This window comes from Castor canadensis, chromosome 5, assembly GCF_047511655.1.
Source record: "Castor canadensis chromosome 5, mCasCan1.hap1v2, whole genome shotgun sequence".
Taxonomy (NCBI): Eukaryota; Metazoa; Chordata; class Mammalia; order Rodentia; family Castoridae; genus Castor; species Castor canadensis.
In genome coordinates, this window is record NC_133390.1 from 20,059,752 (window position 1) to 20,203,930 (window position 144,179).

Genomic DNA, 144,179 nt, shown 5'->3' on the forward strand with positions numbered 1-144,179 from the left:
TGTTTTCATACATTCTTTTTCCGTTTGCTCATTGTTAGTGTATAGAAATGCTAACGATTTTTCTATGTTGATTTTATATCCTGCTACCTTGCTATAGCTATTGATGATGTCTAGAAGCTTCTGAGTAGAGTTTTTTGGGTCTTTAAGGTATAGGATCATGTCATCTGCAAATAGAGATATTTTGACAGTATCTTTACCTATTTGTATTCCTTTTATTCCTTCTTCTTGCCTAATTGCTCTGGCTAGGAATTCCAGTACTATGTTGAATAGGAGTGGATAGTGGGCATCCTCGTCTGTTTCCTGATTATAGAGGGAATGGTTTTAATTTTTCTCTGTTAAGTATAATGCTGGCTGTATGTTTGTCATATATAGCTTTTATAATGTTGAGGAACTTTCCTTCTATTCCTAGTTTTCTTAGAGCTTTTCCCATGAAGTGGTGTTGGATCTTATCAAAGACTTTTTCTGCATCTATTGAGATGATCAAGTGTTTTTTGTCTTTGCTTCTGTTAATGTGGTTTATTATGTTTATTGATTTTCGTATGTTGAACCACCCCTGCATCCCTGGGATGAAGCCTACTTGGTCGTGGTGAATAATCTTTTTGATGTGTTGTTGAATTCGGTTTGCCATTATTTTGTTGAGGATTTTTACATCAATGTTCATTAAGGAGATTGGCCTATAGTTCTCCTTTTTGGAGGTGTCTTTGCCTGGTTTTGGGATAAGTGTAATACTGGCTTCATAAAATGTGTTTGGCAGTTTTCCTTCCCTTTCTATTTCGTGGAACAGTTTAAGGAGGGTTGGTATCAGTTCTTCTTTAAAGGTCTGATAGAATTCAGCAGAGAATCCATCAGGTCCTGGACTTTTCTTTTTGGGGAGACTCTTGATTGCTGCTTCAGTTTCATTTTGTGTTATAGATCTATTCAGGTGATTAATTTCCTCTTGGTTCAGTTTTGGATGATCATATGTATCTAGAAATCTGTCCATTTCTTTAAGATTTTCAAATTTATTTGAATATAGGTTCTCAAAGTAGTCTCTGATGATTTCCTGGATTTCCATGGTGTTTGTTGTTATCTCCCCTTTTGCACTCCTGATTCTACTAATTTAGGTTTTTTCTCTCCTCATTTTAGTTAGGTTTGCCAGGGGTCTATTGATCTTGTTTATTTTTTCAAAGAGCCAACTTTTTGTTTCATTTATGCTTTGTATGGTTTTTTTGGTTTCTATTTCATTGATTTCAGCTCTAATTTTTATTATTTTTCTCCTTCTATTTGTTTTGGGATTTGCTTGTTCTTGTTTTTCTAGGAGTTTGAGATGTATCATTAGGTCATTGATTTGGGATCTTTCAGTCTTTTTAATATATGCACTCATGGCTATAAACTTTCCTCTCAGGACTGCCTTGGCTGTGTCCCATAGGTTCCAGTAGGTTGTGTTTTCATTGACCTCCAGGAACTTTTTAATTTCATCTTTTATTTCATCGATGATCCATTGTTCATTAAGGAATGAGTTATTTAGTTTCCAGCTGTTTCCATGTTTTTTGTCTTTACTTTTGTTGTTGAGTTCTACTTTGACTGCATTGTGATCAGATAGTATGCATGGTATAATTTCTATTTTCTTATATTTGCTGAGGCTTTCTTTGTGCTCTAGGATATGATCTATTTTGGAGAAGGTTCCATGGGCTGCTGAGAAGTACGTATACTGTATAGAAGTTGGATGAAATGTTCTGTAGACATCAACTATGCCCATTTGATGTACTGTATATTTTAGATCTAGGATTTCTTTTTTGATTTTTTGTTTGGATTACCTATCTATTGATGACAATGGAGTGTTAAAGTCTCTCACAACCACTGCGTTAGCATTAATATATGTTTTTAGGTATTTCAGGGTATGTTTGATGAAATTGGGTGCATTGACATTGGGTGCATACAGGTTGATGATTATTATTTCCTTTTGGTCTATTTCCCCTTTTATTAGTATGGAATGTCCTTCTTTATCTCGCTTGATCAATGTAGGTTTGAAATCTACTTTGTCAGAGGTAAGTATTGCTACTCCTGCCTGTTTTCGGCAGCCATTGGCTTGGTAAATCTTCTTCCAGCCTTTCATCCTAAGCCTATGCTTATTTCTGTCAGTGAGATGGGTCTCCTGTAAGCAACAAATTGTTGGATCTTCCCGTTTAATCCATTTTGTCAAGCAGTGCCTTTTGATGGGTGAATTAAGTCCGTTAACATTAAGTGTTAGTACTGATAGGTATGTGGTGATTCCTGTCATTTAGTTGTCTTATTGCTAGGTTTGATTTTGTGTACCTAAGTTGAGGTTACTCTCTACTCTCTTGCTTTTTCTTTTCCTGTGGTTTGGTGCTGCCCGTCTTTTCATGGTTAAGTTGGGTGTCACTTTCTGAGTGCAGAATCCCTTGAAGAATCTTTTATAGTGGTGGCTTTGTGGTCACATATTGTTTTAGTTTCTGCTCATCATGGAAGACTTTTATTGCTCCATCTATTTTGAATGATAATTTTGCTGGGTAGAGTATCCTGGGGTTGAAGTTATTTTCATTCAGTGCCCAGAAGATCTCACCCCATGCTCTTCTTGCTTTTAATGTTTCTGTTGAGAAGTCTGCTGTGATTTTGATGGGTTTACTTTTGTATGTTACTTGTTTTTTCTCTCTTACAGCCTTCAATATTCTTTCCCTAGTTTCTGAACTTGTTGTTTTAATGATGATGTGTTGTGGGGTAGTTCTATTTTGATCTGGTCTGTTTGGTGTCCTGGAGGCCTCTCGCATCTCTATGGGAATATCTTTGTCTAGATTTGGGAAATTTTCCATTATTATTTTGTTGAATAAATTACGCATTCCCTTCGCTTGCACCTCATCTTCTTCGATGCCCATGATTCTCAAGTTTGGTCTTTTGATGGAGTTGGTGAGTTCTTGCATTTTCTTTTCACAGGTGTTGAGTTGTTTAATTAATAGTTCTTCAGTTTTTCCTTTATTATTTCATCTTTAAGTTCTGAGATTCTGTCTTCTGTTTGTTCTATTCTGCTGGATTGGCCTTCCGTTTGGTTTTGCATTTCTGTTTCATTCTTTTTCCTGAGGTTTTCCATATCCTGGGTGGTTTCCTCTTTTATGTTGTCTATTTTTGTCCAGAGTTCATTTACCAGTTTATTCATTGTGTTCTCTGTTTCACTTTGGTGTTTATACAGTGCTTCCATGGTTTCCTTTATTTCTTCTTTTGCTTTTTCAAATTCTCTATTTTTGTTGTCTTGGAATTTCTTGAGTGTCTCCTGTACATTTTGGTTGACCCTATCCAGTATCATCTCTATAAAATTCTCATTGAGTACCTGTAGTATGTCTTCTTTTAAATTATTGTTGTGGGCTTCATTGAGTCCTTTGGCATAGTTTATCTTCATTTTGTTGGAGTCTGGGTCTGAGTATCTGTTTTCTTCATTCCCCTCTGGTTCCTGTACTAATTTTTTGCTGTGGGGAAACTTGTTTCCCTGTTTTTTCTATCTTCCTATCATTGTATTTGGTGTTGTTACTGTCCCTGTACTGTGTGCAGTTAAGTAATTTCTAGCTTGTAATAATAACAATGGTGATATTTAGAATGGAAGGGTGAGCAGAGATGGAAAGCAAGAAGTTAAAGAAAAGGGAAAAACAAATAAACAGACAAGAAGGAGAAAACAGAACAAGGAATCAGACAAGAAAGTTTCAAAGGTAGAAACAGGGAGCATTAGTGTACTAATTGACAGTAAGCTTGTCTGCATCTTCCCAAGCTGTCTGGGTGTGGGTGACTGGCAGCCCAGGGGCCCTCCTTGTTTCTCCATTTAATGTGAAGTGGAGATTCTCTGTGTTGGCTGGAGAGGTGGAGGGGTCAAAGTTTTGCCTTTTCTCGGTGATTTTGCCTCCAAAGTGTGTCTCCAGTGTCTCCAAGATTTCTCTATATAACGCTCACTTTCTGCTTCTTCCCTCTAGCCGCCATCTTGGAATCTTCTCCTGTTGACCCTCTTTTAACATGTCTTGAGATCATGTAAAATAATAATGTCATTTAAAAAACATAAATACAATTAAACCCATTTAAATCACAAATATTAATAACTACATGGTCAAAGAAAAATGAAGTAAAGGATTCAGGAATTTTAATTTAAATATGAAATTTGTTTTATCATTTAAAAACTTGTATTTTTCTTTATATATGTTCTAATGTAAATATATGATGATGTATTGTTTATAAGGATGTGATATGTGAAATACTAGGAAAGATATTGTTACATATGAAAGGTGTAAGGTAGGAAGAATTAATTTATTTATGTGTATGTCTAAGTGTAATAGTGATTAATCTCTGTTCAATAAATAGTCTTGTTAGATAGTAGATGATGGAGTAGATTAGCCCAAGTTTCACATACCTCATTAGCTTAAGAGTAGAAAAGATAATTTTTGCTCCCATTTCCTGCATGGGGAACAGGAAATGTTTCTCTCTCTTTCTCCCTTCCCACCTTGTCTATACTGTATCTTGTCATATTAAAATAAACCCTTGCTGGAATGTCAAAAGAAAAGAGAAATATCAACACAAATATTGAGTATTCTAATAGTTTGGGCTTTAATCTCTGAGTTCTCAGCATATCAGTTCCTAGAGAGATTTTTTACTATTTCTGGAATATTGTGGAATTCACTACATGGTCTCATAAATCACTTTTATCATGCTGGTTTGTGACATTGCAATTGTTGATTTTTCTCCCACCTCATTTATAGTTTTTTCTCATTCTCCTCATCTGATTCACCTTTTTTTTTTTTTGTCCTCTTAATGGTGAAATAACCAAGACATTGTCTTTGGTTTCATCATTTTGTTTACCTATACTCATCCGTTTTACAATGTTATCTGGTATCATGGGAATAACAGTCATTCTGTTGAGAATGTGTGTGTGATCATTCCAGTCTGGTCTCCTAAAATACAACTCTGTCCAAAGCATCATAATTTTAGTTGCCCTGTTTCCTAAATGCTCATCTTATTTCTATGCTTGTATAGTTGATTTTCAGACTTCTAAAGCATGCATCATACCATCTCACTTTTTAAATCCAAGAAAAGCTGAACCTTTCTCTCACAATTTAAACAAAGTTCTTAGACTAACCAAGACCCCCAAATATTATGATACTGTGCATTCTGTGATAGATACTGGGGTTTCCTTGTTTCCTGGACAGGAGAATTTCAGGAATGAGACTCATGTTGGGATCGTGACATTGTGACTTTTCTTTATATTGAATGTTGTCCTCCCATTTGTCTTCGTTTCTGCCTTCTTCTACATGTATTCCACATTGGATAGCCATTGAAAATCACAGTGTGATGGGCTGGGGATGTAGCTGCAGTACAGCACTTGCATCACATCCACAAGGCCATGGTTTTCATTCACAGCTCCACAAAAACAAAGCATAGAGTGTTTATAGATTACTTTATTATTCATTGCAATTTGTTTATTGCTTAAGAAGAAGAAGTGATAATGTTTTGACTGCTCTTTTCAAGCTAGAAAAAGGAACACATTTGAGCTGCAGGCTATGCCTGCCTAGAAGCAAGAGTTCCCGTCTTTAAAACCATTACTGTAAAAAACAGAATGAAATTATTGAAATAATAGAAAATTAAAGTAAAAAAATGAAGAAGACAAGATAGATATAGAAAGTCATGGAAAACAAACAAGTACATAATGTTGAATATAAAAACCTTTCAATTTGTAAAATATTAAAGTAATAAAGTAATAGCTAAATTTTTTATAGAAACAAAGATAAGAAACAATTTTCAAATATCAGGAATAATCAAAATGACATCGTTAAAGACTGCCAATATGATGAAGTTATACAGTGTATTGCAAACAACTTTCCATATATACAATTGTAAATTTTGATTGAATACATAAAGTCATAGAAGACAACACCATTAACAAAAATTGATGAAAAGTATATCTGAGTTCTGACTTGTGTCCATTAAATTAGTTGAATCTGTAATTAACCCAGAAAGAAAAAAATACATGATTTATTTTTGAACTTTTTAAAATATCTGTGTTAAATGTCACCATTCTTATACAAGATATCTCTCAAAAAGGTATATACAGTATTAGCCAATCAAATACAGAAATCAACAAAATGAAAAGATATGATTTAAGTATTCAAGGCTGGTGTAGTATTCAGTAATGAACATGAATCAGCCATTTACTGAATAATGTAGAAAAATCACATGATCATCCCAAACAAAAAATCATGTGAGGAGCCTCAAGGAACATTTATGAATTTAAAAAATCACAGCAAGTTAGAAATAGAAAGTGCCATACACATTCCATAAAATTTAACTTACTATAAAACTTCCAATGTCCACAATGCTTATTGAAATTTTCTTAGTAAGTTCATGAAATGATGATGAAATCCACTTGAAATGGTTCCACTTGCCACTGTGATATGGCTTTATAAACTTCAATAAGCAATAAAATAAAAAGATGTTATTTTGTTTGGGAAGAAGAAATAAAATGGTCATTATTTCTGTAAAGGCAAGAGGCTTTCCTTTAGATTGTTGAGGGACAGGCTGCAGGAAATCTCAATAGGTAGTAATTGGTCAAGGACAAACTTCTCCTTCCCAGGAAACATCTGTCTGCATCTGAGAGACAGTTCCTCTCTCAGACAATACTCAAAAAGGCTATAAAACCCAACCCGCAACCTGACCCATGGGGTCACAGGTTTCCAGGTGCCCCTGCATGCCCGCATGCAGCTTTTCTCCTCTCTTCTCTACAAATAAAATCTCCAACCTCTGCAATCCACCTATGCTTTCAATTTCAGAGTGGACCCAAGAACCCTGAGCACCTGAAATTCCTGTGCATGTTATCTGTGCATCATATTTGGCAGTGTATGAAGGGACCAGTCTTAGGTTGGTACAGGTTGTGCCAAACTGAAAAAGCCTGCCCAGGAAAGTGACCATGACCATCTGGCACTCTGATGGAGTCTATTTTCCAGGAGATTCTCACTCACCATGGGTTAGCTACAGTTGAACTCTCAGGCTGACCTTCTGTCTCTGTTTCTCTCATTAAGTAGGTTTCTGCCTTGGGAAACTAAGGAAAAGCTCTGAGCCCATTACAACTGTAAGGCAGGCAACCTAAGAAATTCGGGGCCAACCAGGGGTTTATACAGGACTGCCAATGGTACATAGGCGGAGCCAAAATTCAGTGCACTGAGGCTTTTTTCTTCTCAACTCTTGGCTCCCTCCCTCCTTAAATTCTCTCCTTTTCAAGATCTGACCCACTTAGGAGGAGGTCTGAAAACAGCCAGTGGAAAGGAAAGTTTCTCTTCAAGCCATAAGGGTACTCTAGCCTGGGTGCTCCCTGGTGTCACCCAAAGGCTGAAGATGAAACTTCCTGACCCATCCTGAGACTCCAAAGGCAGCTAAGTCTGGGACCCATCCATCCATGTCTGTGGCAAACAGACAATCAGATTTCTTACACTTTCTTCACTGTTCCCAAGGCCAAAGAGTGGAGGTCAGCCTCACTTCTAGTGCTCCAGTACTGCCTCAGCCAGGATCAACCTGGGCAGCAGTGGTGACCAATAATCCCTCATGCTTTGAGCCTTGAAGCCTCTCCTTCCCCTTTCCCAAGTAGTTCAGGATGAGTGTCCCCTTTCCCCCTTTGCTCTAAACAGCAGTGAGCTTCCTTCTTCTGTGAGTTTGGGAAAAATCCCTGCAGGCACCAGAAAGTGCTACTCTTTGACTTGGGCTTAAATGCCTTTGTCAAGCATCTGGCTAAAACTAATTAATCAGGGTCTGCAGTCTGCCCTCAGGGAAGAAAAAAAAAGAGTTAAAAGTTAAAAGGACAGAAATCTCAAAGGTCAACTAGTTAAACAGGTTCTACAGTCTGCCCTCAGGGAATAAAAACAACAACAACAACACAACAACAACAACAAAAAGTTAAAAAGACCTCACTCTTTCAGTTTTTGTCCCTTACCACAGCAAAAGCCCTCAGATGCACCCTCTCTTTTTCTTAAAAAGCATATATGACTCATAAGATATATAGGGGAACAAAAAGTCTACCTCCTCAGGAGTCACCATCCACACCTCTGCAGGAGTCCTCCCTCTGTCCATGTAAGCCTTCTTGGTTACTTTGATAGACTTATTTTTAAATTACAAGCCTTCAGGTGGTAGAGGAGACCCAGGTACCTGGGTCACAGGGCAAACAGTCAAGTCAAAATAAATAGATAAGAAATTGATTACAGACATTGGAGGGGGTGGCTGCAACCAGAGAACCTAAATATCTTCACAATCTTAGCCACAGGTGGCAGTGGCAAGATAGCTTGGGAGAGAGGGATGCCCTCTCCTGTGTAGTTTCTCCTCCTCTGGGAATGCTTATGTAAAAGGAGAAACCTTTGTTAAGGTGATCAATTTTCCTTTGTTTCCTTTTTTAAATGGTAATTCAAGCCTCAAGGATCCTGGAAGGATCCCTCTTACCTGCTTACTAAAATATTAATTTTAATGAAAGCAACTCAAGTTTTACTGCACCCAGGCCTGGTCACGGTATCCTCTGAGAGATGAGGAAATATGTCCAAAAACAGGGAGCATTTATTATAATCCCATTCTTCAATTAGACAAGTTCTGTAAAAACGAAGGAAAGTGGACTGAATTCTCATATATTCAACTTTTCTTTTTCCTAAGAGACCACCCAGAGTGGCTGAGAAAATTCAGGATAGATACCCAGTGGTGGTGACCCTTTGCAGAAAGCCCCCAAACTCCCTTGAGGAGTTTTGAGGAGAATAAAAAAAAAAAAAAAAAAATCTGATGCTCCATCAGCTCCCCCTCACTCTCCTTACCCAGCTACCTCACACATCAGATATTGTCCCACAGGACTCTACCCCCTCAAATTAATTCCTGGAGGGGATAAGGCTCATGCTCCTTTTAGAGTAAGTGAATTTAAAGAAATAAACAAGGATTTAGGAAATTACACAGAAAATCCAAATAAGTACATCCAGGCATTCAGAGAATTCAGCCAAAACTTTGAACTGAACTGCAAAGATATAATGCTATTGTTATTAGACCCTTACTGCTCTGGAGAAACAGCAGGTACTAGATCAAGCAGCCAAAGCTGGAGATGATTATCACTTAAATAAAAGTAGCCATACAGGCCTGCCTCAGACTGGGCCTTCACAGGAGGAGGAGGGGGAGGGAGAAGAAAGACAGACACTGGATACCTAAAAGGGAACCTCAATTCCCAATTCCAACAGGAGATCAGCCAGGACCTAGGTATGACCCTAAGTGGGACCCTGAAAATGACAAGGATGAATGGAGCCATAACCATTTCATCCACTGCATTCATGAGGAATGAATTCTAAGGAGAGCCAAGGTAAAACCTCTTAATTACTCCCAAGTCATGGCTATATAGCAAGGACCCTTAGAAGCCCCAGTAGCTTTCCTACAGAGACTTAAGGATGCTTTACAAAAGCATACCAACATTGTTGCAGAGTCACAGGAGGAGGAAATCATCCTAAAAGATAAATTTCTAACACAGTCAGCCCCAGATATCTGTAAAAAGTTTCAGAAACTGGTGGCTGAAGGAAGCAGAGATCTAGACCAATTGGTCTGTATAGCTACATCTGTATACTATAACAGGAACTTAGAAAAAGAAAAGAAAGACCTGGAAAGGGAAAAGAGAAAAGATAAATGGCAGGAGGCACTGATCACAGCACTCAGAGAGGCTTCATTGGGTCAAAGTTCAAACCAAAGGAAATGCTTTCAATGTGGACAAGCAGGCCACTTTAGGAGGGAGTGCCCCTGGAGGAAGCCACCACCAGGACTCTGCCCCATTTGTCAGGGAAAACATTGGAAGGCACACTGTCTATGGTTCCCAAGGAGGCTAGAGCCTCTCACCCATTGACGGGTCCTGGACCTCCCATCCTTGCTCTTATAACTACCATAAAGACAGAGGAGCCCCAGGTGACACTTACTTTTGAAAAGCAGAAGTTCAGCCTCCTTAGATACTGGAGCCAGATTCTCAGCTATTCCTTTCTCTCCCAGACCCAGGTCCTCTAAAAAAATTACTATTCGGGACATAACAGGGCTCAGTGTTATTTCACTCAGTGTCTACCCCGTTTCTGTCACTCCTTTTTAATTGTCCCAGAAACCTCTACTCCCCTACTAGGGCAAGACCTTCTATCTAAACTGGGGTTACAGCTATTTTTACCCCCAGGAAAGTATTTTTGCTTGCCCATGATGGAGGAACAAGTAGACCCCATAGTGTGGACTGATGGACACACTGTGGGGTGGACACAACAATGGTCCCAGTCTTAATTCATCTCAAGGATCCCTCCTGGTTTCCCCATCAAAACCAATAACCTTTAAAACTGTAAGTGAAGGAGGGACTAATTCCCATAATGAATGACTTAAAGAGACAGGGACTAATAATAGAATGCTCCAGCCCATATAATACTCCTATTCTCAGTGTCAGGAAGGGACCTAACAAATGGAGGTTAGTCCAAGATCATCTCCTGATCAATGACAGAGTTGTGTCTCTCCACCCTGTAGTTCCAAATCCTTATATGCTTTTAGCCCAAATACCTCCAGGTACTGCTTACTTCTCTGTCCTGGACTTAAAGGATGCCTTCTTTTGCATTCCCTTACATTCTAAAAGTCAAACTATCTTTGCCTTTGAGGAAGCCACAAGAAAGTCTGGACAGGTCACCTGGACTGTCCTCCCCCAGGGATTCAGAGACAGTCCCCATTTTTGGGTTGGCTCTAACCCAAGACTTAACATCTTGGCAACACCCACAAGGTACTCTGCTACAATATGTAGATGACCTCCTACTCTGTAGACAGACTGAGCCTGTCATTTCATAAGTCACTGAGTCCTTACTAAACTTCCTAGCTGATAGGGGATATAAAATAACTAAACAAAAAGTCCAATTGTGTCAGTGTAAGGTTATGTATTTAGATCTTGTTCTAGAAAAAGTAATGAGGGCCCTAGGAGAAGATAGAATTCCTCCAATCCTGATGTTCCTCTACCTAAAACTAAAATAATTGAGGCCCTTTCTGGGGGTAACAGGATACTGTAGAATTTGGATCCTGGGATATAGAGACCTAGCCAGGCCCTTATATTAAATCCTTAAGGAAGTAGGCAAAGATCCCCAGTCCTTTATTGAATGGGATGACAAGTCAGAAAATGCATTCCACCAGTTAAAAAAGACTCTTATGACAGCTCCATCCCTGGGTCTCCCAGTACAGGACAAGTTTCAATTATATGTCTATGAAAAGGGAGAACTGGCCTTGGGAGTGATGATTCAGCTCTAGAGCATCACTCCCAGCCAGTAGGATATTTAAGTAAAGAATTAGATCAGATAGCCAAGGGATGGCCAGGATGCCATAGCACAGGCACTGCAGTAAGCCTTCTAGTGCCTGAAGCTAAAAAACTTATCTTAAACTGCCCCTTAATGGTTTACACCCCACACAACCTAGGGGGAATTTTAAACTCAAAAGGAGAACTTTGGCTATCTGATAGCCATCTACTTAAATACCAGGCCCACCTGCTGGAAGGGACAGAGATAACTTTAAGGACCTGTCAGAGCCTAAATCCTGCATCCTTTCTACCAAAGGCAAAGGGAAATCCTGAACATTCATGTGAGGAGGTACTTACGGAAAATTATGCTGCCTGACCTGACTTAACTGATTGGCCCTTAAAAAACCCAATTCTAGAATTATATACTGGTGGCAGTTCCTTTGTCAAAAATGGTGTCAGACATGCAGGATTTGCAGTTGTAACAGAATTTGGCACCTTCAAGTCAGGTCCTCTTCCTCCTAATAAAACTCCTCGATTGGCAGAATTAGTGGCCCTAACAGAAGCCCAAAACTGTCAAAAGAACAGACAGTCAACATCTATACAGATTCTCAGTATGCCTTCCTGATCCTACATGCTCATGCAGCCATCTGGAAGGAAAGAGGAATGTTAACTACAGCAGACTATCTCATTAGACATGCTTGTGACATATCAGCCCTACTAGATGCTGTTCTATTGTCTAAAAAAGTCTTGGTGATTCATTGTAGAGGTCACCAGAAAGGGGACGATAAGACAGCAAAGGGAAACAAAGCAGCCAATGAGGTGGCTAAATGGGCAGTCATGCAGGAATATATAGCTAGCCTTCTCCTCTGGAAGGGGACTCTCCTTCCTCCACAGAGACCACAATATAGATCAGAGGAAAGTAAGCAAGCCTCAGACAAAGGGTACCAGTTAGATCACTGGGGCTAGTGGGTGTCCACTGGAGGAAAGTTATGGCTCCCTGAGGCACTCCAAGGAAAATTCTTAAGACTCTCCACCAATTCTATCATTTGGGTTTAGACAATACTTTGGTTTTGGTCAGCAAAATGTTTAGGGGGACTAAATTAAAAAACACTGCACAACAAGATGTATAGGAATGTGAAACATGCCAAAAAAAAAATCCTAATAATAAAAAACTCTAGGCTCCAGGGGCACAGAGATAAGGATCCTATCCCAGGGAAGACTGGCAACTAGACTTTACCCATATGCCAGGGAGACCAAAGTCAAAACTGCTGATAGTATTTGTGGACACATTCACTGAATGGGTAGAGGGTTTTCCTTGCAGTACAGAACATGCTAGGGAGATGGTCTGAGTTCTAATCACAAAAATAATCCTAGTCTTTGGCTTCCCCAAATGCCTTCAAATTGATAATGGGCCTGCATTTAAGGCAGAAGTAACTCAGGGACTCTCTAGAGCACTAGGCATAGAATACCACCTCCATTGTGCCTGGCATCCCCAATCATCTGGAAAAGTAGAAAAAATAAATGAACTATTAAAAAGACAAATGGTTAAATTGGCCCAAGAAACCCACTCCCTCTGGACCAAGCTCCTCCCTATTGCTTTCATCTGGCTCAGAAACACTCCAGGCAAGCAGGGACTGACTCCTTTCGAATCTCTATATGGTAGGCCCTTCCTAACCAATGACCTCCTTCTTGATCAAGAGGCAGCTCAGCTAATTTCCCATGTCACTCAACTTGCTGAATTCCAACAAAAACTCTCAGAGATCAAACAAGCCACTCCCAGGGAGGATATAAAGGGACTTCTTTTGTCCTGGTGACCTAGTCCCAATAAAGTCTCCAAATCCAACCCAGGACTTAAAACATCCTTCATTGAGAAGAGCCATATCTACCCCAATGGCAGTGTGAGAGGCTGGTCTGGATTCCTGGATCCATCATTCAAGTTTCAAGAGCTGGAATCCCTCTGCGAACGTCACATCTTCACCTCCAGACCCAGAATTGGAGCCTGCCTCCTTCTCATGTGAACCTTTGGATGGATTAAAACTGCTGTTAAAAAAAAAGACACCTACAGATACAGATAAGTTACCTTCATTATCCTTCTTGATCCAAACATCCAATGTCTCTTAGCTAGCTGCTACAGCTTCTTCTAATTGTACTGGAACTCAAAAGACAGCATTAGTATGTTCCTTTTATTTGCTAACTATATTACTATAGGGCTTGGTCTTCTGGGTACTCTAGCACCCCTGTATGGGAAGAGCTATAGCTTTTCATGGAAGATCAATGGGTTCTTAAATCTCTCTCAAGCATTTACCCTTCTAAAATCTCCACTAAAGGACTCCTGAGTTTGCTATGAGAGACTGACAGCTGCTTACCTGTTTGTGTGGGTCCTACTAAATTTCACTCAGGTTCCGTTCTCTTCTTTGATATTCAGGCCAGATAATTTCTCCTATGCCATGGTTCCTCTTACAGGGATCCCATGAAAAACCCAACCTACTATGCCCTACTCTTGGCTTGGGTTCATGTCTCCCACAAAAATTCAGATTCTGTCCCAGACAGCTATATACCAGTTTGTCATTTGTCAATAAAAGACATTTCTAACTTCAACTCCCTTAAAGGGGACTATCATCTGACAACCACCTGGTGCTGTATGAGTAACTCTAAGGGCCCCACTTTTATGAGTCTTAATGTGCTTAGGGCTAGTGCTTGTAACGGGAGCCTTGTCTCTGAGCTGACCAAGTCCTCAAACCTCACTGGTAAAAACTCCTATTGCATATTTACTACTGGTCATCACAAATGTATCTTAACAAAACTTACAACAAGATTAAGAAAACTGTATAATTCTACCTTTCCACCTTCTATGCTTCCATCTTTTACCAGCAGCCTTAATGTCCACAACTACCTGCTTGTAGGAAACACTTCCCAGACCCAGGCTAACAACACCCAAGGTATTTTATGCCTTGAGGAAGGGTATCTCTTTGTAAGGAGGTCATGGAAAAAGGACAAGGTATGGGGGCTGCCATGTCTATACCCAAATCATACTGGAGGAAATTGGGCAGTTACCTGACTTCTACCTAATCTTGAACATACCTCTTTTTGGAATATAATACAACAATCTGAATTTTCCCAACAAACAGGAAGAACTTCCCATAGGGATAAAAGGGAGATTACTCTAATAGTTTTAGGGATAATAGCATTAATTTCAGCTCTAGCTGGAATCAGCTATGGGGTGATTGCCCGTCATATAACCTCAAACCAGGTAGGCCTTGCCATTAAGGACATACAAAGGTCTTTGTCATCCCTTGACTGTATGGTAATGGACCACTGCCTGGCCCTCAATTTTTCTTTGGGCTAAACAAGGAGGGATATGTGCCATCGCCAATACTTCTTGTTGCATATATATAAACACTTCAGGCATTGTAGAGGAATGTGCAGACTACATTCTCCAACAGGCTCAGTGGCTCCAGGAGTAGTCTCTTGAAACTTAGGTTTCTACACAGGTATGGGACCAAATAAAATCCAGTCTCCCCTCCAGGACTTGGTTCCTACCCTTTCTGGGGCCTATTGCTGCTACTATTCTTTTGCTTGCATTTGGGCCTTATGTTTTAAACTTACTTGTCAAGTTTTGTTTCTTCTTGCCTAGAATCCATCAAACTACAGATGCCTTTGATGGAGATGAAAATGACCTACTATCATGATCCCCTGGATAACCCCTTTTGTGGTCAGCCCTGATGCTGTGGGCCCTTTCATTGCCTCTGTCAGCAGGAAGCAGTTACTGAATAGACTTCATCGTCCCTATCCCTAATAGCAGTTAGGGCGACCATTGAGAAGGTGGAATTGAAGGACAGACTGAAGGAGGTCTCAAAAGGTGATAAGTCCTCAAGGAGAAACATCTTCTTCCCAGGAAATGTCCATCTGTACCTGAGAGACATCTCTACTCTCAGGCAATGCTCAAAAAGGCTATAAAGCCCAATCCCTAACCTGATAAATGGGAACACTGGTTTCCAGGTCCCCTTGCATGCCCCCATTCAGCTTTTTTCCTCTCTTCTCTACAAATAAAATCTTTCTGAACTCTGCTACTGGAGTCCACTTGTGCTTTCACTCTCAGAGCCAACCCAAAAACCTTGAGCACCTGAAATTCCTGCGCGTGTTGTCTGTGCATCATTGTGATAATTTATCATTTCACTGGATGCAAAGTTAAATTCAAAATACAATTTGGATTTCTGTACTTAAAAATAAAAATTTTAAAGTGCCACCACCTTGAACAATATAAAATAACACAAAGTATTACTAATAAATCTGAGAAAGTATTTGTAAGACCTAGACAAAGGAAACTAAATAATGGGTAAGATTAAACAAGATATTAGTTACTGAAGTGACATACCATGCCCACTGTTTGTGTGACTCAATTGTATCAATACTTCAATTTTCCCAAATTTATCTTTGTACCTGATATTGTTCCAATTGTGCACAAAGGAGTTTTGTTCTGGTCTGCGTATGTATGTGTTTGCATGGTTGTATCTATCAAAATTTATAAAATGAGAAAAATAGTAAGGACCAAGCACATCTTCCAAACATACAGATAGTACCCAAGTTGCAAAAGTTTTGCTTCCAACCATCAGGGCTTATCATACAGATTTAGGAATTTGCCCACTATAGTTCTGGTACTAGCAGTGCCAAATAGACCACTGAGATATAATACAGATTCAGTAAACAGATCTATATGTAGAGGATCACTAGATTTCTCATTTAAAAGTGACACTAAGATACAGTAGGGCAAATGTGGTCTCTTTAATTAATTGAATTGGCTCAGTTTGTTAAAATATGGAAAAAAGCATCCAGACTCTTCTTACTCAATATTCAAAATCTTACTTTTGTATGGATTGTAAAATATAGTACTGAACTTGATGTAAACAACAACAAAAAAAAAACAACAAAAAGAATGATAAATCTGACAATTAAAATAAGTAAGTTGTTAGTAAGAAAGACTAATAAAACCAAAATTAGATAGTAAAAGTACAATCCACCAAATGGAATAAAATATTCTATATATGATTAAAACATTAGCATACATATTAGAAAAGATTATTTAAGACATCAGTGGGAAATAAGATGGATAATGGGCTCAAATTTGCATATGCTGAACCATCCTTGCCTCCAAGGGATAAATCTCTCTTCGTTGTGACTACTGCTTTTTTAATGTACTAGTAAATTCAGTTTGCTAAAGTTTTGTTGATTATTTTAAGTTGGTGTTTATCGGGGATATAGACCAACAAGTTTTTTCTTCTGGTTTTGATATTAGGTTAATTCTGGCTTTGTATAATGAGTTTGGAAATGTTTCTTAATTTTATTTTTAGAGAAGTTTCAGAAGAACTGGCATGAATTCTGTTTTTATGTTTAATAAAATCTCTCAATGAAGCATGTTGTCTTGAAATTTTTTGTTTGATATGAGCTTCAATTTTTTTACATACTTATTAGCACATTTTATTTGTAGAGAGGGTTTCATTGTGAGATTTCCATATGTGCTTCCAACATATCTTGATTGATTTCACCCCCTCCACCATTCTGTCTTATCCCAACTCCTCCCTTCTTAAACCAATTTCAACCAATTTCATTGTTCACTGAACCAGTATACAAATCTTCAAAAACCCCTTTGAAAGATTAATATACATTTTAAAGTGAAGAATAAGAATGTAAAATAGGTCCTCTTTAGAGGGGGGAAGTAGAGTGTGTGTGGGTGAACAAAGAGGATAAGGAGGGTGAATATGAATGATGATATGAGTTTCCTGAGTATTAATTCCATTTTTTTACTCATTATTTGTTTAGATGTTCTGTTTCTTAATGATTAATCTTGGTAGATTTGTTGCTTCCAGAAATTTATCCTTGTCTTCTGTATTATCCAATTTGATCACATATAAATATTATTAGGAGTCTATTCTCATTTTTGGTATTTCTGTAACATTTCTGTGTTGAATTGTCTCCTTTCACTTTCAGTCATGCTTCTTTGAGTCATCTATTTTTTAGTTTTTTTTGCAAATGTTTTGTCAAATATTATTTTTTTCAAAACTAAATCTAATTTTTAATCTATTCTATTGCCTTTCAAGTCTCTGTTTCATATATTTTTGCTCTAATCTTTACTACTTCTTTCCTTCTATTAACTTTGGGCTTAATTTTTTTCTCAAGTTTCTAACAGAGAACACAGTGAAACAGTATACATAATGAAAAGGTAAAATATGGATGGAGAACAAATGTTTTCAAAGTATCCAAAAATATCCATTGAGAAAAAATTAGATAAAGAAAATATGGAACACTCACACACACACTGGACTATCATTCAACTTCAGATTTATCTTAAAAGGAAATTCTACAACTTATGACACCATAGGTAAATCCAGAAGACCTTAAGCTAATCACAGAAAGACAGTATTGTATGCTTCTATTTATATGAAATAACTAAAGTTGTCAAAGTAGTAAAAGATGAGAATGGAATGATAGTAGCCAGGACTGGGACTAGGTGAAAATCTAGAGATCTGTAACATTTAGAATCCTGTTATTAGCAACAGGTCACTGGGCATTTTCAAATATGTTGAGAGAAAAGATCTCGTGTTCTTATCACAAATCAAATATACAATACACAAGGAAAGTTTTGGAGATGGAAAATATATTTAGTACCTTGAATTTTGAGCGTAGGGATGGTATCATGGTTATATGCATATGTGTATACTCATTACATATGTCCACACTCATTATAAACAGATATACATAATATGTGCAATTATTTCTTTTTTTGGGTGGTACTGGGGTTTGAAATTAGGGTTTCATGTTTGCTAGGTAGTTATTCTACCACTTATGCCACTCTACCAGCCCTTGTGCAATTTTTTATTTATCAAGTAAAACTCCAACAGTTTGAAATAAGAATCATAAGGAAAGTTCTATGCTCAACCTCATTCAAAATATTATACAGATTCAAAATTCCTCTATAAAAGTGTCAAAATAAACACTTGGTTAAAATAAGAAGTAATATCTACAACCATTCAGCTGAAATATCAGAAAATTAATGCCTTTCAAATACCTTGTTATTGTTCCCCTGTACCCAGTTACATCTGATGTAATATTTTTATTTTAAGCATATCATATTTTATTATGTAATTGTCAAATTTCAATTCTGTATAGAAATTCATAAAATAGTGAAAAATCAATAGAGATCTCAGAAAGTACAAGGTTTGAATATTAAATATAGTGATAAAAATGTGTATCATTTACATTATTTCAATAATTTATGCATATTAATGAATTAGTGCTGCAAACACATTTTGACTTAATGCCATTTTATCCAAATATTAATATTATTTGAGCAGGGCATGGTGGTGCATGCTAGCAATATCACTTTTGAGGTATAAGCAGGATGATGTGAGTTCAAAGTCAGCCTGAACAAAGGTAGTCTGAGACCCTGTCAACAAACAGAATAAAAGCAGGAACAAAAAAGGACTGGAGGGGTTTAGCTCAAGTGGTAGAGCACTTGCCTTACCTGTGCAAAGAACTTGGTTCATACTCCAAGTATGAACCAAGTATTAAAAATATATGTAAGTATATATTTGGTACTTGGGTTTGAATTCAGGGTCTCACACTTATAGGTTGGTGCTCCACCACTTGAGCCCTTGTGGTAGTTGTTTCATATTGGGTTTCATATTGTGTTTTTAAGACAGGGTCTCACAAATGATTTGCCCAGGGCTGGTTTCAAACCACCATCCTCCTGATCTCTGTCTCCTGAGTTGCTAGGATTACAGACATAAGCACTGGTGCCTTGCCTGGAGAAAGTTTTAATATGCACAATGCACCCTTAATACATTATCACTGACAATTTCACTTAGTGTGGAGTACAGCCACTCTACACTATCAGATGACTTTTTAAAATTCCATTTCATAAAACAAACTTATTTCAATTAAATACAGATCTAATAATTGTATATTTGTAGTAAAGGAGAATTTGTCAGTATGTAGAAATATATTTGCATGTCTTTATGCGATTTATGCCTGTGTAAAATTTATATTTATATATATATGCATTTTTAATGTTATCTGCATTAAAATGACTTAAAGACATTAAGAAAATTAATAATATAAAAAATAACTTATTCTTTTTATTTCATTCTTTATTTTGGCCACTGGTATTTAAAAGAAACTTACGAAAAAATTGCATATTCTTTCAATTTTGTGACAAATGGAAAATATAATTCATCGCAGGTTAGACATTGTAACTGAGGTAATTCTATAATGACAGGAAGTACTGCTTTTGAATACATGCAACTCTGAATACCTTATAATTGACACATGAACAACCAGCATTTCTGATGCAGTACTCAGTACTTTTTAAAGGAGATAGCTGATAATTTCATTGTTCAAGAACAGCAGATGTTCTCACAAATTATAGGAAGTAATTTGCAGTAAAAAGAAGTAACAAAGCTTCACATTAACTATGGGAATGAGGTATGCAGCTCTTTTTAAAAAGTAAATCTTTTTTTTCCTGATACTTACTAGTTCCCTTAAAATTATCATCTTTGCTTATTAAAAAATACTTAAAATACACATTTTAATGCAAGGTAGCATTTCCAAGGGTCTAAGTGACCTAAGTAATCAAGATTCATATTTTATTTTTTAATGAGAAAAGAGACACCTATAAAAGAGATGTTTGTGTTACTGGAGTGGTTAGTTATCTTTTTCATTCTTCAACAACAAAATCTTTATAAACGTTTTGGAGAGCTCTTCATGATGCTCTACACTTAGGCTTTATTAAAGCAATAGGATTTGTTTAGGGTTTTTTAATTAAAAAATCATTTTTATTAGCAAATATTAGCTGTGCAGGGGGTTTCATTGTGAAATTTTTATAGTTGACTACAATGAAATTTGGTCAAGTTCATTCCCACTATCATTCTCCCTCATTCCCTCCATCCCCTACTTAAAATGATTTCAACATGTTTCAATGTTCTCTTTTTATAAAGTATATAAAGTAAATTTACCATATTTACCCGACTTTTCCTTCTCAATTCAACCCCCTTCTCCACTAGTATCCTCCCCTGAACAGAAACTGTTTTATGTTGATGTTTTTATTTAAGTGTATAATCATTGTTCAAATTGGATTTTGCCATGGTATTTCATCATTGAATGTGTTGTATGTGAATCAGTCTAATTCCCTCTGTTACTCTTCCTTACCCTTTCACTCCTTTCCCTGCCTTATAAACTTAATGTTTTATCCTTTTGTCCTTTTTGTAATAACACTTAGGTTAAAAGATAAATGGTACAGGTTTACAGAAATATTTTTCTTAGTGTGCTTATTCTATAAAGCTTTTCACTATTTTAGAAAATGTTTTTTGTTGATATTTTTCCTTTAATTTTTTTTTATTAAAAACAAAGACATACATATACATTATCCTAGGCTTGTACAAAGTCAATATGATCAATATCACTTTCTTTCATCTCCACTTCCTGTCCTGGTGTCCTGGGGAAATCTCCTATGATTACAATACTCTCTTATGAAAAACTTCCTGAAGGACCTGCCTGAGGCTGTTTTGCAGTTAGCTCTTTTCTTTTTTAATGTAGGAGGAATGTACTTAAAAAATAACAATAGAAGTACAGCACAAAAAATAAATAAAAGAATAACATAGTCATTATCAAGTATTGTCAAGTCATTAACAAATCATTATCAAGTATGACTATAGTCATAGTCAGTATCAAGTATTCCTATCATGTAATAGAAAATTTTCATCTTCCTTATGATCACATGCAATAATCATTATTATTATATTATGTATTATATATATATATGTGGTACATCATTGGCTAACACATCATTACCCAGCATCTGATTGTAAAATACTTATCCTCTGACTCGAACTTCTTCACTTCATTATTTTATCTTCAATATAGACTCTTCAACTGTGATGGTTTTGAAAGGAAAATTTAGTCCAACTAGATCCATGGATGATGAACACAAGCAATTCATGTGATTTGTGACAAAAACAAAAGTAAATTACTGGGAGGGAAACAAAAGATCTTTTACATTTCCTAAAATTCAAATTTTGCAAGTGTACTTAAAATGAAAATCTACTTTCTAACTATGGCTCCATATGAGTATCTTAGTTTCAGTAAGTTTTAATATTGACAAATGAAAATTAATCTTTATGACCTTGGCAAGAAATGTGAAGATACATCATTATATTATACTCATTGGTTTTCATCAAATTTAACAACATTTTATTTATGTTAGGATAAAAATTTTCTATCAAATTATAAAAGTTATTGATTTAGAAAACCTTAAATTTGTTTTATGTAAGATTAAAGAATATGTCTTTACCAAAAATTTTTGTTCTCTATGATGTATAAAGTAAAATCCCTCTGTAATGTAGGTTCCTATGATGAACTCAAACAATAGAAAAATCACTGTCTAATATTGAAATACTATTGTCAGGAAACATAAATGTAAAATTAAGAAGACATGAAGTGACTTCATTTGACTTTTAATTACCAATTTATTTACTGTTACTTTTAAAATATTACTTGTTGGCAATAATGGTGCCGATAGGTTTCAGTTCTTACTGCACCCTTAAGCTTCTATTTTCCAGGGTCATGGTCCTGTCTCCCAGGTCACAGTCCTGCCTTAAGTCTAGCTTGAATCCTCCTTCTGACCCAACCTCCAATCAGCATGAACCATAAGATCCTAACCAACCAGATCATGCTGAGTCTCACTGAGGGGTATTTAAGCCCCTGCCCTTCTCTCTCTCTCTCTCTCTCAGCTCTGTGCTCTCTCCCTCTCTCACCCAGCAATAAAGAATCTCTTGGCCAGATCACTCCTCTCCAAGTGGTCACTTTGGGGCCTATATTTCCTTACATTTGGTGCCATGACTCGGGGCGGGTTTCCCCACTAATCCTGGTGGAACCCCGATTCCAACTCACCCCACGACCACCCTGAGGACGTGACTGGCCAAGACTCATTTTCCCAATTGCCCTGCTTGCATCCAACACCGGACATTCTTTGGTGAGTCCACATACCCTTCTCAGGCTCTCTTTGCAGTCTCTCCCTTCAGTGTCTCTGGGGTTTTCAAACACTCCCCCTGTTTGGCTATCTCTGGGTGGCTCAGGTGGCAGAAGGATTCCCTCAGTTGTTGGGCTTGGATCCATTTTGTCATGGGTTTCAGAGACCCCCTCATCAAAAAGCCTGGGCCCAGGCGACCCATAGCTTTCGGCCCAGCATGCCACAAGAACTCAATGATGATTGATTTTTGTGGGCGTTGTGCTGTTATTGGGTATTTGTGCTGCGCGAGGACGCTCCACAACACATAATATCCTCCTCTCCCATTACGGGACCATGTCCCACACAATGGGTGCCTCTACATCCTCTTTGCCATCTGATTCCCCACTGAGATGCCTCCTCAATAATTTAGACACCTTGGGTTTGACCCCAGATATAAAACCAAAAATTTAATCCACTTTTGCACTCAAATCTGGCCCACTTATCCTTTACACAACCAAAATCACTGGCCCCTTTTTGGGTCTTTAAATCCCAACCTTTCATGGGACATATAACTACTGTGAGCAATTGGGACAATGGGGAGAGATTCCATTATGTCCAAGACTTTTCATACCTCCGTCTAAATCCAGCTCTCTGACTTCAAATCCTCCCTCTGTACTTTCTGTTCCCCTGCACAGATTCCATCAGCCTGTAAACCAGTTTCTAAATCAGCCAATTCCTCTCCAAACCTCCTCCTTCCCCACATAAGCAGACTTCTTTCACTGCTTACCATACTTATCTCCTCCTATCTTCCTGAAAAACTTTCCCTGTCATGGAGTTAAGCAAGCCACTCCTTGCCAATTCTGGCCTCAAGGCAATTCCAGCTCTGAGAGAGTTCATGCTTTATTCAGTGACCAGAGAGTGGAGGTTTCATTTCCTGAAAGCCTGCCAGCACCAATCAATGGGAGCAACCTGGAGACACAGGTGATGGCTAATCCCTTAAACTTGTGTCATGTCTCCAGGCTCTGCCTTCCCCTCCCTTGCCTAAGATGTCAGTGCACCTTTCTGCCTCCTCCATGGTCTCACCACATGTCCTCTGTCTCTGTCTGCCTTCCCCTTGCTGGGCTTACTGGGACCCTGCCTCTCATGAAAAACCTGTAGCATGGTACCTTATGACTTAAGCTATTCCAACTAGTTTGCCAGGCCTCTCAGTCTAATGTAACTTTAAATCAGCTGCTTTACAAAAGCGCTTGCAAAAACCTGCAGCTGCCATGCTTATGGTCTGACTCTGCCCCCACAAGGGGAGGAGGGAAAGCAAACAGTTGCACCTGTGCACAGGATGCCGGCTCCTGGACACAGCAAAAATGCCTGCCATAGCTAAGAAAATCCATAGAGAGGACCCAGCAAATCCTGGGCCGCCAGCCACATGTGGCAATGGCTGCAGCCTGCTGCCACTTCCTGTAGAATAAACCCGTGCAGAGTACACAGGAAGGGGGGAGGGGCAACAGGCCACAGGATCAGGCCTAGGCAGTCAGGGTCATTTGTCCCAGATGTGTGTGGAGGGAGTGGCGCCTTGCACAAGTCCTGCTCCTAGCCCCACCTCACACCTCAGGGCATCAGACCCTTGTAAGTCAATTATTAGCAAAGGTTATAGTTCCTGAAATAACTAAACAGACATTACTGTGGTCTCTAAATTTCTCATTTAGAATTTTCTATACCTTTGGCCTCAGCATAAATTTTTCCCTCCAAATATTAACACTAGTTGTCCCATATGTCACTGTTATTGGCCTGAAATGCCCTCTGAATGCCCTTCTCTAACTTTACAAATGATTTATTTCTTTGTTAAAAAGGTAGCCTTTATTAAAGAGGCTTCCTGCTGTTAGCTAAAAGACAGGATCCTAACGTTTTGTTCTTTCTAGATGGGACCTGCATCTTCCAGTCTTCTGGCTGGTAGATGTTGGAAGCTTTGTACTGAGGTTTGGCCTCAGTATGCCTTGGGTGACCAAGAGAAGTGGCCTTCACAGGGTTCCTTAAATTACAATACCATACTCCAATTAGACCTTTTCTATAAAAGTAAAAAAAAAAAAAAGTAAACTGAGGTCCCCTATACAAATTTCTCTCATTAGAAAAGCAATGGGTTCTGTCCCAGGCCACTCAGGTTGGAAATGATTATAAGGCTCAAGCAGTAGAGTGCCACTTTACAAGCATGAAGTCCTGAGTTCAAGCCCAGTACAGACAAAGTAAAAATAATAATAATAATAATATTTGGGGCTGAGGAAGTAGCTCAATGGGAGAATGTCTGCCCAGCATGTGCAAAGCCCTGGGTTCAATTCCCCAGCATTACTAAAAAAAATTAAAAAATGGAAAAGAAGATAAGTGGCATTAATGTCACTTCAGCCATCTCATAGTAGAAAAATGTAGCTTAACCTAGACTAGATCCCTCATTCTTCAAGTGAGGAAACTGAGGCCCAGAACAGTTCAGAGATTTGCTCTCCAGAGTGTCAGGTGTCAATGTAAAATAACAACTTTACTTTACAGCAACAACCTATCAGAAAGCATACCATGGTGGACTCAGAGTCACAGGTGAGAGTGGTTCTCCTCAAAGATAAATTTCTAACAGTCAGACCCAGATATTCGTAAAAAACTCAGACTGTGGCTGAAGGGAAAAGTCATTGAGCCAAGTAATACAGCTAGCCATGTCTGTATTTATGGCCATGTCTGTATGTCCGGGACCTTACTAACAGGAGAGAAAAAGATAAGAGACACCATGGCCCCATTGCTGCTCTCAGAGAGGGCCCCACCCGACTGGGGCCTGTATCCTGAACTTGCTACCATGGTGGACAGGAGGGGCACTTCTGCAGAGAATGCTTAAGGGGGACAGCCTGGGAGATAGCCCCACCCCCAACCGGGACCCTGCCCTCTGCAAGGGTAACCACTGGAGGTCTAAGTGCCCCCAATTCCAGATGGAAGGTGAGGTGCCACCTCTTATGTATTGATGGGTCCAAGCCTCCTGGCCACATTCCACTTCTTGGCATCAATGTTGAGGAGCCATAATGGCAGAAAAACAAAAGGCCATTTTCCTCCTAGACAGTGGAGGCCGTTTCTCTGTTTTACCTTTTTCTCCTGGTCCCCGGTCCAATGACAAAAGTTATCGTTCAGGGCAAATCTGGCCAGCCCCTAGAGCGCTAGTTTACCTGGCCTCTGGCCTGCTCTTGAGGAGACCTCCTCCTCTGTCACTCTTTCCCCATAGTACCTGAAACTCCAGTGTCCCTGCTGGGATGAGATTTACTATCTCAATTAAAAGCTCAAATTCTCCTCCCCCCAGGCAACTAAATCTGCTTCCCTCTCCTTCAGAAACAAAGAAGATTCCACAGTGTGGAGTGATGAGATGAGTGTAGGGGGAGCCAGGATGGCCCTCCCTATTCAAATAAAACTCAAAAATCCCTCAGAGTTTCCACACCTAAAATATCTCCTCAAGTCTGAGGGACATGAGGCCTTATGCCTATCATAAATTCCTTAAAACAACAAGAGCTACTAATTAGTTGCTTCAGCCCCTATAATAAATTTAAAATTCTTATAAAGTTAATTTTAAAACACGAGTTACAAAGTAAACAACTGGAAAGGATATAGATAGGTAATAAATGTATTTTTTGAGAAGTTAAAGAAAAAGGAATGGGTTTTTTGGATGAGAAAGGGTTTTGTAAAGAAGGGTTTGTCCTAAATTGGAAGGATAAGGACAAACCGTCACAGGGTTTAGTATGTTATATAAAGGTCTAAGTAAGTTTTAAAAGTGCATAACAAAAAAACTTCAGTGTGTGATAAAGTTAAAGTTGAATATAATCTAAGAGTTGTCCAAAAGATTTTTAGGGTCATGTCAAACTAAAATCAAATTCTCTGTGTCTATGAAATAACAAGGTTATCTTAATATTGTTCTGCTCTGAGTAACATCTACAAAAAACCATTACAGAGAAAGATTTTATCAAAGAAATTATTTGTGTTTTCTGCTGATCTTGTCAAGCTTTAAGTACTACTAAATCAGAGTTCATTTACATATTTGCTTATGTGTCTTAAATGACCACCTTGTAACAGTGTTATGTTATACTTTATCTAAATACAGTACAAACATTTAAAAGGTTAAAAGTGTCAATTTATACAAAATAATGAGCTAAAGCTCTCTTTATCCAAGAGTGTTACATTTAAATCCTGACAGCCCCTGCCTCCCACAGGTCACATACCTAGGTGTGGCCTTAAAGGGACAGACTCACTCCCTGAGTCATAAATGCCTCAACTCAATCTTCTGTTTCCCAACCCCCATACCATAAGACAGCTTACAGCTTTCCTGGCAGTTATAGGATTTTGCAGAATTTAGATCCCTAGGTATGTAGTCCCTGAACAGACACCTTTTATGCTCCTCCTAATATTCCTATTTGGGTCTTAGATAATGTATGGCCACTCATTTCTCTCTCTGTAGTTGGAGGACTCTTGAAATTGTCTAGGGAACAACATTTCACAGTGGTTCTCCTGGCCAATGCCATCCTAATGCCTGTGTTCTTGCTCTCCTATTCTTAAGCTTCCTCCCTTGTATCATACTGCATGTCTGCTATTGCTAATCAAAAATTTAACCAGTTGTACCTCCAGGGATACCAACCTCTCCAAAACGCCAGGATAGTTGGCTGATACCCACCATGCAGAGGTCAGAGGATTGGCTCGAGACTCTTTATGACCTGTGGCTGCAAGGGACCTTCATCAACTTCAGGGAAGAAGAAATTTTCATTTTCGGAGCCTGGGTGTACGCCATCATGAGGCTCAACACCCCAACATTGTTTGCCAATTAACCCTCCCTTCCCCTACGCTGCCCCTTGCCAGCTTGAAGAAGCCAGAGGGAACACAACGCCCCCTTCCTTAACAAATAAAAAAGGGAGGAATGTTGGCAATAATGGTGCTGATAGGTTTCAGTTCTTACTGCACCCTAAAGCTTCTGTTTTCCAGGGTCACGGTCCTGCCTTCCAGGCTTACAGCCCTGCCTCAAGTCTAGCTTGAATCCTCCTTCTGACCCAACCTCCAATCAGCATGAACCATAAGATCCTAACCAACCAGATCATGCTGAGTCTCACTGAGGGGTATTTAAGCCCCTGCCCTTCTCTCTCTCTCTCTCTCTCTCTCTGTCTCTCTCTCTTTGCTCTCTGCTCTCTCCCTCTCCCACCTGGCAATAAAGAATCTCTTGGCCAGATCACGCCTCTCCATGTGGTCACTTTGGGGCCTATATTTCCTTACATTACTAGTATGTGAAAACACTATTGAAGACTGACAAATTTTGTTGCTTTTAAGTTCTGTGAATTCAAAATGAATTTTAATAAGGCAGAAAAAAGTAAACAAAAGCTGTCAAAATCAAAAATGGTCCAGAGCCTAACATGGTGAAAATATGGCCAGAGCTTGCTGCTCTCTTTTCAAAATCGATTCTAAATATTAAGAGAGGGACACATCACAAACTAACATTCAACAGAAACGATGGGAATACCTCAGGTCAATTGAATTATGTCTCAAATTAGAGACAGACTACAAAAGAGTACATATATGAGAGCAAGAACAATGATTGGACACTCACAGTTTCCTAATACAGTTCCTACAAGAGATATGTCCTTTTTTGAATATTGCACTGACAGAGTTAGTGACATTGCACTTATTCCATTGCCACTTTTAAGTAGGCTTTAGGACCATCATCACTACAAGTAAATATGTGGACAGTAACAGAATCTGCAAAGGCTAATAGAAACTATCATCATGTCTATTAGGAGACCTTTACAGAACTGTCATTTTTCTGGGGTCCAAAGACAAATGCTTACCCCAAGGCTGCTTGCTGCCTGATTAAATTTCTGCCTAAGGCTAGAGGAGAACAATGGCTCTTTGTCCTGAGACACTTAAACTTATTTTCTCCTTTACATTCAAACTCATAAGAATGGATTAAAACTATGAACTGGGTTTTTACTCCTCCCAAAGCATACATTACCAGTAGGGTTAAGGCTGTCTCCAGGAGAACACAAATGAAAATACCTGGATATCACAGTCATACTTGAAGGAATGCTACAAACCATATAATACACAAAGAAGAACAATAGTCAAAGATCAGCCTTTTTGCTTTAATTCGGATAAAACATTTAAAAAAATAAGAAGTGATTTGGGTAACTAACTCAAAAATATGAAAACTAGACTACTATATTCCTGAAGAAATAGGCAAAAATTTTGTTCAAACAAATAGTAGCATCAAAATAGACATGCAATGAAGGGGGTAACCAAATTTCCACAAAGAAAATACCACAAAGAATGAAAAGAAAATATATTTGAAATGATAGAAGTACATTACCCAGAACTGAAAATACAAAATAATTTAAAGTGAAAAAGAGAATTAAGGAAGAATTGGTATGCAAACATATCTTCATAAAATTAAAGTGTAAAATGTTAAAAAATTTAACTCACCAAAAAAAAAAAAAAAATCAAATTGCATACATGTAGCAGGGAAGAGGTCCAGAAAAGAAACAAGCAAGTCTGTTCTAATAATGCAGAAGGGAGGAGGGGACGGCATAGCAGAGAGATAAAAATTAAAGAATCTAAGCATGAAGAAGGTCAACAGCACTAGGGGGTGAAGTAGCCAATAGAGTTGCATATGACCATAAATGGATTAAACCTGCTTCTTGCTTCTAAAGCCTGCTTGCAAGGGTACATAAGGTAAGGCCCCTTTGTTCTCCAGCCTCAGCCTTTGGCCATAAGTTTGCTGAGTCTGTGCAGCACAATAAACGTTGCTTCCTGCTGAACTGCCTTGGTGTTCCATTTCCCAGTCCTTGAGCATCCTGCAACATACAGAGGAATGAAAATTCATATCTCCAAACACATATTGTAATAGAAATAAGTTCAGCACTATTACACATCAATTATATTGTCAAATACTTTAAATTGAAAATATGACACCTTATAAAATTTAACATACAATGAACTCAGTAAACATAGAGAGAAACATTGACCAGATGCTTCAAGAGATTGATGAAGATGAGATTAATCATGAGAGAAGTATCACTGAAAGCTAACAACTTTATTATTTAGGAAACCTAATAGTGTTAGAGATTTAGCAGTTAAGATAATTCACTGATGATGACATTTCCAAACTTTAAAAGTTATAATAAATGAGAACTTTTATAGAACAATATAAACTAAGATGCAAAAGAAAATCCTGGACTTGTTTTATGACATTTGAAGAAAATAATACAGTATTTATCTATCTCCTGCAAAGAAAACATTGATAATGAATGGTATTATGAGTATGTCTTACAAAACTTTCAAAGGAAAGATTTCTGAATCGGTTGTTCAGTCTTTAAAAAAATCATATAATTCGATCTTCATTTTTGAGGCCAGATAAACTGCCACATCATGATAACACAAACAATAAAAGACAGACATATAATCTACCTAGTTTTTTTGTTCCAACAGATGCAGAAGTTATTAAAAGAACATCATAAAATAAAATCCAGTCAATGAGTAGTTAATTTTGACAATACAGACCAATATCAAGAGAAATGCAACTTCAGAAAGATACAATAATGATATATATGTATGAATCCCAAAAAGTATTTCAAACCAAATAAAACAGCAAGGTGTGACAACAGGAATGTATGAGATAATATAAGTAACAATTTATAATAAAAGCTTCTAGGCAAATACTGTTGCAGAAACTAGTGATACACTCCGTATCTGTGCATGCCTCTGCATTTCCAAAATCCCTTCAGGACAAGTTTGACAAAGAATTTAGTTTTGAACACAAGAATCAGGACAGAAGTGATGAATAGTACTAGGCCTAGCTCTTGCACAGCACTGCTCCTCATGCCTTTAAGAAACTTATGCAGGCCAGAGTCTTCAGAATTACTGCTTAGTGAAGAACTAAGGAAATTCAACCAGTTTACGCAGGAGTGAGACACAAATTTCATTAGATCAAACCATTGAGATGCCCAGGTCTATTGTTTGTAAAGGGTAAAATTATTTTCACTGATAATTTCAGGAATTAGTACTTTGAAGTTAATATTGCATAAAATGTTTGAATTATGGTTGTGTAAGAGTGGAGAAGTGAGTAGTCAGGTAAATCAGGCTGGAAGTCTCAATATATTCATTATGAGGAGAGAAAATATTTAGCAAATGTTTTGGCAAATTTTGATAAATTGGAAGATGACAAGTCTACAACTCCAGAAAAAAATGTTGGAAAATGGAATATTAGTTATTACTTGGCTGTGTTCAACAAAGTATTAAAAGAAAAATATCATCTCAGGAAAAATTGCATGTTTTATGGTAGAACTAAAAGAAAATAATCTGAAATCCCAGTTATTTCAGGGCTGCAAAGGATGATTGAGAGTACTAAAGAAAAATATAAGATTTATAAAATACTTCTAATGGTACAATAAATCTTTTCAGTTGAATAGTTTATTCAAAGAAAAGGTAAGTTTAAGGGTGTAAGATTACCGTTCAAACTCCAACAAGGAAATTGTCTTTCACTCAAGAGAGAGAAAAAGCAAGTACAGGGAAGGTAGAAAAAAATCCAAGGGAGGAAAATCACAGAAATGAGATCAAGGATCTGGATAATTAATTTGAGAAGAATATTCATAGAGGTAGGGGGGAAAAATGGCTCAAACAATGTATGCACATATGAATAAATGAATAAAAAATAAATAAATAAAAGAACTTGAGGTGTGTTTACTAGCACACAAAAATGGTTAAAGGCCAATACTAGTTTTTAAGCATTCTAGGTTTGCAGGAAATAATACTGATTAATAAACCAAAGATTTGGATGAAAGAGAATTTGAATATTCCAGGTTAGGACACTTAACTTCCCAGAGCTAGAGAGAACTTTCAATGGCTAAATAGTCCTAAAAAGAAGAAAGATGTGAATGGTTAGGTTAAGGTTCCCAGAGCTGGACACTATGATATACACCTTTAATACAAGTTCTCAGTAGGATGAGGCAGGAAGACTGCGGGTATGAGACCAGTATGGGCTACAGAGTGAGACCATATAAATTATAAGATTCTTAATGCCAAACACAGTGCCTCAAACCTGTATTTCCAGCTGCTCTGCTGGTGAAGATCAGGAATATTGCAGTTAAAAAAGTTAGTGAAACCCCGTCTCAACAAGTAAACCAGGAATGGTGGTCCATATTTGAAATCCCAGGTGCATGAGAGACATAAGTAGGAGGATGGAGATCAAAGGCTGGCCTGGTTAAAGAAAATATACCCTACTGAAAACCTAAAGCAAAAGAAGCTGGAGGGATGGTTCAAGTCATATAGTGCTTGCCTACCAAACATAAGGTCCTAAGTTCAAACTCCAGTGTTTCTAGTTGGGGGGAGGGAGAGAATGCTGGAGTGTGGGGCCAATAGTCATGGAGAACAGTGGAAGGTGAAGTGAATTTGTCATTCAGTTCCAACTAACACACCTTAGAAGACAAATCAAGGAGATTCCAGGTTTCCTGTGACTAAGTGACTTGAGTCACAGAGGGTGTGAATGAATTATGTTTAGAAAGTGGGAAACAAATGGAAATATGAGGACCTGGAGAGAACTTTGAAAGCTAATGTTTTAAATATTATACTATACCCAAAATTACTTGAGCCATGCACATATCCAGAAGTTACAGAAAGTCCTAGTTTCAGGGAAATCTATTAATTTTATATTTTACATTAAAATTTTGCAATTATTTGATTTGATTGACCATCTTCTGTACAATGACACACCAGCACTCATATCATCTTAAAAACTATACCCATTTGAAAAATGTGAAATGTGATTCAAAACTACTCATTGAAGTGTGTGTGTTTGTGTGTGTGTGTGTGTGTGTGTGTGTGTGTGTGTTTGGCAGTACTGGGATATACCATCACAGGCATACATCCAGTCTTTTTTTTGCTTTAGATTTTTTTTTTTGATAAGATCTTGCATTTTTTTCCTGGGGCTGGCCTGGATTGAGAACCTCTTAACCACGCCATCCAAGTAGCTGGGAAAACAAGTGTGTACTACCACATTTGCCAGCTGGTGTTATTTCAATTTAGTATATTTTGGTTAAAAGTTGAGAACTGTAAATAGAATATTGTGACAAAGGTGCTTCTTTGTCTTTGCTTATTTGAAATCATTAATGAATGGTTAAATACTGTTTAGGAATAACATGTTTTAAACAACAATAAAAATTGACACACATTTAAGTACAAAAGGAATGCCCAGGCAGAGATATTGTGAAAATATATACAGGTGCATGTGAAGTACCGTAGAATAATTAAAATTTGCCCATATTTTGTTGACCAAGTCATCTGTGATTTCATTACTTATGGTATTTTTTGGAGGCAATGGATGTCTCTGAAGCCATAGAGAATAAATCCATGTATCCAGACTCTTCTCCTTTAGCATCTTTCCATACTCACGTATATGACAATACTGGTTTATATCCATCAACTTTCCTGCATTCAAGTGAACACAGATTATTGCTTTCAGTTATTTCTGTTGAGTAGATAATTCCAAGCATTGATTTGGTATTTAGATTTATTGATAAAAAGTCAACGTAATTGACCCACAAAATCTGACTTGCAATATTAAGAATACCTTTGGTTTATGTTAATTATATTTGAAGGAGACACTATAATAGGACAGATTCAATAATCTGAAGAATTGTCTTTTGGCTAGAAATAATTTAATTCCATTAATAACTTTTCTCAAAGACAATTGGGAAAATACAATAGGAACTGAGCTCAGCATCTTTACAAAGAGCTAACAAGCACAGTAATGACCTAGCAATGATGAGAAAGGTTGACTGATCATGTCCTGAAGATGGGGAATAAAATATCCATAATACATCATGAATAGCATAAGACTTGAGATGCTATAACAGTAAATCAAACACAGTGGAAGTATGCTCCATATTCTTTTAAGTGAGTTGTCCCTACATACGAAAGAAAGGAGTTACTTGTTCTCAGAGGTGATTGTAATTTTAACCATTTCTTATCTGTTCCAAGTATAAGAAGAAGAGAATAATTTCAATCCTTGTAATATAGTGATCAGAACTTTTTTTTATCTCTCCTAGTTACAAATGTGGAATAAAAATGATCTTACAGAGGTTGCTGCTAGGCACATAGTATGGTGTTTTCCTAGTATGTTGTAGCCACTAAAACATAATACACACATATTAAGTAATTGGTTAAAAAAAAAGAAATTTATTGTTTCACATTTTTGGAATCTGAGAAGTCCAAGATCAAGGGTGGCATCTGGCAAAGGCCTTTGTATTACGTCAAACCATTGCAGAAGGAGAAAGGGCAAAAGAGTATTATGTGAGGATAACATCACACATTTATAAAAACAACAGTCTCACCCATGAGGGCTCCACCCTCTTGGACTAATCACCTTGTAAAAGCCCACTTATTCAGTTGGTTACAAAGACAATAAAATTTCAACATGAGATTTAGAGAGGATAACATTCAAACCATGCATCTTTTCCATGTCATCAAACTTGTCTCCTTTTCACATACAAAATCCACCAATTCCATTCCAATAGCCCAGTAGCCCTGAAAGCTTTAATTTAATCTAGAATCTACTCAAAATCTAAATTCAAAGACTCATCTAAACCAGCTATAGGTGAGATGCTTAGCATGAGACAAATTAATTTCTAGCTGTAACCCTCTGAAATCAAAACATGTTTTCATGAATTGGGGTCTAGCACCTGCCACTTTCAGGCTGCCATTTACAAACTGGTTGTTTTCAGTTCTGGCATTATTGTATGACCACATCTCAATGGTTATGCTCGGTCTGCTAGGGACTCTGACAAAGTTCTCATGAGCATTGTCCTATTGAGGACTCTCTGTGATGACTCTACCTTGGTACACATTTTTACCTGGGATCTTAAGCTGTTCAGAATATCCTTTGAGATCTTGAAAGTGAAAGCTTTTTTCATTCAGAAGCTTTTGAATTCAGCATGACTTTAGACTTATACTGTGCAGATGCCACCAAGATTCACTGCTTAGACCACCCACAGCTGTGGGACAACTCATACTTGGATCTGCTTAAACCCCATTTCGGGCAGTCATTTGATGCCAGTACAGGGGAAATGGAGACTTGTGTTAGCCCTGGACAGTAAGCCCCAAGCTCCCAAGGGTGTCTGAAGTCTCTCTCGCTGTTTACAAATTTCCTTCCCCTAAGCCTTGGCATACTAGAATTGAGGTAGGAGAAGGACACCAGGAATTTCAAAAGTGGTGTTATTCTACCAGTACCTTAGTGAATAGACTCTGTACATACTAATTTTATGTAATGGGTGATTGTCCATACTCTTGGTTTTCTGTCTTGAAAGTATTCTTTCATTTACTATCAAATGTCCAGACTGAGAAGTATTCAAAATTTTATTAGAAATTTCATCTTTATTTTTTTAATTTATCATTTATTGCATAATAAAGTTTTACGAAACAGTGATAATATGTTAACTTCAAAGCAAATTCAGTTTCAGAAATATGTGGGGAAAGAATTGTGTATCTTTGACCTCCAAGAAAGTTACAGAAATTTCAGCTTTAAATCGTATTGTCTTTTCACAATTTATTACACACAATTAAGTGAAGTTGTATGGCAATCTGTATACATTGCAGCTTAGGTATTTCCTATGAGATACAGCTTAGTTTTCCACCTTTAAATTCTGCCTTCTACCATTCCCAAAGTATGGACAAAATTCAGTCAAGTTCTTTCCTCTTAATACAAAGATATCCTTTCTCAAGTTTCCAGTATCTTGCTCTGCATTTCTGTCAGACCTCATCAGAATGACTCTTTCCATCCTTAGTTCTCCCCACATTCTGAACAAAACTAATTAAGCAATCTATAACAAGTTTCACATTTTCCATTCATCTCTTTTTGTCTTCTGGAGTCCTCACAAAAATCATATTTAATAATCAATTTATGGCAATAAAGGCTTTTTCTTACTTTATCCTACAAATTCTTAAAGCTTCAGGCAACTCTTACAGCAATTAATCCACCTCTCAGTGCAAATTTTCTTTCTTAGTCAGTTTTCTGTTATTGTAAAAGTATCACAGACTGAGTAATTTGTAATAAAGAGAAAATAAATAGCCCATAGTTGTAGAGCCTTAGAAGTCCAAGATCAAGAACCAGTACATGGCAATGGCCTTTTTAAGGAAAACAAATTTTGTTTAGTTAATGCAATGAATTTTATCTTTAATAAACATAGAACATATTAATATTACATGCAAAAACACCTCAAAATGTATGATGAGTGAAAATGTAAATCAAGGTAAAAAGCACATACATTTCTAGTTATATAAATTCTAAGGATAGTCAAAATTAGTTTACACCAAAAGGTTATTTCTAATTGGATAGTTGACTGAAAAGGGGAACGAGGTAAGTTTTTCTATCACTATGACAAAAGTCTGAGATAAAGAATTTATAAGGAGGAAAGGTATATCTTGTTTCATGGTTTCAGAGAATTTGTACTTGATTGCTTGGTCCTATTACTTTTGGGCCAGTGGTGAAGCAGTACATCATAGTAGGTGTGTATGGTAGAAGAAGCTTCTCACCTTATGGAGAATGAAAAGTAAAAATAAAATTAGGGTCTGGGATTCTAATTTTCCCATCAAAAGAATACTCCAATAAGCTAACACTTTCCTAGGTGCCAGCTCCTAAAGGTTTCACAGACTCCCAACAAGGGACCAAGACTCTAACATATAGGCTTTTGGGGGACAGTTATTTTAAAGTGTAGCAATACCTCAACAAAAATAATTTATAAATTATGCATGTACTTACCTATCTTTGGTGCAAAGGATTAGGCATCTTGAATACTTAAAAAAAATCAAAAGCTCCTGATACTTTTGTAAGTTTCACTACTTTGTAAATATATAAAACATAAAATCTTTTACTTAGAAAACCTTTTACTTAGTAGAAAGCTAGATATGCCTGAAGATAATGTGTATTTCGTACAGGAGACCTCTGTTTTCATATTCAACAATGTTATTTTTATGGTCTACATTCTAAGGTAAACATTTTCATTGATGCTTACATTGACTTAGTCACGCAGAACCAGTGCACATGCAGGTATTATTCAAATGAGATCTCAAAACATTTCTGGCTCCAGTTTTCTTGTATAAAATTGGTATGTATGTAATCATGCAAATACAATTTTCTACTGAGAATGATGATTCATTTTTCTTCTTTTAGGAATATTTTGAAAAAAAAATCACTCATTTTAATTCAGAAGCAAAGCTCATGCTTTGCTTCCCAGAAAGTGAATGGGTAGATAGGATTAACATCAGTGTTTTCATCTTGTTTAGTTTAAGCTATAGGAGTTTATCTTTTTCCAAAATAAGTTTTTTTTAATATGCAACTGTCATCTCTATTTCCAAAAGTTTTCCTTCTTCCCTCACAATCTATTTTCATAGTCAGTAACTCCCTGTCCCAATATGATTGACTTTTCTTTATTGTTTATTCATTTATTCATATGTATATACATTGTTTGGGCCACCTCTCCCCCCTGCCCCCTGCTCCCATCCCCCTTCCCCCCACCCCCTTGCCTCCAGGCAGAATCTGTTCTGCTCTCTTGTTCTCCAATTTTGTTGAGGAGAAAACATGAGACAATATGAAAGATATAGCATTTTTGCTAGCTTGAGATAAAGATAGTTATACAGAGATTCTTATCATTGCATCCATGCACAGATGTATTACAACCTGCACTGGTTCATCTCTATCACTACTTTCTTGTCACCTTCCTATAGTGACCTCTGCCAGTATAAGATTACCTTATTCACTCCTCTGAAGTGAGAACATTAACCTCTTTCAAGTTTTAGGTTTCCTTTCCTTTCCCTATTCCTCCTGTTCATATTGTAAATCACATACTTACAAATTAAAATTATCTATTTACTCTAGGAAAAAAACATGTGCAGTCACATCGACAGTTCAAATTTCTGTGAATTCTAGCATATAGAATTAGCAGTCTTTAAAAAAAATTTTTATTATTCATTTCTTTATATTGTTCTTATTTTTTTTTGCTTTCAATTTTTAAATTCATTTATTCACATGTGCTTACATTGTTTGGGTCATTTCTCCCCCCAGCCCACCTCCCTCACCCTCTTCTCCTTTCCCCCACTGGCTTCCAGGCAGAACCTGTTCTGCTCTTATCTCGAATTTTGTTGAAGAGAAGCATAAGCATAATAAGGAAGACACAGTGTTTTTGCTAGTTGAGTTAAGGATAGCCATCCAGAGAGATTCCTAGCATTGCTTTCATGTACAAATGTGATACAACCCAAGTTTATTCATGTCTAACTGATCTTTACACTGGTTCTTGATCCATGTTCCTGATTCTCATGTTAACTTCTGTCACTTTAAGGTTTCTGTGTTAGTTCCTCTGGAGTGGGGACATCAAACCCTTTCATGTTTTGGGTTTTCTACTTATTCCTATGTCTCCAATATGTGCTCTCCCCTTATCATGTGATCCAAGTCCAACCACATTGCTGCATTTGCTCTAGATCTAAAGTCCGCATATGAGTGAGAACATATGAGTTTTGGTCTTCTGTGCCTGGCTGACCTTGCTCAGAATGATGTTCTCCAGTTCCATCCATTTACCAGCAAATGATAAGATTTCATTCTTCTTCATGGCTGAGTAAAATTCCATTGTGTACAAATACCAGAATTCTACCATGCCAGGGTAGTATGAAGAATTTAGACATATCCTTTTAAAATTGCTTGGTATTGCCATTTTCAGGAATATGATGTGTTTACACTCTATGAAAAAAAATCTCATTTTTTAAAAAACCTATATATTATCAGAGAAAAACATAACCTAAAGCATGATTTTCTCTAAATTGCTTCCTAATTTTAACAATAAAATGTCTGTGGTTTAAGGAGAAATTATTTTAGAATAACAGATTTTAGAAGTAAGATTGTCACAAAATGCTAAAACTGCTGAACCATACAATATTCAAAGTGAAGATTAAGAATAAAAGTCAACAATAAAATGGATATTGAATAGCAACCTAAACAGTTTTCATGAGTTTTGGTGGGAATAAATTCTCCAGAGAAGTGAAATTCAAAGATTTTCAAGGGTTCAGTCCTTAAACTATAAGTACAGTAAAAAAAATTCCAAACTGATAAATTAGTTTCCTATGGTATCTATTTGGTAATGAACTTAAGAGACTGATCAGGGACTTCAGAGAAAAGAAGCATATACCCAATCTTTGGAAAAAGAGATATTCTACATGAACTTCAAATATATCTCACAGAATAAGGTAGGCAATAGGTGGGTAAAATGAGAACACAGTAAGCTTGGATGAATGAAAAGAGATGAAAAAGAAAAAGAACAATAAATAACAGCAGCAAAAATACCAGAAATATACTACAGGAAATATAGATATCTGAATTGAAATAAAATTAAAATGTAAGTTTTATCACATGAGATACAAACAAAATTGTATCCAAAAACTCTGGTAGTTTTAAAAATCAACAAAATATAAATTATTTATTTGGTAATTATCTTCATTAACATTTACTATGCAATATATATATCAAGCATCAATTTTAAAAGAAAAAAATCTTTTAGAAATAGAATGCCTTGATTTAAATGAAATTGCTATTACTATTCATTACCACCCTCTGTCCTCTGCCTTCTTCCTCCATCTCCAGGGGAAAAAGGTGAGGTCATAAGGAAAAAGGAGCTGGGCATGGTGACCTCATTTCTGTAATTCCAGCACTAGTGAGGATGAGACAGGAAGATCCTGAGTTCAAGGCCAGCACTGGACACATAGTAAGTTCCAGGGCAGCTTGAGCTATATAACAAAACCTTTTCTCAAAAAAAAAAAAAAAAAAAAAAAGGAAGGAAGGAAGGAAGGAAACTATACTAAAGAAGGCAAAAAATGGCAACAGATTGATGATGGTGAAATATTCATGTACAGAATTACTGCAAAAAATCCACTTGCATCATTAAAATTTAGATTAATTTGAAGGGTAATAGCAAAACTCTTTGTGGCTTTTGCACAAAATTATTTTCATAAAATTTTGTGAATGAATGCAAATTATAAATTTCAGTTATCTCACCTAAACTCAGGAAAATGCACAATAAAAGTACAATTTGATATCATTTCATAAATCTCAGAAAAAACAAAACTTTTAAATTCTCCCAATATCAAATGCTATAAAAGTTGAGAACAATAGAATGTTTTATCTACTCTTGGTTAGCATTAACTTGTATTTTTCCCAATACTCAATATAAAGAAACACCTGAAGGGAGAAATAGCAATTCTTTTACCAAACATACAGTCTAGTGAAACATTTTCATATATACTCATGAAGACCTGTCCAAGATGATTAAGGTTGATAACTATTGTAATAACCAAAATTTAGAGCACATCCATGTCCAACATCAAGGATTGGATATGTGCATTTTGGGAATAGGAGGTGCCGTGCACATAGTAGGTATTATCAAAAGCAAATTGACTCACTTATGTGAGCTATTAAAACATCCAACATGACATCAAACACTGTTTATGGATAAATAAATAGAATATCAGAATTTAGTAAATAAGAATATATACGTAATACAGTAATTATTCCTCTAGAGACAATCCTATCAGAAGAGAATTATTTTAATGTTTTTAATTTTAGATTGATGGTGTTTGATACATAGTTCATTTTAATCTTCAGTGTATGAGAAACAATTCAGTAAATTCATTAATATACATTGATTTTTGTCCATATTTTGTAACCATTTTAATCTTTCCATTATTATTTACATATTTTTGCTCTGTAGAGTTTCATAAAAGAAGTTTGATTAAATCAAACCAAGTCAGCATACTTATTGAGAATTCACCATGCCTCTTTGCTTTGCATTTTGGGGGAAATGAGAAAGAATGTAATAACAAAGGAAGTTTCATATTCTGATTTGATGGCTAACACATAAGCATTTATAAAGTTAAACAAAATTATTCATGTCCTGAATTCAATATTTTAACATTGTTAAAAACATTCTAAAGTACAACCTGATCACTCACCAGTTACACTTTCCTAATTTTTTTGAACAGTGTAATTTACATGTTTATTTCAAAGATAAAATGGCTTCCAGTCTTCAGGAAACCTCAGAGCTTTAGTACCTTACACTTCATTGTCATTCTCCACAATCAGATGTAATATAAGGCAATTTTCATATTTACTTGTAAACTGAGTATTTCCGGGGGAAGTGGAGATATTGAGGGTTTATTCAAGCACAGGTTTAGAAACAAAGTTATGGAATTGAAGAAGTGCTTTGGGAGACTTCACTTAAACATTATGATCATTTCCAGGGAAAGCAGAAAAGGGAAGCTAAGCTAAATATAGCAACAATTGATGACCACTAATGGCTGACTAATTGATAAAAGTTACAGAACATAAGAATTATCTAGTTATTAATTATATCACCAATTATTCTATAACAAATTAAATTTACAATGTCACTATAATTATACATATTTTTAAAAATTGGGTTTGAATATATTCTCTTCTATACAATTTTAATCATATGTCATGGCTAAAATGTTCTATGTAATTTTTTTTTTAATTTAAATTGTTGACTAGAATATTGTACTGAAATGGGATGATTTAGAAGAAAAGTGCCTGCTTTGTTTTTTGGTAAATATCCATTTTGATTCATGACTATGTGTGCTTTTTTTTCCTACTCAACTGAACATCTGTTTTCATAGGCCTCGTTTTTTCTCTAATAAGAATTCTGAACTTAGAAAGTAATCTTGGAATAAAGCACCAACTGTTCATAAGACACTCAGGACTGTTTGGGATACCTTTGGGAACATGAGGGCAAGTCATGCTGCTTTCTGGATGCAAACAGCAGAAAACTTGACAGATGTTGGTGTTGCTATTTAGATTAGCCCTAAAGATCATACACCTCAAAAGATACATTCCACATTGTCTCTCATAGATTAGGGAGAAAAAAAACAGAAGTGAATATTCAGTCTTCAATAAATTGTCTAGCATATATATAAGACAAAGATATGAGCCACCACAACCTTTCTATTTAAAATATAAAATGTGTGAAGAACTGTTTTATATATTCTCAAAAGGTATGATTTTAGGATCACTTATTTGATGAAATTTATGGACATCTCAAAAGAAATTAAACATTTCACTCTCTTACTTACAGGATTTGTTTTAAAATTAATGCATTCACTGCTTAACTAGTCAATATGCTTTTGAGAGGGGGTTGATCCTGGAGTTTGAACTCAGGATCTCACACTTACTAGACAGGTGCTCTATCACTTGATTCACACTCTAAGTCCTAACTAAAACCCTTGATATACTTAATACAGAATGATATTTGAAGCAGAAGTCATAAATAATGTTTCAGATATATTATGACCATGTAGTTAAGTTTAGATTAAATGTAACAATTAATTTTGTAAATCTTTGTAGTCATGACCTAGAGTATTCTTTCTATTTTTGCACTTTGGAAGACATTGCAGACACATTTTAAAGTCATAAATCAATGACTCACTGGTTAATACAATGATATGTAGCATAGAGCTATGTGATTGATGTGAACTATTTTTAAGGAAATATTTTTGTACAGTTAATTTAGAAATTAAATTTCACTTTCTAAGTGGTATGTTTAATTATTCTGAATTTTAAGTGTTTATTTGATGGAGATATCTAGACATATCTGTATAACATTGTACAATTTCAAGCTCTAGAGTTTCAAAATTCTTTTGCAATTTCTATGAATCATACTTAAATTTCATAATACTCCTGAACATTTATATGGTAGATGCTGTTGTCCTCCATTCCATGATGAAGGATTGATAAGATTAGGTCTAACAATGTGAAATGATGCATCACTATTGTACTGTTTCCGTGAGAATGATAAAAGAAGAGGAAACCAAAATACTTGTCTTCCAACTGCATCATTTTAGGAGCCAGTGTTTTGGTTTAGCACCTTTCCACTCATATGATAATCTGACATGAAACACATAGGTCTTTGTAAGATGTAAGTTTTAGAGCCTCATAAAATTGAGGATTAGTGATCAAGAACAGAAAATTGTGAAAATTCCAATTAGGGAATGAGTGTGTGTCTGTGTGTGTGTGTTTTCCTATCTGTTAAGGTACTAGTCATCACTATTAAAGTGAAAAATGTAACGTTACAAGTATGAGTTATTATCAATAACTATTCTTCTCGGGTACATTTATATTAACTATAATAATAATTTTCAAGTACGGGAAAAATAATTTAAACAAAGCTGAAAATAGAATTCTTGCTTTGTCAGTATTACCTATGTCATTAATGACTAGAAATGATCTTATTTTTTGTAATCTGAGAGATGTTTGTTAATTGCTTACTATTTTGTTTGCTTTTTTTTTTCTTCCTTGTATTTAAGATGAAACCTAGGGTTTTTTGTGCTAGGCAAGTACCTAACCAATGAGTTTCAGTATTTTTTGTATTATGGAATCAAGTTCTCAGCTCTTTTTGGAGTTATGTACTTTTAAAAGCTTAGAATATTAAGAAATGCTGTGCAGTTTATAATAAGTAAAAGGAAATTTGAAAACTTTTCAATTTGTCCTAGGACTCAACTAAAATAAAATTTTTAAAAAATCAAGTAACCAAAATTCTAACATGTAGCTTATATCACTAAAATATACTTTGATAACTTAGCAAATCAAAATTCTGCACATATTGTTTATTATAATGGATCTAAACAGATTCAAATATTTAAATACATTTAAATTCCAATGTGTTATATCCTTAGATATGTAAACACCTAACAAAGCATATGAAACACAAACAATCATGAATAGAGAAAATATTACTTTTCATATTTTCATATAAAAGCTATAATACACAAGAATTGGATTTGTTTCTTCATCCTTTCTATCCTTATCCTTGTTTTGACATAAAGGCAACTAATCCATTCCAAGTACTAAAGTCATTAGATATTTCTTTAACTATTATATCTTTACCTTTGCATCTTTGTAATTTTCCTTCATGCTCTAAGCAAAATAAAAAGCATGGTGGATGACAGCTGTAATCCTGACTACTCAGAAAGCTGAGATTTGGAGGATCTCAGTTCAAGGCCAGGCATGTCAAAAAGTTTGTCAGACCCCCATCTCAGTCAATAAGAAGCTGGCCATAGTGGCAATTACCTGTCATCCTAGCTACACAGAAAGCAGAAATAGGAGGATACCTGTATAGGCTACCCTGGGCACAAAAATGAGACCTGATGGGCAAATAACTAAACCCAAAAGTGCTAGGGTATGGTTCAGTTGGAAGAGGGTCTGTCTAGAAAGTGCAAAGCCCTGAGTTCAAACCTAAATACCACCAAATGAAAAAAAAAATTTAAAAAGCTAAATAAAAAGCCAGTCTTTCAGATCATGCACACTAAGGATGTAGTACATGGATTGTTGTCCAATTGGTTAAGAAAGAAGACTGTATTTTTATATTAAATGCATGCAATTCTAGGCATAGAGTCATTTAAACCATTTCTTTATTTTCTTACAAATTCTCTGCTGAATTGATGCAATTTTTAAATTTGCATAATTAAAAATATATAATTAATCTTGATATTAGTATACTTTAATCTAGTCTATTATTTTAATCATACACCAGCATATTCATCTACAAACATATTATTAACATATATAGTTCATCATGTGTATATAATATATACACATTATACATTTTAGATAATATATTCATTCTCTCTTGGGAGTTCCTGATGCAAACACATTTATAATGATATTGTCCAACCCTGCTTTGAGCAACAATGGTAAATCTGAGTAATGGTGACAAACACTTCTCTTGCAAATCCTAAAAATTAACAATTTACATATATAGAAAATAATATGCTGACCCTGTGTTATTTTATACAAATTTGTACAATCTGTGTAATTATATATACTACACATTTCTATCTGTCATCTACCTATCTACCTATCAATCTATCATGTATCTATCTATCTTTTATCTAGTAAATTAAGATGTAGAGTAGTTCTGAAATATCTCTGAGCATACAAAATCAATTAGCCCTTAAAAGTAACCTGAACCTTACTTGTATGGCAAATAGAAATGAAACTTAATTTTTCTATTTCTTATAAACATATATATTTGAGAAAAACTAAAGTTAAGCTCAATCACAAATGAGAAATATTCTTACTGTATAAAAGTATGTGTTTGTGATTCCCCTGCAGTTTAAATGCTCTTTTTCTTTGTTCCTAATTCATGAATTTCTTTTTTTATTATTGTTATACTAGGGGTACCATGTAACCTTTACAAAAGTTATTACAATATATATAAAGTTGAATTCATTCCATCATTCTACCCCCATTCCTGGAGCAGTTTCAACAGGTCTCATTTTTCAGTTCTCATACATGAGTACATAGCATTTCTACCATATTTACCCTCCTATACCCTTTCCTTATAAATTCTTTCCTCCCACTGTTATCAATCCCTCAGACAGGACCTGTTTTGGCTCTCTTTTCTCTGTTTTGTAAAAAATAATGAATTTTTTGTCGTTTAAAGTAGCTAAACAACTATCTTTATCTCAAACTAGCAAAAACAATATGTCTTTCTTATTGTTTCTTATGTTTTCTCTTGAACAAAATTAAAGAACAAGAATATGGAACAGGTTTTGTCTGGAAGTGGGGTGGGGGAGGAATGGCAGAAACAATGTATACACCTACACAGGGTACTTTATTGTGACATTTACATATACATATACATACATGTGTATGCATGTATGTATTATAATCGGAATAGTTTCATCTCCTCATTTGTCTCCTTTCTACCTTAGTCCCCTTCTTATGGGGATTTTAACAGGTTTAAGAATTCTATATTCATTCTTGCAGAGAGCAAATCAACTGTATTTGTGTATATATATATATATATATATATATACACACAAATATATATATGCAATTCATTCATCTTCTTATATATATATATGTCATCTACTCTATCTTCTTTTGGAATACTTGGAAAATGAAATACTAGATTTCTTGAATCATGCTGTTACATTGCCTTTCAATAGTCCTTTTTAATAGAAATGATGAGTTGTATATTTTGGCAAGCAGAAAACTCAATCAGCTTGTAAATATTTCTTAATGGTTTGGACATTAAGAAATGAAAATCAAAAGACTTTATGTCATTTTATTCAAAGTTATTATTTATACAATAACTGTATAAAATCCTGATTATGATATAAATGCTACTAGTTAGAGAAAGTAATGTGTATAAGATATTTGACTAATTCTGACTAATTTATTCATGTGCTTTTACAGTTATTTCATATGAACTTATATAAAAATTTTAAAATAATATTCACCATGAAATTCCACTTGCTATGAAAAAGCATGAACTGGGTAATATAAACACATGAAATTTGCATTCAAACTGCAAAGACAAAACTCCTCATGAGAAGTGACAAGAGGAGCATTTCAACTTAAAAAATTACCTGTAGAAATTAACTTCAAATTTGCATATCTGTACAGCAAGTTTCGTTTTTGACTGATTTTAAGACTGTGAGGATATTCATTGATCAAAAATGATTCAGACGATGCTACAGTCTGTAACGTCTAAACAAACTAATAACAATAGGCTTCTTTACTGTAATTTAATTGTCTTTGTGAATACTTTTCAGACTTTGCTAACTGTTTAGCTTTTGAGAATTTCTAAGAAAATTAGTGTGCTTAAAATGAAGGTTGATGGTTGTTCTCTAATCATGCTGATATGATGTCTAAATGTCACCTCAGGAATATTTATTGGTAAGAATATTTTATTCCAAATCTAATGTACCTTTTGCAACAACCTTGGTAGCAGTTTATTGGGCCCTACTGCTAAATTAGGGAGGGCAAGTTCCTTCTGGATCAATTACTGTGGAATGAGTGATTTGTAGAGGGTCACAGTGATGTTACTATATGGTGAATTACACCAGATTGAGTATGTCTGGGTAGCAGACAAAGGGAAAGCTTGGAGAGTGCCATGATGATTTTCAAATTAAAATTAAGTAACCTTAAAGTAACTTGGTGTCATCAATTGATGACATTGTTGATAACGACTAAATTCTTAAAGTTTCATGGAGAAGCTAATATTTATCTCTTACTAGCTTTCTTGTGCTAGTAAGAGATTTGGACTTGGTTCACTGAGTATTTATTTATAAAGCAGATGTTGACATGAAAATAGGGCTTGGGGAAATTTTGTTCATATTAGTTACCTAGAACAAAAATTAAATTTTTTAGGTCATTTCAAATATCCTCAAGTAGTAGATAGACCTTAAATATAATTTGATGACTACTGATGGTAGCATACATACTGTAAAAGTGACAAATAGATGGAAATGCTATTTATCTTTATTTGATCACTACACATTATATACATGCATTGAATTATCATACTGTACCCCAGAACTATGAATAATAAATCCATAAACATTTTAAGTTACATTATTTTTAATGTAAGATTTCTTTAGGGAGACAGTAACGATTATGTATGGACTAGATGATCTTCCAAAAGACAAATTATTACAAACGACTATTCTAACAGGCTTAGGTATGACTGTTCTGAAGTCAGGAATCTTGTGAGTAGTGAGATTTCTCTTGTTCATTTTATCTTATCCAGGGCCTACTTTTTTCTAGACTTTGCTTAATAGTTGCCTTTCCCACCTGTTGTTCTAGCTCAAAACTCCTAGTACCTTGTTTAACAGTTATCTGTAAGAAGTATAGACTGTTCAGTATTCCCTCTTTCTTTTTACCTAATCAAAGAGCTTTTACACATGCAACATTGGTAATTGTATGCAGCCATTTTCTTAACTCCTGTACAAATGTTTCTTCAGTTTAACAAAGCTGGTGGTCACTGTAGAAAAAATAAAGATATAGACATGTTCTCTAGTACACCTGAAGGTCAGAAACTGTGGAGCGTATTATCTTTTAAAGGCTCATGTAAATTATGAGATGCCTGTAATTTCAAAGGGAAAAAATGAAATAAACAAACACACATTCTTTTTTCATATGTCTTTAAAAGGATTTTGTGCATTTTGGTACATGAATTGTTAACTCGCCAATATAATGTGAAAAAAATGGAAGCTTTTAGCATAGGTGGAGAATTAATTTTGAATGAAAACTTGATTGCATATGGGGAAATATCACAGTGTGGTCTTGGTTTTGGATTTCACTGTGAGTAATCATGTAATCCACAAATTGTAGGACAGAAATAACCTCTAAGTAAGGGTCAGATAAAAAGTTAGGGAGCCACAGAGTGACTAACCTACTCGGTATATGCATGTTTTCAAAACACTTGCAGTTTTCATATTAACATTGCAGGACTAGTTTAGCTAACAATTACATTGTTAAATTTCATTTCTTGCTAGAGAATCTGTTTATCAAACTAATTTATTATTAAAATGAAGAGGAGAACTGAATAAAATGCAAATAGCAAAAGTAGCAGTTGCAGCCATCTATATAGTCAACATTATTTATATATACATGCTACAAACCATCTAGAGAGCTTCTAGAGTCCTAGAGAATGTTTTCTGAATTTTCGTGTCATATATTCTAATTCTCATAAATATTCTATATAATAGTATTAACCATTTTTATGAGGAGAGTAAGTCTTGTAATGACTGATCAAATAGTCCAAAATTAAGTACAAGCATGAATGAGATAGCCATAGTTTATATCTAGGATTTATAAATCTAAAGATCACAATTATTCTATTGAATATACTGAATGAGTGAAGGATCACTGTTGTGTTCGGGGAAGTGCAGAGCATGAAGGACTGTGTTTAAAGTACAGGAATATTTCAACGGGTGGAATCTCCTTATATAAATCTTGAGGGTTAAAGAGAATTTTAATTGGTGCATATGATAATGGAGTGGACAGAGTGGTTAAAAAGCCAAGAGCATATATCTCGGGAAATCAGGACATCCATCAACACATAAGAAACAGATTTATGAAAGATCACAAAGTATGAATGGTGTTTGCTCGTTCTTGATTTGGAAGTTGCAACATAAGTGATTGGTCAGAAATGAAATTATAACTGTGGAGAACGAAAAAAGGCAGAGGAAAAACAAAGTTGAAGAGGAAGATGATAGTTAATATTCTGAAATATTGCAAGAGGACTGAGCTGCTGGAGAGTTTGGAAGTTTCTGTTATATTTAGTAAATAGAAGTTGGTTTATTTTCTTTGAAAAAGCAGTACTCTCCAGAGTGACATTTGAGGAGAGAATGAGTGATTATGTGATAAGAAGAGAGACTGATAAAGATAAAATCACAAAAATACAAGCAAATATTAAACAATCATTTCCACAAACACTCAAATAAATGGCTGTGTGACTTGATAGCATTTCACACAAACTATCTGCAAAACATTAAATTTTCTTAAATGATATTCCTAGAGTATGAGTTTTGAATGTCATTTTACATTATTTGACCTTTTCACTTGTTTGACCGCATATTTTATACTTCTTATTTTTTTCTTTAGAATGAAAGTTTTCTTATAATCCTAGCCAAATGTTACATCTATAACTTTTTTAACTAAAATGTCAAATTGTGTTAGCTATACTTTGTCTTTACAAGTCACTTTTACCTGTGTAGGTGAAAATATTGGTAAAATAGATGCTAAAAAGTAGAGGTGTTAATATAAAAAACATGGGACTTGTGATTCACAATTTACAGCTAAATCTAAGGAAAAAAGATGAACTATACCAGTGAATTAAAGAGAATCCAGGCTTGCAATGAAAATTAGATTATATTTATCTAACCTGCTAATTTCTTCCTAAATGTCATGACCTACATGTTCCCTGACTTTTATCTGTACATCACATTAGAGTTACACTCAGGATCTAAGTGGGCAAAATGGATTTCTGAATATGTTAGCCTTTAGCCAAATAGAACTAGGGCAGTAAATTAGTAAAAAGATGCAGTGCTACAAGGAAAAGCAAAATGAGTCTTTTTTTCTTTATTTAGTTTAAATGTTATATTGTTGGCATTTAATAACAGATACAATGCAGACCCAAGTGTTAATTGGTTCCTAAGTAGAAGAAGCAATCTCTAATTGGGAAAAGAAATCACTTTAACATTCCTTGAACACTATATTTTTCAAATTATGAGTACATGGGGATGGATGAAGACAGCAAACATAATTTCTTGATGAAGAAGTTTTGGTAAACAAGAAGATGCAGAGAAAAAGAATAGAAGAATTTCTGCAGACAATGTAACTTTAGCCCATATATTTCTGAACATTAAATTTTAAAATATTATTTTCTGAATAAATTCAAATAGCTGCAAGCCCTAATATTCTTTTCACCAACAAAGCATGACTGTGTAGTCAAGGAATACAGTGACATTTGTGGTTTTCCTGGGTTTTCATAAGCCTAGGTATTTTAAATACAAATGGCAAGACACAGAAAACACTCACCAATGTGAAGAACAATATGCTCTAAAATTCTTTATTATACCTTTCATAAAATGTAAATTTTCTCTTTGAAAATTGTCTCCTTGAAGTTTTCAATAATTGAACCTAAGCTACATATGTAGCAAATAAATCAACACTAATCTGTATTCCAAACAAAAGTATTTTCTATTCAGTGAGTGCATTCAGAGCACCTTAAAAATTCTGTCTAAAGCAAAAGTAAGAATATTTTCCTAATTTTTTCATATCAAATCATTTCAAGTACTTTAATCATTGTATGTTCTGTATGTGTGTGTTTAGCATGTTTAAAAAATTTTGGCTCCAAAACATATATAGAAGGCTACTTCATGTTTTGTGCAACCTAATGAAAACAGATAGCAACATAGAAAATATTTTACCGGACTTATTTGTGGGAGGTTTGAAGTGTCTAAAAAGACTAAGATATTTCTGCTGCAAAGCAGGGAATTGAGTAACCCCGACATCCACTTCAGAAATTAAATGCAGTCACACACATCAGAAATTAAAAGCTTGCCTTCTATTATTTTGCTTTTATGTGAGTATCATCTCACTGACAACTTTTTCCTACTTCAAGTGCCTGAGTAATGCTGCATATATTATGGGGCAATGTGGTGAATATGGATAGGTCTCATAGCTTTATTTACTTGTCATAATAGTTCAGAGCTCTTCACAAACATTGTGAATGCCAGAAACTTTATGGAGTGCCATCAAGTCTTCTGTGTGACTGTCTAGACTTATTTTCTGTGTGTGATAACACACATACAATCCCTATACAAGTAATTCATTTGTTCACATAAGACAGTCTTAAGTATTACTCTCAGTAAGTAATTATCCACCTTTATTGGGAAGATTCAAATTGCACTGTTAAAATATAATTCAGGTGTTATCTTTGATCTTTGTCCACAATACTTAATGCAATATATGTAACCTATTAGACATGCAGTGAGTACTGTTCACCAATTAATGAGCATATACTTGGATGCTTATTTATCATTGAAATGAAAAAGTCTCCTTGGGAATCTAATATATGTCAAAGGTACACTAATATATGCTCAATATACACTAATATATGTTCAAGGTACACTGAATGTGTATATGGAATTATTGCATGTTAATAAAGTTTCCTTTATGATTGAATGGAAATGTCTGACAATGAAATATTTAAAGTCTTATACTATATGCCAAATAATTTGAATGATTACTTAAATAAATAACATATATATGTAAAAATATATTTTCATAGATATATATACATGTATGTACATAAATTTACATACATTCCTTTCACATATGGAAAAGACTGTAAAGCATGCATAAAAGAAGCTTAAAATTATGCCTTTTTATGCTCACTAGCTACATTCTTCATCACAAATATACTCATTAATGGTTGATATGATGACTTTGTGCTTTGTGTGTTAGTCAAATATCTTGCTATTTGTGAGAGATTTAAATTATTTAGATCCCTACATGTGTTTTAGAGTATTTGGGTTTAATCATTAGTTTGTGGATCACAAAAGCTGACACCTGAACAAGTTAATTGTGAAACTGTACTTCACAGATACTTAAACTCAAAGAATAATTTTAGCCAGTTTCTCTTTATCCAAAGAGAGAGACAGAAAAACTGAAAATATTTCTCTATGAGAAAATTCATCCATCCATCCTCAGATGGAGGCAGGAAGCAGGATGGATTCCAACATGGATGATTGCTTGGAAATGGATTATTGGAAAAGATAGTGATCTATACCATGTCTTAAGCAAACATGCCGTAATTAAGGATGCACATTCAGTGTGGGTTTATAAGCCTGTCAAATTTCTTTGTCATTTCTGGAAATTACCAGTTAAAGTGGGGAGGGAAAGCCTCTTGTCACACCTTAATGATACAAAAGAAACATGAATGAGCCAAAGGGTGAGATGGCACATATGTCATCTGGATCCCATCAGTCCATTTTTCTTCTTATTCAGTCTATGCAGAAATATCTCTTTATGTTCAACACAATGTGCCCAGAAAACAAACTAGCAATGTGTTTGTGTATCTCACAATGTGTTTGTAGCAATGTGTTTGTGTATCTTCAAGTGAATGGTTTTTCCCATTCACTTGAAGTATTTAAAATTATGAATGTCAGCTGCCCATCACAGTAAGACTGGAAGGTTGTAAAGATTAAAATTGTCAAATATTTTGCATTTTATTAGATCATATCCTGCTGTTGTTTTGCTATAATCATTTGCCACAATGTGCAGAAAATCGTTCATGATTGGAAATGAGAAGTGTCTCATTTGTGAATGGGCAGCTACAAAGAAGACCCTAGTGATCCTACCTCCTGGTACACTAGAGATAGATGAGATTTGACTTATATGTCAGATGCGCTATTGTGTCAAATTTCTTTCAATTACAAAGACTTGGAATTTATATATATGTAATATATATATATAATATAATGCAATACTACAGAAGTAAGCAAAGACATTAGGGTTTGATCTAGTGCCATTCTGCTGGTCCTGAAATTTCCCCTGTGAAAATGTAAAACAACTTATTTAATAGCTTAGAAAACAAGTTAATTGTACTCAACCAATCCTAATGATTTTCTTTGGTGGCATAGAGTATATTCTGAATATTTATCTGCATTTTCTTTTAGTCTTGCTTCTACCAGATACCGTACAAGTGAACTCCCGGAATATCTAAGTTTCTTTTTGATATATCATGTACAATGTGCTAAAGCTCATGAGATTCACAATTCTTACCATCTACCCCATTTTTAATAAGCAGTTAGTCTTACTGAGGAGTAGAATGATTCTCCACCAAATATACAAGTATCAGCTAGAAGACAATAACTTGTATTATGTAAGTGCTTCTATACAGTTTGTGATAAGTTCTTTGATCCACAAACTTGTATCCATAACTCCTTCTCCTTTGCCATATTCAAATGCCAGAAGTAAATAAAAAATAATAACACACATAGTTATATCATATGGTTGGCTCACCTTTAAAAAAACTGTTATCTCCATGATTTTAAAGCCTACTGGCATAGAAGTCTTATTATTCAATGGAATACGTCTCCAATAGGAAAACAATAATCTAAAATTTTATTTTTCTTCCTGTCCAGGTGAAAATACTCATCCTACCAATCAAGCAAGAAAAAAAGGAGACTATTTTGATAAATGACAAAATATACTTCATTTATAAAGTGGGTATAATTTTCAAACTATTCAGTGGGATCAAAGCAAATTACTCTGAATCCCTAGTGTTCTATAAGAACTCTACATTATATTTGATGATAAAATCAATATGATCATCCTAATATAAACAAGAATACCTAAGGACAGACACATGTTGGTGGCTCACACCTCTAGTTTTAGCCATTGGGAAACTGAGATCATGAAGATTGAAGTTTGAGCCCAGTGAACGCAAATAGTTCATGATAACTCATCTCCAAATCAACCACAGTGAAATGGACTGGAAGTGTGGCTTAAGTAGTAAAGCACCTGCTTTGTGAGTATGAAGCCTTCAGTTCATACCCTGTCCCCCCCGCAAAAAAAGAATAAATAAGGGCAGAAGTAAAAAGTCTCTGCTAGCTAAAGGAATTTATCTATACATATGTGATTGGCATGGCTACTGAATAAAGAAATTATAAATGTCAATTATAAATTCATGACCTATATACCATGGGTTATATAGAAGATTTCCCAGGTAGATTCTGGTCTTATGCTATTCACCAAAATTCATTATTGTTGAGTTTATTTTAATAAACTGTAACATTTCATCACTTATAACATTTAAGATCTAACTGTGGCATCAGGTATGATGACACATGCCAGTAATGACAGCACTCTGGAGACTAGGACAGGAGGACTGCCAAGTTTGAGACCAGTCTTGACTACATACTGCATTTCAGGCCAATGTGTGTAAAAAATTAAAATAAATAAAGCAAAAATTGAATTTTGACTACAGTAGAAAATGCAAAAGATAGTTGATGAGCCTTGACTATCATTTTATAGAACAGGGGAAGGATGATTTCTAAATTAGTATCAGACATTCAGGTTAAACACCCACCTTACTGATTACAGAAGAGGAAACATGGATGTGAGTTCAAGAACTGTAGCACTAATATTCATGTCCTGCTACTTCATTATCAAGGTAGAGACAGTGGTTCTCTTGGCACAATGTAGTTTCATTCCTCTTGGAATTGCTTGAGAGTTCTAATTGATTTTTACATATTAAAATAAATTAATTTTTATTTCAAATAACTAGAGTAGATTCTGATATCAATTAGTAAAAGTACTTTCCAAGACATTGCCTTACAGAAATTATCCAAAAACTTGCTTTGTCACTTCATTTGAGAAGAAAAATTTGTAAATCACTTTTCTACTCATACTACCCAAGTGAATTTGTATTTTCTCCATAAACTTATTTGAAAGATTATAATTTCTATATATATTCAAGTGATGTCTTCTTGGATTTTGTATGTTTCTTGTACTTTTACTTGGATTTATAACCACATTTCTGGAGTCATCACACTGTTAGAAGACAGTAAAAGTGTTTTTCACAGTTTATAAAGTTTCAAATTCTGAAATGAAAAGTAAATTTTCTTTATAGTGTACTTTCTTTTAACATATTTTAGACAGACACTTCCAAACTAGGTTCATTTGAATGAACTTTGTAAAACTACTGAAACTTATTGTGATATTACCATAAATTCTATTCCAAACATACTTCACCTCTTGAACACTAGATCTTTAAAATTTTTTTCTGACATTTATATTGGCTTTTAGAATCTCTTCTGGAAATGTCTTCATGATGCCTCTCATTATTATAAATAAAGGTAAGGGAACCAAGAAATAACTCTGTGCTCTTGTCTTTATCTCTGAAGATTTTAATTTCTATCAGAAATGTCTGAAAAGTTTAATCCCACTCAATAGGTTCTTGCTGAATATTTAAATGTATGAAAGAAAAATTATAAAATAAAAATAATAAGTATGATAAAGACTTTAATATGAAGTTTTCATTGAGGCACTCAAAGAATTTTAAGTACCTACTATGTGATCTTTGTTAATTTAATGGTTCAAATTGAATTCTGAAAGTAGTATCTCTTGCTCATATACAAATTTCATATTTTCCTTACTATTTAAGTGGAACATGAAGAAGCAGCTATTATATTACCATGATAAATTATATTATATTACATGATATATCTCTAAGAAAAGCATATTTATCTCTAATTTTGTTGAAGACAGAGTATAAGCAATAATAGGAAGGAACAAATGTTTTCTGCCGGGTATTGAGGAGGTGGGGGGGAGAGGGAGGGGGTGGAGTGGGTGGTAAGGGAGGGGGTGGGGGCAGGGGGGAGAAATGACCCAAGCCTGTATGCACATGTGAATAATAAAACAATAAAAAAAGAAAGCATTGTAATAATATTGAGAATATTCCAGTTTGATTGGAGTGCAGATCAAAAAGTTAGGAATAGGAGCTACTGAGAAGCCCAGCTGCTTGTTGAGGATAATAACTAGGAACAGGGAAAGAGACCTTAACTCAGGATGGCAGCAAAAGAGGGAGCAGACCCCAGCCAGCCTGCACTGTTCCTGGTGTTCATGCTGATTCCTATTGAGATGGGTTCTTCATCTTTGCCAAATAAGATCCCATTGTTCCAATTTTGTGGGTGTAAAAGTGTCACTCTTTATAAATAAAAATACCAATTTTACATGAATATAAATACTTCTTCCACCATAAGCTATTGTAAAATATTTTCCATAAATGAAATACCTAAAGGATAGTCTCTAAAACAGACAGATACTCCAAAATGGAGAAACAAAAGACAATTAAGGAGAAAGCATATCACTGGACTACTGATAATTTCACTTTAAACAAAGTAGATGACAGCCAACTTTCCATTGTTTTGCATTAAAAATGAAGTATATGTTACATTTCTATTATTAGAAGTGTTTAAAATAGACATGAGCCTTCACTTATTAAGTTTTAAATTAATAAACAATAGTTTGAATAATCTGCTAACTATAAGCCTCTGAAATTCTAGATACCCTCATATTGAGAACACACTCTCATAAACTTTTCCTGCTTTAAACTGTAAACTTAGGAGAAAAATAAGAACTCTGCATCTCTTTCTGGAATATTAATCAATATATTCATTGACCCAGTGGATATAGCTCAACAGTTATTTGTATGAAGATATGGAAACATAATAAAGATGAATGTTTACCTTTTAAAACAATAATTGCTTTCTAAAATATATTTTAATTATTTAATGAACCATAATTAAGATAAGCTAATAGAGATATATATCACTTGACCTACATATCATTTTTATGGCAAGAAAGTTTCACTTTTATTTTTAGCAATTTTGAAATAAATATTTTTTACTATGTTCATCATTATGTGCAAAAGAATATTATGCCTCATGTCTAACTGAAACTTTGTAGGTTTTGAACTGCATCTCCCTATTTCATTCTGTGCACCCTGTGAACTTTAGGTAACCAGTGATCTATAAGATATTGTGAACTCAACTTTTCTAGATACCACAAATAAGACAGATCATGTATTATTTATCTTTTCTGCTCCTGGTATAATGTCTTAATCCATGTTGTTACAAACTGCATAATTTTCTTTTCCTGTGAGGGTGGGTATTTCAGTGATTTTATTCTTAGAATTTCTTTTTCTGGAAACTTTTTTTTTACTATTTTTCACAGTGACTGTTCTAATTTATTCTCAGCAACAGCATTTAAGTTTCTCTTAAACGCATCCCCATGAACACAGATATTTCATCTTTTTCATAAAAAAGCATTCTAACAGGCTTGAGATGATACTTGTGTTTTAATTTGAATTTTCATAGTGGTTAGTGACATGTTTTGCATAATTGTTGGCCATTATGTATGTCTTCTTTAGAGAAATGTCTGTTGGTCCTTTGCCTGTGCTCTAATCCGTTGTTTCCATTCTAAGTTTGTTCAGTTTCTTATACATTGTATACATTTACTCCTTGTGGAATATGTGATTTGCAAATATTTTTCACACTGTGAGTTGTCTCTTCTATCAGTTAATTATTTCCTTTGATGCAGAGGTTTTTTTTTTTTTAAATTTAATTTTATTTGTTCTATTTTTTGCTTTTGTTCGCTAAGGTTTTGGGGTTAAATTCAGAATTCTATTTCTCACACTAGTGCTGCAGATATTATTTCTTAAATTTTATGTTTTAGTAGTTTTATAATTTTTATCTTGTAATTAAATCTTTAATCAGGTTTGAGTTTTTTATGTTTTATAGGACAAGACCCAATTTTATCTTTTTGCTTATGGATATCCAGTCTTCTCTAAATTTTTGGCAGTGTCTGTTCTTTCCTGATTGAGTATTCTACACCTATTTATTGAAAACCAGAGTCATTGTTTCGGTAGGTGTAGAAAAATAATCTGATAAAATTCAATGTCCTTTCACGAGGAAAAAAACTTGTAAGAGATTCAGTATAAAAATAATGTACCTTAATATATTATGAGTGAAATAAATGAACTTAAAACCAGTATTTTTTTTGAGTATTGCCTTTATTTTATTGTTTTATTATTCATATGTGCATACAAGGCTTGGGTCATTTCTCCCCCCTGCCCCCACCCCCCTCCCCCACACCCCCTCCCTTCATTGACATCTAGATACTTGTGAGATCAAGTGTTATTGAACACCTCTACAGCATCACATCATCTTACTTTATTCCTTTTTCAAAAGTGTCAAACTCAAGCAGCCAAATACAGCAGGTTACATCAGCCACAATACATATTAAATGAGGCATGAGAGACCATGAGGAGAGCTTCATCAACTACAACATGTAGTTGACTGAATCCAGCTGGAAGCCAAATGAAGAATACCGAGTCCAAGGTTTGCATCATTTTTCTTATCACAGTGAGAAAGATGAGCTTCTGAGGGGCAAAATGATTTAGCAGCAGAAAGGACATGCAAGCAGAAAACAACATTCAGGGATGTGTGCTGCAGCCCAGGCTTAAAAGTCAAGGCAAGCCACCCTTGAGCTTATAAGTACTGCTTATGGACAGCAGAAACCCAGCACTGAAGGTCAATATTCCTGAAAATGTCAGTTAGCATGGCATAACTGAAAGTTAGGAAGAGACTTGTAATTAAGCACATTAGTTACAATTACAGAATTAAGGAACTAGAAGGCACAGTAAGCCCTGTTTCTTAAATTAAGGTCCTTAGAAACCTAGGTTTCAGAAACTCAGTGTGGGCAACTTATCTCAGTGTTATGGTCATAATTCAATGATCAGGAATGTAGCAGTTACAAATAGGCTAGATCATTAAGCATTTGGCTTTGATTGAAGGTGATTTATTAGTTCTGAGAATAGGACTCAGACATCCCTTCCTTTAACACTTTCAAAGGTAAGATTAACAATAACCTGTATTAAACACTCCATGCACAACTTCTATTGTCTTAGGATTCTGAAATCTACATCTCTTTAGAAACAACTTCAAAAATAACTAAAGCATTTTTGTTGTTTTTAAACAGTTTCTCTATGGTATGAACAAATGTTATAAACCAATACATTTTCAGGATACTTCTAATGGCTATCTGTACTAGGAGTGTGTTTAAACCCCAAGTAGGTGCTTTAATTTGAGTCATAGAAACTCTTTTTCTCCCAAAGCGGAAGCTCATGCTGTAATGCTAGCTACTCAAAAGGCAGAGATCAGGAGTATCTCAGTTCGAAGCCAGGCTGGGCAAATAGTTTGCAAGATCCTATTTAAAAAAAAAAAAAAATCATAAGAAAGAGCAAGCGTTGCTTGAGATGTAGGCCCTGAGTTCAAGCACCAGTGCAAAAAAAAATCTTTCTGTCAAGTTTCTATTTGGTTGCTTATCTCTTTGTGATTCCTTGTGAACTGACTCACAAACATTTCATCCACATGTTCATTATTCTTGCTTATGATTAATTAGTAACATATGTAGCATTCATTAGATGGTTGTCATAAAAGTTAGTGACAGGGAGTTGAATGTTTTACATAATATATCACTAGATACATTGCCAACAAAATCACTACAAATATGTTGCCAACAAAACAAGAATTAATAACCTTGAACAATTATAAATATATTGGCTCTTTAGTAATATACAGAATGGTTTTCCAGGAGTACTATCTTACAAAATTAATTCTGAATTACAAACAAACCCACAGATTTTTGGCATTGAATTATTTTTATGTTTTCAAGTTGTCTGAGTTTTTAGCACTTACTTTAAATGAGTATTCTGATGTCCTTCTTATGTATTGTGAACTTCAAATACTGTCTACTTTAAAAGGGTAGAAAACTTTGCAATGATACAAATTTTATTTTTGTGAGAATATAGAAAAAACCTCATTATTGGTTTAAACTTGATTTTGCTCTGCTTCCCCTACATTGTAAGTTAGCTATTACTGAAGAGTGGAATTTGTACCATTGAATTTCTACCACCTATTTCATGAAAGATAAATTTATAATCTATAGACTGGTTCCCCAATCAAAAAATCCATTTAACTTAATTTACAAAAGGTATTTCCCTAGAACTTAAATGCAACTGGAACCCAAATTCAACTAATTTAGAAAACTATGAGAAAAAAAGTACAATTTGGTAAGCTGTATTTACAGCTTACAAATGCAACTTACATATTTATGTAGTTATAGAAGTGAAATGTGCAGAGTCTTAACTTACATTGTTTTCATCATATTTCTGTATTCTAGAAGTTTCTGGCCCACACAGCTATGAAATATGTGGGTGCGCTCCAAAGTGCTAGATTGTATAGCTAATATTGTAAGCCTAAAGAGGCCAGAGAGTACTTGGTTTATAAAAATAATCAAGAGAAAATGTAGAACAACAGGGTAAAATATAGATTTTAATGTATCCTTTAATATTTAAAACTATGCCTCAAAACACACATACACATGTCATAATGAATGTGATTTAAAATTGTAATAAGTACCTAAGTATGTCAGGCAAATATTAATACAAGAAAATTCAGAAATAGTCTGTATATAATAATAATGATGTAGTCCAAATCCCACTTTGAATAATAATCAAATGATCTAGATGTAATACTAATAAGGCCACACTGGCTTTGAACTAAACTTTAGAGCAAATGGACCTAATATTCAGGTAAAGAACATTCTGTTTGACATCAAGAATGCATAATTCAAAGAATATTCTCTAGGACACACCACATGTTAGAACACCAAATATGTCTTAACAAATTTATGAATATTGAAATCTTATTTAGTTCTTTCCTGAAAACAATGATATGAAATAGATTATATAAGAAAAGTTCTCAAGTATGTGGAAAGAAACAGCATTCTTCTGAACAGCAAATGATTGAAAAAAGAAACTCATTTTCTTGGGAAAAATTAAAATAAAAACACAAGATACCAAAATTTATAGGATGCACCAAAAGGCATTGTGAGAGGGAAGATTATATTAAAAAACACCCTCCTCAAAGAGAAAAGTTGGGGCTCTAGTCAAGAACCAAAAGTTACAATTCATGGGATTCAAAAATATGAATACACCGAAGCCAAAGTTAGCCACAAAAGAAAATTCCTAAGGCCAGAAATGAGAAAAACTATAGAAAAAACTTAAAAATTGAGTTTTTAAAAGACAAAAATTGAAGAACCCTTAACTAAGCTTTGAAAAGTAGGGTAGGTTCAAATAAACATAAATGCAAATGAAAAAGGTGACATCACAGCTGATATAAATGGTTATATGGCAAAAAATTAGATAATTTAAAACAAATGGATATATGTCTAAAAAATACAGTCTACCGATTGAATCATGAGGAAAAACACATCATTAATAGAACAAAAATTAGTAAGAACACATTTCATCAATAATAAAAAGCCTCCCATTAGATAAAACCCTAACATGACAGTTTCACTTTTGAACTCTATCAAATATGTAAAAAAGAAGGAGTAGAGATCCTTCTCTAGTTTTTATTACAAATGAAGAGGAGGAATCACTTCTAATAGCATTTCATAAGGCTAACATAATTCTGATTCTAAAATCATACCAAGACATAGAAAGAAAATTAAAAGTTAACATATTTCACATACAAGGATGTGAAAATCCTCAACAACTATAAAATAACAATAAACAATCTGAAAAAGAAAAAATTCTACTTTAAGTATCTAAAAAATTCTTAGGTATAAATTTTGACTGGAAAGTTGGAAAAGCTAAACACTAAAAACATAAAACATTGTTGAAAGAAATTTAAAAAGACACAAATGAAAATCATTCTATGTTCATGAGTTAGATGCATTAATATTGTGAAAATGTCAAACATTTTATCTATCTATAGATTCAATTCAATTTCTACTATATTACAATGTCATTCTTTACAGAAACAGGCAAAAATAGTCCTAGAAATTACATGGAAGCACAAAGTAATCTAAAGCTGGAAACATCATACTGCCTTATTTCAAATATACTAAAAAAAATAATAATGTAACCTGATACATTGATTACTAGTACATAGTACATTGTACATTTGTATAAAAACAGACATATTGATCATTAAAATAGAACAGGAGTCCAGAAATAAACTCATGAATATATGGTCATTTGTTTTTGACAAAGGTGCCAAGAATATTTACAATGGCAAAAAGTGTGGTATCTCCAACAAGTGTCAGAAAAGCTGGATAGCCACATGCAGAAGAATCAAATCAGAACCACATTTCACGTCACAGGCAATTTAAATATGTGTATTAAAGACATATACATAATAACTGAAACTATAAAACTAGTTCTATAGTTGGTAAGTGACATGACTTTTTTATTAGATACTGCAAGCACAGGCTATAAAGTTTAAAACAGAAAAAAGCTTCTGCACAGCAAAGAAAACAATTCACAGAATGAAGAATAAAAATACTTTCATATCATACAAGCCAGAAGAGATTAATATTCAAAATATATAACAAACTCAAATAATTTAAAGACAGGAAAAATTAACCTGAGTAAAGAAACTGAGTAGAAATTCCTTAAAATAAAACATGCAAATGCCTAACAGATTCACAAAGTATGTCCATATCATTGATCATTAAGGAAATACAAATTTAAATCACAGTGAGATATCTATCCTTTCACACCTATTATGACTTTTATCAAAAAGAAAATTTTGGTGAGGTGTAGAAAATTAAAATAGAATTCAGCATTCTGACTGCTGAATATCCAAAGTCAATTGACTCCTTATGGCTGACAGATTTTTGCACTCCCATGTTATTGCAGCATTAGACACAATAGCCAAGACAAGAAATCAACCCAAGTGCCCATCAGTTGCAGAAAGAGTAAAGAAAGTGGGGTAGCATAGCCAATGCAATACTATTTAGCCTTTTTACAAAAAGAGATTCTGCCATTTGCCATGACATATACTATGATACAATTTTTAATTTATACTATTTTAGTTTATTTAAATGAGTTAGTTTACTTACACTGGCTTTAAGATAATATACAGTGATAGAGGTGTGGGTCAGTGATAGTGTGCTTGTCTTGCATGCATGAAGAAGGCCTGAGTGTGATCCCCAAAACAATATGCACACAATTAGTCATTTTTTAGTATTATAATTATATATTTATAATTATATATAATTATTATGATTATGTATAATATTACATTATTTAAATATATAGTTTAAATAATTATACAATATATGTAATAGTAATACATATTAAAAGTATACTGTAACAGTATATTATATATAGTATACCATAACTCTTGCCTAATGAGTTATTTATTTAAAATAACCAGGCTTATAGTTTCTAGGACTCTAAAATTGTGACCTCAATTGATTGAATGAAATACCATAGTTCAGATGCAGTCAAATTCCATGTTATCACAGTTTAGAACTAAAGATTATATAAGTCATGATTTCTGGTAATATATCTTTCCTGAATAACACCTGAATAACACTGTATTCAGGTATATTTTGCCAAATATCTTGCTCCACCATTGTCTTGGTGTAACTGTTGACCACAATTGAGGCAACTTCTTGGTACTATGTATAACAGTCTCCAGCAACAAACCCCAAAGGGAATTTCCCAGCCCAAAAGGTTATCCCAGAGACTTCATATACATCTTATTATAGCTGCAGTTTTATGTACTCACCCTTCCTCAAATTGCCACCTTGGATCTGAGGATACATGATTAGGTAAACCACTCCTTATCCCTTGGTTCTTGGAAAAGCCTTCCTATTCTCAGAAATCTCTGTAATTATGGGCATTCCATTAATGTACTTATTAAGCCCTATCCATAAAAGTGATTAAGGCCCATGAACTTGATAAACTTATTTGCTTGGTCCTACTGCCTGCCCTCATCCTATCTGGATGGTAAACTTTTGCTTTTGCATTTGCTTTTGCTTTATTTGTGTTTTTTTTTCCTTTATTGCTGTGCTGGATGGAGGTACATTGTGGCATTTCCAAAGGTTCTTACAATGTATCAAACATATCATGCTTGACATTTTTGCCTTCTATGCCTGTGGTGAGTGAATTCTAGAATTACATTTATATTGTGTTTCCTCATGGTTAGCGTATTTCCTCCTAATTGCTTTCATAAAGCTTTTTCCTAACCTACATTTTTTCTTTTTGACAACTTTCTTTTGTGCCTATTTATATCTATTAAATTTACTTTTGAAAATGAAACACATACCTAATAAGGTTCAGCAAATTAAATGTAGCACAGTAGTAGATACAATATAATATAGTATATTTTGGCTATTTATTCTTGTAGCACTGGAGTTTGACTGAAGGCTTTGCACTATCTAGGCAGGTGCTCTACCACGTGATTCATGCCTGCAACCTTCAAATATGTATTTTTTTCAAATTCCTACCTATTATTGGAAACTTCTTTCCAGTATTCTTTTCATATGTAGATTCTAATTTCATAGGCAAAATCTCTGGATTACAATTTATGTGTTTGTCTATAGTTTTGTCATATACCATTGCACCTAATATTTTACTTTGAGAAAGAATCAACCAAGGCTGGCTATGATTCTGAGTGGTAGAGCACTAGGAGGTATGAGGGCTAGAGTTTGATCTTCACACACACACAACGTTGTCCAAAAACACACATATGTTGACCCAATCTCCGTGTGCTCTATGCTGTAAGTATCAAGCTAGCTATCACTATTTTTATCTTTTTTAAGAGAGCTCTTAATATAAGACATTTGGGTATTTTAAAAAGGAAATATCTTTAGATGATCATATAACTTATTTTCCTATTTTATTTACTTTTGAAACTGAAAGGCAACACGACTAACAGCTAAGCAAGGATAACAGAATTCAGCTTGAATAATTGGGGCAAGCTGGTGATTTGCAATTCAATGCAAAATTTTTTTACTTCTGAGCTACAATTGTCTCTTGCGTATATTATTGAATATCCTACTCGTCAATCTGCTTGTTTCCTCCTCCTTGCTAATGTGTTTTTGCTAGACCACTGAGTGATTTTTTTAATCAAAATTAATCATGTCTATCAATCCAGTGAAATCTCCATGAAACCTCACATTTCTTTTGTAGTGAATTGCAAGTTCTCGCATCAGCCTTCTCTGAACTCCTCTCCCATAGTCATTGCTTTCTTCACTTCAAGCAGACTGAAGTCCACATTGTTCCTCATATATAACCATCATACTCCATTATTAGACACAACCAAAGGCAATCACAACTCTAGTTAATCCATCATTTTCAGTTTTATCTGAAGTCATTTTTATTCTTTTCTCATTTCTACCAGTATGTAGTAGGTTAGGCTTTAATTGTATAAATGAAGAAAATATATGGTATGTTCACTTACAGTGTTTTATTTTTATATTTTCATTTTGTTTACTAGTTTTATTGTGGCAAGACTACTTAACATTAGAGAAACCCTTCCGAAAATTTTTAAGTGAAAAATATAGTGTTGTTTACTACATTAAAAAAAAGAGAGAGAGAAAACTCCCACACTAAAAACAGAAATGAAAGAAAACAGTATGATTCATTCTACTGAAAGAAAAAGGATGTTAAGATAGCTTCATAAATACTTATATACCAACACTGAATAATTGAAGAAATAAGAAACATAACCTATCATTCCTTTCTCATAAGATTAGGTCAGTGATAAAAATTTTCCCAAGAGGGTAAGAAGTAAAAAAACAGATGACTATTTTTGAAACTCATTAGTCCCTACCAAAATAATTGGCACACAGTGACAGTAAATTAAAACTTTAAAATCAAGTAGAGGATTATTAAATGTATAATTGGCTCAGTTTTATCTGACATTATTTTATTTTCTTATCATAATTCACTCTCCCAGATACTTAATGCTGCCAAAAAGTTTCAAGCTTTTCTGTGTCTTTGTATTCACTGAGTTATTTGTGTGGAACACATCTCTCACCTTGTTACAAATCCTACATATGTTTCTAGATCCTAAAAATGTGCCTCATTCTTTATCAAAACATCATTGATGATGAGGCAAAAAGTTTTATTGCTTTATATATTGTACTCCAAGAATCTTTTATCATAATACTGCAGTTTATTTTCTTTTGAGTGTGCATTTTTCTAAAAAACACTAATTATAAAATTTAGATTTCTATGTATAATATAATTTCTTAAAATATATTTGTTTAAGAGTTATTTTGGCAGGCACTGAAAGTAAAATATTTCATCTTTATAAAAAGTCAGAGAGAAACAAAGACAGAAGAAAATCTGTGGGCTACTGAGAATGAATGACAGGCAGACAATGGGAAGATGTAGGCGAGAGGATACAAAGAACCAAACCTTTAAAATGCGTAGGGTGAACAATTCTACATGGCTAATATATAATAAGAAGATTTAGTTAACACGCCTGTACAGTGTTAAGATTTCTTTATTAAATAGGTAGATTTTAGTTGCTCTTTCCATACACAACAGAGTAACTATTTGAGAGGATTGATATATTAATCTGTTTCACCATAACAACTTAACTATATGTTTCCTATAATCTCATGTTGTGAACCTAGGTATAACAGCATTCTAAAAAAGAGCGTGACAATAAAAATATTTATTTTTATGAAGTGATAACTTCTTAGGAAAAAAATTATGAGAAATGTGACATTTATACAACCTCTCTTATTTAAATAGGATTAGACAATATATTTAATTTGACTTGTTTTCGTTTTCTAAAGTCAAATGATAAAAATATAGAATAAAGTGTAAATAGATCTGGTACAGCTGAAAATTAAGAAGTGCCTCTAACTGACCGGGTGAGGTGTGCACGACTGTGATACTAGAGATGCAAGAGGTAGAGATGGAAGGGTCATTGCCTTAAGGCCATCCCAGGAAAATGAGCAGACCCTATCTGAAAAACATGTCAGGCATGAAAGTTCACCCCTGTCATCCAACAAGTTAAGAGGCAAAAGCTGATCTGGGTGAAACTGAGAACTTACTGAAAAATAAACTAAAGAAAAAAGACTCTGGGATGTGATTTAAAGGGCAAAGACTTTTAGTAGCAATGTCAATGCGCTGACTCAGAGCCCCATACTGTTAGGAAAAGAAATAATAACCAAGTGCTCTTAAAAAGAATAATATTCAAGTTAAAGTATTACTTTGAAATTTTGACAAGCTTGGAGTCCCCAAAAAATATTGTTTAAAATCTTCTCATTTTACTTTTTAGTATTCTAAATCAAATTATGCCAATTTATTTTTAATATTTCCTAAAAAGTTGTCTGAAATATGCTCCTATGCTTTCATACACACTGAGATGAGAAAAGACTTCTTAATGCAAGGACATCACTTTAAAATTAAATTTATATTTCCTTTTTTCTTTTCTTATGAGGGAAGCAGCTTAGTAGGTCGAGTACTGAAGACAGTTTTATTCTGGTATTGTGGATATTGAGACATAAGCTAATGCATCCTTTGAAGCAACATCACTCTGATTAAATGATGTAATATATGCAAAGACATACCATCTGCTTCTGCATGTTATGTACCTAGTACCTACTGCTGATACTATCTTAGTTCATGCTCATAAGTCAATTATAAGCAGTGAATATGCAATATAAATTTAAGTGGAAAACTGAATAATACAAATGGTACACTTTCCAAAAAATAATAAGAAAATGGTTCATAGCATTACATTAATTCTTAAATATAGAAATGTTGATTTTTCTTTTGAATATAATTATTATAGGGATAAAATGAAGAAGCAATGTAACACCAGTGCATAAAAGGTTTGCATTTGAGGACAAATATGTCAAAATACTAGTACAAGCTAACCTGTTCCAGATTTATCTATATTTATATAAACAATAATGAGTTTAAATATTGGTAAATAGATTATAGATATGAAATAAATAAGATCTATAGAATATGATATTTATTATTACATAAGCATTGAAGATATGAGAGAGAGATAATGAAAATAAGGATTTATGGTTATTTATTGGGTGGCAGATAAGCACAGAATACTGAATTTAACAGTGACTGGAGAATTTTTATTCTGACGACTTGCAGGTAGCACTTTGACATATGGAGGAAATCTACATCATTAAATGGGTATTATAAAATTGCTTACACTGAAACTAAATATTTCATTCCATTTTCCTCTGGAATACAGTTATAACTTATAAAGTTTCTCATGAAAACCACAGTGGTAAATATTTGGACTAAATGCTGTTTCTCCTGAAATTTTTGGTAATTAATACTACAATAATTCTTACTAAACAAAAGGTGCTTTCTTACAATAATAAATTTTTGACTTCCAAGAAAAATAAAATGCTATATCTTCTTGATTCATATGATGAGATTACGTCACAAAGATGGTAATAGTTGGCATAATTCAACTAAACTGAAAGATACATCTTAAATTCAGTTCTGTGATAAACCATCTGGGAAATGTTTCGAAATTCAATTCTATACATTAAACTCTCTAGAATTCAGAGTCACTCAGTTTGAGCCAGAACACATAAATTTAAAAAGTCTTCCTGTATTGTAATGCTGCTGATTTACTGAATATAGTTTAGGCAACACGGTCCTACCGTCAATTCCTTTTTCTAATCAGATATTTCCAATAATCTATTGGAATGAGATTGGGAGAAGTTTTAATTGTGTTGTGCTGACATGAACTATACTACTTCATAAGAAATAGTATATAAATTTAAAAAAATCACCAAACTCTTACCTGAGATATTTTATTATTTTTCACAGATGCGCTTTTCAGTTTTACTGGAAAAGAGAGATTGGCATGTTCAATGTGATTAAACATAGCATCTATTGTATTTTAAATTATTTACATGATAATTAAAAATTCTAATTTTAATAAAGAATGACTGTTCACTTTTAAATATCATTAGTGTGGTTTCTTTTTATTTTGCTTGAATAGTTGTTGTAAAATAAAACATATTTGAATGAGGAATATTTTCCCCCATATCATAAAAATCACTCATATATATTGGTAGAGTAAAGAATCTCAGAGTGAAAAATATCTTAAGAAAATCAATTTCCCTGTGAGTTAAATGAAAAGAAATATGCTTTGTCTTGTGAAGAGGTGGTAAGAAAGTTTTTATTTCATCCATCAAACAAGACTTCAGTGAAAATCCTGCTTTTTATCTGGCAGAGGTGAGGTTATTGTGTTAATTGAAAATAAAAGACACTATGACATATATTTTCTATATTCTAACATATATATATGAGTGTACATATATATATGAGTGTATATATATATATCTTTGAGTATATATACATACATATCTATGACTGTACATATATATATATGAGTGTATATATACTCAAAGATATGTGTTAGTTGAGTTCTTTGGTTACAGATGCCATAGGAATGAAAAATCCAATAATTTCATGTAGAGAATTTGAAATTAAGATTTTTTTTGCATATTCAAATAATGAAATCAGCTATTTCTAATTTCTTCTTTTCATAGTGCACTATACTATGGCATTGCATCTTCCCTACCGGTAGTACTTTCAGCTTAAAAATCACATATTTTGGATAAAGTTGTGATAATAATATATCTGCAAAAAATGTATGGAAGGATGAGTCAAGGCAAAATATTGTCTCTTTATTAAGATTTTCTTCCTTTACCCTCAGAACTGTTGCTCAAAAACATTGTCTTTGTTTTTCTTTTATATAGGCAGCAATTATGGATGATGACTGCAGGTAGGATCAGTGTGAATGACTAGCCAAGAACAAGCGCCTGGTAGTTGGGTGTGAATATAAAAAAGAAATGAATTAAATATAAGCCTATAACTTGGAGAAAAGGCCAGAGAAAATCTAACATGGACAGCTTCATTAAAAGATTTTAACTGAAGGATTATTAGAAAAAATATTCAAAATGAAGGTTAGGTATAGTCAGAAGCCAAAATGTAGATCAGAAAAGAGGAAGTAATAAGGATCAAAGTATTTGTGAACTATAAACTGAGGCACAATTTTCAAAATAGCAACATTTTTGACATCTCTAAATGTCTACTTTCTTATCTCTGCATGTTTGTCTCAAAATACCTATATTTCTTGGAAGCTGTCTACAACTTGTTATCCAGATACCTTGCTAAAATGGTGCATTTTTGCTACTTTTATTCCCTTCCTGAATGTCAGCTCGCTGTCATGAGGCAATACTTTGATGGCTCTTTGCATCTCACATCTTTGTATTGTACTCTGATCCTCACTTCCTACTTTAATACTACTAACCACTTACTGTTTTAGTCTGAGTCTCCTCTGGTTCCAGATTCCTCAAGTATACTCACTTCCATCCTGTACTCATCCAGGCCTAACTCTACAACCCACATGCCACCATGCTGTGCTTTCTAAAGTCACAAGGAGCAATGTTATGTTTTGGGAATGTATCTGTGTAGATGAAGGAAGGCCTGGAAAGGCCATATTCAAATACATTGAAAGGTAGTACGGGCATGTAATCACAGACTATGGGATTAGATTGGCTATCATATGAGAACTCCAGTTTTCATATCTCCAAAACCAAGGCAATGACTGCTTTATAGGATCCTTGTGAAAATTTAAAAATGTAGATTTTCTGCACATTATCTATTGCTAGGAACATTGTTATCATTTGAGATAATAATAGCAATTATTATGCTGACTTTTCTAAAACATTGATTTTTTTCCATCCCCTCCAATGAAGGCATTGGCAAACATTTGCATTTCTTGGCATGCTGTGTCAGACAAAGAGAAGTTAGATGACATGGGCTCCTGTGAATGGACAGAACTCAATAGCATGCAACTCTGGAGAGAACTTGAACTGCCTTCGAACGAGGGCAATGGATTACAAATTGCATGCTTCATCAAAGCCAGCTTCTTGCTGACTGTACAGGTGAGTCTAAAGCAAATTGTGGGGGATTTCTCAGATGAACTTAGTGTCACTAATGAAATGGCCAGTGATTTTTATGGAGAGAATTGCAACATGTTGGCCAAGAACAGATTCTATTAATTGGCAAATGTTTCAGTTTTTCTTTTATCACCACTCTTTCCTTCTTTGTGTCCTTTTTCCTTTCTTCTTCCCCCTTTTGTTCCCCCTCACTTGTATTTAATAGGATAAGATTATGTTGTCTAAGATAGTCTGGAAGTCTAGGACTCAAGCAATGTTCCTACTTCAGTGTTCATAGTTCCTAACATTACAAATGCACACCACCATGCCTGGACTCAATTTTTCTTATAAGCGCTATAAAATTGTCTAAATCGCACTAACAGTTTTTTGTTTGTTTGCTTGTTTATGCTGTTCTTTGAACTAGGGGATTTTTTCTTTTGCTTTAGTTACTTTTCTGATAGGGTCTCACATTTTTGTCCAGTTGAGGTTGGACAGAATCTTCAGTCTTGATCTCTGGAATAGCTGGGATTACAGTTGTAAGCCAACATACCCAGCCCTTTTTTCAAATTTTAAAACACATTGTGTACATGTAAAACTTTCCATAACAAAAGATAGAAAGCAAACTACCATGGGCTAGTGGAATTTTAAGGTATATCGGCTCAATTTGAAGGTTTTAAACACAGATTACTGGGAATCCCTTCACCTCAACACACACAATTTTTCATTAGTCACTAAATTCCAAGAAAAACTTGAATAATTTCTAAGAAGTTCTCAAATTATGCTGACATTTTTAGTTGAGAACCCTTTCCTCAAGCCGTAATATGCTATATAGCTTTCTCTTGATACTTATTTTCTTGAAAGTATTAATTTAAGATAAAATTACATGTAGTGTGCTATTGGAAAACAAAACTGGAAATTTATATTAGCAAAAACAGAATCGTGCTGGTGGCACATGCCTAAAATCCTATTGCTCAGGAATCTGAGGCAGGAGGAGTCCATATTTAAGACCAGTATGGGCTATGTAGCAATTTTAAAACCAGTCTGGACTATAGAACTAGACCTTATTTCAAAACACAAAACAAAACTATTGACTTAATATTCATTTTAGTTTAATGACATATGTATAGTTTTCTTATCAATTGTTTTAGTAACAAATCTTTCCTCCTACTGTACTCATTAATATGTAATTATTATTGACTTATCTGAAAGTATAACTATTACTCATCATTTTAAATGATGGAAATTTTAATTTTCACATTAGGCAAATATCAAATATCAAGTAACAATATTAACAATTATCTAAAGTTCAATAAATTTATCTACTGTTTTAATAGAAAGAAAATACTTTCAGAATTATTTTGAATATTGAGCATTTGAGTTTGATATAGGGAACGATAATTTCCAAAACTGTCATAATCTAGTATTTGGGCATCAATTTTTATATACAACACATTCCTAATTATTTTTGAAGATAAATTAAAATTGACTATTAACATTTTTGTGCAATTCTGTAACACTCAAAGAAAGACTTGAGAGTAATCGTCTTTATTAAGAAATTATACAAAATGTAGGAAAGTGTATTTACTTTTTATTTCAAAGACTAATCTAGAATTAGAAGCACATCTGAGTTAACACTTTAACACTGGGTTAGATAAAATAATGGTACACTTTCTCCCTAACCCCAAAGTGGATAAAAGAAATCTATATTCTCTTCCCTGAACCTGTGAGGATAGTATGGCACAGCACATATCATATAGTGAATTTCAACCAGAGGAATTTAAGTTGTAAATGAAAGAAATAAAGGTTAGAAATTGGAAAAAGGAAAAAAAGTTTCAGACAACATGATCAGGTGGTTGAGAATTTTAATTAATTATTTTATTAATTATTGTTAATTACTATACAAATGAATGGGGTATTTGTGATGATTTGATGTGGGTATGCAGCACGTAATGATTAAATTGGGATACCTAGCATATTTTTTTAAAATTGCTTAGTATAAATTGTACACAATTATTGGGTCACCTGTGATATTTCAATGCATGCAATTGGTACTGATGAAGTCTGCTTATCATTACTCCCAGTCCTACTTTAATTTTATGGTGCCCTATTTCACAAGTATTTTTAAAGTTTTTCTCCTATGCTAACACTGTACCACATATTGAGAATACAAAGATGAATAAGCATGACCTTCCAAATTTAAAGTTCTGACAGACTAATGGGAGATAGGCATATATAAACAAGAATGTGAACTGTGCAAATGTTTTACTAAATATTCTTTTATTATCCTTAAACTTAAATCTATTGCTTAAATTATCAGGAATCATGAAATAAAAGAAGTTGGAAGAGATTATGTATATTATTTACTCAAAGGAATAATTAGCATTGCAAAATTAAAGTCATTTTAGATTATCAAAATGTATGAGTATATTATATTTAAGAAATTTAATGAGACTTTTCTAATATTTTATTAATTAAACTGTTTTTAAAGTAGATATTTAGTTGTATTTACATCAATGGAAATTATTCTTTTTTTCCTCCTATGCATGTAAACTTTCATCATAACTTATTTTGTTACATTAAATATATCATTTTAAGCCAGGTACAGTGGCTCACATCCATAATCTTAGCTACTTAGCAGGTAGAGATTGGGAAGATGCAGTTCAAATCCAGCCTGAGCAAAAATTTGTGAGACTCCATTCGATCAACAAAAACTGGGTGTGGTGGTGCATGCCTTTCATCCCAACTACAGAGGGAGCATCAATAGGTGGACATGGTCCAACCAGCCCAGGTAAAAATATATGAGACCTTCTTTCAAAAAGCAAAAAAGACTGGGGCACAGCTCAAGTGGTAGTGATCCTGCCTAGTGTGCAAGGCCCTGATTTCAAACCCCAATATCATCCAAAATTAAATATATCATTTTATTATAATTATAAAGACATCTATTGCTTCATATACAAGTGGAAATTGTCTATTCAATGACCAACTGAACTTCCGAATCTCTCTTATTATCATCTATTTCTGATATTTACAGCATTCTTGTTAGGAATGCTTCCTTTATCCATAAAACAACTTCCAAATCTTCATTCACTTTTCTCTTTAGTCAAGCATCTTCATCGTTATCACCATCATCATCATTCACATTCCAGCCTTCCAGATAACCACCACCTGCTCTTATTTTCATTTTCCTCCCCCCACCGGCTCCATTGAGGACCTCATAAGCATGCTAACTGTGTTCTCTATACCATTAAATTCCAGACTCTCAGGTCACTTGTTGAAACTCGTGGGAGTACTCATGTTTTCTGAGTAAAGTGTAACAAGTGCAAAATCCTGCTTTATAAAATCTTAAGAGTGTGGTTTCGAGACTTGGAATGATGGTGCAGTGTGTCTTATCAAACTGGTAGGTAAGTGCTTGCTTATGTTTTTGTAGGATCCAAAAAATAAATTTATTTTGAATGAAGAGAAACAGGAACGTTGCATTAATTAAACAGAAAATTTAGGATGAAGAAATAAATATGATTTATGCTAAGAATTGCTATGGAGTTTAGAAAAATGAGTAATTAAGCAATGAATGTTAAAAGTGACTTGATTGCTTAAGACTGTCAATGTCTTGTTCATTTCTATACATTGCTATATTTTATTTAATGAAGATAACTATAATTGAACTAAAAATTGTGGGGCATTTTAAGACTATGACAAAATAAAGGAAGCTTTAAAGATTAAGTCTGCTAGTAATTTTAATACAATTTAATTGTAAGGTGATTTAGAAGGGAACCTTGTAGAAAATGAAGAAAAGGACACCTTATACTATAAATCATGACCAAGACCTATGCAAAAGGTAAACTTCTCATGTGTATGTGCAGTGATACATTCAGCTAGGTGGTGCTCAAAGTTGCCCTTGTACCAACATCGACATAAGGAAAATATGAATTTGGTCTTAGGAAATTGAAAACTTTTGTAGTATGAAAAATAATAGTTAGACATGCTGTTGCGTACTGGTTACCACCATGCTCAGGATGTTGAAACAGGAGGATAACATGGTTGAGGCTAGTTTGGACTACAAAGAGAGAACCTGTCTAAATCAGAAAAAAGAAAAGAAAAGAAAGAGAAAAAGAAATAAAGGAAAGAAGAATATGATGACTGGGAATGGTGGTACATGCCTATAAATCCCAAATACTCTACTTATGCAAAAAGATAGCAAGACTTCATCTGAGCAAACAAACTGTGCATGGTGGTACACCCTTGTAATTTCCCAGCCATATGGGAGGGATAGGTAGTTGGATCACAATCTAAACCTTGTCCTGGCTTGAACAATAACTAAAGCCAAATAAGTCTGGCTCAAATAATAAAGAATCTGCCTGGAAAGTGTGAGTTCCTGAGTTCAAACTCAATTGCCACTAAAAAAAGAAAGCCTACAAAATGGCAGAAAATATTAGAACTAATATATCTGATCAGATGTTATTGGCATTATATAAATAACACATAATTCAATATTAAAAATATATAGCACAACTAAAATGGTTAAATGATCTATATGTAGTGTTCATTTTGAGGGGAGGGTGGTGAGACTGGGTTTTGAACTCATGCTTTCATAGCAGGAACTTTACTGCTTGAACCACACCTCCAGTCCATTTTACTCTGGTTACTTTGGAGATGAGTTCTCATGAACTATTTGCCCTTGAACAGATCCTACTAATAATCTCAGCCTCCGAATCTGCTAGAATTATAGGCATGAGTCATTAGTACCTGGCTATAGGAATACTTCTGTAAAATATATGAAAATGACTATCAATCACATGAAAGCATGTTCAAAACCATTAATATTAAATAAATACTAACCAAAACCACCATATGATGCTATTCTAATACATGAGGATGTTTATAATAAAAAATGACATCAATAATACACAATATATGATGACAAGGTTATAGAGAAATTGGAACTCTCAAGCATTCTTGGTGACAACATAAAACTGTGCAGACATTTTGGAAAACAGTTTTATGCATCCACAAAATTCTAAACTTACACGTATTTATGATTCAGTAAGTCCAGTCCCAGTTATATTCATGGAATAAGTAAAAATATACATCCTTGTAAAATATGTACAAAATGTCCAAAACACCATTATATGTAGTAGTCCAAACTTATGAGAATAGCTAACATGAGCCTCAACAGATAAGCAGATAAATAAAATGAAATATATGCATTAGACTAAACACTATTTTACAGTAAAATGAGAAAATAGTTTATACTACAACATAGATAAAGCTTGGAAACATACTAAGTGAAAGAAGTCAGTCAAAAAAGTTAATGGTTGTGTTCATATTAAATGTTCAAAATAAGCAAATCTACAGAAGTTAAATTAACATTTTCATGGGTTTTAGTGTTACAGAGCAGGATAAATGTAGGTTTATTTTGGTGGTGATGAAAATATAAAATTAATCTTGTGATGAGTGTTGCACATTTATCTGCATGCATTAAAAACTACTGAGTTATATATTTCAATGAATTAATTTTGATATGAAATTTGTAGCTCAAAAACTATTTTAAAAGTAATAAAACTAATTCTGAAGTTCTGCTAGTACTAGAACTAATAGCATAAGATGGTTTTAAAAAGTAAGGTGAAACTATGACAAACCATACATCTATCTTCAATGACGAGTCCATGATTTGAGGACTGGAAATTATTAAATTGTATTTAAAATCACAATAAAACTTGTAATCAATGAAAACATGAGGACTTCCAGAGATGGGGTTGTGTGAAAGTGCTCAGTGATTTCCAGATTTGGTGCTCTCTTCCAAAAGGACTGGAAACTTTTATAGATTGAAGTGCAACTTTACTGGAATCAGAACTTTCCCACCCAGTAACTGCATGGACATTTGCATAACTCTGATATAAGTATACACATGTAAATTAATGCCTATTTGTTGGTAAAGAACAAGTCATTTAGAAACTTTCTCATCATTATCCTAGTACATTTAAAACTTCTATATCACTATCACAAAAGTGTTTGCTTTTACCAGCATATCATACATTTAAAGATATGCAGTTTCTGTTACAGATAATAAAATGGTTGAAAACATATATGGTCTTTTCAGTAATAGTTGAATGTTTTACACATTTTGGGAAGCATATAAGTTTAAGGGTAAAGAAATTTTATTTCTGAGGCGTCCTATTCTAATATCTCCTCATTTTTATAGTGTTTCAAGAATTAAGACAACAAAATATGATGTCTTCATTTCTTAATGAATTTCATTTTTTCTTTTTAACCAAAGATAATGGACTGGAGATATCCAATTAGTATATAGGTAATGTAAGTATTAAATTTCAACTAGCTGCTTGTTTTATTCATTGTCCATATTTGGGTAATTTCCATGAAGTATAAAACTTCACATCTATTATATGAAAAAATCTTTCTTTAAAACAAAGGATAAAATTATAATTTTGTAAAGGAAAAGATGAAGCAGGTATAGATTAACCTCCTCAAATTCACAATAATTTAGTAAGTGAGAGAGTCAGGAACTGAAATTGTTTCTGCTGACTTCCATAGCAGACTTCTCCCACCTCACTAAAATGCCTCTACTTTATAGATAGACACATATTTAAAATAGCATGTGATAGATTGAAATACATATTTTAAGATAAGCAGTAAAACATATCTAATTAAACAAATCAAGTAACTTAAATTGTACATTTTAAAAAGTAATGAATCTTAGATAATTAATGATTCATGAGTCAATTTGAAGTGATTGGCATTAATTTAAAGAATAAAAGCATTACATATTAAATTCATCTGAGTATAAATTTACTTAGGATATTATTGGGTGTAAATATTGGTCTTCTTTTACTTTGAATAGCTGTTAGTTAATAAGATGACCTGAAGAACACAAGAAGGGCAATATTTAGCAGACATCCACATATCTTCTTGGGCAATAAATCCTTATATGAGTCAGGTCATGTATTTTTCCCTATTTTGGATTTTGTTATTTCATTTCAAAATGAATGTAACTTAATAAACCCACTGCTTTCACAGTTGAGTTTATTTATTGATAAATTTATTTTATTTGTCCACCCTGCAGCTGTGAAGATGATGACCCCTAATGCCCAGTTCTAGTGCTAACTAGATTAATCAAGACCTTGATTTATAAGATAAAATTGACAGGAGTAAATTTGGGATAAACTTCATTCATATCTTACCATTTAGTTATGTTGTGTTTTGCTAGATATGATTCAATAGTTTCATTTGAAATAGTATTTTTCTTTTGTCTGATTTACTGTTTGAATTATTGGTGTTTTGTGTGCTTTTTGTAGCTGTAGATATCAATAATCTCCATGGGGCAAATGTTAAGCACCCCAAATAATAAAGCAAATTTGTTTAATCGTTAAAATGCAAGTAGCAGTATGCACTACCACAAAAGCAGTTTGAAAATGTATAAAGGTAGTATAGCTAAGATGTCACTTTCAAAGTCAGACAAATGGGAGAACATAATAATTATACATGCATGAAATTGCAGATAAATGAACAAGTAAATGAATAAAGATTGGTAAGCTGCAAGTAAACATACTTTATGTTTACAGGAAAGTTTACATAGCCATATTACTATGCCAGGTGATATCAAACTAAACAAAACAAATGCTTAAAGTTTGTACAGTATTTTCAAGTAGTCCGGTGTCAATAGTGCCATTAAGCACCCAAAGGTGTATTTCAAAGGGATACATTTCAAAAATTCCATAAAAGAAATAAATAGATTAAATGATTGAAAAAGGTACATAAAGGCAATTGAAACCTCCAACCTTAGCTTAAGACTTGAGTGAGGTGACAGCCCTTGTGAACATACACAAGAAAGAAAAAAAGGGGAAAAACTGTTTAAGTAATAGAATAGGTAGAAAAGACAATTAATATACAGAACAGTAAGAAAACAGAGAATATAAAAACCAAAGATTTTAAATATTAAAGAAGGTTTAAAAGAAAGGGAGCAAAAAATTGAAAATCAAGTGGATTTCCATGAAGAGGGGGGGTTATGGGGAGAGAAAGAATTGAAACAGGATGGGAAGTTTCTAGATTACCTAATAAAAAAAATTCCTTTTCACTTTAGGGGTCAAAATTCATAATTAGAGTAAATAAGAATAAATGTATACCACACTGCAGAGCCATACTCTCATAGGCACTCCCAGAGATTCCTGGAGTTTGTAAAATTTATCAAATGCAGCAAAGGCATTTTTTGAATGTGATTGCACGTAGGACTTGCTTTGGACACATTCTGGATTTTCTGAGAATTCTGGTATAATTAAATTGATCCTCAACACCCAGAAGTCTGTCCTGGCTACAGTTAGGGAGATGTGACAGGAGAACAATACTTGCTGTTCCTTCCTCTGTGTATAGAATAGGTCCACAGTCCAAGCAATGCATGCAGTTTCTACAAGCTGGAAAAGCCGGCAAATCGATTCTCTCAGAGCTTCTATGAAGAAGGGCAACAGTGCTGTCCTTGGGTTTCATTCTGTGAAACATGTTTTGGACTCCTACATAATGGGAAATTAATAAGTTAGTGTTGTTTAAGCCATTAAGCTTGTGGTGATTTGTTAAAGCATTAAGAAAAAACAAACAGGTACAAAAGAGATACTTTTTCAAACGTGGAGAAAAAAGAGCTTTCAATAAGAAACTATGATTAGACTGACATTTAACTTTCCCCAACAACATAGGAATTCACAAGAGTGTGAAATAATATATTCAAAGATCTGGAAAAAATATCTGCCAATCTATATTTGTGAATATAATGAAAGCATCATTCAAAAATGGTGGTGAGCTTGAGTTTGAGTCACAGGACTATAGGAAAAAGAAAGATGGCATGGTAGAAAAAGCAAACTGAAATAAATTCACCACCTAAAATTTTTTCACTGAACTAAATGTAATTAATGTTTCTCAAACTATGGTCCTTGGACAAATAACATAGGCATTATCTTTGAGATTTTTTAAATAATAAAATAAAATGAAATATAATAGACCTAGATACCCATGAGGAACTCTGTTTAGGACTTTGCCCATCAACCAGGAAGGCCAAATGCTGAGGATACTCTAGTCAGTTATATTAAGTTTATACCATTTGTGCAAAACCTCACAAATATTTCAAACCATTTCCAGATAATTTACAATAGCTAAAACTAGCTAAAAATCTAGTTTTCGTGTTTCCAAGCACCCACCCTGGCTGCATTGTTTAAGGAATTGTACTGTATTGTTTAAGGAATAATGAGAAGAAAAACATCTGCACATGTTCATCACAAATACAATTTTTAATACTTTTCATTTGAGGTTGGCTGAATGCAATGAAGAGACATCAATGTGTTGATATGCAGGGATGACTGTAGTCATCAAAACTGATGCTGCTTAAATGTGAAGAAATGGGATTATTCATTCATAACAACAACTTTTAGCACACTAGGAATAAAAAATAAATGCTAAATCTAGTTAAAATAAAAATAATTCATAAAATTTTACTCTAATAAATGTTATACTTAATGGTAGTATCTTCTCACTCCTGCTTAATATGAAGAGTCAGGTAACTATGGCTACTGTCATCATTTATATGCATCATTGAATTAAAGGACTTAACAAAAATGGCAGAGTAATATGAAAAATCTACACACAAGAAACATAAATGAAAGAAAAGTGTTTGATATGCTTTTATTCACAATCATTACACGAAATACATTGCTTCTTACCTGAGGGCATTTTTCCAAATCAATTTCCAATTTAGAGCAATTACTTACAATATACACAATAATAACCATAGAAAAGCTATCCACTGTACTCCTTCACACCTATGAAATAAAGACATCTAGAAAAGAGTAATTTCCCTGTAAATACTTAAATAGTGTCTTGGTAATAAAACAGTTTGAAACTGTATATTCTAATCAATGTGATCATATAATAGATCATTTGCCCCATTATAAATAGCAAGGCATGAAGCTGCTGTCAGATGTGGTCATGAGTACATTCAGACTAAAGAACAATCTGCATCAACTTGGGAGAGAAAAACTTGGATACTATGAGTGCTGAGTGTGAATATTCAGTTGTGTTGCTTCTTAGAAACACAATATTACGTAGAGTGATAAGGCATGATTTTAGTTCTTTACAACTGTATGTGTTTAGTAAGAACATAGAGATACAGCATTACTAACAAAAAATGAAACTATTTCATCAAGATATTCTCTTCCCAATTGAAGAATACATTCTATTTTCAATTCCTGCATAAATTGTATTTACAACTTAATGAAAAAATATGTAACTGTGCTTCATAAAAGTACGAAAAATAATTCAGGTTATATATCGCATGGGCATGTAGATGCATTTGTGTGTACAAAGTGCTATTTTAATATGTTAACTAAATTAAACCATAAACTTAAAAAGACATTATCTCTTATAGTAAAACAGTTTCAGGATTTGAAGTATTAATGAAATATCAATGAAAGCAAGGCTTAAGTCTCAAATGACAGTCATCGTAGAAAGATTCCTGTATAATTTCGTAATATGGAGCCCAAAAATAGAACATAAAATATCATTTCATTTCTTTACTGTGGTCAATTTAAAATTGACATAAATATTTCTATAATTTTATGAAGACATTAAGCTTAGCTCTATTATATAAATGGCTGATATAGTTGTAATGTGATTGGGTTTGCTTTGTAGGCTCTGGTTAATTTGCAGAATGTCAAGTTAATCTTTCAGTGATGTAATATATACGCAGTAATAAGAACCTTCGGGTCCACTTCAGTATTCCGAATAATAAAAGTGAAAAGTCCAATTCCCAAGTTGATGACACTATTTAATTCACTTTTTAGGGAAACATCATGACATCTACAAGGACATAAAGATAAATTTCACTCTTCCTAAGTCTGCTTAATGCTATTTTTAAGCTAAAAATTAAATGTTTTTATAAAATTATAATGATATATAAAATATTTTATTGCAGGATAAATTACTGGTAAAAGACCATATATTTTAGCTGAATTTCACCAGTGGAAGAAGAACGCTTTCATTAGAAGTATTTATTTAAAAGAATGTTTCCTCTAGGGAAATGAAAATGAAAATATAATAAAGCTGCCTTCTGAGAAACATTTCTGAATCCATCTGCTGAATGAACTAATTACCCACTTGCAGACTTCTTACCTAATTAAATCCAACAGAGGAATTTTCTAACATCACTTTTGGAAGATAAAGTGTTTCTTGCTTTTATTGAACTTCATTTCATAAAGGAAGAAAGTTAGAATCAATGAACACTTTGAAAATGGTTGTAAAGGTGAATCAAATTGTTGAATTCAGATTGCATTCTGCTGTTTACATTCAGACCAGAGTACATTTCACATATTTGCATGGAGATCATGAAAAAGACAGAAGCACCAATCATTGTGTGTGTGTGTGTGTGTGTGTGTAGTTGTTTTCAAAATAATTCTTACCATCTAACCCTCATTTAAATATATTTTTATCTTTTGGAATGTGGAAAACACAGTATCAAAGCAGCTGATTCCTCATGTTGTCAATGGAGGGATGATGGTTGTACTGTAAGATTTGTTTTAAATAGCAGCATCCTTCACTAGCTTCCATAATAGACTCAGACAACAAAAGGCTGATTGGTTTTATAAAGAAAATTTTTCAGAAAAACAGAAAACCAAAGTAGGGAAAAGGTGAGAAACATAACAATTTATTGAAAAATGTAAAAATTAACATATAATGCTTTCTTCCCTCCTATTATTTAGTAGGTAAAAGCAAGGCATGACATTAACTAAGTGTTCTTTTTTTTTTTGGTTCATTTATTCATTTATTCGTATGTGACTAAATGTTCTTTGAGAAATTTTCTGGAGCGATAAAATTGTGCTCTAGAAATACTAGCCTCCTTTGTGAAAGGCCTGTGGAAAAGAAATGTATTTCATTATTCCTTGTCCTCACCATCAGGAGCTCAGCAAGCAAGGATATTCTTGCCTGAGAGAGTGCAATGTATAAAAAACTTAAATTCAAAATAAGGCAGATGATACTTATTTTAACAGACAACAATTTTCATTTTCAATCAAAATAGTGGAGGAGTGTTTTATACTTGCATTTCAGATGGAGAATACACAGAGGCCATTACAGATTCTGAAATGGTAACATTCAGTTGCTGAAATGAAAGTAGTAAAATTTGCAGCTCAATGGCTGTCACTTTATAATTAACTACTTGTTTCATCATTAGCAGTTAACAATGCATTTCACCAGTGAAGAACTGATGAAGATACATGGAACATCCTCCTATTATTCTTATGATAATTAGCTCATAAAGAACTAACAAAGTATATTAAATGTCATGATAATATTGGCATTTCTTTCTTTCTTTTTTTTATTTCTGCTGTTTTATTTTCTTATGATGATTTACAAAGTGAAAACAAACTTTATACTGGAATCAGTTTAAAATGGGACCCAACCTTTTTAACAATGTGTTGAATAAGTTAACCAAGGACTTATCTTTGGTTAATTGATTAAGACTGAACTCAACTTAGTCTAGATGTCATAATTCCATTGGTAAGATATAAAAAATATAAGAAATGTTATATTTCAGAAAGATGTAAGAATGTTAGAGTGAATTAACCAGGGGGAGAACGACCCTTCTCCTTCTCAAGAAACATCTGTTTGCACCAGGGAGACACTTCTCCTTGAATGCCAAAATCTCTGCCCTCAGGCAATAAAATAGGCTTTAAAACCCTATTTGTAACTTGACCCAGGGACCACCAATTTCTGGGTCCCTTTGCATGACCCCATACAGCCTTTCCTTTTCCTTATCTGCAAATAAAACTTTTGACACTTACACTACTTAAATAACTGAGAGTTGTCGTCGTGGCTGTCATCAGATCCCAATTGTGCCTGATCTTCTATCTACTAGTGTAGGTGATGAGACTGTGAAATTGTCTAGGCCATTGACTCACTAGTCACAAGCCTGGTAAATAAACATAATATATGACAGAGCAAAGTGGAACTCAAAATGTGACCTACTACAATCACATTATGATTTTGTATCTTTTTTTTTCTGGAATTCTAGAAGTGAAATAGATGGGAAAATTAGTTGAACACTTGTGGGTTTTTAGGGTTTCCAGATTCTCTTCCACCCAGTCAACTCTCTGGCCATAGATTTTACACTGACTCAACATATTTTCATAATCCCATAATATTTAACAGAAATTACCCTTGTATTTGTTTATGCTTCATTGCTTTTTATATATCATTTAGCTCTGCATTCCATGCTCTTATAGGCAAACAAATAGATACACGATTTGGAGGAGGAAATTGCAATTGAATCTTCATTTCTCATCTTCAAAGAGTACAATATATTCTCCATAGATTTCTGTCTGTGTAATTTCAACATTGTGTACATTTTTGAGTAGGACCTCCTACTCTTAGTTTATTTGAAATTAATTTTAAGTTCTCCACAATTAGTTTGAGCCTTAATAAGGGATTACAATCAGCAAAATAAAATTGCTTCTTTCTTCACAGTGATTCTTTAGTGAAAAAGCAGTCATATTCATGCATCTTCTGACATTTTCCTTCTGACTTTATGTAGGCAACAGAATATTATATCAATTATCTACAGTGGCCTTCTCATATTTGCATTCTCAAAGAGCATCAGACATGTCTGAGACATGAAGTATCTACATTCTAACACCATTTGTTCTTTGGAATTATAGTATGTTAGCAATATCATCTTGAAGCTGTTCTTTTAATGCCTGATTCTGATGTTTACTATTTTCTGCTTCAATAAGTTCTGCTAGGGTGTCTTTCCTTGCATTTCTTATGAATGCGTTTTAGGCAGTACTAGGAACACTGGCACACTCTTCTCTAAAGTGCTATAAAGTTGTTGATGTGCTATGCATCCTCAAACTATATCCATGATTATGAATTCTGAGATTTTACAATTATATATCCAGTAGAATTGTAGTTTTCATACCTCTGGATTCAATTAGAGATGTGTTTGAAGACAAATGAACAGAAAACCTAATTAATAACAGCTTTTTAAATGAGTAGATATTTGCTCACATTTCAAAGTAACAACCCAGAACTTTCTTTCATTATCATTTTACTTGGCATATAAACCTAGTCATTCATGACTGAAAATTTCCACTGAAACTCCAGACTTCATTTTCTGTTTCAAAGCAGGAAAAAGTGATAAATAGCATCATTACTGTCAACTCTAATTTTTGTAAGAGAGAGAAAAAAAATCTTTTAAAAGACTTGTCTTTTATCCTAATAAATCTGTGTTTGAATTTCATTATTTTTATAATTCTTTCATGGGAATTAAATTAGAAGGGTGAGAATGTTTAAAGCTTTCCAGATTCTATTATGCTGGCAAATGAAGAAGGTTTTTAATATATACAGGGTTAACTAAACTATCCTATCACTAAAGCCTTAAAGTCATACATGAATTTTCCAGTGATCAAATCTTTTAAACAACATTTCTCTCTGTCTAATAGTTGCAAGCGTCACCTTTTGATGATTTATCTTAATCCTTTTGATGTGCATTAGGGCTGAAGAGGATAAAACATTAATTAATAGTCACATGATGAAGGATATGTTAATATTTCATAGGCATTTTGTCCTGTAATATATGATAACCCATCACCAGCAACCTTTTCTTCCAAGCAGAATTATACTTTGCTGAGTGACTTGGTTATATATATATATATATATATATATAAAATTCCTTTTTAGGGGGCAGTACTGGGGTTTAAACTCAAAGCCTCATGGAGTTTATGTGAACTTTTAGGTACCCTGTTGGATCCAAGTTCCAACCCAGACAGCCTGACCTCGAGATTAATACTCAAAAGTACATTTAACTACACTGTAGGTACACTACTTTGAATGTAGTTCTATAATCCTTTTAATGATGTCCCAGAGAATTTTGCAGTGTCCCCTACTGTGATAATAGGCCTACAGAAGGGAAACTATTAGAAGAAAGTTTGTCCTACAAGAACTTGTGAAATTACAAAGAAAACTTTAAATTATCCTAGGAAAATAAAGATTTAAAAAACATTATTTCTCCATTTGTTTTCATTGGATTATGTGTCACAAACCCCAAACTGTCTGTTTTTGGCATTATTAATTAAACAAATGTTTCACACTTCATTGAAAACACCTCTGAGAATGAAATGGTATGCCAGCCAATAGTCATATGACAGAATTAGCTACCAGAAAACCAGGACTGTCTGTCAACCTAACTTTAAACCTCAGTACATTTTTCAGAATTAACTTATTTTCTTTCAACGAACTGAAAATTCTTATTTAATGATTCATTCAGGTTTTCCTGGAGCATAAAGCTCATTTTTAGAAGCATACTTTTGCACTTCATGTAGGTAAATAACTGTCACTTTGATCAACTAATATCTGTAATTGTGAGCTTGTTTCTGACTGTCTTGTCAGGATCCCTACTGCTATAATTGTACTCATTATTCAATCTTTGGGGCAAGAATATAAGCAAAACCATGAAACAGCACAATATGTGATGAGATAATGATCTCCAACTTTGAAAATCATGGTTTCAAGATATCCTTAATGTTTGTTTTCTGGAAATGCTACAGCTTTGTACTAGTGTTTATATTGTACTGGGAATCTATTAGCACGGTCCTGTGACTGCTCATGATATTTTTTGGAGAAATGAATACCTGAGCTGTAATTGGGTAAAATAATGTAGATTACTTAAATAGGTATATTTATGTTTTTCTTGCCATGTGGTCTCCAAAAGCAGGCAGTCTTTGACATCTTCCATCACATGGACAGGATGGATGTTGTAATGCGTCAATCACAGTTCTTGTCACAGTACACTCCTGCTGAAAGCCACTCAGTCAAGTCCACCTGTCTATATGTAAATTCTAGTTTTTTGACCTGTGTTTACAAGTTTTCATAATCAGGTCTTATTTAACCTATTTCCTAAATTGTTATATAGGCATTTCCTCACAGTTTAGCATTTATGAACCCAAGAAGCATCTCAAAATCACCATTCATTCAGCATGAGACTTCCTTTGCAATTTAGTTTCTGTTGTCCTTTTTCCAAGTTCACTGATTTTATTCTGATTTTTAAAATCGTCCCCCATTACTATGATTTTTGTTGATTTTGTGTTCTGCAAATTCTTACCGCTGGTGGGAAAGCAAAAATATGCAGCAAACACAGAAAAGACAATGGGATGTTTCTTTAATGCATATACATACTATGTGCCTTAGGCTTTCTAGTTCTTGGTATTCACATTTAGAAAATATGTTAGTGCTAATCTTACAATTGAATGTTCATAGCACCTTTATTCATATTAGCAAATAAGGAATAACCAAAACATTCATCAATGTAATTGGGTAAACTATGTTGTTTTCATTCAGACAATTAATACTAGTCAACAACAAAAAAACAAATCATATATGAATGAGTGTCAAAATATAATGATTCACAAAATATGTCAGACATAAAGAGCTGCACTTTGATTCAATTTATACAACAATTTTAAAAAGGAACTACTGGGATCTAACATCAGTTGGGGTGAGGTTGGTGTTCAGAACATTATAAGGTGATGGATTTTTGTTTGATTGAAGAAGCAGTTATAGGACTTCATTTATTTGTTACAGTATGTTGAACTATATATTTTGAGGATGTGAATATTACCATGTACAGAACTAAACTGAATATGAAATTAATATACTCAAGTTTCAAAACTATTTTTCTTTCTTATAGAATTATTCTTTGTGTCATTGTAGCCTCATGCTACATTCTTTTGGTAACGAAAATATATTTTCTTTTAAAATCTCTACCTTGCAATGTGTGGTGGGGTGCAACTATGGTCCCAGATTAAGTTTGAGGAACAAGTAGAAGGATAATGGTCCAAGTTAGGCCTCATCTAAAATTGTGAGCTACTATCAGAGAAATAATTTTAGCAGCAAAAGGGAGGGGTATGGTTCTAGTTGTAGAGTGCTTGCTTAGACAGTGCTAGGTTCTGAATTCAAATCCTAGTACTGTCAATATATATGTATATATATTCATTCATATATATATATATATATATGAATGAATAAACAAATTCATGTTTCAGAGAATGACATTTTTAATGAGTGTGCCTTAAATTACAGTATTCTTTTCTTCAACACCAATTCATCTGCAAAGTCTCCTCTACTAGTATAAGACACTGAACTCAGTGCAATGTTGTATTTCTCATATTAATTCTGTTTTATGATTCCTTGTATAAAAATAAATTGGATGGAGTTTGTTAAGTCTATCAAAGAAGGATCCATTTGGAAAGAATTTTGTATAGTGAGCAGCTAGTTATGTGTGTATCACCATTTTCAGAATAGTGTGTGGGGATTTTTCTTTGAAAAATATGTACATGAAATATTTTACATTGGTGTTTAATTTGGGAAGTATGACAAATTTTTTTCAAAAAATATCTGTTTCCTTCAATGTTACTAATAATTAAAAACCTAATCTCTTTATTCAAGTTTTACAGAAATAATCCTCCAGTCCTTTTGTCTTATAAAAGGGTGACTTTGCAAAGATTAAAAATATATGCCATCCAGACATTGATTCTATTGCTTTATACTTATGTAGTCAACATCTTTTCTCCAGAGATATTGCCTCTATATCCTGTGTTGTGCAGTGTGTGCTCTTCACACTGTGATTTCCAAGAGAAGAGAGAAATGTAAATCTCATACAGCATAATGTATCAGATTGAAAACAATTGCACATATTTTTCCAGCAACATACTTGTTGATTAAATAAGTGTAGCATCATTTTATTTGGTACTTATAAATCTGGAGTGAAACTATTTGTGGAAGTGTCTTTCAGTACATATGCACATTATGCTTAAGGGATTGAAGGTTTTATTATTTATTAAGCTTTTATTGTAAGAAAATTGTTGTGGATTCACATTCAGTGATATGATAGCACAGAGGAACAGTATTTATACTACGTCTACTTAGTGGATTTGATATTTAAAGCCAATGCTGGTTTGTAATACTCTTTTGTATCTCATACTTCACTTGATCATTCATAGATCTTCAAATTCATTTTCTTCCTCTTCGTGCAATCTATTGATGGTTGACACATAATTATACTGTGAAATACAACCATAGAATTTTTTCAGGAAAGCAGGAACTAGGGGAATTTGAGTCTAGGTGAGCACTGAGAACCCAATTAAATCTGACTTACATGGATTTGTTTTCCTTAGCATACATAGAACTAAAATTACAATTGATTTCTAATTTGTACAATATTGCTGTATTGTCACTACAGGAAGACAACTTTCTTAGTTTTTTTTCTATTATTCAGATACTTATCTGTGTTGTTAATTATTAAGCAGACTCTATCATTTTTTACTAATGAGTAAAATATTTGTAGATCCACTTCCTACAAGATGATAACCTCTAGGATAGAAACTCATTGAAATTATTTATTTTTGACTACTTTTTGATTTAAAGGCCATGAAAATACATACATATTTCATGAAATCTGGAAATTAAAATTGATGATAACTAATATCTATCTATAATTAACAATGTATTACAAAAAGCTTTAAGAATTTTTATTTCATTTAATAGTCATAACATCCCAAACCATCTTGTGTAAGGTCGATTGCAAAATTTGTTATTAGTAAGTCCAGTTTTGTTTGTATGAATAAATTGATTTTAGTATTTGTTAAATCTTTACATAACTTCTTTAGAATTGTCTGTTCAAAAATTATATCTTTATAATCCAGATATAGAAAAATATTAGATATTTAATGCTATATTTCATACATTTTCTTTAGTTTTTATTTATTTATTCAATTAATTTTATTTTATTTTGAATTAGCCTAAATTAGTACTATGAGGGCCAGAGGGCAGTGAACTTGTTCAAAATACTTGTTTTTTATAATGTTATCTGGGAACATATTCTCAAATTTTCCCTCTCTTCACTAAAAATTGCTGAGCAGATCTATATTTATTTCACCCATTAATTTAAAAGAACACCAGGGTTTTTATCTGCTGTTGGGTACCTGATTCTTCTGACCAGCGTAGACATGAAGGCTACAGACAGGCTGTTCCTAATTGCATTGCTGACCTTTCCCTGAGTTCGTAACTTCGCTGCCTTTGCTCTAGTTAAAAAGCATTATTTTTTAAGGAGACAATTGCTGCTGTGAAAAAAGCCTTTCTCTTTTTTTTTTTTTTTAGTTCATATTCAATCTGTATTTTTTGGTTGCATTTTTATCTCTGTCATTTTCCTTCACATTTGCAAACCAATTTATTATTTTTCTCACTAGGACTCTTTCTCCTATGCATTGTCAACTCTCAAGCTGTGTTAATGTTGAAAATCTAGAATCTTATATGAAGAACATTTAAGATAAAGTTTCACCTTACCATTTAAATCTCTACACATGTCAATATTGTGATTTTAAAAATTAGATGATCAACTTTTAATCCTCAAATACAGCAAAGTATTGTTAAATGAAATGTAGAATTTAAAATTCAATAAAGATTCTGAACACACTTAAAATGCAGATGAGAATTACCATGGCTAAGATCCAAGACAAGGTTTAAACTCATCCAGAAGAAATCCAACCTAATGGGCTCCCAAGCATAAGATCCAGCATGTTCTTAAGAACAATTTCGTTCTGGGGGCACAGAAGAAGAGGGAGAGTACTTGCCGACCAAGTATTGATGCCCTGAGTTTAATAATCATTACCATGAAATTGGTTGAAAATATCCCTCTTAGTTTCTTATTTGTACCTGAACTTCATTATAAATTCTCAAGCTTGGAAAATTTAGGCTCAAATTTTTTCCATTGATGAATTTGAGATATCTAGCCATGTTCTTGTCTGTGATATTGGAGGCAGGTAAAGAAGGACAGACAACCTGCTGGTTAAAGATTAACATGCAAAATTCTCAGAGACAACCATCATCAAGCCACTGGATTAGGATGTAGTTCTGAAATGAGTAAACTGTGAAGTTAGATATTGGTAGCCAGATATAGCAGGATGAGTATGAAATGAGGAAAGGTAATTTCCCGTCTGTACTCACTCACACTTCCATATGCACGTACTCCTGAGGAACCTACATAAGTAACATTACTCATGTGATATTGTGATTTATTTATGATTAGTTTTTGAAATTTAGATACTAGCTAAATATTGCACATATTAAAACACTATAATTGAAAGCTGAAATTTGCTGGTATTTAAAAAGACCATAAAGACATAAGGTGTGAATTTCAAAAATTTAAATTGATTCAGAGAAAACATTTTCATCTGAACATTATATCAAATTTTATTTTTATTTATTTTCTTATAAAGCTCTTAATTGTGAATTAATTGAAGCTTTGTGGATCTTTTCCCTGCCTTGTTGATACAGTATTAGCTAAGGCTTTTAGCTCAATTTCTTATTATTGCTATATAAAGTGTTTTTAACATAAATATATTTTTAATTCTACATTTAAGAAATAGCAGTACTGAGACAAAAAGTTATTGAATAAATACTTCCTATCAGATGTACTTTCATTTACATTACTTTCATTCAATTTTACAATTAAACCATTGTGAGTACTATTTTGTATTCTTTTCAAATATTGAATAAAACTAAAAAGTGTTGTTGGAGTTAGCCTAGATGAATTTTAAAGTTTGCAATTGACTCCCCACTTTTATCACATTTTATTTTGATTCTACACACCCGTTATTGCTCTAATCTGGTAATTAAAAAAAGGCTATCAAGAAAAAAAGTGCTATCAAGAGTGTCCTCTTTGTAGTAAACTATTTTAAATTAATTTAGCACATGAAGAAATCTTTCAAGAAATGTATCTTTCTCTGTGATTTCCCTATGGCTTTGAAACATAAAATGCATTAGAGTTAAGATTAAATAAGTTTATTATAGACACCTGCTTTTCTAGTCCATCTAAAACAATTAATAATACCTTTATAATTAGGGTTAAATGTCTTCCGCCATTATATTTTTTGTTCATACTGCTTTTAGTGAAATTAATTATCATGGCATATTATCTTGAAGTAGCATTTAATATTTAATACAAATTACATTGTTAGAACTACACAGTGATAATGAACTGACACTGATCACCTTCCATTCCAGTTATGCTTTCTTAGGCTCTCAGGAAATTCAAAGTCTGAATGGAAAGCAATCACCCTGTAGTAGAGCTAGAATAACTGAATACACAATACAAAAAAATAACTTGGATGATTTGGCTCACATTTGCTTTAGTGTCATTACAACCCAAATAAACACATTCCAAATAAATTGAAGACAATTCAAATATTTTAGTAGTACTTGGAATTAAACTCAGGCCCACTTTCATTATACCATTATGGGCCATCACTGTACAACTGAACTAGACCCTCGAGGCCCCCAGAGGCTCCCACAAAGGGCATTCAGTGGACTTGGGGCATGGCTCAAATGATAGATCACTATAAGCCTGAGGCTTTGAATCCAATCTCCAGTACCAGACAAAAAGAAAAAAAGAGTTGACGGTTTTCTTGAATTGTATATGGCAGTCATGAGTCATCTACTCTTTCCATTCTTTGTCTATGTTGGAGTAAATTCTAAGGTGCTGGCCCCTAATTAAGTCATTGTGTGCTGTTAAGTTGGCAGAGCTATTGCCTTCTTACTGATGACAGGTGTTAACTGATCACAGATCTGTTTATGGTGTAGCAAGTGGTGTTAAGATTCTTGACTATAATATGGAAATAGTAACTTAAGCTAATTAACAAATATATCACCTTAAACATTTAATTTTTATATGATGAGAACATTAAAAATTTACTCTCTTAGCAATATTGACATCAGCTCTTTTCATGATGCTGTGCAATTTTTTAAAATTCAAATTTATTCATCCTGTCTAACTGATGTTTATCTTCTCATGTCCTTAGTCCCTCTAATCTCAGGTAACCACAGTTCTACTTGTATAAGTTCAATTGTTTTAGATTCCATATTTAAATGGAAAAATACTTTATGTGTACTCCTGTGTTTGACTATTTCACTCTGGAAATCAACATTTGTTCTGCCTTCCCTAAGCTATTCAAACAAACTTTAAGCCATAGCACACTGTGCACTTAATTTGCATCTCCTTAATGATTAGTGAAGTTGACAGTTTTTAATGTAATATTTAATGAAATATTTAATGTAGATATGTAATGAAATATCTACTCAGGGTCCTTGCCTATTTTCTCTCCAAAGGTTATTTCAGTTCATTATATATTTTTATATTAATTTCATTTCCAGTGTATGGCTTTAAAATATTTTCTCCAATCCATGATTTTGTCCTCCACTCTATTGTTTACTTTGATAAATAGAAACATTTTATTTTGTTATAATTCTATTTACTAATCTTTACTTTTCTTGCCTGTGCTTTTAGGATTAAATCTAAGCAAATCATCAAAAAGGTCAATATCATGTAGTTTTCCCTCTATGCTTTGTTCTTGTAGCTTTACAGTTTCAAGTCCTATCAATATGTCTAATGCACTTTGAGATGATCTTCGTATATTGTGTGAATAGAAAAATTCATTATTTGTACAGTTTTCTCAATACCACTTACTGAAGAGAATGTATTTTTCTTATTGTATATTCTTGCCACCATTGTAAAAGCTCAGTTGACTGAACACATGGAGGATTTTTCTAAGTATTCCATTGTTTCATTGGCCAAAGGGTCTGTATTCATGCCAGGAGGAAAAAAAAAAGTTTTAATTATTTCACCTTAAATTTTAAGTCCTTTCTCTAGAACTCAGAGTGAATCATCTATATAAAAATTAGAGGGCAAAAAGAGTAGCAGTCATTGTATTTAAAAATAACTCTCTTCTACAATGTAGTCATGTTACCCCGGGTCAAAATGTTGGAAAATATCCTACTTTATGTTTAAATTGAAATTGTTCTCTAGGATGATCCTTTTTCTTTACATCAATAAGACCCAGATGAACAAATGTAATCTATATTCTACACTTGTATATCCATGACTATATTTCAGAGTAGCAAAGTCTACATCAAGTTTTTACACTTAGGGTGTGTGTGTGTGTAAAGTGGAATTTTTAAGTTAGCCCCTTAAAAATTACTTTCTTTTTATTGACATATGTAAATATAAATATTTTTGTCTTTTTAATGAGGAGAGCAAAAACTCTGATTCTCCTTAGCGGTAGGTTATTAAGCAGCTGCATATTCTTTTCCTCAGCTGCAGTGAGGAAGGATTTCTGACAAAAGCATCACAAGTGAATAATTAGCACAGAAAAGAAATGCGAACCCCATACATTTTGAAAGCTCCTACTAATTCACTAGAATTCTAAGTCTGAAGAATCAACAATTCTTTTTAATTATTCTAAGAAATTATCCTCTTTAGAAATTCAGCTGAATCGAGCCAAAAACACTTTTATAACCAAACACAAATATGCATTTTATCAAAGTACATTTTGGGTGGCCTATCAAGTCATATTGGAAGTATCTGCCACTGCTGGCATTTAAGGTTACCTTCAAGGTTCAGATTCTCTCTGGACAGCATGACTGAAAAATAAATTTTGAAATCTCCAAAAAAAGAATTTTGGGGATATCATCAAATAATTGAGTCCTCATATGAGGTCTAGATTCTTTCATGGTTTTATAAAAGAAATTTTATTAAAGCCAGTGCCCCACTGGACAACATGAATGTTTGTCAATTTTAAAATGTAGGTTAGTTTGATCTCCACTACTCAGTTTTGTCTGATTATGATTATCTGATTAAAAAATATTTGAGGAATTTCTTTTCTTTTACAGGAGACTCCTGGAATTTTAGTCTCTGTTCTAATATTGTCTCTTAGGTAGGCATTTTTTGCCTTCTATGATAGCATACATTTGATTTTGCATATAAAATCAATTTTAGGTAATTATAAAAATCCATTTATGTACCAGAGATACTTGATTATAAACATATATTTCTTATTGGTCTTGTAAAGTTTACCTACTTCTCAGTATTAACAATGGCTTTATTATAATATGTATATATTCCAATGAAACTAAATTATTTTGAATATGTAGCTATTATATTACTACTATTACTATAGAGATTCATGATTGTAAGTAACCTCGTATCTATTTCCCCTAGAGTATTGATTTTGTATTTAAAAAATTTTTCATGTGGCAAGATGATTTCATACTGGAGAGCCTGGGGCCAAAGGAGTACATTTTCACATTATCAACTTATAGTAACAGAGCTGGTGGCAGAGTGAGAAATGTGGTGATTAGTGAAGCTTTATATCTAAATTCTGTTTCAAGGTAATCACATGATATCTTTTTACACTTTGTTTATAAAATTCCTTCATGGGTAAAATGTATATACTACCCTAGGTAGACCTTCAATAATGTTATTTTACTACCCAATCTGTCTTTATAATTTTATATCATATCTAAAGTTAAAATGTGTTTTATGATTCAAAGTAAGACACACATTCATTAAATTTGAATATAGATTTAATTTTTTTATTTGTGCACTTTTTAATTTTTTAAATTATTGTTTTACTGGGGGTACAATGTGACATTTACAAAAGTTCTTACAATACATCATAGTTGAAACTTCTTACTATTTTGAATTTGAATTTAGATTATATGGAAATAATGTATGTTGTATATGAATATTTAAATAGTTGCATTTGTCTTACATGATGAACAGATAATTCTTTACAATAACTAGTGCAGTACCAGGATAGAGACTCCCAATGTCTCATTGTTATTCCATCTAGAAAAAATGTCATATGACTCAAGATCATAAATAACTTTTCCTATTTATGTTATTGCATCATTTGATGTTAGGCTTCTGATAGAGATCAGGTATGTCATGTTTTTATATTAAGTGGGAACAAAGAGAAAGGAGATAATCATTTGCTTTCTGTATTAGTCAGAATTCTGTAGAGCAAAAGAAATGATTGGTCATCTGGAGATACATATGAATAGATTTATTAAAGTAATTGGTTTACTTACCAATCGTTGAAGCCAAGAAATTCCATAATCTTCTGTCCATAAGCAAGAAAACAACAATGCCAATGGTATAATTCAATCCAACTCAAAAATCAGGAGAATCAGAGAGATCTACAAGATAAATCTCTGTCTGACTTCAGAAGTCCAAGAATCAAGAGCACAAATTCCTAAGAGCAAAGAAAGATGGCTGCCACAATTTAAGAAAAGACATTTCATACTTGCTTTGCAATTTTGTTTTTTAAAGCCCTCAGAAGTTTGGATATTCACTGACATCTGTTTTATTAAATTCATCAATTCAAAATACAACCTCTTCTGGAAACACTCACAGACTCACTCAGAAGTATTGTTAACCAGTTATCTGATCATCCTTTAAGCCAGTCAAGCTGAAAATAAATTAATCATCACAGTGTCCTTACTCCTTGATGGCTCATTGCCTAAGGCATGAAATAGACATAAATTTGAGTCATGAACACCAGTTTTCCTTATTCAAATGTGAAATTTTCATATTATTTTGCATCTCTCCATCATTATGTACTTGAATAAAGACATAGAATAAAAAAGTCTATGATTTCCTAAAACTGAAGTATTTTATTCAATTTATAATTAACTTGATTTTTTTTTGCCAAATGCCACAGATATGTTATAGATACATAATATATTACAGATACTTAGGCAGGACTTAAAACAATATGAGGGAGAGAGGGTAAAAGAAGGACATTAAGAAGATGGATATGGTGGATGAACTATCCGTAGAAAAATGAATATAGAATTTTTAAACTAGTTAAAATCAACGTAAGACAGGGAGTAAGATAAAAGGACAAAATTAGAGGGGATGAACCAATTTGAGTTGTAATACATATATACATGGAAATGTTACAAAGAAATATCCTTTAAAGCTATATTAAACAAAAATGCCATTTTTTTTTTTTATAAAAAATAGAGAATAAGAAGGCAAAACAGTACCTGTTGGGGGGGTGGGATAGGTGCCAGTGGAAGGAGGAGGATGTAAGGAAAGGGTGTATGAGGGTGAATAAGGTAGAAATATTATGTGCACATGCATAGAAGTGGAAGAATGAGAACTGCTAAAACTATTATAGCAATGAAGGAGGTGAAATCAATTATGGGAGATACTGTAAAAACTTTTATAAATGTCACATTGTACCATAGCACAGTAATAAAAATAAATTTTAAAAAATAAAATAACATTTCAATATAAAAAACATTGTCTGAAGATGCAATAAATTATCCACAATGAAGATACATTTATTTAAAAGCATTTGAAAAGTATCATTTATTTTAGACTGTGCAGTTGATACTCATATAATGTTACAATTATGTAATGATATATATATATATATATATATATATATATATATATATATATATATAAACTGTCAATATATCATCACCAGTAGAAAATATGAAGTGGGCTTTACATATAATTGACATTTGAATTGTAAAGTTTGTGATAAACAAATATCAAATTAAATGGTGGAATATTTTTTTCTATCAACTTATAGATCCAAGAATTTACTAACTAAAAGCCTTCTGAGGTAATGGTGAAGCACCATGTTTGAACTAAGTAAGTGGGGAAAACCCTGTCAGCTTGTCCTCCAGTGTAATAAGAAGGTGATGGGTGCTGCTCTCAACTCCAGGCCTGAGCTGAAGAAACTGTGGGGTGGAACTCAGTCATCTTAGTAGGTCACAAGAGGACAGAGCTGCAGGTGACTTAAGAACTGAACTAACAGAGTAACGCTTTCCTTAACAGAATGACTCCTGCCAAGAGAGAAGATTTAATTGGAAACAAAGTCTTTAAACTTAATGCTCAAGATATACAGGGTACAGGCCCAACTTCTTTCACACAAAATCTAAATCTCAATTTGAATGACAAAAGAAATAAAAGACACAAAACACTGACCTGAGATGTGTTGATATTATTGGAAAACGCTTTTAAAGCAGCTGTTATGACAATGATTCAGAAAGCACTTTCAAACATGCTTAAAACAAGTGAGAAAATGTTCAGTCTTAGCAGAAATACCAAAGACATGGGACAGAATCAAATGACAACTTGAGAACTGAAATTATAATAAACAATCCTAACACTTCCTGGATGGTCACAATAGTAGCATATAGCAGACATAGAAAAAATTCAGTGAGGTTGAAAATGGAGTAACAAAAAATATCTATTGTAAACAACAGAGTGAAACAGACAACACTAAAACTGGGCCTCTTGGAAATCTTGGACACAACATAAAATGAGCTAATATTTGTTTCATTAGGGTTCCAGAAGAAGAGTAGAACTTACGATGGATGAAAAAATATTTGAAGATACATAGTCTCATAATTATGACATTATTCTGACCTTGTATTTTTTTTTTAAATTTTCTGCATAGGTAAAATCTATATACTGCCTTAGGTAAACATTTCATAATGGTTTTTTACCATCTGTTTTATTCTTTATAATTTTATAGACTTTCTAACATTGAAAAATACTTTTTGCAATTCAGGATAAGACATATTTAACTGCATCTAAATATAAATTTAAGAACTTAATATTTCTCTGGTCAAAGAACTAAAATTATGTGTACAAAGCCACAAGGAATACAAACGAGATAAACACAATAACAAACATGTGCAGATTCTTTGTGGTCAAATGTCTGAAAATTAAAGAAATATATGGAGGGAGATCCAAGGTGGCGAGAGAGGCAGAGCCGCAGACCTTGTGAGCTCCTGACCCAGAGACTCTGCCAAGAAGCTAGAGACATTCCTGGTTGAGGTAAAGAACCTGGAAGAGCCAAAAACATGGCACTCTAAACACTTAGATCGTGGAAGGCCACAATCTAATGAAAGAACAGCCGGCCTGCCAAATCCCCACCCTGTAGGTCTGCAGAGCCGCTGCTCTGTTCTGCCGGGCTCTCTGCTCCTCAGACTGTGCCAGGCCACAGACCCATGCCAGACCCACGCACTGCAGGATCCCTACCTCTTGGGCTGCGCCAGATCCATGCAGCACCAGGAAATGCACCACCAATCTGCGCCAGACCCCAGCCCAGAGCTGGTCCCACAGCTCACAGGGATATCCGCCCTGCCCTGAGCCAACCGCCCTTCAGGCCCTGCTGAGCCCTAGCTACATGTGGGATGACTGGATTTCCACCACTTGGACTCCTGCCCATCAGGCCCTGCAGGGCTCCAGTGGAAAGACTGGAGCCCCACCAGGCTGGGACAGGCACCAGCCTGGCATGAGACAGCTGCATCCACTAGCCCCAAGGAACACTGCCCCTTGGGTAGAGCCGGTCCCAGCTCTACAGGCTTCCTAGATAACTGCTTCACCAGGCTCCCCATCGGGCCAACACTAGAGGGCTCCAAGCATGCCTAAGAAACACACACAGAATGGACTGGACACTAAAGAAGTAAAAACAACTAAGCCTGCAATCCTACTGTTCCAGAACTGATGATTTTTTTTTCTTTTTCTCCCTTATTTAAGGGTTTGGCAGCCTTGTTTGCTGTTTGATCACCACCATCTCTCCCATTTTTTTTTCTTCTTTCTTTTTTCTTCTCTCTTCCTTTTTTCTTTCCTTCTTTCTCTTTTTTATCCTTCTCTCATGATTTTGTTAGTACTTATACTGTAACCCAGCTAATACCAAATTACACATAGTCCAGGGACAGAAATGGTACCTAGTGGAAATACAGGAAGAAGAAAAATGGATGAAAACCATTCTCCCCCTAAAGATAAAGTGGTACAGGATTTAGAGCAAATGAAGAAAATGGATACACAGATCCATACTCCAACAAAACAAAGATAAACTATACCAAGGAACCCAACAGAGACCACAAGACCATGCGGAAAGAAGAAATTCTACAAGTAATTAATGAGAATTTCATAGAGATACTACTAGACATAGCCAACTAAAATGTACAGGAGGCACTCAAGAAATTCTAAGACAACAAAACTAAAGAATATGAGAAAACACATAAACAAATAAATAAAATCATAGGAGTCCTAAACAAACACCAAACTGAAAAAAAGATCACCATAAGCAGAGAGATAAATGAATTGAGGGCAAAGATTGGCAATATTAAAGAAGAAGTAACCCATGATATGGAAAACCTCAGAAGAAAGAATGAAATAGAAACACAAAACAAAGTGAAAGGCCATTCCACCAGAATAGAACAAACAGAAGACAGAATCTCAGAAATTGAAAGTGAAATGGCAATTAAAGGAAAAACTGAAGAACTATTAGTTAAACAACTCAAGACCTGTGAAAAGAAAATGCAAGAACTCATTGATTCCATCAAAAGACCAAACCTGAGAATCATGGGCATTGAAGAAGGAGAAGATATTCAAGCAAAAGGAGTGCATAATATAGCCAATAAAATAATAACAGAAAATTTCTCAAATCTAGAGAAAGCTATGCCCATTCAGGTACAGGAAGCCAAGAGGACACCTAATAGAGCTGAACAAAATAGAACCTCCCCAAGGGATACTATCATTAAAACAACAAGTACAGAGACTAGAGAAAGAATATTGAAGTCTGTAAGAGAGAAAAAAAAATAACATACAAAGTTAAACCCATCAAAATCACAGCAGACTTCTCAAGAGAAACATTAAAAGCAAGAAGAGGATGGGGTAAGATCTTCCAAGCAATGAATGAAAATGACTTCAATCTTAGGATACTTTACCCAGCAAAACTATCTGACCACCAAGCCACCAGTACAAAAGATTCTCTAAGGAATTCTGCACACAGATAATGAAAGCAAATAAAACCATGGAAAGGCAGCCAATACCAAACCACAGGAGAAGAAAAGGCAAGCAAGTAAAAAGAAACATTTATTCAGCTACACATAATCAAACTCTTAATCACCAAAGACAACTACATGACAGGGATCATCATGTACTTATCAATACTGACACTGAATGTTAATGGACTAAATTCCCCCATTAAAAGACACTGACTGGAAACTGGATTAAAAAGGAATATACAACAATCTGCTGCCTACAGGAGACACACCTCATCGACAGAAATAAGCACTGGCTGAAAGTGAAAGGCAGGAAGAAGATTTACTAAGCCAATGGCCCCTGAAAACAGGCAGCGGTAGCAATACTTATCTCAGACAAAGTAGACTTCAAACCTAAATTGATCAAATGAGATAAAGAAGGACACTCATACTAATAAAGAGGAAATACACCAAAAGGAAATAACAATTATCAACCTATATGCACCCAATATCAATGCACCCAATTTCATCAAACATACTCTGAAGGACCTAAAAACATATATAAACTCCAACACAGTGATAGTGGGAGAGCTTAATACTTCCCTATCACCAAAAGATAGGTCATCCAAACAAAAAATCAATAAAGAAATGCTAGATCTAAATCACACCATTGATCAAATGGACCTAGCTGATGTCTACAAAATATTTCATCCAACTTCTGCACAATATACATTCTTCTCAGCAGCCCATGAAACCTTCTCCAAAATTAATCATATCTTAGGGCACAAAGCAAGCCTCAGCAAATACAAGAAACAGAAATAATTCCATTCATTTTCTCTAATCACAATGCATTAAAATCAGAAATCAACAACAAGAACAACAGTAAAAAACATGCAAACAATTGGAAGCTAAACAACACATTTCTCAATGATCAATGGATCATTGATGAAATAAAAATGAAATTAATAGGTTCCTAGAAGTTAATGAAAATGAAAACATGACCTACAAGAACCTACAGGACACAGCAAAGACAGTCCTAAGAGGAAAGTTTACAGCCATAAGTGGATATATTAAAAGGAGAGAAAGATCTCAAATCAATGACCTAATGCTCCTAGAAAAACAAGAACAAGCAAATCCCAAAACAAGCAGAAGGAGACAAATAATAAAAATAAGGGCCAAATCAATGAAACAGAAACAACAACAAAAAACGTACAAAGAATCAATGAAACAAAAAGCTATTTCTTTCAAAAAATAAAGAAGATTGAGAGGCCCCTGGCAAACCTGACTAAAATGACAAGGGAAAAAACCCAAATCAGTAAAATCAGAAATGCAAAAGGGGAGATAACAACAAACACCATTGAAATCCAGGAAATCATGAGAGACTACTTTTAGGACCTATATACTAATAAATTTGAAAATCTTGAAGAAATGGACAGATTTCTAGATACTTATGACCATCCAAAATTGAACCGAGGATATTAATCACCTGAATAGATTTAAAACACAAAATAAAATTGACGTAGCAATAAAGAGTCTCCCAAAAAAGAAAGGTCCAGGACCTGATGGATTCTCTGCTGAATTCTATCAGACCATTAAAGAAGAGCTAATACCAACTCTCCTTAAACTCTTCCATGAAATAGAGAGGGAAGGAACACTGTCTAACTCATTTTGTGAAGCCAATATTACTCTCATCTCAAAAGCAGACAAAGACACCTCCAAAAAAGAGAACTATAGGCCAATTTCCTTAATGAGAATTGATGCAAAAATCTTCAATAAAATGTTGGCAAACTGAATCCAACAACACGTCAGAAAGATCATCCACCACGACAAGGTCAGTTTCATACCAGGGAAGCAGGGGTGGTTCAACATATGCAAATCTATGCATGTAATGCAGCACATCAATAGAAGCAAAGACAAAAACCTCCTGATCATCTCAATCAATGCAGAAAAAGCCTTTGACAAGATCCAACACTACTTCATGATAAAAGCTCTAAGAAAACTAGGAATAGAAGGAATGTACCTCAACATTGCGAAGGCCATATATGAGAAACCTATAGCCAACATCATATTTAACAGTGAAAAATTGAAACTCTTCACCCTAAAATCAGGAATGAGACAAGGGTGCCCACTAACCCCACTTCTTTTCAGCATTGTCATGGAATTCCTAGCTAGTGCAATTAGGCAAGAAGAAGAAATAAAAGGAATATAATTAGATAAAGAAATTGTCAAAAATCCCCATTTGCCAACTACATGATCCTGTATCTTAAAGACTCAAAAAACTCTACCCTAAAACTCCTAGACACCATAAACAGCTACAGCAAGATAGCAGGATACAAAATCAACTTACAAAAATCATTAGCTTTTCTATACACCAACAATGAGCAAACTGAGATGGAATATATGGAAACAATTCCATTCACAATAGCCTCAAAAAAAGTCAAATACCTAGGAGTAAACTTAAAGGATGTGAATGGCCTCTACAAGGAGAACTACAAACCGTTGAAGAAAGAGATCGAGGAAGGCTACAGCAGATGGAAAGATCTCCCGCGCTCATGGATTGGTAGAATCAACATAGTAAAAATAGCTATACTACCAAAAACAATGTACATGTTTAATGCAATTCCCATCAAAATCCCAATGACTTTCACCACAGAGACTGGAAAATCTACCCTAAAGTTCATTTGGAAACACAAGAGACTGTGAATAGCCAAGGCAATACTCAGCAAAAAAGAGCAATGCTGGAGGTATCACAATACCCGACTTCAAACTATATTACAAAGCAATAGCAATAAAAACAGCATGGTCCTGGCAGAAAAACAGACATGAATATAAGTGGAACAGAATAGACGACCCAGATATGAATCTGCACAGCTATGCCCACCTTATTTTTGACAAAGGTGCCAAAAACATATGATGGAGAAAAGACAGCCTCTTCAACAAATGTTGCTGGGAAAAGTGATTATCCATCTGCAAGAAACTGAAACTAGATCCATGTCTATCACCCTGTACTAGTATCAACTCAAAATGGATCAAGGACCTTAATATCAGACCCAGAACTCTGAAGTTAGTACAGGAAGGAGCAGGAAGCATGACCAAATCAGCTTCATCCCAGGGATACGGGGATGGTTCAACATGCATAAATCTATAAATATAATACAGCATATCAATAGAAGCAAAGACAAAAACCACTTGATCATCTCAATAGATGCAGAAAAAGCCTTTGACAAGACCCAATGCCACTTCATGATAAAAGCTCTAAGAAAACTAGGAATAGAAGGAATGTACCTCAACATTGTAAAGGCTATTTATGACAAACCTATAGCCAACTTAATACTTCATGTAGAAAAACTGAAAACACTCCCTCTAACATCAGGAATGAGAAAAGGGTGCCCACTATCTCCACTCCTATTCAACATAGTACTGGAATTTCTAGCCAGAGCAATTAGGCAAGAAGAAGAAATAAAAGGAATACAAATAGGTTAAGAAACTGTCAAAATATTGTTATTTGCAGATGATATGATCCTATAATTTAAAGACCCAAAAAACTCTACCCTAATTCACTGCTGGTAGGAATGCAAGCTGGTACAACCACTCTGGAAAAAATTTGGAAACTTCTTAAAAATCTCAACATAGTCCTGCCTTAGGATCCAGCAATCCCACTCCTGGGGATAATACCGAAAGGAATGCAACACAGGTTACTCCAGAGGCACCTGCACACCCAAATTTATTGCAGCGCTATTCACAATAGTCAAGTTATGGAAACAATGAAGATGCCCCACTATTAATGAATGGATCAGGAAAATGTGGTACTTGTACACAATGGAATTTTACTCAGCCTTGAAGAAGAATGAAATCTTATCACGTGCAGGTAAATGGATGGAGCAAGAGAATGTCATTCTGAGTGAGGTCAACCAAGCTCAGAAGACCAAAAATCGTATGTTCTCCCTCATAGGCAGACTTTAGATCTAGGACAAATGCAGCAATGTGGTTGGACTGGGACCACATGACAAGAAGAGAGCACATTTGGGTGATATAGAAATAGGTAGAAAACCTAAAACATGAAAACATTTGATGCCCCACTCCAGAGGAGCTAATACAGAAACCTTAAAGCAACAGAAGTTATCATGAGAAGGGGATCAGTAACCAGGGTAAAGATCAGTTAGAGATGAATCGACATGGATCATAACATGTGTACATGAAAGCAATGCTAGGAATATTTCTGGATAGCTATCCTCAACTCAACTAGCAAAAATGCTTTGTCTTCCTTATTACGCTTGTCTCTTTTCTTCAATGAAACTAGTGATACAAGCAGAGTAGGACCTTCCTGGAACTGAGGGGGGAAGGGGGAAGAGGGTGGGAGAGGGAGGCGGGGGGGGGGAAATGACCCAAACAATGTAGGCACATGTGAATAAATGAATAATAAAAAAAGGGAAATATGTGTTTTAAACAGCTAGAGACAGACAAAACATTAGAAGCCGCAGAGGCCCGAAGAAACTGGCCCACTTTCTCAGTGCTGAAAGAAAAGATTGTTAGGAATGAATGTATTTCTCACATCTTTCAGAAAGAATGACAGTGGGAAAATAAATAAATGAATAAAAAACCTAGGTAGGAAGGAAAGAAAGCTTGAGAAAATGTACCATAAGAACATATTCTGCAATGTTACAAAAGGGTTCTTTTGGCAGGCAATAAAAAGTAAGGGAGAATAAAATCCCATTCTGTATACATACCACATTTTCTTAATTCATTCATCAGTAGTGGGGCATCTTGGCTTTTGCATTCCTTAGCTATAGTGAATAGTGCTTCAATAAAGTAAAGTTAGCCAGGTTCAGAAGGCCAAAAGTCATGTTTTCTCTCATTTGGAATATAAACCTAATACAAATGCAGCAATATTATGAAAAACAGGTCATGTTAAGGGGAGGTCACATACTAGAGGGGGAGGTTAAAAGAAGGAAGTTAAGAAGGTATATATGCTTGACATACTTCCTATATAAGAATATAGAATTTTTAAACATATTGAAATCACCATAACAAGGGGACTAAGGAAGAAAGCAGAAAAGTAGAGGGAATGAACCAATTCTGATTATGATACATATGTACATGGACATGTCACAAAGAAACACCGTGTATTGCTGTCTTAAGAAAACAAGACTGTCATTTTATTTTTTAGAAAATCAGAGAACAGGAAGGTAAAAAAAAGTCATATAGGTACCAGTGGAAGGGAGGAGGATATAAGGAAAGGGGGTAGGAGAGTGAATATTGTAGAAATACCCTGCTCACATGCATATAAATGTAAAAATGAGACCTGTTGAAACTTTTCCAAGAATGGGGGGAGGGAGGGTAGAATAGAATAATGGAAGGGTGAACTCAACTATGATATAGTGTAAGAACTTTTGTAAATGTCACATTGTACTTCTAGTGCAACAATAATAAAAAAATTATAAAAAAACTCAAAAGGGAGAAAATTTGGAAGATTAGGCATAAAGAGATACCAATAGAAAGAGTAACTATAATTCATTATTATTCTTACATTCAATTTCCAACATGGTATTTGATAGAAAAAAGCAAAAATCCAAATCTTTTCTGAAGTAATTGTCAATGTCCATGGAGTTTACATTAAATAATATTTTAAAACAGATCTTTTATTTTATCTTGCATGCAATCATGAGACTTCTGAAACAGTGATTAGAGAGATGATTACAAAATTATTCTCATCAGTTCACCATGCCCAATTCTTTTCTCTTTGGGGACAAAATAGTAAGAATAAGAGAGTTACACCAAATTTACAAAATGTAAATCTGTGTCACGGGGTAGAAAATCTGAAGACATAAATCTTTAAATATAAGGAGGAGTGATACAGTGTGACACCCTCCTAAGAGTAAAACAGAAACAGAGAAGTTATTGATCTCTGCTCTTCATAATTATTTGTAATGCAACCAGATGACTTTGTGTTGCTAGGTTTCACCCTTTGTTCAAAGATAAGCAAGCAATCTTTCTGGAAAAGATGAAGATAAAGAATTTCATTCTAAGGGAAATAAATTGCTTACCTTTCAGAGAATATGATTACAATTCTAATAGTCTTGGAATATATGGAATACATAAGTCTAAGAAAAGCAGATATTATCAGTATCATTTCGTCAAAAGGTCAAACTAAACAACAACATGAAGATTTGGTGGAAAATCTCAGATAACTATTTTACAGTTGGGATTGAAGGTAAGATACAATATCTATATTATATCTAAAATAATGGCAGAATTTATGTTGCCTTTCTTCTATCTGCATATTAATATGTTGAAAAAAATCTATGAATGAAAATGGAATTCCAATGTATTTATATTATACATAATATATTCCAAATTATATAAACCACAGGAAGATAGACAAGATTAGCAAAATATAGATTATAAGATAGATACATAAATAGAAGAACATTGATAAAACTAATTAGACTTAAATCATCTAAACACAAAATGAAAGGAGGTTGGCAAAGGGAATGCAAACTAATCCTCTTCCAGTACAAAAAGCAGAGAAAGAAAAGCAATTTAAAACTAAAATAAGTCCAGGACATAAAAATGATAAAAATAGCTAATGATCTAGTCTGAGGTTGTAGTTCACTGGCAGAGTGCTCACCTAGAGTGTACAAACTCTTAGATTTGATTCCAACATATATGTTTATGTTTACACACATGTGCATACACAGACAACACTGAACAATCAATTGAAAATAAAATAATGGTATACAGAACCAACTAAACCAAAATACTAGTTCCTTTAAAAAATTTAGAGGATTGATGGACTCTCAAAAAGGAAAAATAAAAAAAAAGAAGGAATATACAAATTACCCAGCCCAAACAGGAGACTTCATTATTAGTGATCCATGAGGATAATAATAACTGAATATTAAAAATAACCTTAAATGGACTGTGTTTTCCTGTGGCATTTCAATGTGTAGCCAAGAGTACTATACCTAAAGTTTACCAATTTTTAATTACACTTAACTTTATTTTGCATTTGGAAACCCAAGAAACTCTTCTGAATTTCAAGGGCATATGACTAAATTCTGGAAATTTAATTTCATATTCAAACATCCTATTTATTCACTGTAGAAGAGTTAAGGTGCTTGAGTTGCAAAATGTACTCTACCAAATCAAATAGACTTAATTTTAAATATTTTTTCTAGCATATGCTTTAAGCACTGAAAATATTTAGGGAAATTTTCATGAACTTTCAATTATTAGCATATTTGTTAGTTATTGACCATCAGAAAATGCTAGCAAAGTTATGTTAGTATTTTAAAATAGTCTCCTGAAGCAGAATGGTTCACCGCATGCACATCACCCATCTTTTTTAAGCACTGGACCTTAATACAATCAAAATGCACTGTCCTACAAAAGGACATGCACATCTTAATGATTATCTAATAAAAAGTAAATTTGTATATCTAAAATCATCACAAAATATCATTTATTAAGAATTAAAATTAATAAATATACTCCCAATATCAATATGTAAGTCTTGAAAAAATGTTGCCTCTATTAGCACAATAATCAATATGAAAACGTAAGATTTACCTATTGTTTGATGCAACTTATGATGTAAGAAACACTAAATTATACAGTTTTTATAGACATGACTGACTTGATCATTGTTTTAGTAATTGTTTACATTTATTTCTGTCTCACATTTCAAATACCAAATGGCCAATTTTCAATTTTTTGAAACATTATCTTACAGTAGGTATTGTAGCTACCCATGTCAATTATGGTAATTTTCATAAAGAAATTTATCCAAATTACATAACATAACCAGATACTGAAATGTAACCAGCCACCTTGGAAATAAAAGGCTTCATAGAGTTCAAATATTTCCCCTATTCCCACAAAAATTTAGTTTGCTTTCAGATATTTTACTAGACTGAGTTGAAAAGTAAACAGACAAATTGAAATCTATGAAATCTTTCCAACTTACACATTTACTCTGTTGTTTTAGTTCATATTTGAAATGCACTATGTAAATGAAAACTTATGCATTTGTCCTGCAATTATCCAGCAATCTAACAATTATGACCAAGATACATATCTTAAAAATATAAATAAACCTCTCAGTTGGATTTAATGAAATATATAGAATTTCATGAAATAAAATTATAATGATTAATTTAAGGTACACAAACAAGAAACTGAAGCATGTTATGCTATATCTCTATGACATTTTATTTAGCTTCAGTGTGTTTTTTGTGATTTTATTCCATTTAAATATAGGTTCAAAGTCCTTATGACACTAAGTGTAAATGTTTAAAATTCAGATGACTAAGATGAAGAGCACCTGTTCAATGATTAGGAGAGTCCCAAAATGGAAATAATTTATTCCTTACCAGTCCTGGGGGTACACTGCTTTCTGGAGGATATATACAGTGAGATCAAAGAGCATGTAGAAAGAGACAGGAAAGTTGGGTACCAACCTATTTACTGGTCTGGCATATTATTTAGATACATTTCCTGGTAGGTATTTTATTTTTTGGTGGGTCCTAGGAGACTACACTGTGACTGCAAATTAGTCCTAAGGTAAATCTGCACTGTATATGCAGGATGTGAATCTCAGGGCAGCCAATCAAGTAGACTGTATATATTCGTCCTATAGGGAAGTACTTAGAAGTGAGCATCATATAAAGTATATCTAGGATAAGTACAATGAAAATCTCTGAGGATGTGTACAACTGGAAACCATGGCAAGGTGACTGAGGTTTGACTCAGACACCAAATCATCACATAGTGCAAATTTGTACAATTAAAATCATATTATAAAAATGAATACACACATATAATGGATGCCAAAGCAACACAAAATTATGAAAGCTCACTACCATAAGACAAGGCAAAAATTCCCACATAAAAGATTTAAATTTCTAGCCATATATGAGGCCAGATATCTGTCCACATGTGGGGTCAAAGAGTAGAAGGGGGTGAGGCCTAAGTAAACTTAGCAGATAATATAAAATATCAAAGTGTAAGTCAGATTTTTTATCCAAGAATAAACAAATAATTTGCAGAGAATAAAGGTAAAATAAAATCACTATTAAGAGAACATCTTGGTAATGATATATCAAGGAAAAATCTAGGAATAGTTATTCAAAATCACTAGGTGAAAGTTTAAGGAAGAATGGAATACATTAATTCATCACTTATTGTGATGTATTCTGAGAAATGTGTTCTTAGGTAGTTTTGTCCATGTACAAACATCACAGAGTATTTAAACAGAGTAAGATGGCTTCAGTGTCACTTAATCTTATGACACCACTTCTGTAATAAGGTTCAGCGATGGTCAAAATGTCATTATACAATATATGATTACATAATGGGGTCAAACTTACTAATGATCCCATGTGTCTATATTCTACATTATGTATATGTATATATATGATTGTTTTATATATATGAAGTCTATTATATATAGTATATATGTATACATATATTAGTGAATTAATGGAAAATAAAAACTAGGTTTTTCTGTCTATTAGCAGGTAAGTTGTTAGGTAACGTTTGCCTCTTAAAGGCAGAAGTATTGATGTTCTTCATCCACTAGTCCACTAATGGTGACTCATGCCTATAATCTTAGCTACTCAAGAGGCAGAGATCAGGAGTATCATATTTGAAAGACAACCCAGGCAAGTATTTCATGAGACCCTGTCTTAACAAAAATCTATCACAAAAATAGGACTGGTAAATTTCCTCAGGGTGTAGGCTCTGAGTTCAAACCCCAGTATAGAAAAAATAAAAATAAATAAAACAAAAAATAAAGGCAGAAGTATTAAAATTCACAAATGAGTGACTGACAAAACAGACTTTTCTTATGAAGCAAAAATGTTGGAAATGCTGTAGTATAATAAATTTAGAAAAGAAACTTAAGGAACTTTAGGCAACCCACTTTTTTCATTGATGAAAGAGTATCACTTTTGTTTATAACAAGCATAATCTTGAGCTAGTGAAAAACATGCATCCAACAATACTTGTCTCTAGTTTTGTTATTTATTCTCTTGTAATAGCTCCATAAATTATATCTGAATTCAGCAAAAGGAAATATGTTATATGGTACTTACCAATCACTAGTAAGGATTCCAATTAATCTTCATTGAAGCAAACAGACTTATTTTCATTCTTCCACAGGGATTAGTCAACAAGCAAAAAAAGTCACAAACTAACCTCTTTTTAAATATATAATTTTAAAAGACTTGAGGTTTATTTTGGTGTCTGAACTGTTTTTAAACTAAGTCTCCATTTGTGTTTTCATGTGTTCTTCATTTAAAAATCCACTTTACTTATGAGTTAATATTTGTATTTCCTTCCAGTTTAATTCTGGGATGAGTAGATAAAAGGAATATGATTTTAACTATAAAGAACTAGCAGCATTGAACATCTTTGTTAACGAAAATCACTACCACATACATGAAATGCAATTTTGGAATCTAAACATATGGATCATTAATAAATTTGACCCTTACTCACGGCAAGAGCAATGATATTCTATTGTACCAACAGTGAGATTTGCCATCATGATTAGAAAATGAGTACAGTAAAACTATCCCTGGGTAGTTTTTCTAAAGTACAGAATATCCATTGGGATTTTGCTAATTGAATTGTTACAAGCATGGTTGAGCAAGTTAACTACTGTGGTTCCACGTGTTCAGGGATTAACTCTGCTTCATTATGTCAGCCAAGATTGACTGCCAGAAGAGGAATGTGTGTCACAGTTTAAAACATTTGGTCTCCCTGGGGGTTGATCCAATGTTGATGTAGTGATAATTGAAGTTTACAGGGAAGGCCACTGTGTTCTTGTCTTATTGGATAAATTTATAATGATTAGGAAACAAGAATGCTGTTACTTGTATTTCTGATTATTTGATTAATTTTCCAGTTGAGCACAATCTGTTTATAATACATACCATTGTAATATTTTCATCTGCAACTATAAAGCAAACCCAGTATCTGAAAATGATATATTGTTGAATATTTTTTGTGATGAAATACAGGCATTATTTCTTTAGTTTTGGTGCTAGGGATCAAACTCAGGGCTTCTTGCATGCTAGACAAGCACTCAACCACTTCATCCCCAAAACAGAGACTACTTTTGATTAAACCTCAACATGTAGGAGGTATTTAAGTGTTACTGGTGGAACACTACTTAGATATAAACAAGCTTCAAGATAAGCAAAACAATATTACCAGAAAAAGGCATCAAAAACTAGCCAAATTATCATTTTGCATAGAACAATTTGTTAAAGATTCAACACGGTTTATTCTTATCTAAATTATCATTAATGCACAATTTTTCAATGCGGCAATGCCATGAGCAATGACCTTTTGGGTAGTTTTTGCTCATAGGGATGAAAGCCTTATGAATAGATTAGTGCTGTCTTGCGGGAATGAGTGAGTTATTGCTCTGCAGAAACTGGATGGGTATTAAGAGAGCAGATTGTTATAAGCCAAGTGACCACTTGTGTTTTCTCTTCACCATGGGTTTGCTTATCTTCTTCCTTGCCATGCATGGAGCAGCATGAATCCACACCAGAAGATGAAGAAGATGAACAGATGCCATCCTCTTGGATTTTCATCTCCACAACCATGAACCAAAATACATGTTTTCTTTATAAATTACTCAGTCTCAGATATTCTGCTATAGGAACAAAAAATGGACTAACACATGAACGTTTTCATGATACTTCCTCTTGTTAAGTCATCTAGGATTCAGTTCTTTTTTTTAAAATAGTATCTAGTATTCCTTTATCTATATTTACCCATTTCATGATATGTTGGAATTAGTTTCTACCATAAGGCTAGTATTGAATTAATATGTGATAATATATGTGTGCATTCAGGAGTTTAAGGCTATCGTGCTAATTATAAAGGATTCTTTTGGTTCTCTATGGTTAAGATATATATTTTTCTTTTTTTACTGAGCAAAGAACAATGTATTTAATTTCCTTTATCCAATGATTTGTGCAATAGGAATTATATTTCAAATGAATATTGCTTATTGAATTTGTAAGAATTTGAATGTGAAATTGATTCTCTACTAATGAAAAACTTTATGTTTTGAAATCTTGGCAAAAGGCAAATGGTCCTGCATGGGGTTCATTGATTATCATTTCCATTTATACAAAATGCTTTCATAGTGCCACAGAAAATACATAACTGTTGTTAACATAAGAATAGAAAAACTGCTAGAAGACACCATAGAAAAACAAACTCTTGGATCTTGACCTTGACATTGATTTCTTGGATATCACACTGAAGCTTAAGGCACAAAAGCAAAAAGAAATTTAGCATATAGAAGGGAATAATCATTTAAATGTAATGTCATCCTAGAGATTGGGAAAAAAAATTTTGCAGGTCATGTCATTTGTAGCTAGAAATAGTTTGACTACTTATTTATCTATCTGTATTCCTTTTATTTCTTCTTCTTGCCTCATTGCTGTGGTTAGGAATTCCAAGACTATGTGGAATAGGAGTGAGGAGAGTGGACACCTTTGTCTTGTTCCTGACTTTAGGGGAAATGACTTCACTTTTTTCCCACCTAAGAATGATGTTAGCTCTAAGTTTGTCATATGTAGTCTTTATAATATTTAAATATATTACCTCTATTCCTGGTTTCATCAGTGCTTTTATCCTGAAATGGTTTTGAATCTTATTGGAGTCTTTTTCTGCATCTATTGAAACGATCAAGTGATTGTTGTCTTTGTTTCTGTTAATGCGCTGTATTACATTTAATGTTTCGACTATGTTGAATCATCCCTGTGATGAAGCTGACTTCTTTATTGTATATGATATTTCCTATATGTTTTTTAATTCAGTTGATCATTATTTTATTGAGGATTTTTGCATCAATGTTCATTAAGGAGGTTGGCCTGTTCTCCTTTTTGAATGTGTCCTTTTCTGGTTTGGGGATGAATGTAAAAATACTGGCTCCATAAAATGAGGTAGGAAGTGTTTCTTCCCATTCTATTTCATGGAAAAGTTTAAGGAGTATTGGTATTAGTTATGTGAATTTCTGGTAGATTTCGGTGGAGAATCTGTAAAGTCCTTGACTTTTCTTTTCTGGGAGACTCTTTAGTGCTACTTCAATTTCATTATATGTTACAGACTTTTAGATGATTAATATCCTCTTGGTTCAGTTTTGATGGTCATAAGTATCTAGAAATTTGTTCATTTCTTCTGGATTTTCCAATGTATTTGAATATAAGTTCTCAAAGTTGTCCCTTATGATTCCCTGGATTTCCTTGGTGTTTGCTGTAATCTCTGCCTTTTCATTTCTAATTTTACTAATTTGGGTCATTGCCTTCCTCATTTTCATCAGATTTGCCAGGGGCTTGTCAATCTTGTTTATTTTTTTCAAAGAACCAGCTTTCTGTTTTGTTGATTCTCTGTACCTTTTCTGATGTTTTTTGTTGTTATTGCCTATTTTTTTGATTTCAGCTTTTATTATGTCTCTCTTTCTGCTTGTTTTGGGTTTAGCTTGATCATGCTTTTCTAGGAGATTGAAATTTTGCATTAAGTTGTTTATTTGAGATCTTTCTGTGTTTTTCATGTAACACTCATAGCTATAAACTTTCCTCTTAGGACGGCCTTTGCTGTGTCCCAAAGGTTCTAATAGGTTGTATTTTTATTTTCATTAATTTCCTGGAACTTTTTTATTTCCTCCCATATTCCTTCTGTCACCAGCTGATCATTGAGCAATGTGTTGTTCGTCCTCCAATTGTTTGCTTATTTTCTGCTGCTCCTTTTGTTGTTCAGTTCTAGTTTTATTGCATCATGATCAGATAGTATAATGATGAAACACACATGGAACCTAAAAATAATCACCAATTCGCTGTCTAGAGATAAGAGAACAAAACAGTGATTACCAGCAATGGAGGAAATACTGAATTAAGAATGAAGATACAAAATGGCAGCTGTGTTGAATGAATATGTTGAGAGATTTAATGACAACAGGGGACTGTAGACAATTGTACTGTGTTTGGATCTACTGACACTTGAGTAGACTTTAGCTGCTCTTGCCACTAAAAACAAAAGCAAACAAATAAAAGTGAGTTATTTGTATAAGATGATAGATGTTAATTTGCTTCAGTATAGCTACGAATTTTTGCTATTTAAATGTATCCTGCAACATCATGTTGAACACCTTAAATACACACAATAAAATTTATGTTTAAGAAAGAAAAGAAAAATTTCTAGTCATGGAGAAAGTTTCTTCACTGGTTATTTGTATCAAATTATCCTGTCCAATTATATTACAAGTTATGTTCCCAACTGCAGATTAGTAGATGCAAATCTGGGGGTAAAAAGAAAGGTAACATCTTCATGTAGTCCTTTCTGTGCAGTTGTTAGCCATGATTACAGTGTATGTGGCCTCTGGCTTCTTCTTGTGAGAACCTTTCTGTCTGAGGGATTTCTTAGATGATAGGAATGCATTACACTATGGGCAAAGGAAGTTGAAGACCAAGGAAAGGTGACAAATTGGAAAGTAGCCCTCAAAATGATGATTAAATACGAATTAATAAGGACTCCAAGTCTCTCACCTTTCTGGCAACGTGTTCTTATTTCTACACTGACTCCTGGAGACACAGTAGAAACTTTATTCATACACCTGTCTTGTCTCTCCTCCCTTTGCTGGCCACTTTCTGTCCTCCTGCCAGTGTGTCCTAGGATCACTTCCTAAACATCTACTTCATGTCATTGTGAGCAAGGCATTTCCTAACAGCAATCAAGTTCCTAAGCAATGCATTACTTTTATCATTTTACAATCACTTCCAGGAAAAGAATCTAGAGTTTTAGACACTGACATTGAAACAGAATCAGGTTTGACAATTACTGATTTTCCCTGTTTATTATGTTGATTTCACATTTTATATTTCTATCCTGATTAGATTCTATAATCAGCAAACAGAAGAAAGTATGAAGTAAAGTTTCAATGAACCCTATTTTAGTTTCAGAACAAAATATGATGCTAACTTTCAATGTAGTAGAAATCAATTTCAGGCTTAAAGGGAAAATAAAGATGTTCTTTTCATACCTTTTTATATGAAAAGTTTTATGTTACTTTGATTCTCAAGGTCTTGAAGAAAAGACCTATTCATATTGATACACATTTTATATATGTACAATATATTTGCACATATTATAACATGGTATTTCTAAAGGAACCAAATAGCCACAATATAAAATTTAAAACTGTATAAAATAGTATATATGGTCTAAATAAAATAAAAAGTGTTTACTTGGCATTTATTTTCCCGGCAGCAATAGTATTAAGTGCAATACCTTGAACCCTAATTGGATAGTGTCAGAAGCCTGGAAAGTCAATTAATTAATAGATCAGCTTAGATAATTCCTAACAACTTTTAATCTCTATGTCTTTAGGAGGGAAAATATTGAGAAAAGTTCATAGTCATAGATAGAGTATTTAAATGCCCTACTTTTTTCTAAAAGTTGTCTCAGCCAACCATTAAAATAATTACATTGTTCTCATAATTGACCAATCTACAAGTAGGATATTACTGCTATTTGTTAAATTGAAAATATATATGATGAGACTCACATCCTTCCACTCACATGTACACTGGGACAATCCTGCTTAGATAAGTAGTGCTTTGTCATCAAATCATTAAAAGTATTAAGTTTTTTGAGTAATTTTCCCATTGCTCTGACATAATTACCAAGACAGACAACCTGATTGAAAGAAAAGCTTATTTTGTCTCGCAGTTTCAGAACATGGTCATTTGCCTCTGTTGCCTGAGCTTGTGCCCAGGCAGAACATCTTGGTGGAGGCAGAGCAAAGTTACTAAACTCATGACTGCCTGAAGCAAAGGGAGAGAAAGGACAGTTGAGGGAAATAGTCCCTTTCAAGATCACACCTCCATGACATAAGTCCCTTCTACTAAACTCCACCTCCTAAAGGTTCCACCACCTCACCAGAGCATCATTAACTGAGCACCAAGCCTCAACACATGAGCATTTGAGGGACATTCAGTATGTAAGCCACAGCAGTTTATGTTTATTGATATTTACTTCTTGTTGCTTCATATAGAGAAGACTAAAGGTTAAAGTAATAGCTACAATATTATTCATATGTTTGTTTTTTGAAAACATGAAACAAAACAAAAAGCCCACATAGCTCAATTTTGGAAAAATAGTCTGTTTTAATTGCCTTTCATTTAAACCTCTGAAAAATGTTGAATAAAATAATGAATTTGTACATATTTTAAGATAGTATCAGTGATGAAAGATGAATGGCAAATTATGAAAATTGGCTGATTACATGGCTTTCATATAGGTATTGGTCATTGTTAAAAAAGTCAAGATAGATTTTTATTTTGAGAAATCACTTTCAGGGATGATCCCTTTGCAATCCTGGATGAGTTTCACCATCTTCCACTCACACAAGTGTGTTATATCAGCTTTTCCTGACAAGTATCAGCAGAAAACTCATACAAATATAGAATACGCTGTCAGGATACTTGATTCTAAATATCTTAAATATTTCTTAAACTTTTGAGGGTTTGAAATTTCCCAATCTATTTTACATGGATAACTGATGTCTCGTCTAAACTCTCTTTCAAAGTGCACAGGCTTATCGTGGATTCTTTTTTTTTTTTTTCATTTTTCTTTTATTATTCATATGTGCATACAAGGCTTGGTTTATTTCTCCCCCCTGCCCCCACCCTCTCCCTTACCACCCACTCCACCCCCTCCCGCTCCCCCCCCTCAATACCCAGCAGAAACTATTTTGCCCTTATCTCTAATTTTGTTGTAGAGAGAGTATAAGCAATAATAGGAAGGAACAAGGGGTTTTGCTGGTTGAGATAAGGATAGCTATACAGGGCATTGACTCACATTGATTTCCTGTGCGTGGGTGTTACCTTCTAGGTTAATTCTTTTTGATCTAACCTTTTCTCTAGTTCCTGGTCCCCTTTTCCTATTGGCCTCAGTTGCTTTAAGGTATCTGCTTTAGTTTCTCTGCACTAAGGGCAACAAATGCTAGCTAGTTTTTTAGGTGTCTTACCTATCCTCACCCCTCCCTTATGTGCTCTCGCTTTTATCATGTGCTCAAAGTCCAATCCCCTTGTTGTGTTTGCCCTTGATGTAATGTCCACATATGAGGGAGAACATACGATTTTTGGTCTTTTGGGCCAGGCTAACCTCACTCAGAATGATGTTCTCCAATTCCATCCATTTACCAGCAAATGATAACATTTCGTTCTTCTTCATGGCTGCATAAAATTCCATTGTGTATAGATACCACATTTTCTTAATCCATTCATCAGTGCTGAGGCATCTTGGCTGTTTCCATAACTTGGCTATTGTGAATAGTGCCACAATAAACATGCATGTGCAGGTGCCTCTGGAGTAACAGTCTTTTGGGTATATCCCCAAGAGTGGTATTGCTGGATCAAATGGAAGATCGATGTCCAGCTTTTTAAGTAGCCTCCAAATTTTTTTCCAGAGTGGTTGTACTAGTCTACATTCCCACCAACAGTGTAAGAGGGTTCCTTTTTCCCCGCATCCTCACCAACACCTGTTGTTGGTGGTGTTGCTGATGATGGCTATTCTAACAGGGGTGAGGTGGAATCTTAGTGTGGTTTTAATTTGCATTTCCTTTATTGCTAGAGATGGTAAGCATTTTTTCATGTGTTTTCTGGCCATTTGAATTTCTTCTTTTGAGAAAGTTCTGTTTAGTTCACCTGCCCATTTCTTTATTGGTTCATTAGTTTTGGGAGAATTTAGTTTTTTAAGTTCCCTATATATTCTGGTTATCAGTCCTTTGTCTGATGTATAATTGGCAAATATTATCTCCCAATCTGTGGGTGTTCTCTTCAGTTTAGAGACCATTTCTTTTGATGAACAGAATCTTTTTAGTTTTATAAGGTCCCATTTATCTATGCTATCTCTTAGTTGCTGTGCTGCTAGGGTTTCATTGAGAAATTTCTTACCTATACCTACTAACTCCAGAGTATTTCCTACTCTTTCTTGTATCGACTTAAGAGTTTGGGGTCTGATATTCAGATCCTTGATCCATTTTGAGTTAATCTTGGTATAGGGTGATATACATGGATCTAGTTTCAGGTTTTTGCAGACTGCTAACCAGTTTTCCCAGCAGTTTTTGTTGAAGAGGCTGCTATTTCTCCATCGTATATTTTTAGCTCCTTTGTCAAAGATAAGTTGCTCATATTTGTGTGGCTTCATATCTGGGTCCTCTATTCTGTTCCACTGGTCTTCATGTCTGTTTTTGTGCCAGTACCATGCTGTTTTTATTGTTGTTGCTTTGTAATATAGTTTGAAGTCAGGTATTGTGATACCTCCTGCATTGTTCTTTTGACTGAGTATTGCCTTGGCTATTCGTGGCCTCTTGTGTTTCCATATAAATTTCACAGTAGATTTTTCAATCTCTTTAATGAATGTCATTGGAATTTTGATGGGAATTGCATTAAACATGTAGATTACTTTGGGGAGTATCGACATTTTTACTCTGTTGATTCTACCAATCCATGAGCATGGGAGATCTCTCCACTTTCTATAGTCTTCCTCAATCTCTTTCTTCAGAAGTGTATAGTTTTCCTTGTAGAGGTCTTTCACATCTTTTGTTAGGTTTACACCTAGGTATTTGATTTTTTTTGAGGCTATTGTAAATGGAATTGTTTTCATATATTCTTTTTCCGTTTGCTCATTGTTAGTGTATAGAAATGGTAATGATTTTTCTATGTTGACTTTATATCCTGCTACCTTGCTATAGCTATTGATGATGTCTAGAAGCTTCTGAGTAGAGTTTTTTGGGTCTTTAAGGTATAGGATCATGTCGTCTGCAAATAGGGATATTTTGACAGTTTCTTTACCTATTTGTATTCCTTTTATTCCTTCTTCTTGCCTAATTGCTCTGGCTAGGAATTCCAGTACTATGTTGAATAGGAGTGGAGATAGTGGGCATCCTTGTCTGGTTCCTGATTTTAGAGGGAATGGTTTCAGTTTTTCTCCGTTAAGTATAATGCTGGCTGTAGGTTTGTCATATATAGCTTTTATAATGTTGAGGAACTTTCCTTCTATTCCTAGTTTTCTTAGAGCTTTTATCATGAAATGATGTTGGATCTTATCAAAGGCTTTTTCTGCATCTATTGAGATGATCAAGTGGTTTTTGTCTTTGCTTCTGTTAATGTGGTTTGTTACGTTTATTGATTTTCGTATGTTGAACCACCCTTGCATCCCTGGGATGAAGCCTACCTGGTCGTGGTGAATAATCTTTTTGATGTGTTGCTGAATTCGATTTGCCATTATTTTGTTGAGGATTTTTGCATCAATGTTCATTAAGGAGATTGGCCTATAGTTCTCCTTTTTGGAGGTGTCTTTGCCTGGTTTTGGGATAAGTGTAATACTGGCTTCATAAAATGTGTTTGGCAGTTTTCCTTCCCTTTCTATTTCATGGAACAGTTTAAGGAGGGTTGGTATCAGTTCTTCTTTAAAGGTCTGATAGAATTCAGCAGAGAATCCATCAGGTCCTGGACTTTTCTTTTTGGGGAGACTCTTGATTGCTGCTTCAATTTCATTTTGTGTTATAGGTCTATTCAGGTGATTAATTTCCTCTTGGTTCAGTTTTGGATGATCATATATATCTAGAAATCTGTCCATTTCTTTTAGATTTTCAAATTTATTTGAATATAGGTTCTCAAAGTAGTCTCTGATGATTTCCTGGACTTCCATGGTGTTTGTTGTTATCTCCCCTTTTGCATTCCTAATTCTACTAATTTGGGTTTTTTCTCTCCTCATTTTAGTCAGGTTTGCCAGGGGTCTATCGATCTTGTTTAATTTTTCAAAGAACCAACTTTGTTTTCATTAATTCTTTGTATGGTTTTTTTTGGTTTCTATTTCGTTGATTTCAGCTCTTATTTTTATTATTTCTCTCCTTCTATTTGTTTTGGGATTTGCTTGTTCTTGTTTTTCTAGGAGTTTGAGATGTATCATTAGGTCATTGATTTGGGATCTTTCAGTCTTTTTAATATATGCACTTATGGCTATAAACTTTCCTCTCAGGACTGCCTTAGCTGTGTCCCATAGTTCCAGTAGGTTGTGTTTTCATTTTCATTGACCTCCAGGAACTTTTTAATTTCCTCTTTTATTGCATCGATGATCCATTCTTCATTAAGTAATGAGTTATTTAGTTTCCAGCTGTTTGCATGTTTTTTGTCTTTACTTTTGTTGTTGAGTTCTACTTTTACTGCATTGTGGTCAGATAGTATGCATGGTATTATTTCTATTTTCTTATATTTGCTGAGGCTTGCTTTGTGCCCTAGGATATGATCTATTTTGGAGAAGGTTCCATGGGCTGCTGAGAAGAATGTATATTGTGTAGAGGTTGGATGAAATGTTCTGTAGACATCTACTCGGTCCACTTGATCTATTGCATATTTTAGATCTTGGATTTCTTTATTGAGTTTTTGTTTGGATGACCTATCTATTGATGATAATGGAGTGTTAAAGTCTCCCACAACCACTGTGTTGGCGTTTATATATGCTTTTAGGTCTTTCAGGGTATGTTTGATGAAATTGGGTGCGTTGACATTGGGTGCGTACAGATTGATGATTATTATTTCCTTTTGTTTTATTTCCCCTTTTATTAGTATGGAATGTCCTTCTTTATCTCGTTTGATCAATGTAGGTTTGAAGTCTACTTTGTCAGAGATAAGTATTGCTACTCCTGCTTGTTTTCGGGGGCCATTGGCTTTGTAAATCTTCTTCCAGCCTTTCATCCTAAGCATATGCTTATTTCTGTCGGTGAGATGAGTCTCCTGTAAGCAACAAATTGTTGGATCTTCTTTTTTAATCCATTTTGTCAAACGGTGTCTTTTGATGGGTGAATTAAGTCCATTAACATTAAGTGTTAGTACTGATAGGTATGTGGTGATTCCTGCCATTTAGTTGTCTTAGTTGTTTGAAGGTTTGATTGTGTGTACCTAACTTGATGTTACTCTCTACTGTCTTGCTTTTTCTTATCCTGTGGTTTGGTGCTGCCTGCCTTTTCATGGTTAAGTTGGGTGTCACTTTCTGTGTGCAGGATCCCTTGCAGAATCTTTTGTAATGGTGGCTTTGTGGTCACATATTGTTTTAGTTTCTGCTTATCATGGAAGACTTTTATTGCTCCATCTATTTTGAATGATAGCTTTGCTGGGTAGAGTATCCTGGGGTTGAAGTTATTTTCATTCAGTGCCCGGAAGATCTCACCCCACGCTCTTCTTGCTTTTAATGTTTCTGTTGAGAAGTCTGCTGTTATTTTGATGGGTTTACCTTTGTATGTTACTTGTTTTTTCTCTCTTACAGCCTTCAATATTCTTTCCTTAGTTTCTAAACTTGTTGTTTTAATGATGATATGTCGTGGAGTAGTTCTATTTTGATCTGGTCTGTTTGGTGTCCTGGAGGCCTCTTGCATTTGTATGGGAATATCTTTCTCTAGATTTGGGAAATTTTCCGTTATTATTTTGTTGAATATGTTACGCATTCCCTTCGCTTGCACCTCTTCTCCTTCTTTGATGCCCATGATTCTCAAGTTTGGTCTTTTGATGGAGTCAGTGAGTTCTTGCATTTTCTTTTCACAGGTCTTGAGTTGTTTAATTAATAGTTCTTCAGTTTTTCCTTTAATTACCATTTCATCTTCAAGTTCTGAGATTCTGTCTTCTGTTTGTTCTATTCTGCTGGATTGGCCTTCCATTTTGTTTTGCAGTTCTGTTTCGTTCTTTTTTCTGAAGTTTTCCATATCCTGGCTGTTTTCTTCTTTATTGTTGTCTATTTTTGTCCTGAGTTCATTTATCCATTTATTCATTGTGTTCTCTCTTTCACTTTGGTGTTTATACAGTGCTTCTATGGTTTCCTTTATTTCTTCTTTTGCTTTTTCAAATTCTCTATTTTTATTGTCTTGGAATTTATTGAGTGTCTCCTGTACATTTTGGTTGACCCTATCCAGTATCATCTCTATAAAATTCTCATTGAGTACTTGTAGTATGTCCTCTTTTAAATTATTCTTGTGGGCTTCATTGAGTCCTTTGGCATAGTTTATCTTCATTTTGTTGGAGTCTGGATCTGAGTTTCTGTTCTCTTCATTCCCCTCTGGTTCCTGTACTAATTTTTTGCTTGGGGAAACTGGTTTCCTTGTTTTTTCTGTCTTCCTGTCATTGTCCTTGGTGTTGTTACTGTCCCTGTACTGTGTGTAATTAAGTATTTTCTAGCTTGTAATAATAACAATGGTAATATTGAGAATGGAAGAGTGAGCTGAGATGGAAAGCAAGAAGTTAAAGAAAAGGGGAAAACAAATATACAGACAGGAGGGAGAAAGCAAAACAAGGTATCAGACAAGAGAGTTTCAAAGGTATAAACAGGGAGTGTTAATGTACTAATCGACAGTAAGCTGAACAGACAATAGAGAGACAGAGAGAGGATTGAAAATCAAAGATAAAAAAATAAAAAATAAGTATATGAAAGTAATATCTATTTATAAAAATGAATTAAAATAAAATGGAAAATAGAAAATTAAAAAAAAAAAACCAAAAAACTTCCAAGTTTATATGCAATGCAATTTCAGTCTTAATAATTTGGATGTCCTTCTCAATCTCCAGTCCTGGTGTTGGTGCCTCAGATGTTGTTCTGTAGTTGTCTCATCAAAGGGGATGCATAAAGTAGAACCAAACTACACTCACACACACACAGAAAAAAAAAAAAAAAAAAGCCCCACCATGTATCCCCAGTTCAAATACAATACAGTTTCAGTAAGTTTTTCATGTTGCAGGTGTAATTTGGTTGTTCTCTCATCAAAGGTAGGGAGAAAAAGAAAAAAAAGCGTCTGGCGGCAGTTCTGAGAGTGGTATCTGCAACTGTGGCTTGCCTGCCTGCTGCTCTCAGCCTGTAGCTGGCGACGTTATTTATGCAGATCTCTGGTGTGAGCTAGCACTCACCTGGTCCCACGGGCTTTGTTTGCTCAGAGTTCTCCTCTGCGGGGGGCCTCTGCTACAGGCTTTCCCTTTCCAAGCACTGGGAAAGGTGACACTGCCCCACGTTGTCAGGCCTGCGTGTTTATTTACAGTTCACGTGGGAAGTGGGTCTTCCCTCCTCTCACAAGCTTCCCTGCTCCTTGTTGCTGGGCGTGCCCCGCTCCCGCCAGAGCCTCTCTGGCCCGCCCACCTTGTTTATTTACAGTCCCGGGAAGGAGTCCCTTCCCCCGATCTTCAGCGCTCAGGGTGCCCCACCCTCTTTCCAGCGTGTCTTAACTGTTCTTATTGCTTAGTACTCAGTTTCTCTTTTTTTCCCGGGTGGAGGTCAGTCTGTCCAGGGGGCTATGCTGCTCTGGCCCAGGCTTGTCTGTGGGGGTACCGCGGTACCGCGAAGCTCACCTGGTCCGCGTCTTCCCAAGCTGTATGGGCGCCAGCCACTGGCGGCCCTGGGGGCCTTCCTCGGTTCTCCGTTTAACATGAAGTGGAGATTCTCTGTGCCGGCTGGAGATGTGGAGGAGTCAAAGTTATGCCTTTTCTCGGTGATTATGCCTGCAAAGTGTGTCTCCAGCGTCTCTCCAAGATTTCACTATAGGAGGGTCGCTTTCTGCTTCCTACCTCTAGCCGCCATCTTGGAATTCCCTCGTGGATTCTTAAGGGAAATAAAAAATAGGATTTGAGAGCACTTAAATATACTGAAGTAGTTTGTGGTTGCCATAGCAACAACCTCCATCTATACATTTTAATCAAAACCCTTACATAAGGAAACACAGACACTACAATATTTGGAGATTGAATAGGAAATTTTTTTGATGCTTTGGTTTAGTGTAATAGACTCTAGGAAAGTAAGGGATGGATTATGATTTTGATGACTCACTCAAGACTTTGAATTCTGTTGCTAACATGGCTCTTGCCATTTGGGTAAATGAGAAGAGGTAGAAGTAAGTCTAATTCAATTTTTCCTGATTCCATTTTCTTTATCTCTCTCCATCCTTCCTACTTTTTTCAATGCTTAATTAATGACTTTGAATTTAAACAAGAAAGACAAAAATGCAGATTTCAGAAAAACAACAATGACATAAATGTATGATTACAGAAAATTATTTTTATGTAAAAAGTAATTTCTTTTTTTTATGTTTCATTTTTTAAATATTACTCAAATTAGACAGCTGCTTTTTCTTATGGGAAGAAATCATAGCTTTTCTAAAACTTATTTTCTGATTATATTTTTGAACAGAAATCAAAACCAACAAACTGTCACAATATTTTTTTTTTCCCAGTAGTGGGCATTGAACTCAGTACTTCTAACATTTGAGCCATGCTTCCGGCCCTTTTTGCTTTAGGTGTTTTTTAGATAGATTACCATGCTTTCTCCTTGGCCTGACCTCAGACCACAATGCTCCTACTTATGCCTCACAGGTACCTGGGATTATAGATATGAATCACAGTGATTAGCTTGTTTGTTAAGATAGGGTCTCCCCAATATTTTTTCCTGGCCCAGGCTGGAACCACAATCCTCCCATCTCTGCATCCCAAATAGCTGTAATTATAGGCCTTAGTTACCATTCCCAGCTCCACCCAAGGTCCTTCTTTTCCCCGGTAAACAGCATGTATTTCCTGAACCAATTTTATAAAAGCAAATGTGCAAATGACTCTGGTATCAGTTAGTGAATGTATACTGTGAGTTGATTTTTATGTGGCTTTGGCAGTATAATTATACTGTAACCCATAAAGCCAATATTACATTGATTGGACTAGTTATAAGAAAATACCCAAAAGAATTATCATGGTTTACTGTTTTTACTTTCAAGTGTTTCCCTATTTCAATTTCTCAAATATATCTGTGATTGTATCTGAACTGTTCACTTGTATAGCAAGTGAAAATGTACTTTTTGAAAAAATGATAATAATATCATTTAGCATGTTATTTTTTAAAAAAATGTTTACTTGTTTACTTGGAAACATGTGTATATTTCTTCATTAGAATTACAACTTAGTTTCCTGACCTGTGGCTTCATTCATCTTTCTTGTGAATTCACATATCAGTAAACAGCACTCCATGCACACTACTGATCATTAAAACAGTCATTCAGAGAAAAAGCAGAAACAAACAAGTGAGAGAGACAAAGAAAAAAAAACCCTTCCAGTTGGTCTTTTTTTATCTTTAATTTTAATTTGGGTTAGTTGAAACATTTTTTTTTGCTCATTCCAATTTAAGTTACATTTTATGTACATACATTTTATGTACATACATTTTATGTACCTGAAGACCTTAAAAATATTTATATATTTGTATTTATTATATATTATATATTTATTTAGGCAATAGCTATCCTAATAGAAAAGTGGTAAGAATAAAATGGGTCCTGAGTATTCCTTAAAAATGTGAAGTTGAGAGGATCCAAGATGGCAACTTGGGTGCAGAAGCAGACAGCATGAGCTCCATGAATCAAAAACCTTGCTGAGATGTTGGATCCACACTTGGTGGAAATAGACCACCATGGAGAATCAAAATATTAACACCCTGAACCCTTAGCCCATGGAAAACTTCTCCATGCCACATTACACTGAGAAAACAGGAAAGCTGTCACTGTTGCCAGACACTAGCTCCAAACCTGCTTGGGAGACATTTGACAGACCAAATAGGTGAGTGCCAAGCATCAAGTGGTATTCCCCTAGCCACCCCTGAAATAAAGCTGCAAAGCCCCTAGGCAGACAACCACTTGCAAAAAAATAAATAAATAAAAAATAAAAACTGAATAAGGGAACTGAAAAGTAACACAGCAGAGGAGGCAGGAAGCTGAAAGCACAACAGAGAAGGGGCAGGGGGATAAGGAACTATTTTACATATGAACTTTCATTAAACAAAGGCTGGAAAGGCAGGAGGGCCAACAGTGGGCAGGTGATAATCCACTGCCTGAAATAGGGCAGGTAGCTGTCCACAAAGCTCATCTCCTGAGCCAGTGAGCAACATCCAAAGTCATATGACACTGAAAATTTGAAAAACAAACAGCAAACCATCACAACACATTGACAGCAGGCATCCGGCTGATGGATCACTGACCTTGCCCCAGGGAAAGGGAGCAAGGCATAGAAACAAGCCCCCAGTAAACAAGCACAGTGAAAACTCAACTCCAAAGAAGGACAGCTGGTAAGCTACAGAGCTGATTCTGGAACCTGAGGCCAACATACAAACCTAAATTGCCACATCTCACAGAGGGAGGAGCTCACCAAGTAGCTGCCACTGAAACAGAAGAAAAAAGGAAAAAAAAGGAAAACACTACCCAACCACCTGGCAAGACTGCAACAGAGCTTAAGCTTAGATACCAACACCAGAACTGGATGCTGGAGGAGTAACATCAGACCTTAAACTAGACTGATATTCTACTGTTTTTGAACCTGGATTTTTTTGTTTGCTTGTTTTGTTTCCTGTTTGTTTGTTCATCTCTCCATGTTGATTTCTTTGGGGTTTTTGTTGTTGGCTTTTTTGATAGCTCGACTATTGTGAATTAGTTAATACTTAATTACACCCAGACCAGGGACACAGATTTCACACACACACTTAGCTAAAAACCCAATACAGCCACAAAACAAAATTAAACCTAGGGAAAGAAAGAAGGTAACTGAAATCACCAACTAGCCCATCAAGAACATAGTTACACAGTAAGAAGTGGAGTGATGGAAAGACAAAAAAGGATGTAAACCATTCTCTACCCAAAATAATTTAATACCAGATACAGAGGCAAATAAAGAAAATGGATACCCAGTTCCAGACTCCAAAAAAACAAAGATAAATGATGCCAAGGAACCCAATGATGCCCACTAGTACATTCTCAAAGAAGAAATCCTGCAAGTAATCACTGAGCATATCAAGGAGATGATACTAGACATGGTTAACCAAAATATACAAGAGGCACTCAACAACTTTCAAGACAAAAAAATGAAGAATATATATATGAGAAGACACAGAAACAAATAAATGAACACATAAGAGCCCTAAATAAACACCAAAGTGAAACAGAGAACACTATAAATAGAGAAATAAATGAATTAAAGATGAAAATAGACAATATTAAAGAGGAAGTGACCCATGATATCGAAAACCTCAGGACAAAGAATGAAACAGAAATACAAAACACAATGGAAGTCCACTCCAGCAGATTAGAACAAGAAGACAAAAATCTCAGAAATTGAAGATAAAATGGAAATTAAAGGAGAAACTGAAGAGCTATTAATTAATCAGTTCAAGAACTTCAAAAATAATATGCAAGAACTCACTAACTCCATCAAAAGGCCATATCTGAGAATTATGGGCATTGAAGAAGGAGAAGAGGTGCAAGCAAAAGGAATTCATAATATATTCAACAAAATAATAACAGAAAATTTCCCAAATCTAGAGAAAGCTATGCCCATTCAGGTACAGGAAGCCTCTATGACACCAAACAGACTTGCCTAAACTAGAACTACCCCATGACATATTATCATTAAAACAACAAGCACAGAGAATAGAGAAAGAATATTGAAGGCTGTAAGAGAAAAAAAAAAAAAAACAAATAACATACAAAGGTAAATGACAGGAATCACAGCATACCTGTCAATATTAACACTGAATGTTAATGGACTTAACTACCCCATTAAAAGGCACCAGTTCGCAAACTAGATTACAAAGGAAGATCCAACAATCTGTTGTTTACAAGAGACCAATCTCATTGACAGAAACAAGCACTGGCTTAGGTCGAAAATGGGAAGAAGATTTACCAAACCAGTGCTCCCCCCAAAAAAAAAACAGGCAGGAGGAGAAGCAATATTTATCTCAAACAAAGTAGACTTCAAACTTACATTGATCACATGAAATAAAGAAGGACACTCCATACTAATAAAAGGGGAAATACACCAAAAGGAAATGACAATTATCAACCTATATACACCCAATGTCAGTGTACCCAATTTCATCAAACATACTCTGAACGACCTAAAAATATAGACTCTATTGGTCTATCACCAATAGATAGGTCATCTAACAAAATATCAATAAAGAAATTCTATAACTAAATCACACAGTAGATCAAATGGACCAAGAATATTTCATCCAATTTCCACACAATATACATTCTTCTAAGCAGCCCATGGAACGTTCCCCAAAATTGATCATATCTTAGGGTACAAAGCAAGCTTCAGCAAATATAAAAAATAGAAATAATCTCATGCATTCTATCTCAACACAATGCATTAAAACTAGAACTCAACAACAAAAGCAAAAGTGGAAAATATACAAAAAATTGGAAGCTGAACAACATTGCTCAATGATCAGTGGGTCATTGATGAAATAAAAGAGGCAATTAATAGGTTCCTGGAAGTTAATGAAAATGAAAACATGAACTACCAGAATATATGGGAAATAACAAAGGCAGTCCTAAGAGGAAAGTTCATAGGCATGAGTGCATATATTAAAAGGACTGAAAGATCTCAAATCAAAGACCTAATGCTACATCTCAAACTCCTAGAAAAACAAGGACAAGCAAATCCCAAAACAAGCAGAAGGAGAGAAATAATAAAACTAAGGTACCAAAATTAGTGAAATAGAAACAAACAAACAAAATAAAAACCATACAAAGAACCAATGAAACAAAAAGCTGGTTCTCTGAAAAAATAAACAAGATTGACAGACTCCTGGCAAATCTGACTAAAATAAGGAGAAAAAGCCCAAATCAGTAAAATCAGAAATGCAAAAGGGGAGATAACAACAAACACCACAGAAATTCAGGGAATAATCAGAGACCACTTTGAGAACCTATATTTAAATAAATTTGAAAATCTTGAAGAAATGGACAAATTTCTAGATACTTATGGCCATCCAAAACTGTACTAAGAGGACATTAATCACCTGAATAGACCCAAAACACAAAATGATTTTGAGGAAGCAATAAAGAGTCTCCCAAAAAAGAAAAGTCCAGGACCTGATGGATTCTCAGCTGAATTCTACCAAATCTTTAAAGAAGAACTAATACCAACTCTCCATAATCTTTTCCATGAAATAGAAAGGGAAGGAACACTGCCTAACTCATTTTATGAAGCCAGTATAACACTCACACCAAAACCAAGCAAAGACACCTCCAAAAAGGAGAATTATAGGCCAATCACCTTAATAAAAGTCAATGCAAAATCCTTAATAAGATAATGAGTCAATAAGTCCAGCCCTTGTTTGTGATATCAAACCAAGTTTTGTACTCCAAATATCCAATGGTGCAACAGGTGTAAAGTAGATGCTCCCATTCCAGACTGGAAAAATAAACACCATGAAAGGAATATCATGTCTGAAGTAAACATGAATCCTAACAGGGCAGACATTAGGTCTTAAAGCTTGAGCATACTCTCTCACTTCATGTGCCATCTCCTGTACACAGTAGATGCTTTGTACTCCATTAATTCCCTCTAAATGTCAGGCAGTACTGCCCTGTTTCTTTTCTGGGATCAGACTATGGTTCAATTCTCTGGGATTGTAATTGCACACTGGTGCCTGAAGCTTTCTCAGATCCATCATGCTCCTGATGGATTTGCTGTTCTGGGGACCAAATGATGGCACTGCCCATTTGGCAAGTCTATTCTTCTAAGTATTTATTCATCATTTTGGAGAATCTGACTAGAAGAAATCACATTTCTTGAATTCTGTTCACCTGAAGTATTACCAGCACATGCTTGCCAGGATGTGAGGAACAGAGACCAGATGTCACTCTGGGCAGAACACATTTTCTGCCTTCAATATCACAATACCCTGAGCCTGTGATAGGAAGGGCAGTCACACTGATTTACAAAATGCCTTCAGAGTTGTTTTTACTTTGTCCCAATGAATATTACTTGACTTCTTTCTGGCTGTTCTAATCTCTTTGCAAATTACTGCTTGGACACACTCTCACAAGGTTTTTTCATTCTTTACAGAGTAGGGCTGAATATTTTCCAAGTGTAAATGCTCTGCTTATACAAATTCTGCCTTTAGATTATCCCTTTTTCTCTTTTACCTCACTGTTTGTTGCTGAAAGCAACCTTGCAGTAGTGTGAATGCTTTGCTGCTTAGATGTTTCTTCTGCCACATATTGTAGTTCATCACCCTTTAAACACAGCATTGCAAAAAGCTCTAGGGCATGGATACAGAGCAACCAAGTTATTTGCAACTGTAAAAGAAGTTTGGCCATTATACTATAACCAATAAAATATTTCTTATTTTTTATCTCAGATTTGTATTAGAATAGTCTTTATTGTTCACATGCCTATAAATATACTAAAAACTTAGGTATATTTAAGAAGTACCGTCTTTTTCTGAGTCTTATGCTATTAGCCCTCACCAGAATCACATTTAAGAGTTTACTTACGGCAGTCTAGGCTTTTCTCCACATTGGCTTCAAAACTGTTTCAGTTTTCATCCATTACTCATCCCAAAGCTACTTCCTCATTTTTAGGAATTACTATAGCAACATTCCATTTCTCAGTAAGAATTTCATGTTAGTCTATTTTCTATGGATATAACAAAATACACGAGACTGGGAAATTTTATGAAAGAAAAAGTCTATTTAGCTCATAGTTCTGGTGGCTAAAAGCTCGTCAGCTTTAGCTGAGGGCCTCCTGCTGCATCACAGAATGACACAGAAGCATAAGGGCAACCAGATGCATACAGAAAGGAAGGAGAAATAGTGTTGGCTGCTCTCACAGTAACTAGTCCAGTGCTTCCAGAATTGCATTAGCCCTTCTTGAGGTCTTATCACCTCTCAACCCTGAAACGATGACACTCAAATTTCAATATGTTGCGTTTATTTATTTTTGGCAGGACTGTGATTTGAACTGAGGGCTTCACACTTGCAAAACAGGTGTTCTACTGCTTGAGCCACACCTCCAGTCCTCAAAATATTTTTAGAAGAGAAAAAAACATATTCAAACCACAGTATGACTAGGACTCTAGCCTAACTTAGGTCCCAATAAAGCCTTAATGTTTGGAAATATGTAAACATATATATACTATATATGTATATATATTTATATTATATATGTATATATTATATGTGTATACACATAATCATATGTATTTATTATTATCGAAATACTGTGGTTTGAACTCAGGGCCTTGCACTTGATAGGCAGGTGCTCTCTCACTTGAGGCACAACCACAGTCCTTTTTGCTTTAGATATTTTTGCAATAGAGTATCACCATTTATGCACATGCTGACCTGAACCATAGTCCTCCTACTTAAGCTCCTTCCATAGCTGAGATAGCAGGCATACACCTCCAAGCCCAGGTTTCTATCATTTGTTATGGGGTTCATGAACTTTTTGCCCAGGCTGATCTTGAAATGCAGTCCTTCTGATCTCAGCCTCCCAAGTAGGCAGATGTAAGCCACTGCACCCAACCTGGAAAAATTTTTAATCTAAGAATTGATAATTTTAGACTGAATCCAATTGTCCTTTCTTATTCCAAGGTTTGAGTCACCAAGTCAGGAGATGAGAACATATTTCCATTTTTGAATAAGCCTAATTATGAAACATATGTTATAATATTCTTATAAAATATGTATGGTTTTGACTACATTAGAAGAATTCACATTTTAGAAAATACTCATTTTCCTCACTGAAAAATATGAAAATGTATATGTGTGAGAGAGGAAAAAAGAAACAAATGAAGAATTATTAATTAATATACTGTGTCTCCTAAAAAATCGTCCTACATTTTATCACTAAAGCTGTTACCTGTCTCAGGGAGTTGATATTAGAATGAAACCTGAGATGAAAGAAAATATACTAAAATATTAATTTCTTGATTTACCTCAGGTAAACTTTTCAGTTATTTGTGATTACTTACTTAATTATTGCTAGTACTGGGGTTTGAACTCATGGGGCCTATTTGCCTGTCAGGTGCTCTACCACTTGAACCATATCCCAAGTCCTTTTTTGCTTTAGTTACTTTTCAAATAGACTTTTGTACTTTTTGCCCAGGGCTTGTTTTGGTCCACAATTCTCCTACCTATGCCTCCTGAGCAGCTGGGACACAGGTGTGCACAACCACAACAGACTTATTTCTTTACATGAAGTCTCATTATCTGTTTTTCCCAGACTGGCCTTGAATCTTCTCCAGCTAGCCCTCTGAAGCACCCAGGAATACTGGTGTTAAACACCGTGCTTTGCTAACTTTTTGCTTTTAAATTTGTGAGCATGTGTGTGTGTGTGGGGGTGTGTATTACATAAAGAAAAAACTCCTACATCCATCACCAAATCAAAATGATTTTACCAAAATGGGAAAAGGCAAATGGTGGGGACAATGTGTTGCCCTGGATCATCCCTTGACCTTTGTGGGCAGTCCTAGGAAAAAAAACCTTAAATATATCCTCTTTGAAATATTCCATTTTCCACTGAATAGCTCATGTAATAGTTTTAGTATCCAGCCATGAAAAGAGCCAGTACCTGTGAAAAGATATTAAAAATAAGACAAGGAAAAGTAGGTATGTCAGCATGGTGAGTTTAAACATGAGAGGGTAAGACAAAACTTTGCTATCAAATGCAGGCATTTCACTTTAATGTCCTGTCCTCATATAAGAGTGCTTTTGCCTCACACTACCACCAACTGCATTTCCCTTCATGCTAGGGATGTTGCAAAATCCAAGTTACATTTTCCTATTACTGAGAAAGCTGTCAAAATATGTTGAAGAATGGATGTGAATTGGACAAGAAGGAGAGTATGCAGTAAAACCAGGAATCTGTGAGCAGAGACAAAATAGATGTAGGACAGTCACATGTGACAGCAGCAGGGTCATCTGGAAAAGGGACTTTCTGCAATAATGTGGGACAGTTTCATCTGAAATAGAGTATGGAATATAACTGAGATCCTGGAAATTTTCCAAAACCCTGCATCATCCTTAATGATGAAAGACTTGATGCTTTTATAAGCTTACAATATGACAATGATATTCTTCTACTCAACATTTTCCTGGAAGTTTTAGTGGGGCAATTAGAACAACATATGAAGAACAACATTACTAGAAAAGAAGAGCTCTTTAAAATGATATCATACTATATACAGAAAATCTTAGGTAATTCACAAAATAAAATATAGATCTAATAAAGTCATTTAGGGAAAATACAAGTTATAAAATCAATATACACAAATACCTTATAGACACTTATGATTGAATAATTCAAAATTTAGTTTCAAAAATTCATTTGAAATATCATTGAAAGAATAAAGAGTAACAAATTTGTACACTGAGAAATGCAAAACATTGCTGAAAAAATTACAGAATTTTTAAATGAATCTAAAGACATCTGATTGTTAACAAATTGGAAAATTTATTAATGCTAAGATTGCTAAGATGGCAGATCTCTGCAAATTGGTCCCCGAATTTAACACCATTCCTAATAAAATCCCAGATGTTTTATGGAATGAATTAATAAATACTAAAATTCATATAAACATTCAAAAACTCAGAACAGACAACCAATATTAAAAAACAAGAATTAGTTGGAGTACTCATAATTTCAAAATTCACTGTCAAGTTATAATAATCATGAAAATTTGGTACTTGAGTAATGATAAACATATAGATAAATGAACTAGAAATTATACTGTAGAAATAAATCTTTAAGCCCATGAAAAATTGATTTCAATAAAGTACAGAAACACTTCAATGTATAAAGAATAATCCTTAAATAAATATTGCTAAGATATTTGAACACTCTCATGAAAAGGAATGAAATTGGACTCTAGTCCCCCCTATCTACAGAAACTAACTACAGAAGGACTAAAGACCTAAATATAACAACTAAAATAAAAAACTTTTAAATGAAAATATTCCATGGTTTTACATTTCTGTATTGTGCAAGTACTGTTCTGTTTTTGTCATTTTGTTTCTGTAGTATGATTTGAAGTCAAGCATTGTGATACCTCCAGAATTACTCTTTTTCCTCAGAATTGCTTTAGCTATTTTCAAAATGTCAAATGTCCTGAACCATAATGAGAGAGTCCTTTACATCTAGTGTTCTCTTGCATTGCTTTCATCAGTGTTTTATAATTTTCATTTTAGATGTCTTTCACCTCCTTATTGGGGTTTATTCTTAGGTATTTTAATTGTTTCTTAGGCTATTGTAAATTGTCTTATTTTCCTGGTTTCTTTCTCAGCCTTTTCATTATTGATATATAGAAAAACTACTGAGTTCTTTATGTTGATTTTGTATCCTGCAATTTTGATTAAAGTGTTTATCAAATCTAAGATTATCTTTGGTACAGTCTTCAGGGTCATCTGTAAACAGGGATCATTTGATTTCTTCCTGTTCTGTTGGTAGCAATTTTAACACTTTCTCTGGCCTTGTTTTTCTTGCTAAAAATTCTAGCACTGTTTGGAATAAGAGTGAAAGAGAAGACACCCTTGTCTTGTTCATGATGTTAGAAGACATAATTTCAGTTTTCTACAGTTAGTATGATGTTGTTTATAGGTTTGGCATATAAAGTCTTAATTATGTTGAGGCACAGATGTTCCTTCTATTCCTAATTTCTTCAGGTCTTTTATCATAAGGGGTTATTAAATTTTGTCAAAGGCTTTTTCTGACCCTACCAAGACAATCATGTGATTTTGTATACATTATTATGTTTATGTGGTGCATTGTATATATTGATTTGCATATGTTGAACTAACCTTGCATTCCTATAAGGAAACCAACTTGATCACAGTCTATGATTTTTTTATTTATATATTCATATATGTTTACATTGGTGGATGAGTTTTATTTTTAAATATTTGATAAAGAATTTTTCATCTGTGTTCATCAGGGAAATTGGCCTATGTTTTTTTTTTGGTTTTTGTGTATTTATCAGATTTTGTATTTGGGTACTACTGGAATCATAGAATGAGTTTGGTTCATTTCCTTCTTATATTGTAGAATAGTTCAGGGAGCATTGTTGTTAGTTCTTTAAATGTATGATAGAATTCAGCAGCAAATCCATCATGTCCTTGTCTTGTTGGAGATTCTTTTTATTGCTTCAATTTTATTGCTTGTTATTGATCTAATTAGATGGTTCATATCCTGTTGGTTCAATTTTAATAGATTATGTGCATCTAGAAATTTGTCCATTTCTTCTGGCTTTTTTTGTAATATTCTCTAATAATCCTCTAGATTTCATTAGTATTTTTGTGATATCACCTTTCTTATATCAAATTCTATTAATTTAGGCCTTCCTCTTTCTTGGTTATTTTTGTCTGAGGGCTTGGCAATCTTTTATATATTTTCTTATATATGTTCTGATGAGTTTGCCTTTGTGAATTGATGTTTCTCTCTAGAAGTCATTAATATTCTTTCTTTGTCTATGAGTTTGGGATTTAACTACAGTAATATGGTAATATGTGGAGCAGTTTCTTTTCTGGTCTTGTTTCTACCATTAGCTTGCATCTCTTCTTCTATTACCATGTTTCATAGGTTTGGTTTTGGTTTTTTAATGATGTCCGGGTAAACAACATCTTTATTTGATATATTCCAAAGATATAAAAAAAACCCACACATGTATATCTAATGAATGAATAAAACATTTTAAAGCAAAGAAATAGTGAATACTACCAATTAAGTCTATCACACATTCATTATGTATTAAATACACCACAGAGCATATGAAATATCCTAAAGCTTACATCACTTCACAGACCAATATATCAGAAAATTTATTGGATGAGACAAAAGTCTAATTAGAAAATCTCTCTTTTCAAGATAAATAAAATAAATTATTGAGAGAATGTTTTAAACAATATACCTTTGCAGTGCATACATTGAGGAACATAAGCAGTCTTATTAATCATTTGATATGACTCTGAAATTTGTCTAACAAAATGAGTTAATACATTTAATAAACATGATTGTATTATGCTTTTATTGAGACTCTTATCCATGTTTCCATTTAAATTTTAAAAACCATATTTTTCATACAACATTGAAATATTGCGTTATATACAAGGATTTGATTTCTTATAGGAAAACACAAACTTTCTATTTAACATAATTTCTTAAATTGACAATGACCAACGATTGGCATATATCATAGCATTTGCCTCTTAACTAAATTAGTGATTAGCTTTATAAATAACATCAAATATCTAAGCTATTTTAAAGAACTCCTGAATAAAGAGGTGAGCTTTAATATGGGCTTATTTTTTAATGTACTTATTTTAAATGGAGCACTTACATATTCTATTCTTTGTTAATTTAATTGAATGCTTTGTTGTAATTTGTCTATAGTTTTATTGTTGGTTAATTTTTTTTTCCTTTTTCTTTTATTATTCATATGTGCATACAAGGCTTGGTTCATTTCTCCCCCCTGCCCCCACCCCCTGCCTTACCACCCACTCCGCCCCTTCCCTCTCCCCGCCCCATACCCAGCAGAAGCTATTTTGCCCTTATTTCTAATTTTGTTGTAGAGAGAGTATAAGCAATAATAGGAAGGAACAAGGGTTTTTGCTGGTTGAGATAAGGGTAGCTATACAGGGCATTGACTCACATTGATTTCCTGTGTGTGGGTGTTAACTTCTAGGTTAATTCTTCTTGAACTAACCTTTTCTCTAGTACCTGTTTCCCTTTTCCTATTGGCCTCAGTTGCTTTTAAGGTATCTGCTTTAGTTTCTCTGTGTTGAGGGCAACAAATGCTAGCTAATTTTTTAGGTGTCTTACCTATCCTCACCCCTCCCTTGTGTGCTCTCACTTTTATCATGTGCTCATAGTCCAATCCCATTGTTTTGTTTGCCCTTGATCTAATGTCCACATATGAGGGAGAACATACGATTTTTGGTCTTTTGGGCCAGGCTAATCTCACTCAGAATGATGTTCTCCAATTCCATCCATTTACCAGCGAATGATAACATTTCGTTTTCTTCATGGCTGCATAGAATTCCATTGTGTATAGATACCACATTTTCTTAATCCATTCGTTGGTGCTGGGCATCCTGGCTGTTTCCATAAATTGGCTATTGTGAATAGTGCCACAATAAACATGGATGTGCAAGTGCCTCTGGAGTAGCAGTCTTTTGGGAATATCCCCAAGAGTGGTATTACTGAATTAGATGGTAGATCGTGTCTAGCTTTTTAAGTAGCCTCCAAATTTTTTTCCAGAGTGGTTGTACTAGTCTACATTCCCACCAACAGTGTAAGAGGGTTCCTTTTTCCCCGCATCCTCACCAACACCTGTTGTTGTTGGTGTTGCTGATGATGGCTATTCTAACAGGGGTGAGGTGGAATCTTAGTGTGGGTTTAACTTGCATTTCCTTTATTGCTAGAGATGGTGAGCATTTTTTCATGTGTTTTCTGGCCATTTGAATTTCTTCTTTTGAGAAAGTTCTGTTTAGTTCACTTGTCCATTTCTTTTTAGGTTCATTAGCTTTGGGAGAATTTATTTTTTTAAGTTCCCTATATATTCTGGTTATCAGTCCTTTGTCTGATGTACAGTTGGCAAGTATTTTCTCCCATTCTGTGGGTGTTCTCTTCAGTTTAGAGACCATTTCTTTTGATGAACAAAAGCTTTTTAGTTTTATGAGGTCCGATTTTTCTATGCTATCTCTTAGTTGCTGTGCTGCTGGGGTTTCATTGAGAAAGTTCTTACCTATACCTACTAACTCCAGAGTATTTCCTGCTCTTTCTTGTATCAACTTAAGAGTTTGGGGTCTGATATTAAGATCCTTGATCCATTTTGAGTTAATCTTGGTATAGGGTGATATACATGGATCTAGTTTCAGTTTTTTGCAGACTGCTAACCAGTTTTCCCAGCAGTTTTTGATGAAGAGGCTGCTATTTCTCCATCATATATTTTTAGCTCCTTTGTCAAAGATAAGTTGGTTATAGTTGTGTGGCTTCATATCTGGGTCCTCTATTCTGTTCCAATGGTCTTCATGTCTGTTTTTGTGCCAGTACCATGCTGTTTTTATTGTTATTGCTTTGTAATATAGTTTGAAGTCAGGTATTGTGATACCTCCTGCATTGTTCTTTTGACTGAGTATTGCCTTGGCTATTCGTGGCCTCTTGTGTTTCCATATAAATTTAACAGTAGATTTTTCAATCTCTTTAATGAATGTCATTGGAATTTTGATGGGAATTGCATTAAACATGTAGATTACTTTGGGGAGTATCGACATTTTTACTATGTTGATTCTACCAATCCATGAGCATGGGAGATCTCTCCACTTTCTATAGTCTTCCTCAATCTCTTTCTTCAGAAGTGTATAGTTTTCCTTGTAGAGGTCTTTCACATCTTTTGTTAAGTTTACACCTAGGTATTTGATTTTTTTTGAGGCTATTGTAAATGGAATTGTTTTCATAAATTCTTTTTCCATTTGCTCATTGTTAGTGTATAGAAATGCTAATGATTTTTCTATGTTGATTTTACATCCTGCTACCTTGCTATAGCTATTGATGATGTCTAGAAGCTTCTGAGTAGAGTTTTTTGGGTCTTTAAGTTATAGGATCATGTCATCTGCAAATAGGGATATTTTGACAGTTTCTTTACCTATTTGTATTCCTTTTATTCCTTCTTCTTGCCTAATTGCTCTGGCTAGGAATTCCAGTACTATGTTGAATAGGAGTGGATAGTGGGCATCCTCATCTGGTTCCTGATTTTAGAGGGAATGGTTTCAGTTTTTCTCCATTAAGTATAATGCTGGCTGTAGGTTTGTCATGTATAGCTTTTATAATGTTGAGGAACTTTCCTTCTATTCCTAGTTTTCTTAGAGCTTTTATCGTGAAATGATGTTGGATCTTATCAAAGGCTTTTTCTGCATCTATTGAGATGATCAAATGGTTTTTGTCTTTGCTTCTGTTAATGTGGTTTGTTACGTTTATTGATTTTTGTATGTTGAACCACCCCTGCATCCCTGGGATGAAGCCTAGTTGGTCGTGTTGAATAATCTTTTTGATGTGTTGCTGAATTCGGTTTGCCATTATTTTGTTGAGGATTTTTGCATCAATGTTCATTAAGGAGATTGGCCTATAGTTCTCCTTTTTGGAGGTGTCTTTGCCTGGTTTTGGGATAAGTGTAATACTGGCTTCATAAAATGTGTTTGGCACTTTTCCTTCCCTTTCTATTTCATGGAACAGTTTAAAGAGGGTTGGTATCAGTTCTTCTTTAAAGGTCTGATAGAATTCAGCAGAGAATCCATCAGGTCCTGGACTTTTCTTTTTGGGGAGACTCTTGATTGCTGCTTCAATTTCATTTTGTGTTATAGGTCTATTCAGGTGATTAATTTCCTCTTGGTTCAGTTTTGGATGATCAAATCTATCTAGAAATCTGTCCATTTCTTTTAGATTTTCAAATTTATTTGAATATAGGTTCTCAAAGTAGTCTCTGATGATTTCCTGGACTTCCATGGTGTTTGTTGTTATCTCCCCTTTTGCATTCCTAATTCTACTAATTTGGGTTTTTTCTCTCCTCATTTTAGTCAGGTTTGCCAGGGGTCTATCAATCTTGTTTAATTTTTCAAAGAACCAACTTTGTTTTCATTAATTCTTTGTATGGTTTTTTTCATTTCTATTTCATTGATTTCAGCTCTTATTTTTATTATTTCTCTCCTTCTATTTGTTTTGGGATTTGCTTGTTCTTGTTTTTCTAGGAGTTTGAGATGTATCATTAGGTCATTGATTTGGGATCTTTCAATCTTTTTAATATATGCACTCATGGCTATAAACTTTCCTCTCAGGACTGCCTTAGCTGTGTCCCATAGGTTCTGGTAGGTTGTGTCACTGTATAAACACCAAAGTGAAAGAGAGAACACAATGAATAAATGGATAAATGAACTCATGACAAAAATAGACAACATTAAAGAGGAAAACTGCCAGGATATGGAAAACCTCAGAAAAAAGAACGAAACAGAACTGCAAAACAAAACGGAAGGCCAATCCAGCAGAATAGAACAAACAGAAGACAGAATCTTAGAACTTGATGATGAAATGTTAATTAAAGGAAAAACCGAATAACTATTAATTAAACAACTCAAGACCTGTAAAAAGAAAATGCAAGAACTCACTGACTCCATCAAAAGACCAAACTTGAGAATCATGGGCATCAAAGAAGGAGAAGAGGTACAAGCGAAGGGAATGTGTAATATAGTCAACAAAGTAATAACGGAAAATTTCCCAAATCTAGAGAAAGATATTCCCATATAGATGCAAGAGGCCTCTTGGACACCAAACAGACCAGATCAAAATAGAACTACTCCACGACATATCATCATTAAAGCAACAAGTTCAGAAATTAAGGAAAGAATATTGAAGGCTGTAAGAGAGAAAGAACAAGTAACATACAAAGGTAAACCCATCAAAATCACAGCAGACTTCTCAACAGAAACATTAAAAGCAAGAAGAGCATGGGGTGAGATCTTTCAGGCAATGAATGAAAATAACTTCAACCCCAGGATACTCTACCCATCAAAGCTATCATTCAAAATAGATGAAGCAACAAAAGTCTTCCATGATAAACAGAAACTAAAACAATATGTGACCACAAAGCCACCATTACAAAAGATTCTGCAAGGGATCCTGCACACAGAAAGTGACACCCAACTTAACCATGAAAAGGCAGGCAGCACCAAACCACAGGAAAAGAAAAAGCAAGACAGTAGAGAGTAACATCAAGTTAGGTACACACAATCAAACCTTCAAACAACTAAGACAACTAAATGACAGGAATCACCACATACCTATCAGTACTAATGCTTAATGTTAATGGACTTAATTCACCCATCAAAATACACCGTTTGACAAAATGGATTAAAAAAGAAGATCCAACAATTTGTTGCTTACAGGAGACTCATCTCACTGACAGAAATAAGCATAGGCTTGGGATGAAAGGTTGGAAGAAGATTTACCAAGTCAATGGCCCCCAAAAACAGGCAGGAAAAGCAATACTTATCTGTGACAAAGTAGACTTCAAACCTACATTGATCAAACGAGATAAAGAAGGACATTCCATACTAATAAAAGGGGAAATAGACCAAAAGGAAATAATAATCATCAGTCTGTACGCACCCAATGTCAACGTACCCAATTTCATCAAACATACCCTGAAAGACCTAAAAGCATATATAAATGCCAACACAGTGGTTGTGGGAGAGTTTAACACCCCATTATCATCAATAGATAGGTCATCCAAACAAAAACTCAATAAAGAAATCCAAGATCTAAAATATGCAATAGATAAAATGGACTTAGTAGATGTCTACAGAACATTTCATCCAACCTCTACACAATATACATTCTTCTCAGCAGCCCACGGAACCTTCTCCAAAATAGATCATATCCTAGGGCACAAAGCAAGTCTCAGCAAATATAAGAAAATAGAAATAATACCGTGCATACTATCTGACCACAATGCAGTAAAAGTAGAACTCAACAACAAAAGTAAAGACAAAAAACATGCAAGCAGCTGGAAAATAAATAACTCACTACTTAATGAAGAATGGATCATCGATGAAATAAAAGAGGAAATTAAAAAGTTCCTGGAAGTCATTGTTGGTTAATTTTTAACTGTGCTTTGAGACAGAAGAAAATTACAACCTTTCTAATGCTAAAACATAGAACTTGATTATAACATGTTCTTGAAATAAATAACTTGGTTTCTAAAATTACATTATTTTTAGAAATTCACATAATTTCAGTAGCTTAACATATATTGTCACAAACTGCTATGACACATTTTAAAAGGTTCCCTTACATTTTTTCTGCTTTTCACTTGAGAATCAGATACATCTGGCAACTCATTTAAGTCAATGACATTTATTAATCACTTCATATTATTTCAGTTATGATGTATGAAGGCTTTCACACTTGTGAGATTTCAAAAATATCTAAAACTGATGATTCTCATTTTTTCATTTAAAACCTATTATGAAATGCTCTCCTGAGAAAACAGCCACCTGTTAGAAGCTTCTGGTCATCCAGGATTCCTGAATAGAGAGCTGAAATTTGTTTACTTCCTACTGCTACATATACAATACAATGCCTTTCAACTAAGTTGTCCTATTTTTGTTATTAATATAACTTTGATGTAATTAATCAATTACCAAAAATCTTTCAACTTTTTATATATGCTATTACTATCATCAAATCTGATTGAAATCAGGAAATAAATTAATATGTATATATATCACAACTAGAATACAAACATGCAAACATCTATAACTATGAAAATATTTTTGATTTCAGTTGCTTCTTCAGGTTTATATACTTAATTCAGGATTAGTTTTTATTGAATAAATTCATAATAATAGGTAATTATTCTAAATGAATTATGTAATACATAATATTGTTTCAGATATTTTATATTGCTATTAATATTTTTCTTTGAAAAATGAAATAAAGTATAAATGAAAAAAATAAGCAGTAGTTTTACCTATCCTTTGACATTCAAAAATGCATATTTAGACATTTTTCTATCTTTTTTCATTTTCAGTTTTATATGTAATGAGAAGAAATTAGTAATCAACAGATAGATGATTGAATGAAATCTTTAAAAATAAGGTATTTCAATGTAGCCATTCCTCAAAACACTCAACATACAGAAGTGTAGTCTCTGCTTGGGGCACAGCTGGTAGCAGCGCTCTACAAGATTCATGTGTGAACAGCAGGAATTTATGGATATTGTGTGATGTAAATATTTGTAACAAATATGAGAAAGGATTACTTGAAAACTCATAGAAACTCTAATGTTCTTAAAATACCAGAAATATTTGAACACCATAAGACTAGAAAGATACCAAAAATGACACAAAACTTTTGTTTGTCCAGGTTGTGTCACAATTTAAACTAATCACAGCATCATTATTTTGACATTTATTGGTCAGTCCATATCACTTCTACCCAAAAAGATTTGACTCAAACATGAATTTTATTTTTCTCATGCATTGAAATAAAGTAACATTAATAAGTTTATTATCTCCAGACTATATATAACTCAGTATGCAGGATATTCTAATTAGAATACAAAGATGACTATGCTTAATATTTAGAAAGGTCAGAAAACTGTGACATCTGAAATAGAGCTAATAATTCAAGGAAATTGGATGTGCTTAGCCATCTGGGCAAGGGATGGTTTGAAAATTAGATGGGAGTGATTCATAAATATATTGACAGATATCATGACATATCTGCAGGAAAACATCAATACATCTAATTAAATGATACAGCCCAAGTTGACTTCTATTTACTTATAACCTTGTTGGCATGAAGTCAAAGTGATTTTGATGACAGATTAAAAAAGAAATTGTGAAGTAATTACTTTAGCAAAACAATTGCCTTTCATATGAAAGAAAAGAAAATATTTTATTCTTAAGCATTCATTTCAGTTAAGATGATCAATGATGTATTGCTGTAATTAACAAACTTACTCCCACTGCTTATCTAAAATACTTATAAGGACACAGCTTGCTTTGTACTGATTCCCCTATGTATGTTGAGCAATTTTGGAGTGAATAATTTTTCTTTGGTTTGAATTTACAATTCTAGTATTGCTAGAAAAGAATAACACATGCTATATGATTTCAGGATAGCACATTAAAATGAGCAAATATGAATTATGATGCATTTTTATCACTAGCAAATGTTAAACCATAACTCTTGAGCAATCTCTGAAATCAAAGGGGTTATTGAACCAGAAATATTACACATGCTGCCCCCAAAAACCCTGAGTCCTGGAACAAGTTCCTGAAACTTCCAGCAGTATGATAGGAAAAATGTCCACTTTGTACCCAGAGCTAAGACCATTTCATGATAAAGATTTGAGGACGAAAACCATAGTTGGTTACATTAGGCAGCATACTTTGCCTACAGATGTGATGGGAAAAGTAGTGCGAACAGGGAAAGCTTTGGGATAGGAAGAGAATCCATGAGGAGAGAACAAATTGTTGCTTCTGGATTGGTTGCACTCATTTGTAAGCAGGATGTGGAAGCAGGATGAATTGATCTTCAGTGGATCGCAATGTAATTAGAATTAAGGGTTTGACATACATTCAAGAATGTAAAGTGGTCTGTTTTTACTTTCATTTGTTCAGGTCAGAGCTTTCATTATCTCTTTCTTCCTCCAATCATTGCAATTAAATTTAGGACATCTCAGAATTTGTCTTTTATCATGTACTTCCTTTACAGCTGCTAAGTTTCTTAGGCAAAGAATGATGTCTATTAATGAAATCTATATATCTGATATGCAAAATTTTGTGTATGTGAAAGTTGTGAAATGCCACCAGTTATGCATCAACTGGATGCTCTTTCACAATTTTTGTTTACATTTCCAAATTTTGCTTTTCACTTGTGAAAAAATTTCATATACTATTATATATTGCTGATAGCTACAAAACAGTGATATGAAGTTTTAAATTAGAAAAGAAATTATTTACATCATTTATGAGAGTGTTTTAAATTTTATGTCAAGTCTCTATCATGTAAAAGAATTCTTTCCTGTTTAGTATCCCATAGTCACTCTGAAATTTAAAGTGTCTCTCAGAAACGTTTGTTTATTAAGCATTTGGG